This window comes from Cherax quadricarinatus, chromosome 18 (assembly GCF_038502225.1).
Source record: "Cherax quadricarinatus isolate ZL_2023a chromosome 18, ASM3850222v1, whole genome shotgun sequence".
Classification (NCBI taxonomy): domain Eukaryota; kingdom Metazoa; phylum Arthropoda; class Malacostraca; order Decapoda; family Parastacidae; genus Cherax; species Cherax quadricarinatus.
The window spans coordinates 36,995,043-37,118,531 of NC_091309.1; the positions used below are offsets into that span (position 1 = coordinate 36,995,043).

Genomic DNA, 123,489 nt, shown 5'->3' on the forward strand with positions numbered 1-123,489 from the left:
CAAAGATTTTTATGATATGGGATGTTAGTGCTATCGGTCTGTAGTTCTTTGTTGTTGCTTTACTGCCCCCTTTGTGGAGTGGGGCTATGTCTGTTGTTTTTAGTAACTGTGGGACGACCCCCGTGTCCATGCTCCCTCTCCATAGGATGGTAAAAGCTCGTGATAGGGGCTTCTTGCAGTTCTTGATGAACACGGAGTTCCATGAGTCTGGCCCTGGGGCAGAGTGCATGGGCATGTCATTTATCGCCTGTTCGAAGTCATTTGGCGTCAGGATAACATCAGGCTTGTGTTAACCAAATTCTGTGGCTCTCTCATAAAAAATTCATTTTGATCTTCGACTCTCAGTCTGGTTAGCGGCTTGCTAAAAACTGAGTCATATTGGGACTTGAGTAGCTCATTCTTTTTTCCTTGCTGTCATCTGTGTAGGACCCATCTTGTTTAAGTAGGGGCCCAATACTGGACGTTGTTCTCGACTTTGATTTGGCATAGGAGAAGAAATACTTTGGGTTTCTTTCGATTTCATTTATGGCTTTTAGTTCTTCCCGCGATTCCTGACTCCTAAAGGATTCTTTTAGCTTAAGTTCCATTCTTGCTATTTCTCTGACCAGTGTCTCCCTACGCCTTTCAGATATATTGACCTCTTTTAGCCGCTCTGTTATTCTTTTCCGTCGCCTGTAAAGGGAGCGCCTGTCCCTTTCTATTTTACATCTACTCCTCCTTTTTCTTAGAGGAATAAGCCTTGTGCATACATCGAGTGCCACTGAGTTAATCTGTTCTAGGCATAAGTTGGGGTCTGTGTTGCTTAGTATATCTTCCCAGCTTATATCAGTTAGGATTTGGTTTACTTGGTCCCACTTTATGTTTTTGTTATTGAAGTTGAATTTGGTGAATGCTCCCTCGTGACTAATCTCATTATGTCGGTCTGGGGCTCCGCGCATACATGTCTGAACCTCAATTATGTTGTGATCTGAATATATTGTTTTTGATATGGTGACATTTCGTATCAGATCATCATTGTTAGTGAAGATGAGGTCTAGTGTATTCTCCAGTCTAGTAGGCTCTATTATTTGCTGGTTTAAATTGAATTTTGTGCAGAGATTTAAAAGCTCGTGTGAGTGTGAGTTTTCATTAGAGCTGCCTCCTGGTTTGCCTGGAGTTTACCTGGAGAGAGTTCCGGGGGTCAACGCCCCCGCGGCCCGGTCTGTGACCAGGCCTCCTGGTGGATCAGAGCCTGATCAACCAGGCTGTTACTGTTGGCTGCACGCAAACCAACGTACGAGCCACAGCCCGGCTGGTCAGGAACCGACTTTAGGTGCTTGTCCAGTGCCAGCTTGAAGACTGCCAGGGAATTAGATCAATTAGAAATGACCCAAAATGGATGAATAATAGGCTCAAATATCTACTAGGGCATAAGAAAGGAATTTATAGGCATATCAAAAGAGGTGAGGGTCATCTTATGAATCAGTATATTGACATTAAGAGGGACATTAAAAGGGGGATAAGAAAAGCTAAAAGGGACTATGAAATTAAAGTTGCTAGGGATTCTAAAACTAACTCCAAGAGTTTTTTTCCAGGTCTATAGGACAAAAGTTATAGATAAGATAGGTCCCCATAAAAATAACTATGGGCATCTTACTGACAAAGAGAATGAAATGTGCTCGATTTTAAATATTTATTTTCTCTCAGTTTTTACACAGGAAGGCACTAACAATATTCCAGTAATTAATTTTTATAGTGGGCTTGAAGAAGATAAATTATGTAACATCACAGTCACTAGTGAGATGGCTGTGAAGCAGATAGACCGACTGAAGCTAAATAAGTCGCCGGGACCTGATGAGGTTTTTTCAAGGGTTCTTAAGGAATGCAAAATGGAACTCTGTGAACCATTAACTAATATTTTTAATTTATCTCTTCAAACAGGTGTAGTGTCTGATATGTGGAAGATGGCTAATGTAATTCCTATTTTTAAAACAGGGGACAAGTCGTTACCGTCAAATTACCGCCCAATAAGCCTGACTTCAATTGTAGGCAAATTACTCGAGTCAATTATAGCTGAGATTATAAGAAGCCATCTCGATAAGCATAGCTTGATTAATGATACTCAGCATGGATTCACAAGAGGCCGGTCTTGTCTAACTAATTTATTAACTTTCTTCAGTAAAGCTTTTGAGGCTGTTGACCACGATAAAGATTTTAGTAAGGCTTTTGATAGAGTTCCGCACCATAGACTGTTAAAGAAAGTGGCAGCTCATGGCATTGGGGGAAAAGTGCTCTCGTGGATCGAGTCATGTCTAACAGACAGGAAGCAGAGTGTCCATAAATGGGGTTAAATCCGAGTGGGGATCTGTAACAAGTGGCGTTCCACAGGGATCAGTCTTGGGCCCGTTGTTGTTTATAATATATATCAATGATTTTGATGAGGGAATTACTAGTGATATGAGCAAATTCGCCGATGACACAAAGATAGGTAGGATAATTGATTCAAACGTAGATGTTAGGGAACTTCAGGAGGATTTAACAAACTCTATTCTTGGTCAGAAAAGTGGCAGATGCAGTTCAATGTAGATAAATGCAAGGTTCTGAAGCTCGGGAGTGCCCATAACCCTAGTACTTATAAGTTAAATGATGTAGAACTTAGCCATACAGATTGCGAAAAGGACTTGGGGGTTATGGTGAGCAGCAACCTTAAACCAAGACAGCAGTGCCTAAGCATACGTAATAAGGCAAATAGATTACTGGGATTTATATCAAGAAGTGTAAGCAACAGAAGTCCAGAGGTCATACTGCAGCTTTATACATCATTAGTAAGGCCTCACCTAGATTATGCAGCTCAGTTCTGGTCTCCATATTACAGAATGGACATAAATTCGTTAGAAAACATTCAGCGTAGGATGACTAAATTAATACTTAGCATTAGAAATCTTCCTTATGAAGAAAGATTGAAGACTCTTAAGTTACATTCACTTGTTAGACGAAGAATGAGGGGAGACCTGATCGAAGTGTATAAGTGGAAGATAGGTATTAATAAAGGGGATATTAATAAGGTCTTGAGGATGTCTCTCTAAGAGAGAACCCGCAGTAATGGATTTAAATTAGATAAGTTTAGATTTAGAAAGGACATAGGAAAGTATTGGTTTGGAAATAGGGTAGTTGATGAGTGGAACAGTCTACCTAGTTGGGTTATTGAGGCTAGGACTTTGGGTAGTTTCAAATTTAGGTTGGATAAGTACATGAGTGGGAGGGGTTGGATTTGAGTGGGACTTTCACATCAGAGCTTATTTCTTGGGTAGCATTGAAAATTGGGATGGGCAAATGTTTTGTTAGTGGGATGAATTGTACAGGACCTGCCTAGTATGGGCCAACAGGCCTCCTGCAGTGTTCCTCCTTTCTTATGTTCTTATGGGTCTGTTGGTAATCCCCCTTATGTATGCTGGGAGGCAGTTGAACAGTCTCGGGCCCCTGACGCTTATTGTATGGTCTCTTAACGTGCTAGTGACATCCCTGCTTTTCATTGGGGGGATGTTGCATCGTCTGCCAAGTCTTTTGCTATATTCCTCCATTTTAGGTGCCTTAAGTCGAAATCTCCCAGGAGCAAGATGTTGGGTGCAGGAGCTGGAAGATTTTCCAGACAGTGGTCAATTTTTAACAGCTGTTCCTGGAATTGCTGGGATGTTGCATCCGGAGGCTTGTAGACTACCACAATGACTAGGTTTTGGTTCTCGATCTTTACTGCTAAAACTTCCACTACATCACTTGAGGCATTCAGCAGTTCTGTGCAAACAAGTGACTCTGCAATGTACAGGCCAACCCCCCCCCCTTTTGCCTATTCACTCTGTCGCATCTGTATAGGTTGTAACCTGGGATCCATATTTCGTTGTCCAAGTGATCCTTTATGTGGGTCTCAGTGAAAGCCACGAACATTGCCTTTGCCTCTGCAAGCAGTCCACGGATGAAAGGTATTTTGTTGTTTGTTGCTGGCTTTAGACCCTGTATATTTGCAAAGAAGAATGTCATCGGACTGGTGGTATTGTTGGTACTGGGGGAGGTTTTTTTTTCCGGCATTAGTATCTGTATCTGTTGGTTTGGAGTGGAGGCCATCGACTGTGGTTCCACTCCAGAAATAACTGGATTTGGTGTACGATTTCTGCCATTTCCTGCCAGTTTTTTTTTCTTCCTGGCACTAAAAAACCTCTCCCTCTTGAGTGGCTGTGGCTACCCAGGTTTTCTCATGGCCTGGATGTTTTGTATCTTTTTGTCCCCTTTAGATGGTGTGCCTGGCAATTTAAGTTATAGCACAGTCTTTCCTGTACTGAAGAGGGGCACATTTCAGGGTGAAAAAGCTTACAGGAAGGGAGTTTGCATTTTCCTGTTGTCATATGGGCACGGCATTTTCTAGGGTGGTCATAGTTGCACGTCCCATCTGTTTTTCCAGATTTCCCATGCCTGCAGATACCAAGTGCATAGTATGTGCACAGGCTTGGTTTCCGTTTGCCTTGGGTTTCTGTGACTGTATTCCCTGTTAGTGCATGTTTACCTGTCTTATTCCTATCCTCCCTAGCACCAACAATGGAGCTCCCACCAGTTGTTTTTGGTAATATATCCTCACTATTGCTAGTGGAGTCCTCTTGTTTGCTATTTCCTGTGGTATTTCTAGTTTGCAATATTGGTTTTATCTTATCTTTGACTACACTTTTCCCCACTACGGCTCCTGTCTCCCATGAGGTCATTTATATGCATTCCATCCTGCGTACAATTCCCGACTACCTGGACAAAATCTCCAGCTTCACCATTACTGTCTCCCAGGACAGCACCAATCATGGCAAGTTACAAAGGTAATGAATCAGCTTCACTCCTATAAATGGTTACAGTCATGAACAAATTACAAAGTAATGAGCCACTGATACGTAAACACCTGGTCACAACTGTAATGAGTTATAAATACAAATATTAAGTGGGTCATACACCCACACGAGCGCGCGCGCGCACACACACATACACACACGAGGGCGCACGCGCGCACACACATGCACAAGAGCATACAAATATATGTATACACACAAGCACGCACGCACGCACACGCGCGCACACACACACACACACACACACACACACACACACATGGTAATGCATTATTTACAGCTAGCAAAGTCAGGGTATTTCTCCAGAATGGTCTGTAGTATACAACTGTGGATAAAATACTTTACCATTTCTTGAACATTTCTGAGTGAGTTTTATCGCACACCAGTACATAATGACGCAAGGTGTGACAATTCAAATTAAAATTCAAAGTTTATTCTCTATAAAGATTACAATGTTGAATTTACAGAATTTGGTTGTTGTGTGGTTTACATGTAGTTAAATAATGATTACAGAGTGTACCACTAGAACACCTAGCATGGCTAGGCATTTCAGGCAGACTTAGTTTAATTCTTTATTTTAAAATATTACAAATTATGAGGTAAGTTGGTATTATGGCTAAGTGACTAAATACTAGTTTGTAAGTTTAGCAATGTGAATGCTTTTGTTTTGGCACAGTACATAGTTTCAGTATTGGAGTATCACAGGATTCATTATTTTAAGATTGAGATTAATATTTCTGTTTACGGTCAAATGGGTGAGTGAGTGTAAGTGTGAAACACCAGGTGGTATTCGTGTAGTTAGTTGACGGGGTTTATCAGGGAGATAAGATGTTTTCTAATGGTAGTTTTGAAGGTGATGAATGTGTCTGCAGTTCTACAGTTCTCAGGTAGGGTGTTCCATCTGGCAAAGTTTACATTTCGTTTGGTCTACATCTGGTGGTGGTGATTTAACCTGCCATAGATATTTGTAACCCAGCCGGAGCTGGGTGGTAGTGACATCCAAGAGTCTGCTTATTCAAATTCAAATTCAAACTTTATTCTCTATAAGTATTACAATGCTGAGTTTACAGAATTTGGTAAAATAATAATAAAAAATAATAAAATAATAAAAATAATAATTACAGTGTACCACTAGAACGCCTAGCATGGCTAGGCATTTCGGGCAGACTTATATTAAATCTTAGGTTTAAAATGTTACAAAATTATGAGATAAGTTGGTATTATGGCTAAATGACTAAATACTAGTTGTGAGTTTAGCAATGTGAATGCTTTTGTTTTGGCACTATACATAGTTTCAGTATTGGAGTATCACAGACCAACTTATGATTAGTTAAGATTCATTATTTTGAGATTGAGATTGATATTTCTGTTTATGGTCAAATGGGTGAGTGAGTGTAAGTGTGAACCACCAGGTGGTATTCGTATTATTAGTTGACAGGGTGTATCAGGGAGATCAGATGTTTTCTGATGGTAGTTTTGAAGGTGATGAATGTGTCTGCAGTTTTGGAATTTTCAGGTAGGGTGTTCCAGATTTTAGGGCCTTTGACATACATTGAATTTTTGTAAAGGTTTAGTCGGACACGGGGAATGTCATAGAGATGTTTGTGTCTGGTGTTGTGCCTGTGGGTTCTATCACAACTATCAAGAAAGCGTTTTAGGTCAAGGTTAATATTGGAATTTAAGGTCCTGTAGATGTAGATTGCACAGTAGTAAGTGTGGATGTACTGAACAGGGAGTAAGTTTAGATCTATGAAGAGTGGGGGTGTGTGTTGCCAGGGATGGGATTTAGTGATTATTCTTACTGCGGCTTTTTGTTGGGTTATTATTGGCTTTAGGTGTGTTGCTGCAGTTGAACCCCAAGCACAGATAGCATAGGTGAGGTATGGATATATATGTGAATGGTATAGTGTGAAAAGGGCAGTTTGCGGCATGTAGTATCGTATCTTGGAGAGGATCCCAACCGTTTTGGATACTTTTTTGGTTATGTGTTGGATATGGGTGCTGAAGTTCAGGTTGTTGTCGAGGTATAGGCCTAGGAATTTGCCCTCATTATGCCTGGTAATTAGAGTGTTGTCGATCTCAATGTTAATTTGCGCATCTCCTGCTCTGCTACCAAACATAATGTAGTAGGTTTTGTCAACGTTAAGCGTAAGTTTATTGGCTGTCATCCAAGTCGATATTTTGATCAGCTCCTCATTAACAATGGTGTTGAGGGTTGCAAGATTAGGGTAAGAGATGACATAAGTCGTGTCGTCAGCAAAGAGAATGGGGTTCAGCTGTCGAGATACGTTTGGAAGATCATTGATGTATATGAGGAAGAGCAGGGGACCAAGGACACTTCCCTGTGGAACTCCAGTATCAAGTGGCTGTGTTGTTGATGCTGTGTCTTTAATGATGACATACTGATACCTATTAGTAAGGTAAGATTTGAAATATGCAAGCGCATGGCCTCTTATACCATAATGGTCAAGTTTATGGAGTAGGATGCCGTGGTCTACTGTGTCAAAAGCTTTTCTTAGGTCAATAAAAATTCCTAGTGGATATTCCTTATTTTCCAATGCTGTGTAAAGCAGATCTAGCATTTTTATATTATTATAATCAAGGGGGAAGCGCTAAACCCGGAGGATTATACAGCGCCTGGAAGCATTTTTATAATTGCATCGTTAGTGCTTTTATTTTTCCTGAATCCAAATTGGCAGGGGTTGAGTATGTTTTGTGACGTTATAAATGAATATAGTCTCCTGTGCACGAGTTTCTCGAAGATTTTGGATAGCAATGGTAAGTTTGATATTGGCCTATAGTTGTTTAAATCTGTAGGGTCAGCACCTTTATGTATTGGTGTAACCCTTGCCGTCTTGAGTAGTTTCGGGAAGGTGCTAGCTTCTAGCGACTTGTTAAAAAGCAATGAGATAGTATGCGTGAGGACTTTATAATCTCGGTGACTTTCGTGGGCTCAGTTGGAGCAAGATAGAAAGAATTTGGGAAATTCCCATCTAGGTAGTCCCCGGCATGGGCATTGGTACGTGGGATTTTATTGGCGAGATAAGAACCTATGGTTGAGAAGAAGTCGTTTATTTTGTTAGCTGTGTCGGTGGGTTGCAGTGGTGTTTCATTAGGTTTAGTTAGGACAATATTCTTGTTTTTTTTCAGTTTGTGGGTCCCTAGAATCTGAGAGAGTGTTTTCCAGGTCTTTTTTATATCTCCTCTTGTGTCAGTGAATCTACTGGAGTAGTATAGTTGTTTGGCTTTCTTTATTACTTTGGTGAGGACTGATGAATATGTCTTTGTCAGTTCAAGGGTGCCAGGGAGAATTTCATCATAGTGTTTTGTAGGACCTGATGTTGTAGTTAAGTACTGATAGACTTTTAGCATTGTTTGGGATAGTGCTGGCTTGGCAGTGCTGTGTAGTAAGAGCAGTTACTTTCCAATGAGTTTGATTGTGTCTCATTATGAGTTTAGATCTAGTCAACGTAGTAATCATCTTCTAAGTTTAAATTATAATTTATTTATATCCTGAGTTGTGTATTGAGAGTTTTTAGTACTGATATCTATGTAGTGGTGGGAAGTTTGGACAGAGTATGTAGCTATAGCATTTTAGTCATGTAAGTGCTAGTCACTAATACACACATAATGAAGTTGGTGTTGTCTGTATGTTGTAACAGATGAGCTAAAAAAATTACAGCTGGTATAAACTATTAATATAAATACAATTAAAATAACAGAACTATCCTTGTGTTGCTAAGGTCTAATGTGTGACTTTGTTATAGTCTATCTGTAAACTAGTGAGCAATAGTACAACTAAGTTTAATCTAATATTGTAGAAATACAAATTAAATACTTTTAAGCTCTCACTAGTAATTACACTATATAATTAAATATAATGAGCTTTGGTACTATGTATTGGCTTTAGATGACTATGATACAATGAGTTTAATCTCAGTGTGCCAAAAAAGGCACAAGACTCTCGGGTTTGTAATTTGCTAAGGTGTTATATCAGTTATTTTAAAGAATTAGAGTATAACACGATTTAAATTGACAGATAAAATATACAAGGTAGCAAAAGAATAAAAAAAAAAGTAGGTAATTTTCCACGTTGGTGTGCATGGTGTAAACGATGCTGAAAAGTCTAGTGATACCTTACCTTTGCCTCCACACTTTTATAGTCATGTGATGACATTATTTTCTGAAGACCTCTGGGAGTTTCAGTGATACCTGTCTGAGAGCTTCTTTGTCCTACTGTAATTGCACACACATCAACAGAGTAAGCCTGTGTCATGGCTTATGTCCTGGGAGTGCCTCTTCCTCCATAAGTAATGTAGTTATATTGTTTCCTTAAAACAGGCCTGTTTCATCACAAACACTTGAATCAAGTTCATTCTTGCTATTATGCTCCTTGAATTGCATATTTTCAGCAGCGTGATGCGATTTGTGCCTCACCATGCCTTATCACACTATAGATCTGCTCAAACTGCCCGTCTCAAACCCAACCTTTGCTGGCCTTGAGTTACTCACATCACTAGTTGCTGGCATTTTTCAATTAAATGCATTTTATTAGTGTGCTATATGATTGCTCGAGAGATGCTATCTCACTATCTGTTCTTGTTTATCCACACCAATAACAGTCTCTCATACTACTAACTGTGATCTGGTTAGTGATTCTTTACTTACTTGATAGCTTCCTTGACTGCCGTTTTTCTTGCCCACAATGATAGCTGTGGTTGATTGGGGTTTGATATACAGCCTGACCAGCAGCTCAGAACACGCACTCCACTTTCATATGCAATGATCTCTTTCTTCATCTCCATAGTAATTCTCACCCTTTTTGCTGTAGGGTTGGCACTAGAAGCTTTCTTGGGGCCCATGGTGACTTATTTTGCAGGTGCAATCACTACAAAGGCTGTGATAATATGAAATGTTCCAGTTGTATGTTTGGAAGCGACTGCGGTGGCTGGCTGGCTTGTAAACACTGGCACCCACGGGACAAGTGAGGCGCGCTCAGGCCAAAGTGGACGTGTCTCGTACGGAACGAATAGTGCTGGTCGGGTTTTTAAGCGCTAGTTGAGGCAAAATTTTTGCGTTAAAATGTATCGCTAGTCAGATTTATCGTTAATCGATGCCATCGCTGGTTGAGGGTCCACTGTAGACTCGAGGTCATATAATATAATATTTGGGAGTTGCTTCAAACTTGTTAGAAGTTGTTTTGGTTAGTACTCAGAGATGATTTTTTAGCATAGCCCTCAATTTGTATGTTGTCAGGGGATCCTTTACCAGTTCAGGTAGTGAATTCCAGATCTTTGGACCCTTCATGTGCATTGCATTTTTGCAAAAGATTTAACATTTTTGATTGAATCTTAGTATACCCAGTCAGTGCCTCATACATTTTTAGCTTGAATAGTAATCTTAATCCATACATTCTTATTTGTTAGTGATTAGCAGCAACTGATTATCATTTACTTAGGAACATAAGATACTAATTAAGGTGCCAAATCAGGTGCTAAAATATTATCTCTTTTTTTGGTTTATTTTTTTGTCAAAAGCTCCTTTATTTTTAGCTTCAAAATAATTATCTTAGTCCATATATTCATATTTTTAAGTGGCTAACAGTAAATATTTTTTATTTTTTGATAACTGCAACAGCTTATTTCTCTATGTGCCTTCTGTAGATACTTTTTACATCCTCCTTTACTCTTATGAATACAAATATCAATCCTGATATCAACCTCTTATTAAACTGCACAAATAATCCTAACAGTAATTGCTATTACTACACTGCTCATCACACTAAAACTCTACTTAGTGCCAGCAATAACAAACAGTATTCAGCTACAATGTTTGATCACTGAGTAAACACTATGATGACCTACTTGCACTGCTGAAGTCTCTAAATGCTACTATAACTTTCATTATTCTTATTGAAACCTGGCTCAAAGAAGATTTGACAGACATAGCTACCATACCTGGGTACACAGCCATACACAACCGCAGGCCTGACCAACTAGGAGGATGCACTGCCATATACTACTCCAAACAACTGGAATGTATGAAATTTATTTGCACAAGGGACGACACTTGTAAATACATTATAGCTAAATTCACATTAACAAACCTAAAAACCTATAACAGTTGGAGCAGTCTACAGATTACAGCACACATATACTTACACTTTTAGTGGTAACCTTAGAAACATGATAACTGACTCATGAAGTGAATAAACACCACCTGATACAGGAGACTTCAACATAAACCTCATCTAAGTAACTTACCCTCCAGTAGCTGATTTCACAAACACTATGAACAACTGCTTGATACTGCCTTTTCTAACTAAGCCAACAAAAATTTCTCAGACAGGTGCCTAATTACTTGACCATATCTGGACTAACATGATACCTCCACTACAAGCAGCTATTATCATAGACAACACTACAGACCACTACCGCACCTCTCTCATATCACCATATCAAAAACAATATACTTAGATCACAACATAATTGAGGTTCAGACATGTATGTGCGGAGCCCCCCAGACCAACAAAATGAGATAAATCATGAGGAAGCCTTCACCAAATTCAACTTCAATAACAAGAACATAAAGTGGGACCAAGTAAACCAAGTCCTAAATGATATAAGCTGGGAAGATAGACTAAGCAACACAGACCCAAACTTATGCCTAGACTAGATTAACTTGGTGGCACTCGATGTATGCTCAAGGCTTATTCCTGTAAGAAAAAGGAGGAGTAGATGTAAAATAGAAAGAGACAGGCACTCCCTTTACAGGCGATGGAAAAGAATAACAGAGCGGCTAAAAGAGGCCAATATATCTGAAATGCGTAGGGAGACACTGGTCAGAGAAATAGCAAACATCAAACTTAAGCTAAAGGAATCTTATAGGAGTCAGGAATCGCGGGAAGAACTAAAAGCCATAAATGAAATCGAAAGAAACCCAAAGTATTTCTTTTCTTATGCCAAATCAAAGTTGAGAACAACATCCAGTATTGGGCCCCTACTTAAACAAGATGGGTCCTACACAGATGACACAAAGGTAAAGAGTGAGCTACTCAAGTCCCAATATGACTCGGTTTTTAGCAAGCCGCTAACCAGACAGAGTCGAAGATCAAAATGAATTTTTGCTTGAGAGCCACAGAAACTGGTAAACACAAGCCTATCTGATGTTATCCTGACGCCAAATGACTTCGAACAGGCGATAAATGACATGACCATGCACTCTGCCCCAGGGCCAGACTCAATGAACTCTTGTGTTCATCCAGAACTGCAAGAAGCCCCTATCACAAGCTTTTACCATGGAGAGGGAGCAAGGACATGGGGGTTGTCCCACAGTTACTAAAAACAACAGACATAGCCCCACTCCACAAAGGGGGCAGTAAAGCAATAGCAAAGAACTACAGACTGCTATCACTAACATCCCATATCATAAAAATCTTCGAAAGGGTCCTAAGAAGCAAGATCGCCACCCATCTAGATACCCATCAGTTACACAACCCAGGGCAACATGGGTTTAGAGCAGGTCGCTCCTGTCTGTCCCAACTACTGGATTACTACGACAAGGTCCAAGATGCACTAGAAGACAAAAAGAATGCAGATGTAATATATACAGACTTTGCAAAAGCCTTCGACAAGTGTGACCATGGCGTAATAGCACACAAAATGCGTGCTAAAGGAATAACAGGAAAAGTTGGTCGATGGATCTATAATTTTCTCACAAACAGAACACAAAGAGCAGTAGTCAACAGAGTAAAGTCTGAGGCGGCTACGGTGAAAAGCTCTGTTCCACAAGGCACAGTACTCGCTCCCATCTTGTTTCTTGTTCTCATATCTGACATAAACAAGGATGTAAGCCACAGCAACGTGTCTTCGTTTGCAGATGACACCCAAATCTGCATGACAGTGTCTTCCATTGCAGACACTGCAAAGCTCCAGGCGGACATCAACCGAATCTTTCAGTGGGCTGCAGAAAACAATATGAAGTTCAACGATGAGAAATTTCAATTACTCAGATATGGTAAACACGAGGAAATAAAATCTTCATCAGAGTACAAAACAAATTCTGGCCACAAAATAAAGTGAAACACCAACGTCAAAGACCTGGGAGTGATCATGTCGAAGGATCTCACCTTCAAGGACCATAACATTGTATCAATCGCATCTGCTAGAAAAATGACAGGATGGATAATGAGAACCTTCAAAACTAGAGAGGCCAAGCCCATGATGACACTCTTCAGGTCACTTGTTCTATCTAGGCTGGAATATTGCTGCACACTAACAGCACGTTTCAAGGCAGGTGAAATTGCCGACCTAGAAAATGTACAGAGAACTTTCACGGCACGCATAACGGAGATAAAACACCTCAATTACTGGGAGCGCTTGAGGTTCCTAAACCTGTATTCCCTGGAACGCAGGAGGGAGAGATACATGATTATATACACCTGGAAAATCCTAGAGGGACTAGTACCGAACTTGCACACGAAAATCACTCACTACGAAAGCAAAAGACTTGGCAGACGATGCACCATCCCCCCAATGAAAAGCAGGGGTGTCACTAGCACGTTAAGAGACCATACAATAAGTGTCAGGGGCCCGAGACTGTTCAACTGCCTCCCAGCACACATAAGGGGGATTGCCAACAGACCCCTGGCAGTCTTCAAGCTGGCACTGGACAAGCACCTAAAGTCAGTTCCTGATCAGCCGGGCTGTGGCTCGTACGTTGGTTTGCGTGCAGCCAGCAGCAACAGCCTGGTTGATCAGGCTCTGATCCACCAGGAGGCCTGGTCACAGACCGGGCCGCGGGGGCGTTGACCCCCGGAACTCTCTCCAGGTAAACTCCAGGTGACACTGATTGGCAGAGAGAGCTAGCTGACAGCAATAATACTGACAAAGATGTCAAAATTTTTTTTTACATAAAACCCAAAACCTTTATAGCATGCACTGTCCAATCAAAATGAAGCAGATTACAGCAGAGAGACTAAACAGCTCATGGCTAACAAATAGTATCTTAAATCCAGTAATAAAAAGCACCACTTGAAAAACTGTTCAGATTAGGCCTGATTACTAAATAACTGACTAAATGATTTATGTCAATACTCACAAACCTATTACGAAAATCAAAGCAAATGTATTACAAAAATAGATTTATTGAAATAAAAGGCAATATGAAAAGGACCTGGCAAACCCTCTCCAAAATTTTGGGTTCTAGAAAACTGTCTAGAAACAGAGATAAACCTAACTAAATCAGATGAACCTCACATATAGCCTATAGACACGGCCAACAAACTTAATGTCTTCTTCTCTACTGTAGAATCAAAGCTAGCAAGCAAAATTCCAAGCTCAAATATTTAGCCAAAAGACTACCTCACTGGCAACTACCCAAATACTCTAGCTCCAACTAATTCTATCAAAGTCTCACTCATCATTAGATCATTAAAAAACAAAACAGGAGATCTAAATAACCTGCCACCACTCATTTAAATGAAAAAGCAGCTTATGTGCTGTCACCCATTATTGCAACATTGTTTAACAAGTCTGTTGAGTCCTCAACCTTCCCATCCATACTCAAGACAGTAAGGGTCACCCTGATCCTCTAAGGAGGTGATCCAAATGATCCGAAAAACTATAGACCTATATCAAACTTGCCCTTACTTTCTAAAATAATAAAAAAATAATACACAAACAATTTTAAAAAAAGTATGAATGATGCAATTATACAAATGCTTGAGCTAATATATACAGCCCTCAATAAAAATGAATATCCACTGGGGCTCTTCATTGACCTAAAGAAAGCATTTGATTCAGTAGACTACAATCACCTGAACCTAAAACTAAATCATTTCGGCATCAGAGGACATTCTCTCGATTACCTTAAATCTTATCTTAATGACAGACACCAGTATGTATATGCAAATGGAGTCAACTCCACTATCCAGCCTGTAGCTGTTGGAGTGCCCCAGGGCAGTGTCCAGTGTCCTAGGCCCACTTCCCCTTCTCATCTACATCAATGATCTGCCAAATGCATCTCAACTCCTTAAACCAGTTCTATTCACAGATGACAATATTTATGTCTACTCCCACTCAAACCCAGGTATACATGTACTTAGAGACACTGTAAACAACGAGCTGCTAAAAATATATACCTGGATGATGACCAACAAACTCACTCTCAACATAGACAAAACATACTTCATGCTATTTGGAAACAGCCTTAAATATCCAACTTAACATATCAATAAATAGTTCCCCTATTACAAGACACACCGAGGGTAATAACGAGGCGTAAATTTCTAGGTATTCTCCTCGACTGTAATCTTAAATTTCATTCCCACATCCACCATATATCCAAGAAAATTTTCAAATCAGTAGGCATCCTTTCCAATATACAATACTGTATACCCCAAACAACACTCCTTACCCTGTACCACTCTTTTACCCTTTCAGGGTCGACAGGCCCTCTCCTAAACTTGTTCTCAGGGTCGGAAATTTTTCGGGGGGGGGGGGGGGGGGGGATTCTTATGAAATGATAGAGAATCTTTTCCTGATCATAATGACTCCAAAAGTATGAAATTTGATGGAAAACTTACGGAATTATGCTCTCGCGAAGTTAGCGGTCTCGACGATGTTTATGCATCGGCGATTTTGCCCACTTGGAGCCCTATTTTCGGCCAATTCCAGTGTACTAGTTGACAAAAATTATAACTATTTAGCTAGAATTCTATTTTTTCTATCGAATGAGTACAAGAAGCCACCCATTTACTGATTTCAACTATCCAATACAGTGGTCAGAATTTAGCAATTTTGCCAATTTCACACAAATTTCAAAAGATGCCAATTTCCAAATAGGGTCCAGAATAAACAAGAAAGACATTCCTGGCACTAAAATAACAATTCCTCTGTTCATTAGTCACATCCCCATGCCCCTCTTACATTCTTTTGCTTTCCACTTTGAATTTTTATTCTCACAAAAAATAGAAGATTTACTATTATGCAGACTACTGCATTAGTGTAGAAATGGTATAAATAATATCAGCGCACTTGTGAAAGAATATTAGACTCACCAGTTGACGTGTATTGGATGCTTAGCATGATTTGTTTACTTTTGAACTGTGGTAAAAATCGAACATTTCAGCTGCTTTGAGCTCAATTTCAAGGTACTTTTCATTGTAAAACCAGTGAAAATCATCTCTGTAATATGTCTTCCATTCTATAAAATGAGACCAGGAAAACTAGAATACAACAATAAATACCATATGAAAATACAGTGCAAAGTCGCTGTTTTAATCCAAAAACACGGTCAAAGTTTTTTTTGTCTCATTACGCACTGTGTGCTGCAGGATTTTTTTTATACTGTGCACACTGACCACATAGACCCATTCTTTCATATGTAGGCCTGCCAGCTTTCACTAGATTTGAGGGCACTAGAATATAGGCGTACTAGTACGTCAAAAACCCTGGTGCGTAAGCCGCACTAGTACGTCCGAAACCCTGAAAGGGTTAAATAACGGTCTACTGTATACAGAACATTAAACATCAATATAAACCCTCCGCTTAAACATCTCCTTGATAGTTACAAAAGAACACTGTCACAATACTAGGCACAACGCACTCTGACATCCCTCATGTCAGTCTCGCACTATTTATTTATTTAGTAATTTTGAGCATACATACAGAGGTACAAAAAATACAGGTAAGAGCAGCATGCCAAAGCCACTTATATGCATAGCATTATGGGCTGGCTTAAAATTAACTTAAGATTAACTAAGCAATGATGAAATCAGTGATAAGACATTATTGTAAACAGATAACTATAAAGCACAAATGAGTATTACAAAGACAGGTCATATGGTTGCATGCATTGCTGTACATTCAGTCGAATGGAGTATTCTGTTAGATTGGGTTTTAGGTTTAACATTAATGTGATATAATTGTGAGAAACATTTAAGATATACAATTTATAAGGCTCAGTTATTCAGTATTTATTTGGTTTTGGGTGAGTAAGTGATCTTTGAGAAGAGACTTGAATTTATAAACAGGTAGTGTTTCTTTTATATTTACAGGTAATGAATTCCAGATTTTAGGGCCTTTAATGTGCATTGAGTTTTTGCATAGCGTGAGATGGACACGAGGAACATCAAAGAGTGATCTGTGCCTTGTGTTATGGTCATGTGTTCTGTTGAGGTTGGCAAGATGTTTGAGGGGAGGGTTAATATCAGAGTTAAGTGTTCTATGTATGTAATAGGTGCAATAATAAGTATGGATGTTTTGTATGGTGAGTAGGTTGAATGTTTTAAATATTGGTGGAGTGTGCTGCCTGTAGTGAGAATTTGTTATCATTCTAACTGCAGCCTTTTGTTGGGTAATTAGTGGTCTGAGATGGTTAATTGTTGTTGAGCCCCATGCACAAATTCCATAGGTGAGATAGGGGTAAATAAGAGAAAGATAGGGGGCCAGGAGGGCTGACTGTGGAGCATAGTACCGTATCTTCGATAGTATGCCTACAGTCTTGGAAATTTTCTTAGAAATTTGTTGTATGTGTGTATGAAATTTGAGTCTATTATCGAGGTGGATTCCTAAGAATTTTCCCTCTGTTAGCTTTGTGATAGGTGATCCGTTTATCATTATGTTAAGAGGGACACCTGTAGCTCTGTTACCAAACTGAATGAAGTAGGTTTTGTCAATGTTTAGTGTAAGTTTGTTAGTCCTCATCCAGGTAGATATTTTCTGTAATTCGGTATTTACAGTATTGGCTAGCGTGACTGGGCTCAGGTGAGAGAAGACATATGTAGTGTCATCTGCAAATAGTGTGGGTTTGAGTAATTGCGAAGCATTTGGCAAGTCATTTATGTATAGGAGAAAGAGACGAGGGCCAAGGACACTTCCCTGTGGGACACCAACTGTAATTGGTTGTGCGGAAGAGCTTGCCCCATTTGCGTACACATATTGGCTTCTGTTGCTGAGGTATGACTTGAGGTAGTTGAGGGAGATCCCTCTTATACGATAGTGTGACAATTTTACGTGGAGCAAGTCATGGTCAACTGTATCAAAAGCTTTACGTAAGTCAATGAAGATCCCCAGTGGGACTTCTTTTTTCTCTATTGCAGTGTGTATATATGTTCTAGCATGTGTATAATAGCATCATTAGTATTTTTATTAGGCCTGAATCCAAATTGGCAGGGGTTGAGTATGTTTTGGGAGATGAGGTAGGAGTAGATTCGTTTATGAATTAATTTTTAGAAGATTTTTGAGAGAGGGTGTAAATTGGATATTGGCCTATAGTTATTCAACTCTGTTTGGTCTCCTCCTTTATGGATCGGGGTGACCCTTGCTATTTTGAGAACTGTAGGGAAGGTGGAGGATTCAATGGATTTGTTAAAGAGTGTTGCAATGATTGGTGATAGCACTTGTGACACTTTTTTGTATATAAAGGGTGGCAAGGTATTTAAATCTCCTGCCTTGTTTTTTAGTGCATTGATAATAAGGGAGACTTCGTATGGGTTAGTCGGAGCTAGGAACAGTGTGTTCGGGTAGTTGCCAGTGAGGTAGTCATTTGGTGGGGTATCTGAGCTTGGGATTTTATTGGCAAGGTTTTGTCCTATAGTGGAGAAGAAATCATTGAGTCTGTTTGCTGTTTCTGTTGGTGGGAGTTGGGGTTGATATGATTTTGCTAATTTTATTTCACTATTTCGTGATATCTTTTTTGTTCCCAGAATTTCAGATAGGGTTTTCCAGGTCTTTTTTATATCACCTCGTAAGTTGGATAATCTGTTCTCATAATACAATTTTTTTGCCCTTCTTATCAGGCTGGTTAGGATTGACGAGTAATGTTTTGTTTGGTCTCTGGTTATGTGACCCATTCTGTACTGTTTTTCATATCGGTGTTTTGCATTTATGGATTTGAGAATGCTGGGTGTTAGCCAGGGACTGTTCAGTCTCTTAGCTGTCATCTGTTTAGTTTTTTTAGGGCAGTGCTTATTATAGAGGTATTGGGTCTTTTTTAGAAAATTATTAAAACATTCGTCAATATCTGTATAGATTTCTAGCTCAGTGTGCCATTCAATGTTTGTTACTGCTGTTGTGAAGTTATTAATGGCTGCCTCATTGTGAAGTCTGAAGGTGACTTTAGTAGTGTCTTGGGGTATTTTACCAAGAGTTGTTATGAGGAAAGTAGGGTAGTGGTCTGTGGTATTATCTGTAATTATGCCTGATTTTAAAGGGGATATGGTGTTGGTCCAGATGTGGTCAAGTAGGGAAACACTAGTCTCCGTAACTCTTGTAGGTTTTGTTACTGTTGGTAGCAACATGCAGTTACTCATCGTGTTTGTGAATTCAGTAACGTGTGGGTCCTGGTCTTGCAGGAGATTTATATTTAAGTCACCTGAGAGTAGTAAGTGATCTTTGTTCATGCGTGCATCAGTTATCATACGTGCATCAGTTATCATACTTCCTAGGTTTTGACTAAATTGGCTAATGTTTGACTGTGGAACTCTGTAGATGTTTATCAATGTGAGAGGTTTTTGTAGGTATTTGGATTTGAATTTAGCTATTATATATTCCCCATGTTCATCCCTTGTGCAAGTATTAGTGATACATTCTAGTTGGTCTGAGTAGTATATAGCTGTGCCACCCCCTTGCTGATCTGTCCTACAGTTGTGTATGGCTGTGTAACCAGGAATGGCATAGACATCTGTAGTATCAGGCTTCAGCCAGGTTTCAGTTAGTGTAATGATGGACATATTGGCATGCAAGGAATTTAGTAATGCTATGAGGTCATCGTAATGCTTGCTTAAAGATCTGATATTGTAGTTAAAGACAGTTATGTTTTTGTTGGCTCTGAGAAGTGCCTTTGATTGTTCTGCTGTGTAGTAATTACAGTAACTGTTTGATTCATTTAAGTCATTCAATAAGAGGTTGGTATCAGGATCAATGCTTGTAATCATAAGATTTGTAGTGAATCTATAGTTAGAATTAAGTATAAAACAAAGTAAATCTTCTAAAGCTAAAAAATAGCACCTGAATTATTTAACAAATGTAAAAATAATGAGCTAAGGTAGTTTTTTTTAAAGCTAAAATAAAGGAGACAATATAAAAGGGACTAAAATAATTTGTGGTGAACAAATAAAGTGATGATCAAATAATGGAGCTTGGGAATATGATAGTAGGTAGTACTTTAAAGGTAATTCTTTAAAGTTAGAATTATAATATAAAATTATAATATAAAAGGGACTAATATAAGTTGTGGTGAACAATAAAGTGGTAATCAAATAAACGAGCTTTGGAATATAATGGCAAAATAGTGAACTTATTACACTTTAGCACCTGAGAATAGCACCTTGATTATTTTAACAATTGTGAATATATGAACTAAGGTAGTTATATAAAGCTAAAATAATGGAAAAAAAATATATAAGGGACTAAAATTAAGTAATGCAAAAATGCAATGCGCATAAAGGATCCGAAGATCTGGAATTCACTACCTGAACCAGTGAAGGATCCCCTGACAACATACAAATTTAGGGCTATGCTTAAAAATCGTCTCGTCCCTCAATACCAACCAAACGAACCAAAACAACTTCTAACCATTTGAAGCAACTCTCCCAAATATTATATGACCTCTAATCTATTAAATATCTGCCAATCCATGAAACAGTATTACTGTTTGAACCATTAATTGTAATACTGTTCTTATTGTGCAACTTCAAGATTATTATAGTTATAAACTTCCACTTTGACTACCTCACATTAGTATTAGGATAAAATAAAGATTTATTAAAAAGTTAACCATTCGTCTTCTCTAGGCAAAAGTAATTATTAAGTCTGCCTGAAATGCCCCAGCATGATAGTGGCTTTCTTTGTACTTAACAAATCAAAACTGTAAATTACACATTGTAACCTTGCAAGAAATAAAATCTTTATATTATCTTTATGCGAGACTGACACAAGGGATGTCAAAGAGTACCTTTTGCCTTGTATTGTGACTGTGCATTCTGTTGTAGCTATCAAGAACAACTTTAAGTGGAGGGTTTATATTGGAATTTAATGTTCTGTATATATAGTATGTCTCGTATATTTAGTAGATTCAGGCTTTTGTAAAGTGGTGGGGTGTGCTTTCTGGCACAGGAGCTGGTAATCATTTGCACAGCAACTTTTTGTTGGGTTATTAAAGGTTTAAGGTGGTTGGCTGTGGTTTATCCCCAGGCACAAATACCATAGGTGAGGTAGGGATATATTAAAGAGTGGTATAGGGTAAGGAGTGTTGTTTGGGGTACGTAGTATTTTATCTTGGAAAGGATACGTACTGATTTGGAAATTTTCTTGGATATATGCTGGATGTGGGAATGAAAATTATAATTACAGCCAAGGAGAAGTGTGTCTTATAATAGGGGAACTATTTATCGATATGTTAAGTTGGATACTTAAGGCTCTGTTTCCAAATAGCATGAAGTATGTTTTGTCTATGTTGAGAGTGAATTTGTTGGTCATCATCCAAGTACAAGTACATATTTTTAGCAGCTCATTTACAATGTCTCTTAGAATAGCTGGCTATTAGTGAGTAGACATTAGTAGTGTTGTCTGCAAACAGAAATGGTTTAAGAAGTTGAGATGGATTGGGGAGATCTGGAGTTTACCTGGAGAGTGTTCCGGGGGTCAACGCCCCCGCGGCCTGGTCTGTGACCAGGCCTCCTGGTGGATCAGAGCCTGATCAACCAGGACGTTACTGCTGGCTGCACACAATCCAACGAATGACCCACAGTCCGGCTGGTCAGGTACCGACTTTAGGTGTTTGTCCAGTGCCTGCTTGAAGACAGCCAGGGGTCTATTGGTAATCCCCCTTATGTATGCTGGGAGGCAGTTGAACAGTCTCGGGTCCCTGACACTTATTGTATTGTCTCTTAACGTGACACCCCTGCTTTTCATTGGCGGGATGTTGCATCGTCTGCCATGTGTTTTGCTTTCGTTGCGAGTGATTTTCGTGTGCAAGTTCGGTACTAGTCCCTCTAGGGTTTTCCAGGTGTATATAATCATGTATCTCTCCCGCCTGCATTCCAGGGGGACATTAGGACATTAATTAGAGAAAATGTTTCAGCATAAGTGGCTTCTTCAATCCTAATCTGATTACAACTGAAGAAGCCATTTGCGGCAAAATGTTTCCTCTAATAAATGTCCTGAACTGTACCTAAGTGCCTTTTTCCATTTCTTCCTGTAACATCTCAGGATGTGAATACTACCCGTCTTTCTTCTCTCATTACCTTACACTTAAAAGGGTTCAACTATAGTAGCCACTTATCAGACCTTACTCACAGCGTGCTTGTGCCACCCTGCAGTCTTCTACCGCCAGTTTTGAGTTACGAAACAATCAAACTGATGTCTGTGGTATAGGATGGAAGCAGTAATGATGTGTATGGAGTATGTGATAAGGCAGCAGAATTCCATCTAGGGAATTTTGTAAAAGACAAATCTTAAAGGAAATGCTGCCCAGGAAATATTGTGGTTAGAGACAGTACAAAGTATTCTTTGCATAGGAGAGCAAGAGAAAATATAGCTACTTTTCATACCAATTTAAGAAAAAGAGTAAAATCCATAAATGTTTCATTATAATATACAAGTTCCTAAAGTTACATATTCATTTAGAAATAAATTTTGTAAATGAAATGTGCAATATCTTTAAGGAACTGAGGATAAAGCAAGAATGAATATTTACTAGATTAATGTTAAGGTACATTATTTTTATTTACAGGTTCTTGACATTGCAAACCAGACTCGTGGCTACTGTGGTTGCAAAGAGGTTGACTGTATCAAATCTCATGTTAAGAGGGTAGCAGATGGCAAGTATGAGATTTGTGGCAGAAATGTCTATGTTAGGGTAAGTACTCAAGTACAGGCCTACTGGTAAGTTGGACAGCCATGGTGGAAGAGATAAACAGTACTGAACTTTGGTAACAAATCTTCAATAGTAGTATTTGACCAAAAAAAAACATTTACTATACACTCAGGAAACAAGGGGAATATTCTCTAGTAAAAGTGATGCTAAGTCTGAAATATGTTATGTTATTGTAGTTTTATGTCTAGACAGGGTTGTGAATGCTAGTGAGAGAAAGGTGCAATTGCAAAGAATGTTTTTATATAAATTTCCAGTTCATAAAGTTGATACAAGTTGATGACAAGTGGAGGATTTCAGAAATGCATGCAACAAAGTTGAAAGTGAATACAAAAAAAAATACATATTGAAAGAAATATGTAGGAAGTGAATATTTTAGGTAAGTAGCAATGTTTGTGTCAGCAGAGAAACCTAAGACAGATGAAACTTATCATAATAGATGATCAAGCAAAATTAACAGGAGTGTTGGGAATTCTGTGAATTTTCCTTAACCCTTTCACTGTCGAGATCTTTGATCACAAATTTGCTCTCAGTATCGAAGAAAAAAAAAATCTTATCAAAATCTTAAGAATATTTTTCTGATTGTTTAAAAAAAAAAAGTTTGCGATCAGCACTCACCGAGACATAGAGGCGTGAAGTTGACAAAGTCAACTGCTTACTGCAACATCAGCAACTGCCACTCACTTAGTAATATTAGTTTTACTTTTATTCTATTTTTCTTTTCTCTTCTAATACATATTTTATTTTTTCAAGTAACTTTTGTGGCCTGTATGCAACACAACTGCACAATCATTGTTATTACAGTGGACCCCCGCATAACGATTACCTCCAAATGCGACCAATTATGTAAGTGTATTTATGTAAGTGCGTTTGTACGTGTATGTTTGGGGGTCTGAAAGGAATAATCTACTTCACAATATTCCTTATGGGAATAAATTCGGTCAGTACTGGCACCTGAACATACTTATGGAGTGAAAAAATATCGTTAACCGGGGGTCCACTGTATATTGTTCACAAAACTTGTTTACACAAAACCACTCTGCCTTCCCCACTCACACCATCATCCCCACCATCCATGCTTTCTTCCCCACCATCCAAGCTGCCTTCCCCAAAACCCACACTGTCTTCCCTTTTCACTATCTGTATCTGGTATCCTGGGCATTGCTTTCAGTCACAAACTCCTCAAAACCATGAAAATCATCTTCACTGACACTTCCATCTGTGTTAGAACTATCACTTGGGCAGTCCCAAATTCACTGGGGAGTCGAATATTTCTTACCGCTAGGCATGCTGAACAAGGACTACTGAAATGGCATTCCCACAATGCACCACTGGCTCCCAGATTTTTTTTATACTGCACACTGACCATGAAGACCCATTCTCTCACATGTAGGCCTACCAGCTTTCTCCCGCTAGATTTGAAGCCACTAGAATTTTGGCATAGTACTACAGCACCAACACTGACTCCTAAGCCGTAGTACTATGGCACCAACAGTGAAAGGGTTAATGGATTTTAAACAGGTTATGTATCAGTATAGTAGTCCAACAATTTTATATGGATATCATGCATAACATTTTCAGTGTTGCAGCTAGAGGTGAGTGGAGACAATGGAATTGTCTGAAATCCATGTTGTGTCAATATTATGCCAAGAATCAAGAATATAAAAAATTTAGATGGTGTACTGATTAATATTACTACACCATCACTAGAAAATGAGTAGATGAGAGGATGTGGTAATGTACTGTGTTCATCATTTTAGTATGTCAGCGTCCTCTAAAATCCTAACCACAAGAGGTTATCCCTTGTACTTTATGTTATTCTTGAACTGTGTAGGTGGTGATTTACACATTCTTCAAGGTTTCATGGGGTAAATTCAGCCACAACTCACAACTGCCTCCTAAAGTCACGGGAGAGAGCTGATATCCTTCCTCCATACTATATTTGAGCCCAGAGGCTCTAAATGGAGTTCATGTCCTGGAAGTTTCCTGGCCAGTCATCAAAAGTGGTTACTTATTTCCACAGTCATAAAGCCACTGAACAACAAATTTTAGTGTGACAATTAGAATTGTTTTCCACAAAAAACTCTCACCACAGTGAGCAAAAGATTTGGGCAAATGGTAACAGATCAGTTCTAGGTACGTTAGTATAGTTAACGGTAGTGAAGTTTTTCTGTGCTTTCCCGGATGTGTTCTTAGTGTGGGCAATATCATGAACACTGTCCAGAAGAAGCTGACACCACCAGGTACTCACCAGATGCTCATGCACATTGCTGACTTCTATTTCCTTAATTTGATGGTCTGCCTTTTGTAATCCAGTTACATCTGGAACTGTCATATGACAGCGACTTAGTCTTGCCCATAATTCATCAAAAGCCAAAAGTATCAGACAAACTCAAATTTCAAGATCACATGGTGCAGGGGGGGCAAAGGTCACAAATTCATGCACCATACAAGCCCAGAAGGCACTTAGAATCTAGCCAGTAGCCAGAGGAAATCTGGAGAAGTCCCGCTTTGAGTTACCAGGCCAGTATAAGTTGTCTCACTGATAAATATACCAGGGTAGGGCATTACATATTGAAAACTAAATTATGTCAGGTTCCTTAAACCCATCATACTTTAATGATGAACACTGTAGAACTGTATGAAGCTAATATTAACATTAATAAAAATATAGTGGCTGTAGTGTAGATGTCCAAGAAAGAGTTGAAAAGAGGCAGAGAAAATTTTATAGTGGCAGGTGCTTAGGCATCCAGTATATGTGAGCATGTGAGCATATTAGATTATATATAAGTGATTTTTTTTGGTATGTCCTTAACAACTGGAGGAGCAATGTGATTAATGAAGTAATCCAGGAACACTGGTACTAAATATCCTGCCTCCAGAGTTCTGGAGGTGGAATGTTTGGTGCTTGAACCCTGAAAGTTGTCAGGATGCTGTAATTTGGACATTATGAATAGCAAACATATGCGAAAGTACTTATGGAGAACCTTTTGCTATTTTCACTGTGGTTATCCTGCACATGTGTTATTACCTGTTTTGGAGATTCTTCTGCATCTAAAGTGTGAGGTATGTAAAGAATCACTTTATAATGCCCAACTATAATTATGCTTAATCCACCTAAGTTTAAATAAAATAGACGAGAACATTTATGTGAATACACACACATCTTCGAAGTTATTATAAAAAAATGGTACATACACTATTGTACAAGCACACTATGTGGTGCTTCAATAAGTGCCAGGTTTACATTCCTATGAGGAATATATGGATTAAGTGTTTATTTCATCATTCAGAAGAGTCAACTGAAAGAGCTCGGCCGGCATTGGAGTGTGGACCTGTCTTCTGAAGGTTCCTCAGTTGTTTATTGGTGGTGTAGGCCCTGTTTAAGCTCTGCTTCACATTCTTTCTTTTCTTGTGTGCTTGAGTTGTCATTGTCTTCTCCATCAGGCAGTGTTGTGTGGCCCATTTATGGGGGGTTCGACTGAGATGTCATTCGCCCCCATAGAGAGGGACCCCCCTCCTGTCTCTACACAGTTGACAACTGTTTCACTACCGTTGGACCAAGATATGGCTAGTGCGCCCCCTACTGGGATAAACAAATGGGCCCTTGAGGTTGACGACAGTGCCAGGCCCCTGTCTAGCCCAAAACACCAACCCACCACTTGTCCAGACTATGCTCCTCCTCCTCACATTACTCCAGACGTGGTGGTGGTGGTTCTTGTGCATGCTAAGGATGGCGGTACGCCCTTCACCAACCCACGGGACATCACCAACGCCATCAGTGGATCTCCTTTCAGCAAGGCTTGCATAGATGGGGGTGTCCAACAACTTGGTAGGGGTGCAGCCCTAAGGCTCCGGCTCCATCGTAAGTCTTTTCTGGCTAAAATTTGCCACTAAATGCCATTCGTGTCCTGGGTAGGTGGAATGTTGTCTGCTGGGAGGTCTGCTCCTCAATCCTCGCCACTGGCTGTTGTTACGGCAGAATTGGACCGATTTCTACATCCCTCTCAGATGAGGAGATCCACTCTGAATTGGTTCACAGTGGGGGTGATGACTTAGGTTAGCGGGAGGTTTGGAGCCTCTCAAATCATCCTACCCAATCTCGTATGGTTGATGTATGTTTCTCGGGTGCTCTCCCGAAATTTATGACTTTTGGCAATCTAAGATTTCCTGTTCTTCCTTATACTTTTCCTTTACTCATGTGTCGGAAATGTTTCCTTTTTGGGCATGGAGAGTTGTCTTGCCGTGGTAAGGTAAAATGTGCGAACTGCAGAGGGTTTCACCCAGTAGTTAAAGACGGCATTACCTGTACCCACCCAGCTTCGTGCTACTTCTGTAAAGGGAACCACAAGGTTACCTCCCAATCTTGCCCGGCATATCGCCAGGCTCTTGATTTGGCAAACTCAGCCAGGGTCCAGTCTTGTTCGCTTGATGAATGTAACTCCTGCTTGTGGTCCGTAAAGCCATTCACAGTCCATCAGCCCCTTCCTCCTTCACCTCCAGTGCCCCCCACTAAGGGAGTCTCCCCAACACCAACACGGCCAGGACATCTGTACTCCGCAGCTGTGAGGGCTAATATCCCTGTTACAAATCTGTTTGGGGCTCTTGCAGACCTCTCTTTCCCTTTAGAGGATTCCCCACCCCCTGGGCAACATCAACTCAGGGTGTCCTCGAACCCGGCTTCCATTGCGGAAATTATTGCACATACCTCCCCCTTGTCCACAATGCACGTCCTCCCGTCGAGGTGGTACAGTTCCCAAATCGACTCGTTGCTCAGAGCCCCACCCAGTTCAGATGGACATCATACCCGACCCGGAGCCTCCCATCTCGCAGCCGACTCCCCCCCCCCCTCAATTCTCCTCAACCCCAGCCTTGGCCTGTCTCCACTCCAGGACCCTTCATGTCTGAAGGTCCTGCTTTCTCACTCTCGCCTGCCTGGGCTTTATTCCTTCATCCTATCCTCCTCCTGCTGGAGGTGCTACATTCTTACCTCCAGGGCACCTCTTTTGTGACTGAATGTCTCTCGGTTCTCCCTCACCTTATTGGGCTGCTTAGTTCACATACGTGAACCTTTCTCACCCCTCTATTTTTCTTCTTTGGAACGCATGTTCTGTACTGGGGAAGCTTCCAGACCTTCAGAGGTATCTGGATGAGGTACAGCCACTGGTGATGGGTCTCTCAGACATGGTTACGCCCTCAACATTCTCTTCGGATGCCTGGTTTCACTGTTTACTGTAGGGATCGCCTTGCAGGCAGCGGAGGTGGCCTAGCTCTTCTTGTACGCAACCAGCTCCAGAGTATGACCCTTTCTCTCCAAGCCCATGAGAGTGGAGTGTTGGAAACTCTGACTGTGAGAGTTGCCTTGGGCACTCAGTGGTGCAACATACTCCTGATCTATAATCCGGGCAGGTCGGTTACACACAGTGAATTTACCTATTACTTTGGAAAACTCCATGGTTCTACGCTTGTGATAGAAGACTTTAATGCAAGGCACCAGTTCTGGGAGCCATCCATTTCTTTGGGATTGGTAAATCCCACAGGTAGGGCCCTGTTCCAAACCCTCCTTGCATCTCACCTTTCGTTGCTCACACCACCAGGTTTGGAGACTAGAGTGGATCCTTATACCAGGCGAGTTTCTACCCTAGACCTCATTCTTGGGTGTGGATATTTTACTACAGCTGCTGTTACTGTAGGCCCCTCCATGGGGAGTGACCATCTTCCAGTCCTTACTTCTACAAATGAAGCCTTAGCAGTGCCAGTGACGGCAGTTCGTTCACGGTGGAAAATCACTCAGGCTGGTTGGACAAACTATAATCAGGCCCTTGCTGATTACAGCCTGCCTCAGGACTTCTTGCTGGATGAGGCTGTCGCGTCTGCAAGGGGCCATGCACGAGGCGGGCTCGCATTCATTTTGTGTCTCCGGGAGCTTCTCCCGTTCATGCCCCCGGGTTCCATGGTGGAATGATGGGTGCCTCTAAGCAGTGAAGACACGTCGGACAGCGTGGGCACGGTGGCAGTGCCAACCCTCTCGGACTCAGCAGTTGGCTTACCGAAGGGCAGACGCTCTTTGTCGGTGAACCCTCCTCCAAGCGAAACGTGCATTCTTTTCGCACCTCTGCCAGTCAGGCATGGGGTTTCTTCCACTCCATGTTGGGATCAAGTTCTGTAAGTACTTTTCCCCTGCTGGGGGAAGGAGTGACCCCACTCTTACCCCAGGACAAGGCAGAGACACTTGCAAATTTCTTCGGTCCTATGTTTTCTCCTCCTCCTCCTCTACCCTCTAAGGTGATCAAATCGTGCCCTTTGCCACCTGCCATACTTGAGGTTCACTGCCAGGTACTGGCATCTCCCTTTAGCTCCCATGAACTGCAGCGGACACTTTCCCAACTTTCTTCCCGCTCTTCTCCAGGGGAGGACAACTTACCCTATTCATTTATACTACATCTACCTCCCTCCTGTACAGAAGCTATGCTGGAGGTTTTCAATACCAGCTGGTATACAGGTGTCGTCCCTGATATGTGGAAACACACTCTTCTGATTCCGATTCTAAAGCCGGGCAAGGATGATACCCAACCGAGCTCTTACCGGCCCATTGCTCTACTGCCCTGCTTGGGTAAGGTGCTGGAACGACTGGTGGCTACTCGTCTCTCTTGGTGGATTGAGGAACATGGCCTCCTGCCTGATAACCAGAGTGGCTTCCGAGAAGGTTGATCCACTCTCGACCCTTTGCTTCAATTTACACAGCTTGTGCACAATTCATTTGAATGCCGGGAGTTCCTTTTGGCTGCATTTTTGGACCTATGCAGAGCATTTGACTCTGCATCACACACAGCAATTGTTTTCAAGCTGACCCGCATGGGGCTGACAGGAGCTCCCCTCTGTTGGATGCGCAACATTTTGCAAGGGAGGACCTTTCGTGTAGCAGTGGGTGGCGCTTTGTCCTCACCCTGTCCTGTATACCGGGGAGTGCCCCAGGGATCTGTTCTTAGCTCACTCCTTTTCTCTGTCTTATTGTCGGATCTCCCTTCCATCCAGGGAGTGCATACCCTGGTATATGTGGATGATGTGGCCCTTATGTGCAGTGCCCCAGCTTTACTGACAGCACAGGAAACACTTCAGGGTGCCATGCAATGCATATCATGGGCCACCACCTGGGGTTTGGAGGTTAGTGACACTAAGTCCAAGCTCTTATGCTTTACTAGACACCGACTCCCCACTCTTCCATCAGTCTCATTGAACCAGCTGCCAATCCCTTTGGTATCTTCTCATCGTTGGTTGGGAGTCACCTTAGATGCACCATTCTCGACATGGAAGAAACACATAGCGGCCCTCCACCTCTCGTGCGCACGTCGCATTGCATTTATGCGCCGGATCTCTGGCACCAAGTGGAGGGAGGATCGAGACCTCCTCTATAAGTTCTATATAGCTATGGTTCGCAGCAAGCTCACTTATGCGAGTGAGGTGTATGGCTCGGCTTCTTCCTCTTCTCTTCATCGCTTAGACATTCTCCAGAATTCAACCATCCATAATATGCTGGGGGCATTCCCCTCCACCCCTATCGCAGCCTTGGAGGCAGAGTCGGGGATAGTCCCCCTCTCATCGGTGAGGACAGCGAAGAACTGTTTACGACTCCATCATATGGCCTCTCTGCCTTGTACTCACCCCTGTCACCTCTCTTCACAGATGTGGGAGACAGCCTCTGTCCCCCCATGTTTGGCTCGGCCTTCCTTTGTAGCCAGGGCCCAGCGTTCCCTGCCCTGCCTTACTCTTCCTGCACTTGTGATGACTCCCTCCCCTCTCCACTCTCTGGCACCCCCGTGGCTGGACCTGACACGATACATTCACCTGGATTGGCACTATAGGAACAGGGAACCCCCTCAGTTAGTTGCATTTCTATTTGAAGAGTTTTGCTCTGTTACGTATGGCTCTTCATTCTCCATCTACACAGATGGCTCGGCACAGTCTTCCCCCGCTTCTACATCTGTGGCCTTCTTCGCTAATCTCTCCCTGTGTCAAACATGGTGGTTGGACCCTGCTCATTCTGTTCTGGCAGGGGAGCTCTTCGCCATTCACCAGGCTCTGGCTTTTGTCCTAGATCACATTCCCCCACAACCATTGGTCCTCTTTGATTCCCAATCTTCCCTGGCACTTTTGTGCTCTGCCCGTCCACGATCACTGCTCGTCCTCATTCGTCAGACACAATCTCTCCTCCTGTGCTTCTTGCGGAGCCCAGGTTGGAGCATCTCCCTTCAGTGGGTTCCCACCCATGATGGAATCTGGGGCAATGAAGTGGCAGATCGGGCGGCCTCCCTCGCGCACACACTTCCTACTGTTACCCCTCTTGCCCTGGGCCACAGTGATTTCACAAGGGCTGTTTGGAAGGAAATCCGTCATCAGTGGCAAGAGGGCCTTGCGCACTCTCTCTCTTCTTCAGCGTTGGGCTCTGTCCAAACTTTTAATGGCCCCTGCCCTTGGGCTCGCCATCCCAACCGCTCAGTGGACGTTGCACTGACTCGCCTTCGAGTCGGGCACTCGCGACTGGTGGCTCATCTATATCGCCTTCGGATGACAGACTCTCCATACTGCCCGTGGTGTCCCTCACAGCCTGAGATGGAACACTTCCTGCTGTGGTGCCCATGTTATCACTCTGCATGGACTACTCTCCGTGTGGCCTTGCGCACACTTGGGGTGCACACTTTCACTCTACCTGTCCTCCTCAACGGGGAGGGGTTTCGCCCTTTGGACTGTCAGGAGATATTGGCTTGTACCTGCTCCTTCCTGCTGGCTTCAGGGCATATCAGAGACATATGATACATAGTTATTAGTCAAGACATTCTTCCACTTTGGTCGATATTCCCTCTCCTAGCACTGGACGGCCGGGCTCAATACGGCGTATGCTGTCAGTGGCCCTGAAACCCAACAGAAGAAGAAGAGGCAACTGAAGAAAGAGCCAATAATCTCCAATTTTATTGGAGATTATGGATTCAAATTACCTCAATGTTCAATAAAAAATTTATGAAGCAGATTTGAAACCATGAAGCTCTTTTCTGCAGGAGCTGGTGAGCCTACTGCAGTGCTCCACACACCTTGTACAATGAATTAGCTAGTAGGCTAAGAACAGCATAGTATTTATAAACAAGCTACCACTTGTAGGGTAAAACCAGTTAACTAGTTATTTTGGTAAAGTATAATTCCAGGAGTATAAATCAGTTAATGAACAAAATCACATTAAATTAATTGGAGAAGCTCCATTTCATAAATGATATTTATCATAGGAAATTAAAACCAATCAATTACTATATGCATTTATTAAGCATAAACATTAAGAGGCATAATTTATAGGGCAGCAGTGTAGCTACCATATTGCAGTGACAGTAAGCTGTCTGCAATGCTCCTGTACCATGTCAGCACTAGGATAGGGTATGCAGAGTAACTACCATAAATAAATGCATCCCTTGGCATTCTGGTCACTGTTTAAGCAAGCAAATTAAAATCCAGCTAATGGAATATAGTTGTGATGATCTGCACAAAGTTCATTTAAATTGACAATCTTGCTGAACATTGATTAAAATGACAGCAGTGAATAGTGCTGTACATGACAAATTCAAAATACAGTGGACCCTTGATTAACGCTATTAATCCGTTCCCGAGAGCTCATCGTTAGTCAAAATTATCGTTAGTCAAGTTAATTTTCCCCATAAGAAATAATGGAAATCAAGTTAATCCGTGCAGGACACCCCAAAGTATGAAAAAAAAAAAATTGTTTTTACCACATGAAATATTAATTTTAATACACACAAACTGAAGAAGACATGCACAGCTTCATGGCACTTACCTTTATTGAAGATCTGGTGATGATTGATGGGATGGGAGGAGGGGAGTGTGTTGATGGCCTTAGTGTTTAGAAGGGGAATCCCCTTCCATTAGGACTTGTGATAATATGAAATGTTCCAATTGTATGTTTGGATGGGACCGTGGTGGCTGGCTGGCTTGTAAACAATGGCACCCACAGGACAAGTGAGGCATGCTCAGGCCAAAGTGGATGCGTCTCGAATGGAACGAATAGCGTTGGTCGGGTTTTTTAGCGCTAGTCGAGGGAAAATTTTTGCGTTAAAATGTATTGCTAGTCGGATTTAACGTTAGACGATGCCAACGTTGGACGAGGGTCCACTGTACTAACTGTATATAATATATACACATACAGACTGCTTTGATGCATAAAATACATTTCCCCAGGTAGGTAGACATACTGCACTGCAGTGTTCCATCCTTTCCAGTAAGGAGTAATGATGGCTTGTGTTATGTTGGCCAAACAGTGGAACCTCTACTTGTGAGCACATCCATGTGTGAGTTTTTCCAAATACGAGCAGTCGATGGATTGATTTTTTCCTTCCATATGCGAGCAAAATTTCCATAAGCAAGCAGACCTCAAGGCAGGTTCCTCAACACTGGTGAGGGGTTCTTGCTCTTGACCTAGGTAATTTTATCTCATTTGTTTGTTGGGCTATCTTATTGAAACTTGGGCAATGTATGATGGAAAGACGTTTCTTAACTTACACCAAAAATGAAAGAAATCGGAGCATAAATAATGGAGTTCACTTCTCAGCAATTAGCCACCCCAGCAGTATTTTCGTATGGCTTTTATGGATGTATTCTCGTTTTCTTGGTCTCATTTGATAGATTGGAAGATATATTACAGAAATAGATATGATTTTGATTGCTTTCACGATGAAAAGTACCTTGAAATTGAGCTCAACGTAGGAAAAATGCTCCATTGCTTGGCTATATTCAAGAGTAAACAAATGACATCACTGTCAATTCCAATATGCAGCAGTGAATGGTTTGACATTATTTATACAATTATTGCAATATGGCATAACAGTAAATCTTAAATTTTTTGTATGAATAAAAATTTTAAATTATTTGCATTGTAATAATAATAATAATAATAATAATAATAATAATAATAATAATAATAATAATAAAACATATAATAATATTAGTATAATATAATACAATAATAATATGTATAATAATACATATATAATAATAATGTACTACATAATATTAACAATTATAATAACAGACGACTTCAAAAGGCCATCACTAGATGGCAGTGTTTACCACAAGAAAGAGGGAGTGGTTTGGCCGCCTCCACCTGTTACATAATGACATTTTATTCATTCTAGACTATATATCAGGTTTCTATGTTATTAATATTGTTTATTATTTCATATTAGATGAACTGTGATAGATAAATAAGCCATAAAGTTGATGATAGCAAAATATTCAAGGAGTATTTTGTCCTATCTCCAGACAAACTCTCATCGGCTGCTGCCGCCTCCACATGTATAATGACATTTTATTCATTCTGGGGTATATATCAGGTTTCTATGTTATTTATATTGTTTGTTATGTCATATTAAACGAACTGTGATAGATAAATAAGCCATATAGATGATATTAGTGAAATTATTCAAGAAGTATTTTCTCCAGACAAACTCTCATCCACCGCCGACACCGCCCATACCACTACTTGAATTACATATTTTATTCATTTTAGAGTATATATCAGGTTTCTATGTTATTTATATTGTTTATATTATTTCATATTAGATGAACTGTGATAGATAAATAAGCCACAGAGTTGATATTAGCGAAATTATTGAAGTATAGAATTCCACTGGAATGGATTAATTGCATTTCAATTAATTTAAACGAGGAAAATTGACTCTCCAATCAAGCAAATCCAGTTGCGAGCAAGGTCACGGAATGGGTTAAACTCGCAAGTAGAGGTTCCACTATATACCGACTGCATTGTATCCACTCCAGCATATGCCAAGGCAGAATCCAGCCAACCAGATTATCTTACTTTCTGGAAGAGACTTCCACACAGGATTGTACATTCTTTATTAAAGCAATTCAAAGTATCAATCACCAACAAAAAGGAAAAACTGAATGATCATGAAAATAAAAAACAAGGGCCATGGTAAAAATGAAAAATAACTTTACACGCTTTGTTATAGCATAATATACAATGCCTCAGGCATAAGGCAATTAATGGATAATATGGTATCACCGAGAAATTTCTTGGGTAGAGACCAAAAACTCTGAAATACAGTGGTACCTTGACTTATGAGTACCCCAACTTACGAGTTTTCCGAGTTACAAGCCATCGCTCAGTCGATTTTTTGCTTCGAGCTGCAAGCAAGCTTCAGATATGCTGCCACTAGTGGCGCAGCAAATGCCACAACATCTGCCCAGCATCCCGCGTCTCACTCATTTAGTGCACGTGGTTACCTCGCCATGGAAGCATCTCTCATGTTGTGCTTGCGTTTTGTGCAGTTTTGCCAAATTTCTTTTTCCTAACCATGGGTCCGAATAAAGTAAGTGCAAAGGACAGTGCTGATAAGAAGAGGATGATGTCTATCGAATTAAAGCATGAAATCATAGAAAAACACAAGCGAGGTGTGCGTGTAGTCAACTTGGCAAGGCAGTCTGAGCTTATTACTTCTACGGTATGTACTATACTAAAGCAGGAGGAGTTGATAAAGGCTATAACACCAGCCAAGGGTGTTAAAATAATTTCTAAGCTGCGGACCTCTGTCCATGAAAAGATGGAGAAGCTGCTGCTGATGATGTGGTTGATGGAGATGCAGCTCACAGGAGATACCATGATGGAGGGTATCCTGTGAAAATGCACGAGGTATTTACACTGATTTGCTGCAGCAGACCCCAGGCAATTCAACAGACGAGGCGTCGGAAGAGTCATTTAAAGCCAGTCAGAGATGGTTTGACAATTTCAAAAGGAGGACCGGCATTCACTGTCATCAGGCATGGTGAGGCAGCGAGCTCAGATGTGAAGGCAGCAGAGGATTACCTCCAAACTTCTGCAGAAGTGATAGCTGAAGGATACATCCTTCAGCAAGTCTTCAACCTTGACGAGACAGGGTTCTTCTGGAAGATGATGCTAAGGAAGACTTACGTAAATGCAGAGAAGGTGCTAGGCCACAAACCCACGAAGGATAGGTTAACCCTCACACTGTGCGCCAATGTGAGTGGCAACTGCAAGATCAAGCTGCTGCTCATATATCATTCAGAAAACCACAGAGCCTTTAAGCCGCATAAAATTCTAAAAGAAAAACTGCAGGTTATGTGTAGGACTTTGACCTGTGTGTGTAAGAAACTGTGGCCTGAGGTTGTGTCCGAAAGGGACTTCGAAGGATTCAAACCCAAAGTGGCGGTGGTGGAGGAAATTGTGTTCCTCAAAGTCCATGGGCATGGTGGCGGATGAAGGTGGTGTGAACGAGCTCATTGAGGAGCACTCTGAGGAATTGATGACGGAGGAGTTTAACCCTTAAACTGTCCAAATGTATATATACGTTCACTACCCCAGTGCCCCGAATATTTTGAAAAATAAAAGTCATTTTTTAAATGAAAATAAAGAGCACATTTTTCTAAGCATTACAGGATTAACCCCTTCAGGGTCCAAGGCCAAAATCTGAAGTGGTGCTCCAGTGTCCAAGAAATTTTGAAAAAAAAAAATTATTTTTTCTTACAGAATTAAAGGGTATATTTTTGTGAAGGTAATAAGACAAAAAAAAAGTTTTTTCTGATCAGTACTTGCCGAGATACAGCGGTGGGAAGTTGACCCAAAATGACCGGGTGGCGGCAACATCAGTAACTTCCGCAAAATCCCATTTTTTTATTTTATGTTTTTTATACTTTTTTCTTTTTTCTATTTTTTTCTTTTTCTAATAACATTTGTGGCCTGTGAGACCAGTATAATGTATATTGTATAAGTGTACACTCATTGTATTCAACACAATAACTGCACTAATTTGTTTATCATTATATTGCTTACAAAACTTGTTTACAAGTTTTTTGTAAACAAAATGATGAAAATATTAGTGCGGTTATTGTGTTGAATACAACGGTACCATATAGTACAATGGTGCCATAGGGTGCAATATGGTACAATGGCACCATATGATACAATGGTACCATATGGTACAATGGCACATGATACAATGGTACCATATAGTACAATGGTGCCATAGGGTGCAATGGTACCATAGGGTGCAATGGTACCATGTGGTACAATGGCATCATATGATACAATGGTACCATATGGTACAATATGGCACATGATACAATGGTACCATATGATACAATGGTACCATATGGTAGGATGGCACCATTTGGTACAATGGTACCATATGATACAATGGTTATGGTACCATATGGTGCAATGGTACCTTATGGTACCACATGGTGTAATGGTACCATGGTGCCATATGATGCAATGGTACCATATGGTACATTGTACCATACAGTACAATGATACCATATGGATCATTGTACCATATGGTACTGTTGTATTCCACACAAACACACTAATATTTTCATTATTATTTTGTTTACAATAGTTGTTTACAACAAAAATATGCAAAAATGTTGTATATTAGTAATGTTCTATTATATATTTACAAGTGTACAGGAACTTTACGTGTTCCTTGAGGTGGATGACAAAGCACTTTGTCTCGGAAACTGCGGAGTCAGTAGCTAGCAGCTTGCGTCGCCGCTCACTCAGTCTTGGCTGGTGTCTCATGCCACCAACACCTATTGACCATATGTTACAGGGTACCATATGGTACATTGTACTATATGGTAAAGGGTACCATGCAGTACAGGACACCATATGGTACAGATACAGGGATAACTATGAAAATAAGTCACCCTGACTTTTTTGCGTTATCCTAGGATTTTATACATATGCTGCTATGTATGATAATCTATGTAATTGTATTTCTGTACACCTGAATAAACTTACTCAAGTGCATGTGGCATCATAAGTAAGTTTATTTAGTTATACACAAATAAAGTTACATAGAATATCATACTTAGCAGCAAATTCCTTCTATCTTGCTCCAACTGAGCCCACGGAAGTCACCGAGATTATAAAGTCACTTAAAAATAACTCGGAATCTGTCTCATGTCCCACCATTATTGTACAAGAGTGGGGCCCATGTCCTCTCGCATACTATCTCATTGCTTTTTAACAAGTCACTAGAAGCTAGCACCTTCCCGAAACTACTCAAGATGGCAAGGGTTACACCAATACATAAAGGTGGTGACCCTACAGATTTAAACAACTATAGGTCAATATCAAACTTACCATTGCTATCCAAAATCTTTGAGAAACTCGTGCACAGGAGACTATATTCATTTATAATGTCACAAAACACACTCAACCCCTGCCAATTTGGATTCAGGAAAAAGCACTAACGATGCAATTATAAAAATGCTAGGTCTGCTTTACACAGCATTGGAAAATAAGGAATATCCACTAGGAATTTTTATTGACCTAAGAAAAGCTTTTGACACAGTAGACCACAGCATCCTACTCCACAAACTTGACCATTATGGTACAAGAGGCCATGCACTTGCATATTTCAAATCTTACCTTACTAATAGGTATCAGTATGTCACCATTAAAGACACAGCATCAACAACACAGCCATTTGATACTGGAGTTCCGCAGGGAAGTGTCCTTGGTCCCCTCCTCTTCCTCATATACATCAATGATCTTCCAAACGTATCTCGACGCCTGAATTCCATTCTCTTTGCTGACGACACGACTTATGTCATCTCTCACCCTAATCTTGCAACCCTCAATACCATTGTTAATGAGGAGCTGATCAAAATATCGACTTGGATGACAGCCAATAAACTTACGCTTAACGTTGACAAAACCTACTACATTATGTTTGGTAGCAGAGCAGGAGATGCGCAAATTAACATTAAGATCGACAACACTCTAATTACCAGGCATAATGAGGGCAAATTCCTAGGCCTATACCTCGACAACAACCTGAACTTCAGCACCCATATCCAACACATAACCAAAAAAGTATCCAAAACGGTTGGGATCCTCTCCAAGATACGATACTACGTGCCACAAACTGCCCTTCTCACACTATACCATTCACTTATATATCCATACCTCACCTATGCTATCTGTGCTTGGGGTTCAACTGCAGCAACACACCTAAAGCCAATAACCCAACAAAAAGCCGCAGTAAGAATAATCACCAAATCCCATCCCTCGCAACACACCCCCCCCCACTCTTCATAGATCTAAACTTACTCCCTGTTCAGTACATCCACACTTACTACTGTGCAATTTACATCTACAGGACCTTAAATTCCATTATTAACCTTGACCTAAAACGCTTTCTTGATAGTTGTGACAGAACCCACAGGCACAACACCAGACACAAACAGCTCTATGACATTCCCCGTGTCCGACTAAACCTTTACAAAAATTCAATGTACGTCAAAGGCCCTAAAATCTGGAACACCCTACCTGAAAATTCCAAAACTGCAGACACATTCATCACCTTCAAAACTACCATCAGAAAACATCTTATGTCCCTGATACACCCTGTCAACTAATAATACGAATACCACCTGGTGGTTCACACTTACACTCACTCACCCATTTGACCATAAACAGAAATATCAATCTCAATCTCAAAATAATAAATCTTAACTAGTCATAAGTTGGCCTGTGATACTCCAATACTGAAACTACGTATAGTGCCGAAACAAAAGCATTCACATTGCTAAACTCACAACTAGTATTTAGTCACTTAGCCATAATACCAACTTATCTCATAATTTTGTAACATTTTAAACCTAAGATTTAATATAAGTCTGCCTGAAATGCCTAGCCATGCTAGGCATTCTAGTGGTACACTCTGTAATTATTATTTTACTACATGTAAACCACACAATAACCAAATTCTGTAAACTCAGCATTGTAATACTTATAGAGAATAAAGTTTGAATTTGAATATGTTTGGAGAACCTAGGATAACCCAAAAAAGTCAGACAGATTTATTTCCATTAGGGTCCCTGTACCCTGTACCATATGGTACAATGTACTATATGGTACAATGTACTATATGGTACATTGTACCATATGATACCATTGTATGACATGGCACCATTGTACCATATGGTGCCTTTGTACCATATGGCACAATGGTACCATATGGTTCAAAACCATAGAATTCATCTTCAGCTCCACTTCCATCAGTCTTAGAACTGTAAGTTGTGAAGAGGAGAGTCAAAATTCGCCCGGAGAGTGAGTGGGGAGTGAGAGCTTCCTTGCCGCCAGGCACTATGAACAAAACTACTTTGCTGGCGTTCCCACAACGCCATGCAGGCGTCCAGATTTTTTCTATGGTGTGCACACTGACCACCCAGACCCATTCTCTTAGATGTAGGCCTACCAGCCTTCTCGTGCTAAATTTGACGGCGCTAGAATTTTGGCATAGATCTACGGTTTGGACCCTGAATGTAAAGCCGTAGATCTACGGGACGGACCCTGAAAGGGTTAAAAAAAAATTTGGGTCAGTACTTACTGAGATATGAGGCTGCAAAGTTGGCACTTAATGCTCACCTGACGGCAACATTGAGTCCGCCGCTTGCAGAAGTGTTGGTGATATGCCATTTTCTCATTATTATATTATATAATTTTTATGTTCTGGTAATTACAAGTTATTGCAGTTCTTGTCATTTCATAACCAATCTTTGTTCTGACACTAATATTAGTTACTGAAATTGTACTCAAATTGTCACAAACACATTGACAGGTGGACATTTACACCTGCCTTGGTCATTTACTATTGTCTAGAAATATATACAAAGTATTTATAGGTCCCAGCAATATTTTGGATACACGGAGGAGTATAGAAAAAGAAGGGAGGAGGAGGAGGAGGAGGAGGAGGAGGGAGGAGGAGGAGGGAGGAGGAGGAGGGAGGATGAAGACGTTCCCTTCAAGCAATGTGCAAGGCAAGTGTTCAGTGACAAGCATCCGGGAGGGCAGTGATGAGATGAGATATGAGATGACACTTGATGGGCACCAGCGAGGTTGATAAATTAGACACATGTGCAACTCTTGGGTATCTTTATTGAGGAAACGTTTTGCCACACAGTGGCTTCATCAGTCCATACATAGGAGAAACTTGAAGAACAGGAGGAGAATGAGGTAATCAGTCCCTCAACCTTGAGTCGATGTGTTCAGTCCATCAATCTTGAGTAGAATACGGCAGATGAGCGGAGAAGCAGCTTATAAACCGTATGGCAGGAGAGGTGTAGCAGTCATAGGTAGTGTCACATTTGTTCAATGTGGAAGGTTGTGCCCAAGAATTAGGCAAGCGAAGAATTCCTAAGTATTAAGACCCCAAGAAGTTGCAGTGTCTGACAGGTTTGTAGATGAATGGTTCAGAGAACCGACATGTTGATAAATTAGACACATGTGCAACTCTTGGGTATCTTTATTGAGGAAACGTTTCGCCACACAGTGGCTTCATCAGTCCATACAAAGGAGAATCTTGAAGAATAGGAGGAGAATGAGGTAATCAGTCTACAAACCTGTCAGACACTGCAACTTCTTGGGATCTTAATACTTAGGAATTCTTCGCTTGCCTAATTCTTGGGCACAACCTACTTCCACATTGAACAAATGTGACACTACCTATGACTGCTACACCTCTCCTGCCATACGGTTTATAAGCTGCTTCTCCGCTCATCTGCCGTATTCTACTCAAGATTGATGGACTGAACACATCGACTCAAGGTTGAGGGACTGATTACCTCATTCTCCTCCTGTTCTTCAAGTTTCTCCTATGTATGGACTGATGAAGCCACTGTGTGGCGAAACGTTTCCTCAATAAAGATACCCAAGAGTTGCACATGTGTCTAATTTATCAACATGTCGGTTCTCTGAACCATTCATCTACAAACCAGCGAGGTTGCAGAGATGAGACTGTGCAGAGATAAGACAAGATAAGCTATGACATCTGATGGGCATGAGCGAGGGTGCAGAGATAAGGGATGACATTTGATGAGCTCATATCCCTGATTATCTGTCTCTCTGTCTTATCTCTCTGTCTGCTTGTCTCTTTCCATCTCTCTGCTTGTCTCTCTCTCTGTCTCAGAGAGAGCCACTGTGAAGCAACAGGTATTCTTATGCATTACATCTACAAGCAAAGTATAGCACTTCGGATTTTTTAGGTTATCCTAGATAATTTACACTATTTTTTTTATTATTATCACACTGGCCGATTCCCACCAAGGCAGGGTGGCACAAAAAAGAAAAACTTTCACCATCATTCACTCCATCACTGTCTTGCCAGAAGGGTGCTTTACACTACAGTTTTTGAACTGCAACATTAACACCCCTCCTTCAGAGTGCAGGCACGGTACTTCCCATCTCCAGGACTCAAGTCCGGCCTGCTGGTTTCCCTGAACCCCTTCATAAATGTTACTTTGCTCACACTCCAACAGCACGTCAAGTATTAAAAACCATTTGTCTCCATTCACTCCTATCAAACATGCTCACGCATGCCTGCTGGAAGTCCAAGCCCCTCGCACACAAAACCTCCTTTACCCCTTCCCTCCAACCTTTCCTAGGCCGACCCCTACTCCGCCTTCCTTCCACTACAGACTGATACACTCTTAAAGTCATTCTGTTTCGCTCCATTCTCTCCACATGTCCGAACCACCTCAACAACCCTTCCTCAGCCCTCTGGACAACAGTTTGGGTAATCCCGCACCTCCTCCTAACTTCCAAACTACGAATTCTCTGCATTATATTCACACCACACATTGCCCTCAGACATGACATCTCCACTGCCTCCAGCCTTCTCCTCACTGCAACATTCATCACCCATGCTTCACACCCATATAAGAGCGTTGGTAAAACTATACTCTCATACATTCCCCTCTTTGCCTCCAAGGACAAAGTTCTTTGTCTCCACAGACTCCTAAGTGCACCACTCACCCTTTTCCCCTCATCAATTCTATGATTCACCTCATCTTTCTTAGACCCATCCGCTGACACGTCCACTCCCAAATATCTGAATACATTCACCTCCTCCATACCCTCTCCCTCCAATCTTATATCCAATCTTTCATCACCTAATCTTTTTGTTATTCTCATAACCTTACTCTTTCCTGTATTCACTTTTAATTTTCTTCTTTTGCATACCCTACCAAATTCATCCACCAATCTCTGCAACTTCTCTTCAGAATCTCCAAAGAGCACAGTCATCAGCAAAAGAGCAACTGTGACAACTCCCACTTTATGTGTGATTCTTTATCTTTTAACTCCATGCCTCTTGCCAAGACCCTCGCATTTACTTCTCTTACAACCCCATTTATAAATATATTAAACAACCACGGTGACATCACACATCCTATGTATAATTGTATTTAAGTGTACCTGTGAGACACAGAAAGAGATAGAGATAGGCCGACAGAAATAGACAGATAGACAGATCCTAAACTTGGGGTTAACATCACTTTCCTCTTAACCCTTTCAGGGTCCGTCCCATAGATCTACGGCTGGTCGGTGAGTGTCCAAACCGTAGATCTACGCCAAAATTCTAGCGCCGTCAAATTTAGCGTGAAAGCACTCATAGGCCTACATATGAGAGAACGGGTCTGCGCCGTGGGTGTGCGCCGTAAACAAAAAATCTAGGCGCCTGCATAGCATTGTGGGAACGCCGGCTCAGTCACCCTTGTTCACCATGTCTCGTCGCAAGTCAGCTCTCACTCCCCGGAAAATTGGGACTCTCCTCTTCCTGTCTGATAGTTCTGACACTGATGGAAGTGGAAATGAAGACGAATTCTACGGCTTTGATAAGTTAGTGACCGAAAATAATGGCCAGGATATCGATAATAGTGCAGAAAACCCCGACGATCCTCGACCTTCTACCTCTGGTGTGGGCACTCGTGACTCACGGTCGGGTGTTCCTAAACGTAAGAGAAAACTAATATTTTCCCGTGGCCTGGCCTCTGACTTCAGTAATGACGATGATTCTGACGTGGATTGTGATTTTATTGCGCTCGACGATCGTTCGAGTAGTGATAGTGAGGAAACATATTCACCAGTGAAGCGTCGGTATGTTCGCCGCCGCATGCGCTCGGGTAGTGTACCCTATGCTGTGCCCAGGGGACGGAGTACATCCCGTAGTACATCCCGTGGCCCTACACCCGTTTTAGGTAGTGATAGTGAGGATGATGTGGCTACACTTGGCATGGATGGGCCACAGATATCAGTGGATGGTGTTAGTGGGGCTGGTGGTGGTAGTGGCACCGCCATGCGTGACTCGCTGTGCCACGCGGGAACCCACGCTGCTGACTCGTCAGTTCAAGGACAAAGCGGAGCGTCACCCACCAGCCCGCCACAACCACCCGTACAACCAGCCTATGATGTCCAGTATCCACCAGCAAACCGTATCTGGGATTGGCAGCAAAATCCCAATTTTGTTCCCAGCCCTCACCACTTTGATGACTCGCAAAGTGGAATTCTACCTACCTGTCCCCTTGGAACCACGGCCAATGAACTGGAATTCTTTGAATTATTCTTTGACCAGCCATTGATGGAAACTATTGTCAGGGAAAGTAATAAGTATTTTCAGTACACCATGGCAAATACGATCTTATCACCACAGTCAAGACTACACAGGTGGAAAGAGACGACTGTTGCAGAAATGTATTTGCTTTTTGCAACAATAATGCTTATGCCTCACGTCTATAAGCATAATATAAAAGCATACTGGTCCACAGATCGGCTAATTTGTACCCCATCCTTCAGTGAAATAATACCAGTGAACAGGTTTATCTTACTGTTACGTATGTTGCACTTCTCTGACAAAACCAGGCCTGACAGAAGTGACAGGTTATACAAGATTAGAAATGTTTTCATGTATCTCAAACAAAAGTTCAGGATATACTTTTATCCATTCAAGAATCTTGTAATTGACGAGTCTTTGATTTTGTTCAAAGGTAGACTGTCATTCAAGCAGTATATACCGAGCAAGAGGAACCGCTTTGGTATAAAATTGTTTGTACTCTGTGATTGTGACAGTGGCCTGGTGTTGGATATTGTTGTATACACGGGTAGTAAAACATTGAAAGATACCAAGATGTTATTGGGTATATCAGGTGACGTAGTGAGAAACATGATGGCACCTTATCTTGGTAAGGGCCATACATTATATACCGATAACTGGTACACAAGCCCATTACTCAGTGATTTCATGCGAGTGAACAAGACAGATGTGTGTGGCACAGTGCGTTCTAATCGTAAACATATGCCCAGGCTCAACGCAGGTGTTCGTGGTGATGACGTGCAGGTGTTTACTGCCAATGACATCATGGCATTACGGTGGCATGACAAACGAGATGTCACATTGTTGACAACCATTCACCGTAATGAAATGCAAGACAGTGGCAAAGTTGATCGAGTGACTAATGAACGTATTCGAAAACCAGTGACAGTGATTGATTATACACAAAACATGCGCTTGGTTGACAAGTGTGACATGCAGATTGGTTTTGTTGACTGTGTTCGTAAGAGTTACAAGTGGTACATGAAACTTTTCTTCCATCTCATGGACATTTCAATGCTGAATGCATATAATATGTACCAAATAAAGACTGGTAACAGACCACCGTATGGTGAATTTTGTTTGTCTGTTGTCAGACAACTCATAATGAAGTACCAGGTAACAACACCTGCAATACAACATGGTCCTCGAATTCATCACAATATACCCAAGCGTTTGAGAAGAGAAGGTGATCATTTCATAATACAGCTTCCTTCAACTCAAAAGAAATTTGCTCAGAAGAGATGCATTGTCTGTGCACAAACAAAATGACGGCAACAAAGACGCAAAGACACTCGGTTTATGTGTGAGGAATGTAAGGTGCCTCTGTGCATGGTGCCTTGTTTCAAGGAGTTCCACAAGCTCCAGCAGTTCTAAAACCATGTTCAGTGATTGTAAATATGTAAATATATGATAGAACATTAGTATTATACAATATTTGTGCATGTTTATTGTAATAAACAACAGTGGTAAACAATAATATGATAATAACTTTAGTGCGGTTATTGTGTTCAATACAGTGAGTTTATATATATAAATTATATACAGTATTGGTCTCTCAGGCCCCAAATGTTAGTAGGAATAGAAAAAAATTGGAAAAGAAAAGAAAAAACAACTAAAACAACAAAATAATATAATACGCGTATGTGGAATTCGTCGATGTTGCCGCCACCACATCATTTTCTACAAACTTCTTGGCACTGTATCTCGGTAAGTACTGATCAGATTCTAATTTTTTTTGTTTTATTACCTTCACAAAAATATGCTCTTTAATTCTGTAAGAAAAAATAATTTTTTTTTTTTTTTCAAAATTTCTTGGACACTGGTGCGTGACTTCAGATTTTGGCCTTGGACCCTGAAAGGGTTAAAAGGGTAGTGTTAACACGACATTGCATCAGTGAATCCTTGGTGATTGCCTCACTGTATGCTCTAGCTGGTGCTCAATATAACTGGAGCTCCCACAAGGTACTAAGTGGTCCCATATTTTTTTAATATGGTGCACACCGAGTGTTAAGACACATTCTATGCTGACCAGGCATCTCAGGCCCATCGTGCCAAATTTGGAGGCAGGAGAAATAAAACGTATATGTTTGGAGTACTAGTGGTAAGAACGTATATATACATTTGAACCGTTTATGGGTTAGGGAACTATAAACACAGCAGCACACGGAGGTTTTGCAAAAAACTGGTACCGCAGAGGAGCCGAATGTGGAGGAGGTTATCTCTACAAGCGAGATAAAGGAAATGTTGGGAATCTGGGAGAGACTTTCAGAGTTTATTGAAAGGAAACACCCAGAAAAAGCTGCAACTGGTCATGTGTCGATGCTATTTAATGATACTTGCCTAACTCATTTCTGAAACATTCTGAAAGGGAGAATGAAATAAACCTCCTTGGGAAGGCTTTTATTGAAATGCCTTTCAGATGAAAGTGTGGAAAGTGTGGTAAAAAAGGCAAAAATCAGTGAAAATGAATTGAAAAAAAAATTGTACCAATTAAATTCAGCAATAAAGTGTAGCATTAAGAGTGTAGCAAGTTAAGTGATTAAGCAAGAGAGTTTATGAAAAACGAAAACGACCCAAAAAGCATGAAACAAAATGAACTCCTCCAATCTCCTCTGCCTATCTTTTCCACCCTCCACCTCCGCCAGCAAATCCATTAGCCCAAGTCGTCTGATCTCCAGTTTTCTTGACATTCTCTTATGTTTTTATACAATATTTCTTATTTATAAATACATTATTCTTATTTAACCCCTTAATAGTCCAAACGTATACAGGTACCATCTGACTTACGACTGAGTTCGGATCCGACAAACCGGTCGTAAATCGAAATGGACGTAAGATGAACCTTACTACTGAATATCAAAATCACATTTTTGTAATGACTATTTTTTATTTTGGTATTTCATTTTTTACTTCACTTTCTATGCTGTTAGTACTGCATTTTATACTGTAAGGTTTAGATTAAACACTGTGTACAACACAAACAGTTGTTTATTTCCCAAAAATTTGGCATAGAAAACACGGTCGCAAGTCGAATGGTCGTATGTCGAGCAGGTCGTAAGTCGGATGGTAGGTGTATATATATAGTGGAACCTCAAATTTCGAATGTATCACTTATCGAACTCTTCGAAAATTGAACGCTTTTTTCGATCAACTTTGTCCCTATTATCGAACTCGCCCCTATTTTCGAACCACCGGGTACCGGACCTGTCTGGCAGCCTGCTCTGTCCATATCCCCACGCAGGCGCCGTGAGCCAGTCTGGTTTTGTTGATGCTTGATTGAACGCTAACCTGCGCTCTCATTCAAACATTTTACGATTATTTCATTGTGTTTAGTACTTGTGGGACTGTAAAATAAGCTACCATGGGCCCAAAGAAACTTGCTAGTGGTACCCCTGTGGTAAAGAAAGTGAGAAACACCATAGATGTGAAGAAGGAAATAATACAGAAGTATGAGAGTGGTGTGAGACTTGTTGAGCTTGCCAGGATGTATGGGAAAAACAAGTCGACCATAGGTTCTAGCCTCATAGGTAAGGCTAGGGAGGGAGTGACTTCCAGGACTTTGAACTCTGCCTGGAGACAACTGTGGTCAGATTGTGTCCAAAAGAGGGATTTTGAAGGGTTGAAGGCTGACCCTGACCCTGTCCCTGACCCTCTGCCTGTTGTGAACTCTATTGTGGCACTGGGGAACACCCTGGGGCTGGAGACGAGCGGCAAGGATGTGGAAGAGTTGGAGGAGGACCACAAGAAGAGCTAACCACTGAAGAGCTGGAAGAGCTTCATCTGAAACATTATCAGACCACAGCTGAGGACCTTGGTTTAGAGGAGGAGGAAGAGGGAGTGGATGAGGTGCCTTCTTCAAAGATTAAGGAGATTTATGCCAATTGGAATGATGTCCATATGTTTGTGCAGAAGTACCACCCTGAGCAAGCTGAAACAAGCCATCTTTGCAACAAGTTCAGTGACAAAACCATATCCCATTTTAGGGAAATCTTAGAGGTGCTAAAACAGAGGACTGTAGATAGTTATTTTGTGAGAAAGGGCCCCAGTGACTCTCAAGCTGGTTCTAGTGGCATTAGAAGACAGAGAAGGGAAGTAACCCCAGAGAGGGCTTTGATATCTGAAGTCCTCAGAGAGGGGGATTCTCCTTCCAAACATTAACCCCAACTTCCTCTCTCCTCCTCCCTATCTTCCTATCTTGTGATATCACCTGTTTACTGTCATTTTATTGCATATACAGTATATCAATAACAACACTGCGACTAACTGAGGACTCAAACCCATGTCGTTTTAGCCCGCCTCACGGAGAGAGAAAATTCCTGACGCTCTAACCCCCACTCTCTCCATGAGGCGGGCTAAAATGACGTGGGTTTGAGTACTCGGCTAGTAGCAGTGTTGTTATTGATTAAATACCACTTGTTCATGGTTACAATAATAATTATAAATAATATATATACAAGATAATGAAGTTAACCCATAAACGGTCCAAACGTATAAACACCTGCCATCCGACTTACGACCTGCTCGACATACGACCATTCGACTTAAGACCTTGTTTTCTATGCCAAATTTCTGGGAAATAAACAACTGTTTGTGTTGTACACAGTGTTTATCTTAAATCTTACAGTATAAAATACAGTACTAACAGCATAAAAAGTAAAGTAAAACATGAAATACCAAAATAAAACAAAGTCATTACAAAAAATGCAATGTTGATATTCAGTAGTAAAGTTCGACTTACGTCCATTTCGACTTAGGACCGGTTTCTCGGAACCGAACTCAGTCTTAAGTCGGATGGTACCTGTGTATATATATATACACCTACCATCTGACTTACGACCGAGTTTGGTTCCGAGAAACCGGTCCTAAGTCGAAATGGACGTAAGTCGAACTTTACTACTGAATATCAACATTGCATTTTTTGTAATGACTTTGTTTTATTTTGGTATTTCATGTTTTACTTTACTTTTTATGCTGTTAGTACTGTATTTTATACTGTAAGGTTTAGGATAAACACTGTGTACAACACAAACACTTGTTTATTTCCCAGAAATTTGGCATAAAAAACATGGTCGTAAGTCGAGTCGTCGTATGTCGAGCAGGTCTTAAGTCAGATGGTAGGTAGGTAGGTAGGTGCGTGTGTGTGTGTGTGTGTGTGTGTGTGTGTGTGTGTGTGTGTGTGTGTGTGTGTGTGTGTGTGTGTGTGTGTGTGTGTGTGTGTGTGTGTGTGTGTGTGTGTGTATATGCATACATACATATATATATATTTTTTTATTATCACACTGGCCGATTCCCACCAAGGCAGGGTGGCCTGAAAAAGAAAAACTTTCACCATCATTCACTCCCTCACTGTCTTGCCAGAAGGGTGCTTTACACTATAGTTTTTAAACTGCAACATTACCACCCCTCCTTCAGAGTGCAGGCACTGTACTTTCCATCTCCAGGACTCAAGTCCGGCCTGCCGGTTTCCCTGAACCCCTTCATAAATGTTACTTTGCTCACACTCCAACAGCATGTCAAGTATTAAAAACTATTTGTCTCCATTCACTCCTATCAAAGACGCTTACGCATGCCTGCTGGAAGTCCAAACTCCTTGCACACAAAACCTCCTTTACCCCCTCCCTACAACCTTTCCTAGGCCGACCCCTACCCCGCCTTCCTTCCACTACAGACTGATGCACTCTTGAAGTCACTGTTTCACTCCATTCTCTCTACATGTCAGAACCACCTCAACAACCCTTCCTCAGCCCTCTGAACAACAGTTTTGGTAATCCCGCCCCTCCTCCTAACTTCCAAACTACGAATTCTCTGCATTATATTCACACCACACATTGCCCTCAGACATGACATCTCCACTGCCTCCAGCCTTCTCCTCGCTGCAACATTCATCACCCATGCTTCACACCCATATAAGAGCGTTGGTAAAACTATACTCTCATACATTCCCCTCTTTGCCCCCAAGGACAAAGTTCTTTGTCTCCACAGACTCCTAAGTGCACCACTTACCCTTTTCCCCTCATCAATTCTATGATTCACCTCATCTTTCATAGACCCATCCGCTGACACGTCCACTCCCAAATAACTGAATACATTCACCTCCTCCATACTCTCTCCCTCCAATCTGATATGCAATCTTTCATCACCTAATCTTTTTGTTATCCTCATAACCTTAATCTTTCCTGTATTCACATTTAATTTTCTTCTTTTGCACACCCTACCAAATTCATCCACCAATCTCTGCAACTTCTCTTCAGAATCTCCCAAGAGCACGGTGTCATCAGCAAAGAGCAACTGTGACAACTCCCACTTTGTGTGCGATTCTTTATCTTTTAACTCCACGCCTCTTGACAAGACCCTCGCATTTACTTCTCTTACAACCCCATCTATAAATATATTAAACAACCACGGTGACATCACACATCCTTGTCTAAGGCCTACTTTTACTGGGAAATAATTTCCCTCTTTCCTACATACTCTAACTTGAGCCTCGCTATCCTCGTAAAAACTCTTCACTGCTTTCAGTAACCTACCTCCTACAACATACACCTGCCACATTGCCCCCCCTATCCACCCTGTCATACACCTTTTCCAAATCCATAAATGCCACAAAGACCTCTTTAGCCTTATCTAAATACTGTTCACTTACATGTTTCACTGTAAACACCTGGTCCACACACCCCCTACCTTTCCTAAAGCCTCCTTGTTCATCTGCGATCCTATTCTCTGTCTTACTCTTAATTCTTTCAATAATAACTACCATAAACTTTAACAGGTACACTCAACAGACTTATACCCCTTGTTTTATTTATTTTATATATATATATATATATATATATATATATATATATATATATATATATATATATATATATATATATATATATATATATATATATATATATATATATATATATATATATATATATGCACAACAACCACTCTGAAAGAATAGAGAAATTCCAAGCGCTTTCGTGACTACTCACGATAGTTCCTTGATAATGTGAGTAGTCACGAAAGCGCTTGGAATTTCTCTATTCTTTCAGAGTGGTTGTTTTGCATATTCTGAAATCACCTGTTTACTGTGATCTTATTGCATAATATATATATATATATATATATATATATATATATATATATATATATATATATATATATATATATATATATATATATATATATATATATATATATATATATATATATATCGTTTTTAAGGAAAATAAAGAGCACATTATTCTAAGTGTTATAGGCTAAAACAAAAATTAGGGTCAGTACTTACAGAGATATGAGGCAGAGAAGTTGGCGCTAGATGCTCACATGACAGCAACATCAAGTCCTGCCACTTGCAGAAGTGTTGCCGATATAACTTTTTTTATATTTTTCAAATTATTTTATATTATTTTTATGTTCTGGTAATTACAAGTTATTGCAGTTCTTGTAATTTCATAACCAATCTTTGTTCTGACACTAGTATTAGGCACTGAAATTGTTCTCAAATTGTCACAAACACAATGACAGGGGGACATATACACCTGCCTTGGCCATTTACTGTTGTCTTGGAATATATACAGTGTTTATAGGTCCCAGCAATGTTTTGGATATGGGGAAGTAAAGAAAAGGAAGAAGAAGAAGAGGAGGAGGAGGAGGAGGAGGAGGAGGAGGAGGAGGAGGAGGGAGGAGGAGGAGGGAGGAGGGAGGAGGAGGAGGGAGGAGGAGGAGGGAGGAAGAGGAGGGGGGAGGAGGAGGAGGGAGGAGGAGGGAGGAGGAGGGAGCAGGAGGAGGAGGGAGGAGGAGGGGGGAGGAGGAGGGAGGAGGGAGGAGGAGGAGGGAGGAGGAGGAGGGAGGAGGAGGATGGAGGAGGGAGGAGGAGGAGGAGGGAGGAGGAGGGAGGAGGGAGGAGGGAGGAGGAGAAGGGAGGAGGAGATGGGAGGAGGAGGAGGGAGGCAGAGGAGGGAGGAGGAGGAGGGAGGCAGAGGAGGGAGGAGGAGGCAGAGGAGGGAGGAGGGAGGAGGGAGGAGGGAGGAGGGAGGAGGGAGGGAGGAGGGAGGAGGGAGGGAGGAGGGAGGAGGGAGGGAGGAGGAGGAGGAGGAGGAGGAGGAGGAGGAGGAGGAGAAGAAGGAGAAGAAGGAGGAGGAGAAGGAGGAGAAGGAGAAGAAGGAGAAGAAGGAGAAGGAGAAGAAGAAGGAGGAGAAGAAGGAGGAGAAGAAGAAGGAGGAGAAGAAGGAGGAGAAGAAGAAGGAGAAGGAGGAGAAGAAGAAGGAGGAGGAGGAGGAGGAGAAAGAGGAAGAGGAGGAGAAAGAGAAGGAGGAGGAGAAAGAGGAGGAGGAGGAGGAGCAGCAGCAGGAGAAGAGGAGATAATAATAAGTTCCCTTGAAGCATAAAAACAAGCCTCAGTCCACCCCTGACAGTGACATGATAACATTAGATAACAGCTCACATTTGATGAGCAACCACGAGGGTGCAGTGATAAGACTTTATAAGATTAGAGGTGACACTTGATGAGCATCAGCCCTCGGTTTGTTCCACTGGTACGCAAACATGTCTGTCTATTCGTCTGTCTGTCAAGCTCCCTGTCTATCCATCTAGCTCTGTCTCAGAGAGAGCCACAAGACTGCATCATCACATTTACTCATATCTTCAAGCAGAGAATAGCACTTTGGATTTTTTGGGTTATCCTAGGTAATTTACACTATGTATACTTGTATTTATATGTACCTGTGAGAGACAGAGACAGATAGACACAGATAGACAGACACACAGACAAACGGAGCTAGGCCGCCAGCATCCGACCAGCCACGCAGCTGGCCAGACAGCCAGCCAATCAGCCAGTCTGCTGAACAAGTATTATGTTCCAGAATTGTTTCTCTTTACTTAGGGTATAGGTTAGAAGACATTCTGAAAGGGTTTTGCACAAATGTTGCACATGGGTTATTATCAAGGTTTTTTGATATTTCCTCGACCACTTATGACCACATCCACCTCAAAGCCACTAAACTTGGGGGTCAACATCACTTTCCTCTTAAAATGGGAGAGTTAATACTACACAAAATCAGTGAATCCCAGGTGTTTGCCGCGCTGTTTGCTCTAGCTGGCGCTCCCACAAGGTACTAAGTGGTCCCAGATTTTTTTAATACAGTGCACACAGTGTTATGATCCATTCTATGCTGAAAAGGCATCTCAGGCCAATCGTGCCATAATTGAAGGCAGGAAAAATAAAATGTTTATATACATTTGGGGCACTAGTTGTAAAAAAGCACATATATGCTTGGACCATTTACGGGTTAATAGAGGGTTTAGATATAAAAAATGGGTCAGAGCCTTGAGCTTGAGTCGAGTGCAGGTGCTACTTGATTTACAATGGTTCGACTTAAGGTACTTTGACTGTGATGGTGCAAAAGCAATTATACTTTGGAGATGAAACTTAAGATAATTACCCAGCATGAAGGCTGCAAGTCCACAACTTTTTCTTTTTACTTTTCAATACTGGTATTCAATTATGTTCTTGTTTATTTACTTATTCAGAGAAAATTAGTTATTTATTTACTTATTTAACCTATCATATTGATATTCTACTGACGATGGGTTTGTCAGAATGTAACCCCATCATAAGTCAAGGAGCACCTGTACATGTATATATATCCTATGTTATAATGAATTCTACATGATTTTTCAAATTTTGAGCTACAATAAATCTTAAATGTGAGTAATGACTGTATGGAACACTGCAGTATGTCTACCTGCCAGAGAACTGCAATTTTTTTATTCAACACAATGAAAATGTGTGTACACAGTACTGTACTATATTTCTAATAAATTGTCTTATACAAAGTATTATATACATATATCACAAATTATAAAAATGTTAGGGAATCATTTTAAAATACAATTACAATTAAGCAAAATTACCACAGTGAAAATTAACAAATTCTGAGTTTTCTGGCATATTCCTTTAAACAAAGTCATCCTGTCAACTTATTTTTAACCATTTCATATTCAGTCATGTGGAACAGAAGAAATATTAAGATTTAGCTGGAAAAAGAAGTCACTGAGGTTGAAAAACTACACATGTTCTATAAGCACTTAGGATGAGCTTAGAAACTGATAAAACAGTCAAAATAACAATTTCAATGTTTATTAGGATGACACTGCATATAACACTAATTTCTGTATGTAACATGGGTTTCATAAACATTAACACTCATAAAATGTTGAATGCACATTATACCAAAAATAAGAAGTAAGATTTTCTGGAAAAGTATTCTGTAGCAATAGTAGTGCATGACTATCTTACTCAGCGTGTGCTTTAACCTTTTATAACATCTGTATGTATACTGTAGTTTAACCTTGTATGACAAGATGTCCTATTGTAGTAATTTTTATAATACTGATGTGCATTGTTTGCATGTTTTGTATTTGTCTTATTTGTAGCATTATTTTGTTAATTTTTAATTTGCTTTTTTTATATTTCTTTATTCAAATCACATTTATTTCTGTGCTCTGCAGCAAAATTGTTTACCACAGACGACGTTTGCACAGACGAGTCGACTGAGCAAACGACCATCGAACAAGTCACATTCTTCTTGCTCAGATGTAAACCATTTACTTTCTTATTTTGTTGTACTGTACATTACAATACTTGTTCTGAATCATAAGAGAGCAGTTGAATAGCATTTCTTACTCTGAACGTTTATATAATGAACTTAATGCAACTAAGTATTTCATGTCTCTTAAATTTACAATACTAGAATTAAAAAATACACAGACAAAATCCTGTTATATGTCTACACTATTGTTGCTTTTGTTGATGCCATTGTACAGAAACACTGCCATACAGTGGATGAGTTTGTAGCGAAGCTCCAACCATGCAAGACACCACCTGGGAACTTCCACGTGCTTCGTGTCACTCATGTAATTGTTACTGTACTGTTTACCCCCTCCCCTCATTGAAAAACTGTCATCACTATGTAAGTGGTGATATAAAATAACATACATCTTCATAGCATCTTAAATGACCTTTGTTATGAAGTATTATTTCATTTTTCTGATGGATATAATTTTTCAAATAGTACTGAAGAACTTGTATGTTTCTGCCATTTTCACTACACTACTATTTTTTTAAACAGATTAACCATACCCAACACACACATAATACCAAGCTATACAGATTACCTGTACTACTTACTCTAACATACATTCATCTTCTCTCAATTCTTCCATTTCAGCTGTGTCACAGTTTCTTGTCACTACTACATTTAATCACTTATGTCAGTCTCTTGATTTACATACTTATTTACATGGTTATAATGCCTTCTTAAGATAAGCATTTAATTTACTAAATTCCTTGCTTGTTTCATGAAGGGAGTGCACCTTCAGTCTGTTGAAGGGCTCTTCAAAGAATTAGAACTACCCTTCACTTCCTTGGCTCAAACCAAGTTATCTGATCCCAATCAGTTTAGCACTTCTCCACATATACATGGGGAAGTGCTAAACCAATCATGTAGTGCACTTATTCCACAATACTTTTCATGATCTGTAATTCTGTCTAATTTTGATTTAGAGTAATGTCCTTTTAACAGCTCTGCAATGGTTGCAAGTTAACGAGGAGCTGCTCAAAATATCAACTTGGATGACAGCCAATAAACTTACACTTAACACTGACAAAACCTACTATATTTTGTTTGGTAGCAGAGCAGGTGTTGTGCAACTTAACATTAAGATCGACAACACTCTAATTGCCAGACATAATGAGGGCAAATTCCTAGGCCTATACCTCAGCAACAACCTGAATTTCAGCACCCATATCCAACACAAAAAAAAGTATCCAAAACAGTTGGGATCTCTCCAAGATACAATACTACGTGCTGCAAACTGCCCTTCTCGTACTATACCATCCACTCATTTATCCATACCTCACCTATGCTATTTATGCTTGGGGATCAACTGCAGCAACACACCTAAAGCTCATAATAACCCAACAAAAAGCCGCAGTAAGAATAATCACTAAATCCCATCCCTGGCAACACACCCCTCCACTATTCATAGATTTAAACTTACTCCCCGTTCAGAACATCCACACTTACTACTGTGCAATCTACATCTACAGGACCTTAAATTCCAATATTAACCTTGACCTAAAATGCTTTCTTGATAGTTGTGACAGGACCCACAGGCATAACACCTGACACAAACATCTCTATGACATTCCCCGTGTCCGACTAAACCTTTACAAAAATTCAATGTATGTCAAAGCGCCTAAAATCTGCAACACCCTACCTGAAAGCTCTAGAACTGCAGACACATTCATCACTTTCAAAACTGCCATTAGACAACATCTTATCTCCCTGATACACCCTGACAACTAACTACATGAAAACTACCTGTTCACACTTACACTCACTCACCGATTTGACTATAAACACAAAAATACGAATCTTAATCATAAAATAATGAATCCCAACTAGTCATAAGTTTGCCTGTGATACTCCAATAGAGAACCTGTGTATTGTGCAAAAACAAAAGCATTCACATTGCTAAACTCGCAAACTATAATGTAGTCACTTAGCCTTAATACCAACTTACTCCATAATCTGTAATAATTTAGGGTTAAGAATTAATCAAAGTCTGCCCGAAATGCCTAGCCATGCTAGGTGTTCTAGCAGCCCCCACTGTAATTAGCATTTTATAACCTGTAAACCACACAATATCCAAAACCTGTAAACCCCGCATTGTAATCTTTATAGCGAATAAACTTGATTGACTGATTGAAAGAAGTCTGAGTTGGAGTTGCTTCAGGTACATTATTCTTCAATACTACGTCAACATAGAAAGCTCATTTCTTTCTTTTATATCATGCATAGGTGATACATAAAATGCAGAACAGGTACAGTAATATGATCTTGTGACCACATTTTGCACTACATTATATACTAACTCTGCATAATACTGTCAGAATTTTCTATCTTTTTATCCGACCAAGCACAGCACTATCCTGTCTAATAGCCATTCTAGAGTTTTAACTGGGTTCAAAATCCCAAAACATGTAAAGATAAAAAATTATAGTAATAACATGGTAGTTATCCTGAAATCAGCACCATGTAAAATTGGGCATTGTAACAAATGATGTATGTATGTGAACAATAGGGTTAGGTACAGTACACTGACAATTCATACAAATTTTTTCAGGCATTTATTTCGTCAAAAAGTACAGTTCTTGATGCTTTACACTGTAGATGTGATTGCTTAACCTAACACCATCATCTAACATCACCTATCAGCACTATCACCACCTACCACCATCTACCACCACCTACTTACAACCAGTAATATTCTGTGTTGTAGCTGCTACCACCTCCACAACCTACCAGAACTATTACCACCCAACACCATCTATCACCACCAAACAAAACCTTCAGTCATCCAGGAGAAGCTGGTTTATGATGCAGTTTAATACATTGTAATCTTTCCAAAGAAAATGGGCATCATGTCCATTCAGAGAAAATGGGCACAATATTGTAAGCTTAAAAGAATATAATATCTTTATTACTGTACCTTTACCCTAAGTTACCAAGAGATCTAAAACTAATGTGCTTCCCAGAATTGGCAGTTTAAAAAAAAAAGAAAAATTCTTATAAACTCTGCAATAATTTTTTATTAAGTGTCATAAGAGTAAAATGAAATCCATTTATTACTAAAGGAGATACCATCAAACTTCGGTTTTCATACGATTCGGTTTTAGACTTTTCTCGTCTAAGTTTTGTCCCAGTTTTCGTACATCCACTATTTTCGTACAGTTGAAAATGGTCTGTACCAAACTCATTCGCCTGCCCACGTGACTCGGCCACTCATTTCCCGGAATCAAGCGCCCACACAAGGCATCCTCGAGGAGGATTTTGAAGGGTTTGAGGCTGACCCTGACAACCCTACGCCTGTTGTGGAATCTACTGTGTCTTTGGGGAAGTCCATGGGTTGAATGTGAGTGGCCAGGATGTGGAAGAGTTGGTGAACAATCACAGGGAAGACCTAACCACTGAAGAGCTGCAAAGACCTTCAACTGGAACAGCAGCAGACCACAGCTGAGGAAATTGCTTCAGAGGAGGGGGAAGAGAGAGGAGAATATGCCTTCTTCAGTGATTAAGAACATATGTGCAAAGTGGAACGAGTTGCAAAGTTCTGTGGAGAAATATCACCCTAACATAGCTGTTGCAAGCCGTGTCTGTAACATGTTCAATGACAATGCCTTGTCCCATTTTTGGCAAATCTTAAAGACATGCCAGAAACAGACCTCTCTGGACAGATTTTTTGCGAGACAGGGGTCCAGTGACTCAATCTGGTCCTAGTACCAGTAAAAGACAAAGAAAGGAAGTAACCCCAAATAGGGCCTTGATACCTGAATTCCTTATGGATGGGGATTCCCCTTCCAAACAATAACTTCTCCTCCCTCTCCCCTCCTCGCCATCTTCCATACGCCAACAAGAGTTTTCAATAAAGGTAAAAGTGATGTTAAATGTTCATTTATTTATTTCATTAGTCATTTATATTTATTTCTCATTGTTTTCTGTATGTAAAACTATAGTTATTCCCTATAAAATTTATTTTTTTCTTAATATTTTTGGGTGTCTGGAACGTATTAATTGGATTTACGTTATTTGTGGGAAATATTGCTTTGGTTTTCATCAGACTTTTTTGAACAGATTAATCACAAAAACTGAGGTTCCACTGTATATAGTTCTGAAGAATGTTTCTGGTCATTTTATGGCAACACAAGTGCATGCCACTTGGAGAAAGTGTCATCATTTAAAGTTTTTTTTTTTTTTGCAATTTTTCTGTTGTATGTAGGTCCAAGGTTTTAAGACCAAATCTTTAACCCTTCCAGGGTTTCCTATGTACTAATACAGCTTACGTGCCAGGGTTATTGACATACTAGTACGCATAAATTCTAGTGCCTTCAAATCACACAGGAAAAGGCTGGTAGGCCTAGATGTGAGAGAATGGGTGTGTGTGGTCAGTGTGTGCGGTAGAAAAAAATATCTAGGACCCAGTGGCGCATTGTGGGAACGCCATTTTAGTACACCTTGCTCACCATGCCTTGTGGTAAGAAACTCCTCACTCCTCGGCGAATTAGGACACACTTGTTCCCCAGTGATGGTTCTATTACAGATGGAAGTGCCAGTGAAGATGAGTTTCAACGTTTTGATGAGGTTGTGACCGAAACTAATGACCATAATATCGGTAATAGTGAGGAAAACCCAGATGACCCTCAGCCTTCCACCTCTGCTGCTGGGCTGTCTTGTTCACGTTCAGTTCTACCAGAATCAAAGAGGAAACTCCTATTTTCCCAAATCTCAGACTCAGATGTGAGCACTGGTGATGATAGTGAATATGAACTACAAGCTCTTGAAAACAGTTCCAGTAGTGATAGTGAATTGGAATATTCTCCAGTGAAACGTCAGTATATACGACAATATATGAGCTCTGGTAGTGTGCCACATGCTACTCCAAGGGGAAGGAGTACATCTTTGAGTACATCCCATGGCTGTACAACAGGAACAAACAATGAAAATGAAGATGACAGTGTTGCAATTGGGATGGAAAATGTGCATGGTGGTGGGAGTGGTGGTGCCGGCCATGAGGCACCAGCAGTGGGCAATGCTGCCACCCACGCCGCTGCCTCAGCTGATCTACAACAAAGGCCACCATCCCACACCCACCCACCACACCAGCCTCCACAACCACAACCTCCACAACCACAACCACCTGTCAATGTCCTGTACCCACCAGCAGACCGCACCAAGGATTGGCAGGAAGCTGCCAATTTTGTTCCAAATCCCCACTAGTTTGATGAAAGCCAAAGTGGAATACGGTCATCTTGTACACTGGGGAACAATGCCAGTGAACTGGAATGTTTTGAATTATTCTTTGACGAACCCCCGATGGAAATTATTGTCAGGGAAAGCAACAGTTACTTAGATTACACCATGGCAAACACAATCTTCCACCAAAATCACATCTACACCAGTGGAAGGAGACAACTGTGGCTGAGATGCATCTTTTCTTTGCCATAATAATGCTTATGCCACATGTGTATAAGCACACTGTGAAATCATACTGGTCAACAGACCGCCTGATTGAAACCCCAGGTTTCTGTGATATAATGCGAGTGAATCGATTTGTGCTATTATGTATTTACCTGGAGAGAGTTCCGGGGGTCAATGCCCCTGCGGCCCGGTCTGTGACCAGGCCTCCTGGTGGATCAGAGCCTGATCAACCAGGCTGTTACTGCTGGATGCGCACAATCCAACGTATGAGCCACAGCCCAGCTGGTCAGGTACCGACTTTAGGTGCTTGTCCATTGCCTACTTGAAGACAGCCAGGGGTCTATTGGTAATCCCCCTTATGTATGCTGGGAGGCAGTTTAACAGTCTTGGGCCCCTGACACTTATTGTATTGTCTCTTAACGTGCTAGTGACACCCCTGCTTTTCATTGGGGGGATGTTGCATCGTCTGCCGAGTCTTTTGCTTTCGTTGCGAGTGATTTTCGTGTGCAAGTTCGGTACTAGTCCCTCTAGGATTTTCCAGGTGTATATAATCATGTATCTCTCCCACCTGCGTTCGCTTCACTTCTCAGACAAAACCAGGCCTGACAGAAATGACAGGTTATATAAGATTAGAAATGTGTTTGTGTATCTGAAAGAGAAATTCAATATGTATTTTTATCTCTTCAGGAAGCTTGTTATTGACGAGTCTTTGATTCTGTTCAAAGGAAGGCTCTCAAGCAGTACATACCAAGCAAGAGGAAATGCTTTGGTATAAAGTTGTTTGTGCTTTGTGATTGCTACAGTGGTCTTGTATTGGATGTTTTGTGTACACTGTAAGTTATACATTGCAAAATACCAAGAAGTTATTGGCCATCTCTGGTGATGTGGTTAGAACAATGATAGAACCATACCTTGGTAAGGGGTATATTATATACTGATAACTGGTTACATAAGCCCCTCACTCAGTGATTTTTTGCGAGTGAACATGACAGATGCGTGTGGCACAGTGTGTGCAAATCGTAAACATATGCCCAGGTTTGACGCTGGCACTCGTAGAGGTGAGGTGCAGGCGTTTGCTGCCACTGATATCATGGCATTTTGGTGGCATGACAAACGAGATGTCACTGTTGTCATCAGTTCACCCTAACAAAATGACAAACACTGGCAGGCACCATAGAGACAGCAATGAACCCATTCTAAAACCTGCAGCTGTGATTGATTACACCTTCAATATGTGCTCAGTGGACAAATGTGACATGCAGATTGGGTTTGCTGACTGTTTGCAAGAGCTGTGAGTGGTACATAAAACTCTTTTTCCATCTTCTGGACATTTCCATGCTCAATGCTTATAATATGTATGAGATGAGGACCAGAAACAAACCACCATATGGCAAATTTTGTTTGTCTGTCATCAGACAAATAGTATTCAAGTACCAAGGAGCAGCACCTGCAATAGAAAACCGCCCACTATATTATCAACAACTACCTTCTCGTCTGAAGCATGGTGATCACTTCCTAATAAAACTGCCTGCTACTGCTTTCAAGAAAAAGGCTCGGAAGAGGTGTTACATCTGTGCACATACAAAAAAAGCCCACAACAATGCAAACACACTCGTTTTATGTGTGAGGAGTGTAAAACACTACTGTGCATGACACCATGTTTCAAAGACTTCCACAGGCTGCAGAACATCAAGAAACATTCCCCATGACTGTATATATGTATATAAATATAGAAAAATAATAAACAACATTTTATATTGTGTGTAAACAACAATTTAGTGACAACAGTGTTTGTGCAGTTATTGTGTAGTAAACAAAGAAAAAACTTACAAAATAGTGCTCATACTGGTCTCACAGGCCATAAAAGTTACTGAAAAAAAAAATTATAGAAAATACCAAAAAAAAACTAAAACTGGGTGACCAGCAGTCGGCGATGTTGCCATATGCCGGTCATTTTCTGTCAACTTCACGCCTCCATATCTTGGTAAGTATTGATGGTAAAAATTTTTTGTTTAGCCTATAAGATTTAAAAAAAAATACTCTAACTTTTCAAAACAAATTTTTTTTTTTTTTTTTTTTTGAAAATTTTTCGACCCTAGAATAAGTCTGGGAGAGGGCCCATCGACCCTGAAAGGGTCATGCAAAAAGTTGAGAGGCGACCTATTCATGGATAATACCTTTGAACGCTTGAAATGCTGACAATAAAGGCCTACCACATACTAGTTTATGTCTCTGGTGCATTCAGTAACTGCATTTCACTCTAAATATACAATAATTTAGATAATATGCAGCAGTTCATGCTGGCCTTATTCCCTCACTTTGTTTACACAACATATAATAAAGTATTATTGCAGTAGACCTACTGGCCCATGCTAGGCAGGTCTTACTCAAATCTACTTTTATATTTGCCCAGCACATTTTTAAAGTTACCCAAGGTTTTAGTTTCAGTAATCAGGGAGGGAGGGAGGGAGGGAGGGAGGCTGGGAAGGGGGAGGAAAAGAGAAGGAGGCAAAAAGGGATTGGCAGAGAGGGAGAGAGGCAAGGGAGATATGTAGGCAGAGAAAAAGGCAAGCATTATTTTGTCTGTCCTGCCTGTCCTGCCCTGATCTGTCATTGATCACTGAACCTTTATAAACCTTAGGTAGCTTTAAATAGGTTGGACAAATATACAAGTCAAAAAGGTTGGATTTGAGTAAGACTTGCCTAGCATGGGCCAGTAGGCCTACTGCAGTACTCCATTTTTATTAAGTCATTTTCAAATTTTTTTTTAACCTGAGTTTGACTAAAATATATTTTTAATTAAAACCATCTCACTCCTTTTAAAGCCCTTCAAATATGGACAGACTTATCCACAAAACTCTAAAAAAAAAAAAAAAAAAAAAAAAGTACAGTATGGTCAAAACATGGGGTTGTCTTTTTAAATACTGGACACCACAAGAATTCTGTCATGCTTCTTTGTTGTTTTTCCCAGCAGTTTATACAGCTGATAAGGCATCATTGTCTGCTCCACAGAAATGCTTCTAGACCATTCAGGGTCCTTTTAAACCTTTCAGGGTTGAGAGGCCCTCTCTTAAACTTGTTCTCAGGGTTGAAAATTTTTCGGAAAAAAAAAATTATTTTTTCTTATGAAAAGATAGAGAATCTTTTCCCGATCATAATGACACCAAAAGTATGAAATTTGATGGAAAACTTACGGAATTATGCTCTTGCGAAGTTAGCAGACTTGACAATGTTTACGCATCAGTGATTTTGCCCACCGAGCCCTATTTTTGGCCAATTCCAGTGTACTAGTCGACAAAAATAATTATTTGGCTAGAACTTCATTTTTTCTATTGAATGAGTACAAGAAAGCACCCATTTACCAATTTCAACTGTCCAATAAAGCGGTGAGAAATTAGCAATTCTGACAATTTCACACAAATTTCAAAAAATGCCTATTTCTAAATAGGGTCCAGAATAAACAGGACAGACATTCCTGGCACTAAAATAACATTTCCTCTGTTCATTAGTTACATCCCCATGCCCCTCTTACATTTCTTTTGCTTTCCACTTTGAATTTTTATTCTCACAAAAAATAGAAGATTTACTGTTATGCAGACTACTGCATTAGTGTAAAAATGGTATAACTAATATCAGCACACTTGTGAAAGAATATCAGATTCACCAGATGACGTGTATTGGACGCCTGGCATGATTTGTTTACTTTTGAACTTTGACAAAAATCGAACATTTCTGCTACTTTGAGCTCAATTTCAAGGTACTTTTCATTGTGAAACCAATCAATATCATCAATTTCTGTAGTATATCTTCCATTCTACAAAATCAGACCAGGAAAACTAGAATACAACCATAAATACCATACAAAAATACAGTGCAAAGTTGCTGTTTTAAACCAAAACCACAGTCAAACTTTTTTTTTTCTCCTTACACACTGCGTGCTGCAGGATTTTTTTTATACTGTGCACACTGACCACAGACGCATTCTTTCATATGTTGGCCTACCAGTTTTCTCTTGCTAGATTTGAAGGTGCTAGAATTTAGGCGTACTAGTACGTCAACAACCCTGGTGCGTAAGCCTTGCTAGTAGGTTGGAAACCCTGAAAGGGTCAAGTGAAACCATCTAAATTTACCCGTTGCATGCAGTCACTCGTGGAGAGCTTGGATTGTCAATTATCTGTTTGGGCGATTCTTCTCATCCTCTTCTGTTTTCTCCCTCCCTTCTATCTAGGCATTCAGATCCTCCAACAACCCCTCATCAGTTTTTTCCATCAACATCATTTAATAGTTCATTCACATCTTCTGGCTACATATCCTCAAAGCCATCACCTGGCACACTCCTTTCCAGATCATAAAATTCTTGGGCCTGATCCTCTAATGAGGAAAAAAACTTGTGATATTACTCGCTTCACTAGGCCATAATTTTCCCTGGTCTATTTATTTATTTTTTTATTTGGACATGATAAAATAGTTGCACAAAGAAACAGTGATTGGGTGCACATGCCAAAAGCCCCTTGTATGCAAAGCATTATGGGCAGGCTTAAAATTAACTTAAGGTTAACTAAGCAATGATATATTCAATGGTAAAAATTATAGTAAACAAATTACAACATGAAGTACAAATGAGTATTTCAAATAAGAAGAATTAAAGTTATACAAATTTGTAGCATAATGTATAACTGAATCAGATCGAGTAAAATCAATAATTTGTAGTACAGAAACAGGTCATATGGTCATTAGATGAGTTACTGTACATTCAAGAGAATGGAGTATTCTATTAGGTAATGTAATTAAAAAAAAACATAGTTGGATAGGGTCACAGGTTATACATTTATAAGATTCAGTTATTCAGTATTTATTAAGTTGTGGGTGAGTAAGCGGTTTTTAAGAAGAGTCTTGAATTGATAAACAGACAGTATTTCTTTTATATTCACAGGTAATGAATTCCAGATTTTTGGGCCTTTTATGTGCATTGAGTTTTTACATAGTGTGAGATGGACACAGGGAACATCAAAGAGTGATCTGTGCCCTATGTTATGGTCATGTATTCTGTTGAGGTTGGTAAGGAGAAGTTTGAGGGGAGGGTTTATATCCAAGTTTAGTGTTTTATGTATGTAGTAGGCGCAATAATAAGTATGGATGTTTTGTACGGTAAGTTTAGAGTTTTGAATATTGGTGGAGTATGCTGCCTGGAGTGGAATTTATCATTCTGACTACAGCCTTCTCTTGGGTAATTAATAGTCTTAGATGATTTGTTGTTCTTGAGCACCATGCACAAATTCCGTAGGTGAGATAGGGGTAAATGAGCGAGTGATGTAGGGCCAAGAGGGCTGACTGTGGAACATAGTACCTTATCTTCGATAGTATGTCTTGGAGATTTTCTTGGAAATTTGTTGTACATGTGTTTAAAATTTGAGTCTATTATCAAAGTGGATTCCTAAGAATTTTCGCTCTGAGCTTTGTGATAGGTGATCAGTTTATCATTATGTTAAGAGGAAAATCTGTAGTTCTGTTCCCAAACTGAATGTCGAAGGTTTTGTCAATATTGAGAGTAAGTTTGTTAATCATCATCCAGGTAGATATTTTCTGTAATTCGGTATTTACTGCATTGGCTAGTATGACTGGGCTTGTGTGAGAGAAGACGTATGGAGTGTCATCTGCAAATAGTGTGGGTTTCAGTAGTTGTGATGTATTTGGTAGGTCGTTTATGTAAACGAGAAAGAGAAGAGGGCAAAGGACACTTCCTTGTGGGACACCACCTGTAATTGGCCGTGTGGAAGAGTTTGCTCCATTTGTGTACACATATTGGCTTCTGTTGCTAAGGTACGACTTTAGGTAGTTGAGGGAGTGCCCCGTTTTACCAAAGGGTGAAAATTTTATGTGCAGCAAATCATGGTCAACTGTATCAAAAGCTTTACGTAAATCAATGAAGATCCCCAATGGGACTTTTTTTTTCTCGAGTGCAGTGTATATTTGCTCTAGCATGTGTATAATAGCATCATTTGTATTTTTATTAGGCCTGAACCCAAACTGACAGGGGTTGAGTATGCTGTGGGAGATGAGGTAGGAATACTTGCTTACGAATTAGTTTTTCAAAGATTTTAGAGAGAGGGTGTAAGTTGGATATTGGCCTATAGTTTTTCAAGTCTGCTTGATCTCCTCCTTTATATATCTGGGTGACCCCCACTATTTTGAGAACTGTAGGGAAGGTAGAGGATTCGATGGATTTGTTAAAGTGTGTTGCAATGATTGGTGACAGCACTTGTGAAGCTTTTTTGTATATAAAGGGTGGTAAGGTATTTATATCTCCTGTCTTGTTATTTTGCGTGTTGATAAGTGAGACTTCTGTTGGGTTGGTTGGAGCTAGGAACAGTGTTCGGGTATGTGCCAGTGAGATAGTCATTGGGTGGGGTATTTGAGCTTGGGATTTTACCTGCAAGGTTTTTTCCTATGGTGGAGAAAACATTGAGTCTGTCTGCTGTTTCATTACGTAGGAGTAGGGGTTTATCTGGTTTTGTTAGTGTGATTGTTGTTTCCTGATATCTTTTTTGTTCCTAGAATTTCAGATAGAGTTTTCAAGGTCTTTTTTAAATCACCTTTTAAGTTGGATAATCTGTTCTCATAATACAATTTTTTTGCCCTTCTTATCAGGCTGGTCAGGATAGATGAGTAACATTTTGTTTGGTCTCTGGTTATGAGACCCATTCTGTACTGTTTTTCATACTGGTGCTTTATATTTACAGATTTGAGGATGCTGGGTGTTAGCTAAAACAGTTTAGTCTCTTAGCTGTGATCTGTTTAGTTTGTTTTTAGGGCAGTGCTTGTTATAAGAGGTATTGGGTCTTTAGAAAATTATTAATACATTCGTCAGTATCTGTATAGATTTCTAGCTCAGTTTGTCATTGCTGTTGTGAAGTTATTAACCCTTTCAGGGTAGAGAGGCCCTCTCCTAAACTTGTTCACAGGGTCGAAAATTTTTCAGGAAAAAAAAAAAAAAATTTTTTTTCTTATAAAATGCTAGAGAATCTTTTCCCGATCATAATGACACCAAAAGTATGAAATTTGATGGAAAACTCGTGGAATTATGCTCTCGCAAAGTTAGCGGTCTCGCCGATGCGTAAACATCGGCGATTTCGCCCACATTGAACCCTATTTTTGGCCAATTCCTGTGTACTAGTCGACAAAATCATATTTGGCTAGAACTCCATTTTTTCTATTGAATGAGTACAAGAAACCACCCATTTGCCAATTTCAACTATCCAATAAAGTGGATAGAAATTGGCAATTTTGCCAATTTCACACAAATTTCAAAAGATGCCAATTTCCGAATAAGGTCCAGAATAAACAAGAAAGACATTCCTGGCACTAAAATAACAAGTTCTCTGTTAGTTTGTCACATTCTCAGGCCCCTCTTATATTTATTTCTTTTGCTTTCCACTTTGAATTTTTATTCTTACAAAAAACACAAGATTTACTGTTATGCAGACTACTGTATTAGTGTAAAAATGGTATAAATAATATCAGTGCACTTGTGAAAGAATATTAGACTCACCAGCTGACGTGTATTGGATGCTTGGCATGATTTGTTTACTTTTGAACTTTGGTAAAAATCGAACATTTCTGCTACTTTGAGCTCAATTTCAAGTTACTTTTCATTGTGAAACCAATCAAAATCATCTCAATTTCTGTAATATGTCTTCCATTCTATAAAATGAGACCAGGAAAACTAGAATACAACTATAAATACCATATGAAAATACTGTGCAAAGTCGCTGTTTTAATCCAAAAACACGTTAAAAGTTTTTTTTTTCTCATTACGCACTGTGTGCTGCAGAATTTTTTTTATGCTGCGCACACTGACCACATAGACCCATTCTTTCATATGTAGGCCTACCAGCTTTCTCTCGCTAGATTTGAAGGAGTTAGAATTTAGGCGTTCTAGTACGTCAATAACCCTGGTGTGTAAGCCGTACTAGTATGTTGAAAATCCTGAAAGGGTTAATGGCTGCCTTATTATGAAGCCTGAAGGTTACTTTAGTAGTGTCTTGGGGTAATTTATCTAGATTGGTTATGAGAAAGGTAGGGTAATGGTATTATCTGTGATTATGCCTGATTTTAAAGGGGATATGGTGTTGGTCCACATGTGGTCTAATAGGGAAACGCTAGTCTCTGTAATTTTTGTAGGTTTTGTTACTGTTGGTAGCAACAAGCAGTTTACTGTTTACTGTAGTACTTCATCCTATGCAACTCTCACAACAGCTAAAGCACCTGCTATGTTAAATTTACCAAAACGCTGGCACTTCAGTCTCTGCGTCATCATTGCTGTGGGAAGTTTTTGCATCACCCTGTGCGTAGCAACCACTTCAATTATCTAGTCACTTCTCAGTCCAGTGGTTGTAATAAAGGTGGGCTTCGTGGTATAAAAAAGCTTATCATGCAGGCACTAGACCCACAGGTATATGAGGACGGTTATGGATGAAGAAAATTCTCCATTAAAAGTTTTTTGGTTCAAAAACAGCTTGACTCAAGAAACAAAATAGTGCTTCAAGCAGTCAATAAGCCCTCAGTAATCCATGCTGACTGCCTTAACCTCCAAATAACTGGCAAAGTGGTTTTATATTTAACTTTCAGTGCACAGGTATTCTGGAAACAAATAATTATCAACTTGCCCTTATAATCACCCGATGCATTACTGCAAAGCAAGCTCGAATGATCCTTCACCTTCAAGTGAACCCTTGCTTGCTTATACAGGTACTTGACAGTGGCTTCTTCCAAAATAAGTCTGTTGTTTGCATTAAACACTTTCTCAAGTCACCCTCAAAAGCAATTTTTCTTGGAAACTGTGGCATTATTAGCAAACACACTTTCTCCACTAAATTTTATATAACAAAGCTGATGTCGCATTTTAAAACTGTGAAAACCACCTTGCACTGAATAAATACTCAGGTTTTTCCTGCCTGCTCACAAATTGTTATTGTATGAATGAGCTTTTTCCTATATCTTAATGTTTACTGGATTTATTGGTGTTCTTGGTAGCGGGGAGTAATGATAGAGGCTTCGAAGGCTTCTCACTTTATTTGCAATGTCGTGGGGTACACAGGCAGTGTGTTAAGTGGCCACAGCCCAGGAGGGCCATGCCCGCGAGGGAGAGAGGAGTAGGCCTTGTTGGCTGAGTGAAAGCCGCTGAGAGAGAGAGGTAGAGGCAGGGGTGGGCAGGCTGGCATGCCCAGAGAGAGGTAGAGGCAGGGGTGGGCAGGCTGGCATGCCCAGAGAGAGGTAGAGGCAGGGGTGGGCAGGCTGGCATGCCCACCGAGAGGCCTGGCCTCTGGTGGAAACTATGGGAATTAGGCATGTAGGCTCACTGGGTACATTAACGGCACCAACGACACTTTTTTCGTATTCATTCACTAAATTTTGCTATTTTATTTAGCTTCACTGACCACCTTGACATTGTTTTCAGCATAATAGTAGGAAGGTTACACAATGTGTACTTTCTTACATTCACATCATTGTCTCTAAATGTATAAATACTTAAATTAATTAACATCAAAGGCACAGGCTGCCTCCACCACACAAGCACTACCTTTTAGCATGTTAGTTACTTATATTACCTTGGAAACAGGCAAGCTTTCACACTTAGGTTTCTTGGCAACTCCAGTATTACTGTTACTTCAATCTGGTGCCATTTTAATATCCAAAACTGAGACTAAAATGATGAAATTATCCTAAATAGGAAGAAGCACGAGATATAGAATGGTACAAGACACATCCACAAACTGACTGCTTGGATGGGCTGTGGGTGAAGAGAAAGGGGAGTGTGAAACTAGGCCTCCTTAAAATAAGGGCAATGCATATGGTATCACAAGGCATTTTCTAGCCTGATTTCAATTTTTTCCCCTACTTTATGGCATGGAGGGGAATTTTCTGAGTGAGAACCAACCCAAATTAAAAAAAACAATCTCACTTTAGGTAAGTCAAGCAGGCAGAAGTCATATTCCAGTGATCCTGAGATAAACATTTTTGAGCTTTCTAATAAAAGTGCACTACCTAAATTCATGTCATGATAGGCGGTTTGTATGGCACAGGTTTGATTTCTAAAATATTTTATTTCATTTATATCAGTATTGAAATTTACTGCCACTTTGGATTTCCTAAAGATTATGGTTGTTTAGAGTTCATATTTTTGTAGAATCATTTTATATTCACCTCTTGCCAAAACTGTGTAGACTTGTACACAATGTAAAACTAAATTCTTTAACATCAAAACACACAACAGCAGACTATCATCTTTCATGCCTCTTACTGTTTTTATTCATTTTTAACTATTTCCTACTTTTACTCAGAAGGTACCCCTACCTATCACAATGAGTGCCTTATTTCCCCCCTCCCCCCATTTCTGTCAGTTCCATTTCAATACTTTAATTTTTTTTCCTGGTTAGTTTTTACAGATGCATTCATCCTATGGGCATGCACATCTTATGCATGTATCGAGAGCTCACATTTGTTTGGTAGAGGTGGTCAGCAATCATTTACATTTTTGTTAAGGATGAATTATTAAAAATCTTATGCTAGTTTTTAACCAAATGCATTCATATTTTGTGTAAGATCTCTGTATATGTATAGAGCAGTCACATTTATTTGGAAAAGATTGGATGAGAACCACATATTTAATAGTTCAAAACTGTGAATGACTGGATGATGTCAAGTACCAATGTAGTCTTAAGCTTCCCCAAAATGCCCTGCATAATCATGGGCTTTCTACATGCACAACCAAATGTCACCCATCTCTATGCAAACACTATCATGTAGAAATAAATCTGACTTGAGTGCTCACTGTCTTGAGAGACAGAGGTGGCTGGCACAACTGGCTACCCACCTACCTCCTTCCCTCACTCAGCCCCCCACACCAACACTCCTCTTGTGTTCACTGTTTTCCTTTTCATCACCCTGTCTTTTCTCTGGATATTAACCACAGCATAAAAAAAAAACAAAGGAGTACTGTATTAGTAATACTGGAGGAGGTGTTAAGAGTTACGAAAATGAAAGTGACATCTTAAAAAGAAAATCAAGAAAACTGTGAAGTTTTAATGGCCTCAGGCATTGTATTAGCTATGTCTGCTTTCTATGGAAGGAATTCAGGGTAACATGCACCTCCCTCTCAAGAGCCTTACATAGGTAGGTTTATTAAATAAGTTTTTTTTATTTAGGTTTTGAGAACATGGAATTTTTTTTTTTTTTTTACAATGATCTTGACAGCTCATTTTATGGGCACTTCAGTACATTATGCAAATTTGACCTTGGATAAACCATTCAAGTACAACACTGTACATGTGTATGAGGATCTAAACCTTGCTACATGCAAGTAGACCTAGTAGGGCAACACGAGTCTTCTCCACACATTTTAAGACCAAGAAACATTTGCAATGTAAACTGTCAAAATCCTTAATACTGACACTAAGAACTGAAAACTTTTATGGCATTTTCTGAGGTGTTATTACATGTAACCCAATTTTTTGCCATAAGTTATTCACTCTATTTTTGCATTTTCACGTGTAGCAATGTTTTTATGAACTTTTATGACCATTTAAAAACAAACTCACATGGATTATCATAACATGCACATTGTACTCATATTGACTATTCTGTTCATTACTTCAATAAGCATTCATATTAATTTATTTCTTGCCTTCACTGTATTTCTACCAAAAATTTCTGAAACTGTCAATGCCGTTTTGTATTACTGTCTTCCCAAATTAACACTGCTGTTATAAGTTTTATTACTTTGAATTATTATTACATCTGAAAATTTTTATCTAAAGAAAACTTAACGATAAACTTAAAATTGAAACCTATTCAATATCAAGTAGATTTAAGTTCTAGTTTGCCCAAAATGCTGTGTATAATCATTAGCATTTACATAAAAGAAACAGCTAATGCAAACCAATCTTTAAACACAAATATATCTTCTTGAAAAATAATATATCAAATAGATGATTATTACAACCAATGAGTCTCAATGGCCTGTTATCCTGGGTGTAAAGGAAGCAAAATAAACAGAGCAGAAAAACTTTTGACTTATATTATCCTTCACCAATTTAGAACAGAAGTATGTACACTATATACACTATGTACAACAATAGGCATTAGTGCACTCCACAGTAAGCAAGGCAGAACAGAAGGTACTAGAGAGCAGACTGTGCTTCAACCAGCTCTAGAATGGGAATGACAAGGGCAGACAGGCGAGTGGTACCATCACCTCTGCAACTGCCAAAACCATCTTCTCATTGGTTGGAACCTGGGTACTGATTGAACGACGGGGCCCCATTATCAACCCTAGTACCTGGTTCGCTGGTTGGGGGAGATAGCCTTTCAATGAGGGTGTGTACATGCACTGAATTAAAGGTTACATACTCATTGCATGCCACACCCCCACCCCGAAAGGGCTCAGGATTAGGCTCCCACCTCCCAGTGGTAACCGTGCTGCCATGGTACCATATAATGGGACCGCCTTTCCTCTTAACCATCCAACTCTTAGAGCTCAGCTTTATTCGCGACAAAAAGCCAAACCCTAAACTCAGAGCGAGACAGCAGATGGGCTAGCGTAGGTCCAAAGTGCGCGGGAGGACGGTATCCCGCACTCCCTCACTGAAAAAAAAAAACCCACACCAGGGGATTAAAAAAAAAAAAAAAAAGCTTGAAAGGGGTTACCACAGGTCCCTAACATCCTAACCTAATATATAATTATAATTATGAGTTAGAATCTTGATAAAGAGTCTGCGAACTTATTTTCTTTGCTGGCAATGTGTAATATTCTGAGAGAATAGGGTTGCAGTCGTAAACTCCATCTGATGAGCCTCGTATTGTGGTTCTTCATGGCTTGGAGATATACTAGAGGGTTGTGGTCACTATAGACAGTGACCACCTGCGAAGTCTGGCCCACGTAAACATCGAAGCGCTCATAAGCCAGTACCAGCGGGAGGGCTTCTTTCTCGATGGCAGAGTAAACCCTCTGGTGCGGCTGGAACTTGGTAGAGAAGAAGCCTACAGGCTGCAACTCCTCATCCCCGTTTTGCAGTAGTACTGCCCCAACCCCAGACTCACAAGCATCAACCTGTAATCAGAAAGGTTTGGAGAAGTCTGGAGACAAAAGAATGGGTGCAGTACACAATAATCTTTTTGCTTTAGTGAAAGCATTTTGGCTTTCTGGGGTCCAAATAAAGGGAACTTTGTGACTGGTAAGAGAGGTAAGAGGCACTACAACATCTGTAAAATTTTTACAGAATCTTCTGTAAAATCCTATCATGCCTATGAAACATTGAAGAGATTTCTTATCATGTGGAACTGGATAATCTTTAATGGCAAGAACTTTGGCAAGTTTAGAAGCAACTTTGCCACTACCTACTTCATTGCACAGAAAAGTAACAGTGGCCTGGCCAAAGGAAGACTTATATAAATTAACAGTTAAATGAGAACTCTGGAAGGTCTCAAAGAGAGCCTTAAGTCTAAATAGGTGTTGATCCTAAGTATCAGACACCACTACAATATCATCCAGGTATGCTGCCATGCCTTCAAGTTCTTTAATAGCCTGATGAATAAGTTTCTCAAATGAAGAGGGGGAGTTTTTCATTCCAAAGGGGGTAACTGTATATTGATAATGACCTCCTGGAATTACAAAGGCAGAGATTTCCTTCGCCTTATCCGTCAAAGGTACCTGATAGTAACCTTTAAGGAGATCTAACTTTGATACAAAAGTAGCCTTACCCACAAAGTCGATTACGTCATCTAGATGAAGAAGAGGGTAAGCATCTGTGATTGTGACCTCATTCGCCTTTAGTCTGTACACATACGAAAACCTCCATCAGCTTTTTTAACAAGGATGCACGGTGAAGCCCATAGACTAGATGACTCCTCCACTAACCCTGCTCTAACAGAAATTCTACCTCCTGCTGAAGTAGCTTCTGCTTTTCAGGATTAGCTCTGTAGAGGGAGAGTTTTAACAGGTTTAGAGTTTCTCACATCTACGTCATGATAACCTAACATACATTTTTACGGCACATCCGAAAAAATATCAGGGTATGACTGTAGAAGCGCAGTTAAACTCGTTGCTCGAATTTCAGATAGCCCCACCATTAAAGGGCTAGGGTCCTTGAGGAGGACAGAGTTTGGAAGTTTAACATTAATTTCAGAAATAGAGTGCAAAGAGTCAGAGTCGTCCTCAGAGACAGAGGACAGAATCATTACTGGGACTTTATCTGGTGTATGAAAAGATTTTAATTGGTTAATGTGGTAAGTTTTATCAAGGGGAGAATCCACATAATTTACATCAGATAATTTACTTACAATTTGCATAGGTCCTGTAAATCTAGCTTTAAAGGTGTGGCCAGGTATAGGTTCCTGTACCAACACCTTGTCTCCTGGAAGGAAGGAGCAGAATTGTGCATTTCTGTCATACCTCTGTTTCATCTTATTTTGAGCTGCCTTTAGGTTAGCCTTGGCTAACTGACGTGCCACCTGCAACCTCGAAGATGGGTTGTAGTGTGTTGAGCTAACGTCTTCTCCCATCCATCCTCCTTCGACCACCCGAAGAGGACCTCGTACATTGTGCCCAAAGATCAGCTCAAACGGACTATGCCTGGTAGACTCCTGCACAGTTTCTCTTATTGAAAACAGCAACAAAGGTAGTGATTCATCCCAGTCTGTAGGAAAATGCATGCAAAAAGTTCTCATCATGGTTTTTAACGTCTGATGGAATCTTTCCAAGGCGCCTTGGGACTGAGGATGATAGGCAGTGGATAAGTTGTGGATTATCCTTAACCTAGTTAATACTTCATGGAATGCTTTGGCAGTGAAGTTAGTACCTTGATCACTTTGAATAGTTTTAGGAATGCCAAAACAAGAAATAAATCTGGTTAAAGCCTTGAGAACGGCTTTAGTATTAACCCTTTCAGGGTTTCAGCCATACTAGTATGGCTTACACACCAGGCTTTTTGACGTACTACTACGCATAAATTCTAGCGCCTTCAAATCTAGCAAGAGAAAGCTGGTAGGCCTACATATGAAAGAATGGGTCTATGTGGTCAGTGTGTGCAGCATAAAAAAAAATCCTACAGCACACAGTGCGTAATGATAAAAAAAACTGACTTTTTGGATTAAAACAGCGACTTTGCACTGTATTTTCGTATGGTATTTATTGTTGTATTCTAGTTTTCCTGGTCTCATTTTATAGAATGGAAGACATGTTACAGAAAATGAGATGATTTTGACTGGTTTTACAATGAAAAGTACCTTGAAATTGAGCTCAAAGTAGCAGAAATGTTCGATTTTTAACAAAGTTCAAAAGTAAACAAATCATGCTAAGCGTCCAATACACGTCAACTGGCAAGTCTAATATTCTTTCACAAGTGCGCCGATATTATTTATACCATTTCTACACTAATGCAGTAGTCTGCATAAAAATTCAAAGTGGAAAGCAAAATAATGTAAGAGGGGCATGGGGACGTGACTAATGAACAGAGGAATTGTTATTTTAGTGCCAGGAATGCCTTTCTTGTTTATTCTAGACCCTATTTGGAAACTGGCATCTTTTGAAATTTGTGTGAAATTGGCAAAATTGCTAAATTCTGACTACTTTATTGGATAATTGAAATCAGTAAATGGGTGGTTTCTTATACTCATTCGATAGAAAAAACGGAGTTCTAGCGAAATAGTTATGATTTTTGTTGACTAGTACACTGGAATTGGCCGAAAATAGGGCTCAAAGTGGGCAAAATTGCCGATGCGTAAACATCGAGACCGCTAACTTCGCGAGAGTATAATTCCGTAAGTTTTCCATCAAATTTCATACTTTTACCTGGAGTTTACCTGGAGAGAGTTCCGAGGGTCAACGCCCCCGCGGCCCGGTCTGTGACCAGGCCTCCTGGTGGATCAGAGCCTGATCAACCAGGCTGTTACTGCTGGCTGCACGCAAACCAACGTACAAGCCACAGCCCGGCTGGTCAGGAACCGACTTTAGGTGCTTGTCCAGTGCCAGCTTGAAGACTGCCAGGGGTCTGTTGGTAATCCTCCTTATGTATGCTGGGAGGCAGTTGAACAGTCTCGGGGCCCCTGACACTTATTGTATGGTCTCTTAACGTGCTAGTGACACCCCTGCTTTTCATTGGGGGGATGTTGCATCGTCTGCCAAGTCTTTTGCTTTCGTAGTGAGTGATTTTCGTGTGCAAGTTCGGTACTAGTCCCTCTAGGATTTTCCAGGTGTATATAATCATGTATCTCTCCCGCCTGCATTCCAGGGAATACAGGTTTAGGAACCTCAAGCGCTCCCAGTAATTGAGGCGTTTTATCTCCGTTATGCGCGCCGTGAAGGTTCTCTGTACATTTTCTAGGTCAGCAATTTCACCTGCCTTGAAAGGTGCTGTTAGTGTACAGCAATATTCCAGCATAGATAGAACAAGTGACCTGAAGAGTGTCATCATGGGCTTGGCCTCCCTAGTTTTGAAGGTTCTCATTATCCATCCTGTCATTATGATTGGGAAAAGATTCTTTATCATTTCATAAGAAAAAATATTTTTTTTTTTTTTTTAATTTTAGCAACCCTGAGAAGAAGTCTCTGAGAGGGCCTGGCAACCCCCAAAGGGTTAATACTGCGCATGGGAATTGCTTCAGGGTATCTAGTTACTCTATCCATAATGGTAAATAAATACTGATTTCCAGACTTTGGCCTAGAAAGTGGACCTACACAATCTATAATTAAATCTGCAAAAGGTTCTCCATCAGCAGGTATAGGCTGGAGAGGTGCAGGTTTAATGGAATGTCCAGGTTTCCCAACTTGCTGACATTCTTCACATCCTGCTTTAATTTTGGCCATTAAAATTCTTTTGCGATTCTATATAATGTTTTAGTAATTCCTAGGTGACCTCCTAATGAAGTATTATGAGCTATATTCAATATTTGAGGTCTAAACTTTGTTGGAACCATTAACCTGTCTGACAGTTGCAGGCCCTCTATCTCCTTACCAGTCTCAGTGCAGATCAAATAGTCGTTTTTAAGTTTATTCTTGACTGGACAATCTGAAAAGGATTTACCCATGGTTGCCTGGAAAGCAAAATTCAAAAAAGGGTCCTTTCATTGTTCCTCCCGGAAGGACATTCCCTCGGGCATGGAAACAGATATCTGGCAATCCTGCAACCCTGGAATAGGAAGGCTTGATCTGGGTCTGTTCACTCAATTTACGAGGCCCTGGCCACTTTTTGTCATAAAACAAACTGGCTATTCCAAGATCAAAGTCATCCAAGGATAGGTCAGCATTTTCACCAGTAAACCCTTGGGATGTTGCCCGAGTTATGGCCAACACCGGAGAAGAATTAATCATTATGGGTTCAGGACATATACTAGCAGTGGTAATGTTATTACCCAGTAATAACATGGCATCTTTCATGGGAAATCCCTCGGATACACCCACAGTCAAGTATCCAGTGTAATATTTGCACTGTACATAAATTCTATGCAAGGTGACAGAAAATATTGCTCCTCCGAATGCTTCCAGCAAAACAGAGGATTGCAGGGAGGTGTTCTTGGAAAGGGGAAGTACTCCCTCTCTTATAAGTGAGCAATATGCTCCAGTATCTCTAAAGGTTCTGACTTCAGTTGTTTTTGAGTCTTCCTGAAGGGAAATATGACCGACAGTAATAAGGGGCCATCCCTTTCTGTACTTCTTTCAGGGACATGTTACTAGGGATATTACAGATTTTCCCAATAGGTTGGGGTTTGTGGGGGCAGTTGGGATGGATGTGACCTACTTTATTACAGAGGAAGCAGACGACAGGCTTGCCCTCAACTCCCTGCTGACGTTGCAACTGGTGTCGCTCTGGCTGGTGTCTCTCTGGATACTGCTGTCTAGTTGCACCATGTTGAGGGGTTTGTCTCTCACCAGGTGGACCCTAAGTCGAGTAGCATGGCTCACCAGGCGACTTAGTTGGCTGACATAGACGTTCTCCCTCCGGTTGGCACTTCATCCTCCAAGGCTGACGATCTCTGCTCATGCCAGGCTGCTGAAAAGAGAGATGGGACCGCTCGGACAAGGAGTGGTTAGTTTCAAAGGTATCAGCCAACCTGGCTGCCTCCAATGCAGTGGTTAAGTCACGATCCTGCAGAAGGACTAACCTCTGGTCCCACAGACTCCAGTAGGTTGTCAACCAGAATAAGCTGCACGAGATCATCGAAGGTAGCAACACCACTTGCTTTATACCAGCTGGTAAAAGCTTTGGTCTGCTGTCACAAAATCAACCAGGGATTGACCAAGCTGTCGTCTGCCTAATTTAAACAACTTTCTGTACATAGCTGGGATGCATGTATATGCTCCCAAAACTACGGTCTTCACTACTTTATAATCGGAAAAATCAGTGTCATTTAACACTGACGTAAATTCCTGTGCTATACCAAACAATGCTGTGTGAACCAACGACGCCCAATGCTGTTCTGGCCACCTCAAGGCTCGAGCCTGATTTTCAAAAGATTCGAAAAATTGCTCTGGTTCGGCATCACTGAAGCGGGGAACAAGCTGTACTGCTTTCTGTAAAAAGTCATTTACTACTTGCGAAAACTGCCTTCTTTTTCCCTGTCAAACTCTTCCTTGGCAAATGCCCTGTTTCCTAGTCTGCTCAAGACTGATTTTTGCCAACTCAAGTGCCAATGCAGCTGATTAGCTGTCAAACAACCCTGTTGCACGAGACTGACGATTTTGCTCCGTTGATGTATCATTTTCCTCCTGTGAGAACCTCGGAGTTTTATTCCTGGCTCCCGTAGAGGGAGAAGTCTGATGTGCCATCTCTTCCCGAAGTTTGTCAGTGATCAGTGAACGCAGCTGCACAGCTGTGAGTGCGCATTCATAATCAATGCCAATGGAACGAGCAATTTGCCAACAACGCTGTAGGGACAATTTAGGCATGTTAAATAAAGTATGTGCCGACACCAGACGTCTGACTCGTCTATGTGCATACCCCAATGTACAAGTTATTTGCTATGCACAGTACGATTGCAGAATACTCCAACATAACACGTTATTTGCAGAACACGCTTAGCTATGCACAGTATGACTGCAGAATACTTGTACCCAAACCTAACATGTTATTTGCAGGATATGCTTAGCTATGCACAATACAACTGCAGAATACGCACATACGCTTGCAAGGTAGATACACAGTAGCAAAGCTGACTTCAAAATCTTCACACAAAATTGACCATAGCAAAGTGAGCACACCGAACAAGCTAATAGCGAGCTGTTGAACGATCATACAATAGTAAGGCTGACCATAACAAGGCAACTGACATGCAAAGTTTGTAAAGCATTGGCAAAGCTAATGCAATGCCAGACAGCAAGCTACACAATGTTCCTGCTTCGAGCGTCACCCTAGGCTCAACCTGTGCTCTAAGTCCAGCTCCAGCTCCCGGACAGGCCTCCATATTACAACCCAGGAGTCCTAAAGGCCTGTTATCCTGGGTGTAAAGGGAGCAAAATAAACACAGCAGAAAAACTTTTGACTTGTATTATCCTTCACCAATTTAGAACAGAAGTATGTACACTATATACACTATGTACAACAATAGGTATTAGTACACTCCACAGTAAGCAAGGCAGAATAGAAGCCACTCGAGAGCAGACCATGCTTCAACCAGCTCTAGAATGGGAATGACAAGATTTCGTTCGGATTTTTAACCCCGGAGGGCTAGCCACCCAGGATAACCCAAGAAAGTCAGTGCGTCATCGAGGACTATCTAACTTATTTCCATTGGGGCCCTTAATCTTGTCCCCCAAGATGCGACCCACACCAGTCGACTAACACCCAGGTACCTATCTGCTGCTAGGTGAACAGGACAACAGGTGTAAGGAAACGTGTCGAAATGTTTCCACCCACCGGGAATCGAACCCGGGCCCTCAGAGGTTTAGCCACCAGGCCACAAGGGCAGACAGGCGAGTGGTACCCACATCACCTCTGCAATTGCCAAAACCATCTTCTCATTGGCTGGAACCTGGGTACTGGTTGAACAACAGGGCCCTATCATCATCCCTTAGTACCTGGTTTGCTGGATGGGGGAGATGGCCTTTCAGTGAGGATGTGTACATGTGCCAAATAAAGGTTACGTACTCTTTGCATGCCACAATGATACATTTAACATTCCATGTTAAATATCATCAAAATTTAAACTGACATATCTGCACTTATGGCGATACATCACCACTTGATGGGGATGCTTCAGAAGCATGTGGTATAGTGCCGGCTCCTATAATACATTAAAAAGTATTATTTACAAATATAAATTTAAAGAAAATAGCTAATTAACAAAATTCAGCACAGTTTATATAAAAATATAAGTAAAGTACCTAATACACAACTTGAGCTCTTTAACAATAACACTGACAGAATATTCAGATTCTCAACTTTTCATTAACTTATAATCAAGACCATGTTTGAGCCTTTTATAAGTTATGCTGTTAGGACTGGTTTTCATTTCTTAATACTTGGCTATTAGCAAAAGAAAAATAGGTAGTTGAAATAATATGCAATACAATGATAGAGGAGCACTGCAGTCAGCATGCTGGCTTATGCTATGCAAGTCTTATTTGTTCAACTATTCTATCTTGTCTGACTTTTTCTCAAAGTCATCCAGAGCATTTATCTAATGTTCTTATGAATAAAGCACTGCAGTACACCGAGCTTTGTAGCTCATATTTGCCGAACCTTTCTCATTAATGTTTTTGTTAAGCCCAATCTTAAAGCTACTTCAAGTACAATATTCACTTCAATTGCAATACTAGGCAGTTTGTTCCAGTTACAACTCTTATTGCCAAAACCAATGCTTTCCTACATCCTTTTGAATTTCAATTTAACCCTTTGAGGGTTAAATATTATAGGCTAAACAAAAATTTTTTACCATCAATACTTGCCGAGATATGGAGGCGTGAAGTTGATGAAAAAGGGGGACAATGTGGCAACATCGCCGACTGTCGTCTCCCGGTATTCTTTTATTTACTTTATGTACTAATTTCTATTATTTTTTAAAATTTCTTTTTCCAAGTAACTTTTATGGCCTGTGAGACCAATATGATCAGTATTTTGCAAGTTTTTTCTTTTTCAATACTACACAATAAGGGCATAAACACTGTTGTCACTGTTTTGTTTATAAAAAATATTTACACAAACGATATGAAATGTTGTTTATTACTATTTTTCTATATTTTATATACACATATACAGTCACAGGGAATGTTTCTAGAAGTTCTGCAGCCTGTGGAAGTCTTTGAAACATGGTGTCATGCAGTGGTGTTTTACATTCCTCACACATAAAACTAGTGTGAAGGCTTACTCAGCCCTGTAACAACTTCAGGCAGTATTACCAAGGCTGGCTCCTCCTCAGGAAAATTAATGAATAGAAAAAGAAATAATTCACAAAGATAAACACTTCATTATTTATTAATGCAAAGATAAAATATTGAAATATGAAGGTGTATCCTACTTGAAAGAAAAATGAAATGGAAAAATGAGATTTGAATTCAACGCTAATATGTACAGTTATACTGGGGTGTCTGGTAGAGGTTGACACCGTCTTGTAGAAATTGTAGCCGTTGCTGATGATGTGGGGGGGGAGGGGGTCACAGGTGTTGAGTGGCAACCTAACGACTAGTTCTTCACCGAGTCTATAGCCTTGAATAGTCAGTCCAGATGAGAGGAACGCAGGTTCTTTACCGCTGCAAAGATGAGGGGTAGTGTCCTGTACAATTAATCAGTCCGTCTCCTTCAACACTTCTCGTTAGTTGGCAGGTGACCCGAGCTGTCATTCCAAGCTGGAAAGAGAGACAGGTTACCCACTGCTTAAGAAATCACTCTCCATGATAAGTGTAAGATACTTAAAAAAGGTGGAGATTATCAAAAAGTCTTATGTGGAGCTTAAAACTGAAAAAACTAAGTTTATTATTGGTCAAAAGTGAAGCTTTCAACCAATATCCACTAGAATAGGAGCAGAGGCTTTTACTTACAGTTGTGCTGGAAGCTGAGAGTCGAGTGATTACTGTTTGGCCGGAGCCCCACGTCACCTTTCGGGGTGGGGAGAAAGGGGGGGGGATAGCGGGAGCTAGACTGACCCTACCTTAACAAGCAGCCGACAATCAAACTATCATTACCATATACTCGCTCGCTACTCCTATCCGTCTCTGCATTGTTGTGGGCGTTTCCTTGTATGTGCACAGACGTAACACCTCTTCTGAGCCTTTTTCTTGAAAGCAGTAGCAGGCAGTTTTACCAGGAAGTGATCATCATGCTTCAGACGAGAAGGTAGTTGTTGATAATTTGGTGGGCGGTCTATTGCAGATGTTCTTCCTTGATACTTGAATACTATTTGTCTGATGACAAACAGAATTCGCCGTATTGTGGTTTGTTTCTGGTCCTCATCTTATACGTATTATAAGCATTGAGCATGGAAATGTCCAGAAGATAAAAAAAAAAAGTTTTATGTACCACTTATAACTCTTGCGAACGCAATCAGCAAACCCAATCTGCATGTCACATTTGTCCACTGAATGCATATTGAAGGTGTAATCAATCACAGCTGCAGGTTTTAGAATGGGTTCATTGCTCTCTCTATGGTGCCTGCCAGTGTTTGTCATTTCATTAGGGTGAACTGATGACAACAGTGTGACATCTCGTTTGTCATGCCACCGAAATGCCATGATGTCATTGGCAGCAAATGCCTGCACCTCGCCTCTACGAGCGCCAGCGTCAAACCTGGGCATATGTTTCCGATTTACACGCACTGTGCCACACACATCCGTCATGTTCACTCGCAAAAATATCACTGAGTGAGGGGCTTGTGTACCAGTTATCAGTATATAATATATGCCCCTTACCAAGGTATGGTTCTATCATTGTTCTAACCACATCACCAGAGATGCCCAATAACTTCCTGGTATTTTGCAATGTATAACTTCCAGTGTACACAATAATATCCAATACCAGACCATTGTAACAATCACAAAGCACAAACAACTTTATAACAAAGCATTTCCTCTTGCTTGGTATGTACTGCTTGAGAGAGAGTCTTCCTTTGAACAGAATCAAAGACTCGTCAATTACAAGCTTCCTGAAGGGATAAAAATACATACTGAATTTCTCTTTCAGATACACAAACACATACCTAATCTTATATAACCTGTCATTTCTGTCAGGCCTGGTTTTGTCTGAGAAGTGAAGCATACGTATCATTAGCACAAATCAATTCACTCGCATTATATCACTGAAACCTGGGTTTGCAATCAGGCAGTCTGTTGACCAGTATGATTTCACTTTGTGCTTATACACATGTGGCATAAGCATTATTGTGGCAAAGAAAAGATGCATCTCAGCCACAGTTGCCTCCTTCCACTGGTGTAGATGTGATTTTGGTGAAAGTATTGCGTTTGCCATGGTGTACTCGTAGTATGTGTTGCTTTCCATGACAATACTTTCCATCAGGGGTTCGTCAAAGAATAACTCGAAACATTCCAGTTCAGTGGCATTGTTCCCAAGTGTACAAGATGGCCGTATTCCACTTTGGCTGTCATCAAACTGGTGGGTATTTGGAACAAAATTGACAGCTTCCTGCCAATCCCAGGTGCGGTCTGCTGGTGGGTACTGGACAATGACAGGTGGTTGTGGAGGTTGTGGTTGTGGAGGTTGTGGTTGTGGAGGTTGTGGCTATGGAGGCTGGTGTGGTGGGTGGGTGGGAGATGGTGGCCTTTGTTGTAGATCAGCTGAGGCAGCGGCGTGGGTGGCAGCATGGCCCACTGCTGGTGCCTCACGCCTGTCACTACCACCACCATGCACATTTTCCATCCCAATTGCAACACTATCATCGTCATTTTCACCGTCTGTTCCTGTTGTACAGCCACGGGATGTACTCCGAGATGTACTCCTTCCCCTTGGAATAGCATATGGCACACTACCAGAGTGCATATATCGTCGTATATACTGACGCTTCACTGGGGAATATTGCACTTCACTATCACTACTGGAACTGTTTTCAAGAGCTTGTAGTTCATAATCACTATCATCACAAATGCTCACATCTGAGTCTGGGATTTGAGAAAATAGGAGTTTCCTCTTTGATTCTGGTACAACTGAACGTGAACAAGACGGCCCAGCACCAGAGGTGGAAGGCTGAGGGTCGTCTGGGTTTTCCTCACTATTACCAATATTATGGTTATTAGTTTCGGTCAAAACTTCACCAAAACCTTTAAACTCATCTTCACTGGCACTTCCATCTGTATTAGAACTGTCACTGGGGAACAAGAGTGTCCCAATTCACTGAGGAGTGAGGAACTTCTTACCGCGAGGCATGGTGGACATTGTGTACTAAGATGGCTTTCCCACAATGCACCACTGGGTCCCAGATTTTTTTTCTACCGCGCACACCGACCACACAGACCCATTCTCTCACATCTAGGCCTACCAGCCTTTTCCCGCAAGATTTGACGGCACTAGAATTTATGCTTACTAGTACGTCAAAAACCCCTGCGCGTAAGCCGTACTAGTACGTTCGAAACCCTCAAAGTGTTAAGAGAATCTTTGAAGGCCATTTTCAGGCCAATACCATCTTTGATTTTGTCTTATACAATTTTAGCATTGCTGAACAGTGTTACTGTACATATTTAAAAATAGTTTTATATACTGAACCACCATCATTTTTAAGTGGTTATTTCAGTTATTTTAAATCAGGAAAAATAATTATTGCATCAAACTAGAGGAAAGTATGGACAAGTGTCTAAAATATCCATTGGTATGCTGAAGGTTATACCATATGTACAAATGTTAATTTTTTATCATTTAAAAAAAGTAATCCTTTAGACATCTGTAAAAATTTATTTGCAAGAAATATGACCTTCACAGAGCCAACCCACACAAAATACTCTTACCAAAAAAGTTTAACGACTTGCAATATTTGACAAAAAAATCTTGTCCAGAAAATATAGTGTATTACTGTAGCTCCATCAATACGTATATCGTTGAAACAAACTATGAAAACCAAATTAAAGTATTTCCATAGAGCACAGGATAGAAGATTTAAAGGAATAGGTTACACTTTACATACAGTGGAAATCCTTGGTTATGCAGAATATTTTGGGCAGCCTCAAAATTAGCTTATAACTAGGACAATATTTCACTGTTTGATGACTAGAATACTATGGTTTACAGTATGTGACATTACAAAGTATTGCTAGACCTTAAAATATTTTTGTGTAACTTCTGCTCAACAAAATTCTGCTATACAATAAGTGATTCCAATACACTCCCATATTCTTACAAATCCATTTAAGTGCAAACACTTCAATAGGCTTTTTCATTGTTTTGATTAGAATTCTAACCATTATGTCAAACCTAATGTTCTACTTATTCTTTCCCATGTCTTATTATGAGCAAACTAAAGTATGAACATAAAAACATTAGCACATTTTCCAAACATCATACAAAAAATTGAAACATGATCACCATTACATTTTACATATGCACATCACTTCATCAGACTGTACCATGGTGTATGACCAGTAACAGACTACATGGGCACAAAGTGTGTGTGTCTGTGTCTGTCTGTCTGTCTGTGTGTCTGTGTGTCTGTCTCTCTGGGTATACCCAAAGGCTGTTCTTATGCACATTACCTCTGTCAGTTGCTTATTATACAGGAACTTCCACATTACCACATTACACTTATATCCTTTAAGGTGGAGCAAATGCTCTTTTTAAATCAATGACACTGTCTTCCCTCATTACTTTCTAAGCCAGAGAGAAAAATACATTAGTCAACAAATGCCAACCTTGCATGCCAATCACACCTTTTTAACTGTCAAGTAAATTCGAAAGGGTGACCTTGAGAGACAAGTAACCTTGGATCATCTAGTATTTGCTAGTTTTCTTTGAGTATTTATAAAACAGGTACAATGCATATTTTATAAATTTTTATAAACTTTTACCAATACTTTTTTCATGAAATCACTTTTTAAAAACACCCTCATATAGTTTCTATAATACTCATGAAGTGATTATTTAAAAATGAGGTTCTTGCTAGCCTACTTCAAAAAATCTAAGTGTGATAAATGGTTTAAAGAACCGACAAGTTGAAGATTGTGACACTTGTGCAACATATAGGAATCTTTATTGACGAAACGTTTCACCACACAGTGGCTTCATCAGTCCAATGTAAATCTAAATCATAAAGGTGTAAGGAGAGGAGTTGAGGTAATCAGTCCCTCAGCCTGAAGTCAATGTGTTCAGTCCATCAACTGATGGACTGAACACTGACTCCAGGCTGAGGGACTGATTACCTCAAACTCCTCCTCTTCTTACACCTTTCTGATTCCTATATGTTGCATAAGTGTCTCAATCTTCAAAAATCTAAATATAAGCCTGTAAAACTATATAAGAGTAAACAAATTTTCTTGGGCATAATATCTAAATGGTTTACATAGTGCATGTGATAAATTACAATATATTTTCTAAAATTTGAATGTAACTGTCATCCTTCCGTTAGCACGCCTTCAAACAAATTTCAAGCTGGTTTTAGATGCGTTATGTAGGTGTGTGGTGTAGCATCAGTGTTAGTCATCTTTTGTTCTTCCTCACCTGTGGTGGTAGTCAGCACAGAAGTCTGCATTGAGGCAACAACAATCCAACTCGCCCCTGAGAAAGGTCCACTTCTCTTCTGAACCGGATGTAAACACTTTTTCTTTTGTTGTTCATTCTTTTAAATTTTTCTTTTGTTGTTCATTCTTTTAAAATATATTTTCATTTTGCTGACAAGTTTTTTTTTCTGGATTGGCTTAAAATAGATTATAAATGTAATGATTTTAGTTAGTAACACGAGTTGGGTTAGTCATGGAAGCATTCTTGTATTTTTATTATCAAAACCATTTGCCTCTCCCTAGCTTTAGCACTGTATAACCGATACATATGTAATGTATCAGTAATACTGTAGTATCTAATGACCAAATTATCTCAATATTTGAGCAACACAGTGATACAAAGTAAGAATTAAATATAAAATTTTAACAGGCTTTATTAGCATATTACATAATTTAGTTACACTGTTAATTATTTTATATAATTCAGTAACTATAAAATGCCTAATTCATATTAAAAAACCTGATTCAGCAAGCTCTTTGCCTGAACTTTTGGAACTTAAAATTTTTCAAGAGTTACAGATGAAGGGAACAGGAATGTCAAAAGAAAAATGTTTCTCCCAATTGCCTTTTTCCCTTTCAGTTTTATTAAGTAACTTTCACTCTGCAACACTGCTGGTACTTCACGGTACTTCAACTCAAATATCATCTTGCATGTATTTTGATTTTTCCCCCTTCATGTTTACCCTGCAAATTGGATAAGATTTTACATATATATATTTTTTTTTTAAATTCTGTATTTATGAAATATTTGAAGGTGGGTGATATTTGGCAAAATAGTTAATGTTGTCAGAATATCAACTAAAGGGAAAAGCCAATGGTCACTGTTGTGCTGTAAACAGATGAGCATAAGGCCAGTACACAAGCCTGACCATAGGGTATGGTAAACTGGGGTGACTGCCTTTTGTGGGGACTGTGCAGTGGTTATTTTATTGTATTTACAAAAACACTAGAACCTTCTGAGTCTAGAGTCATAAATCAGCAATATTACTTAACTGTAAATAATTTTTTACAGAAATAAAGTTTAGTTTACTTCATCAATACCAACTTGCTACTGCTGTGACGAATTCACTCACTACATAAACCATAATTACAACACTATTAAAACTTTTTAAAATCTATTTTTCACACTCCACATCTACAAAAAGATCCATGACACTGGCTAGGAGTATGAGCAGATTTAGACTAAAGAGGAGACATCTACCATTTATGCTGAGAGAGCTGTTGGGTTCTTAGACAAGCCACCTGGTAGGGAGAGTAACCCCTACCTGAGAAGAGGCTCCCAACCCCCCCCCTGAGCACAAACTATGAACCCAACCCTGTGGTCAGGTAATAATATACTATTTTAAGATTTATTCTGATTTTTAATCTGGAGGGTTAGCCACCCAGGGTATCCCAATAAAGTCAGTGAGTCACTGAGGACCGTCTTATTTCCACTTGGGTTCTTTAATCTTGTCCCCCAGAATGCTACCCACAACAGTCAACTAACAACCAAGTACCCAATTACTGCTAGGTGAACAGGGACAGGCAGATGTAAGAAAACATGCCTAATGTTTTCATCCGTGCTGGGGACTTAACCAAGGATACTCAGTATGTGAGATTAGTACACTGTCAACCGAGCCACAGGACTATCATTAATGAAATAGTATACAACTTGCTGTATAAGCAGGTACATGTTATGTAACAAATTTCCATATTTTTAAAAGGACAAAAGAGCCATTAAATGGTGTAGATGTCACAGGCCATGCACCCTGCCTCCACAGGAGTGGCCCTGCTGGTGCATGGGCATTTAGTGACCTAGGTGAACCTTTAACATTCTTCCCCCACACTCACACCTTAAGTTGACACCATAAATGCATTAAGCTGGAAATCAGAAACAACTGCAGTTTCACCCACTAAGGCCTATTTTAGGCCAGTTCCTTTGCTCAAAGCAACTCATTTTCCGAGCACAAGAAACTACCTATTCAACTAGCGGAATTGCCCTATAAAGCACCTAATTTTACACAAAATTCCATTTCAATTTAAAAATAATCCACTATAAAGCATTAAAGGTATTTCCTTTGTTCATTAACCACACTCCTCTGCCTTCTTCTATACAACCCCCTTCCTTCCAATATGAAATATAAAAAAAAAAAAATTGAAATTTCACCCTATTTCTTGGCTAATAAAATTAAACTAAGAACGATCAGTCATGGTTCAAGCTATCCAAATATAAAACAGGCCTAATAAAAATTGTTAAACAAATGAGAGGGGGAGGGTGACCTAATCTTTCATGTAAATTGCCCCCCCTCCCTCCCAAATACATAAATACAAATAAATAAATAAATAATATAAATAAATGAGAGAGTCTGAGTCCTGTTTCAGGCCACTCATCTGAAACTGACCAAAATCATCTCCTTTTTCATCATTACATTTTGTCTTGAGCCTATTTCACTTCGTTATTAAGCCACCTTTTAAGTTAATACTATGCTGTAGTCCTTCACTTAAACATATTCTTAAAGCAACATTAATATCCAAAATGTCTATTAGCTTCTAAAAATACCAGACAGGAAGGTTCTTTAACAAAGACAGGAGGGTCAGGCAGCCAGACTGGGCACCATGTGTCCAGTAACACAAGGGACAAATTGCACTCAGGTGGACCATGGCATCACACAATGAGTTAGCCAACAGAACAAAGAACTCATCATTAAGTGTATAGCATTTATATTTTCTTCATAACATACAATAACAGAAGTGGTTTTTGATGTACATATGAAATCAATTTATTTGATACAGTAGAATGTATTTAAGCCAAATTGTCAAAGAGCCCAAATTCATGTCACATGATTTTATGAAAATGTCTGTATGTATCAGTTATCATGCAAGATACATTATATACGTTGAAGGTGTACAAATATGAAAGGCTAACCAGCAGACAGGGAATCATAAAATACATGTATATTCAAAGACTGTGTGGAGTGATACTGTGCTAATTACTGGAAAAATTATAACATCACAATGTTCTAAGAAATAAACTAACTGTACTAGGTCCAAGAGTCGTTACCTCCAAGCAATGCTTGACAGCATCATTAAGAAATATAAACTACGTGTGCCCATAATGAACAAGGCTGGTAGCTCAATAACCCACAAATCTATACTGAACATTACATTAAACTCTCAATGTAATCGGCAAATAGGGGATTGTCCAAATGTCTGCCAAGTCATAATGTAAAAATATCACAGAAAAGGCACTCACGTATTCTGTTGCATACCTAATATAGGACTGTCCACACATTTTGCTGTTACACATATACTGCAATAAACATTGAAAATAAAGTCATTAGAATTACAATTTTATTTTAGAAGTGTTACATATTTCGAGACTTATTTAAATATATTCAAGGAAGCACTTAGGCCATTTTATAACAGATACATTTGATCCTGGAACTTTGTCCACTCTCAACAGGCACGGTAGATGAGAGAGGTTCTAACTGATTGACAAAGGACTAAAACCTTTATGAACATTATCAAATTTACACTGTCAATACCAACTTGCTACTGATGAGATCAGTTAACCTGCAATTGACATTAATCACAATGAAAGTAAAACTATTCAGAATCCTTTTCCCATAATCCATCTCCATAAATCAGTGTTATCACCAGAAACATTACCATATTTAAAATTATGGGAGGGGGGGAGGGAGATCTAAGCCAAAGGGTGGAGGGGAAGAGAGGGTGCTGGGTCCTACAACTTTTAGTAAAATACTTTAACACACAGGAGTGCTTCCATGAATGACCGAGATCATCCGTAGTCCAGAGGTCACGAGGGTCAACCTGGAATTCTTTGTAATCCTAAGTTATTTTTTGCCACTATTATGCTTATAGGTTCCAGATACAGGCTCTGACGAGTGCCTTCACAGCAGCATAAACCATTTTGCAGAATTCACAGAAATCAAGGTTGGCTGCCACAAAAAATGGATATATAACATAAATTTTGGGCCACATCTTTGCATCTAGTATAAATTTTTAGATGTTCATACAGCAATGTCTTCCCATCCTGTGAAATCATTTTTGACCATTGCAAATTTATCAGGAAGACTTACAGTACAATGCTCAAATGTTAGCTGATAATTTGGCTGATTATTCTCCATATGCAGTTTATAGGATCTCTCATAAATTTAATTCTCCAGGATAAACAAATAAATGGGTCATGCAATAACAAAACCTGTAGACCTTATGTATACAAGTTAATTATATTACACTGCAAAAATGTACAATTAAAGACATTACAATTAATAAAATACTGTATATGCAGTATTATGTTTTAGACAAGTAACAATTTTATTATCAGAAATCTGTTCACAGACAATATGGCTGTATGCTACTTTGTTACTACAGAGAACTCTTGAAATTCTCCAACAAGTTCAAACAATTATGGATTATGTAGTGTGAAAAATGTGGCTTGCACCACATCAACTTGCAGAAAAAAAAAAACTGTCCATCTCCAATTTTCGGCCTACTCTTTTATTTTTCAACCATTTTTTTTTTTATTTTTGGTGTACATTTAGAGGTTCATATGTAGAAGAATGTGACAAAGTTTCAGTATGATTGGCCAACAAACAGAAAAAAATATTTAATGACTTTTCATATACGGCAGCAAGGCATGACAAAATGGCACTTCGAGTGGCACTTCCGACAATCCCAACCGTTAGAATACATCTGACACGACTTTTGGATGCACATGTTTCATCTAATATCTTATTATCTTGGAAAAAAAAAATACATTTGATAGACTTTTTGGCATTCACCAAAATATCTGCCTTTTACATCCCACAAAATCAAAAATATTTGATATATTCCAAAAAAAGAAGCAGCAAATAGTCAAACACACTTTGTTTTATATTGTCAGTAAAAATCATTTCAATACAATCATTAATAATGGTGTAATTTAGCGAAATAAGTTAAAAAGTTACTTCCAAGATATAGACAGGAACGCCGGCCGGCCCGCCGTCTCCCCAAAAAATTTTTTTCGCGAAAATCGCGTTTGTTTCGGTGGTTTTCTAAGTAAACTGATTTTCTAGTGCAGTTATCCTCTTCAAAATACAGTTTTCTATCACTCACAGACCAAACAATACAACAAGGAGACGAGGAGTAACTCATTTATGTCGAAATATTGCTGGTGGACTCTCGCCATATTATGGCCTATTTTATTCAGTCTAGAGTATATAACATGTTTGTTTGTTATTTATAGTGTTTATTATATCATATTAGATCAATTCTGATAGATAAATAAGCCGTATAGTTGATATATAAGCTGATATAAACTTAATAATGAAGTGATTTCACCTGGCACCATCTGGAGGGGGAGTACTGCCGAGTGTTCTCAGATGGCTCCCGATTGGCTGGCACTCTACTGATAAGCTCCACCTACTCTTATATGATGCCAAATAATCAATTATTATATTAGAAAGAATAATGCAAAGAAAAAGCAATAAAAAACAAGGAAAAAATTCCAAAAAATACATGGGTTGAGAACAGACGCGCTACCTACATCGCTGTTACCATACCTGATATAAATGACTATAATTTCTTGTAGAAACGTCTTAGAACATTGATTCTTGTACCATTGTGTTGCCAAAGAGTTAAGCTATTTTTCGGTATATGTAACTCAATTTCCATAATTTTTTGATTTTTGGTTGAGCGCACGCGGAAAATTGCCCACATGCTCCCTTAATACCACTGAAGTCTTGGTTATCATAAAAGTTCTCAAACTACCCATCCCCTTATCTACAATGTTCATAAATAAGAAGTTCAAATTCAGTATCAAATAGTGAACCTCCAGAGCAATGAATCCAAGTTACCAGGTGATAACACTGAACTTTAAGGAACACCATCTTTGGTGGTGAATGAGGCCTGGTGGCTAAAGCTCCCGTTTCACACATGGAAGGCCCGGGTTCGATTCCCGACGGGTGGAAACATTTCGACGCGTTTCCTTACACCTGTTGTCCTGTTCACCTAGCAGAAAATAGGTACCTGGGTGTTTGCCGACTGGTGTGGGTCGCGCCCTGGGGGACAAGTTTCAGGACCCCAATGGAAATAAGTTAGACAGTCCTTGATGACACACTGACTTTCTTGGGTTATCCTGGTTGGCTAACCCTCTGGGGTTAAAAATCCTAACAAAATCTTATCTTATCTTCAAAGAATCCAAAGGTGGCACAAAATTAAACCATGCAAGACTGCTGATAGATCACACAACATATCATTTACAGACTGTCCTCTCAATACGTGTGAAGCAAGGAATGACAACTGGGCTCAACCAATCCAGGTTCCACTTAAAAGATGCACCATGTGATTTGCATGCCACAGATGCACTATGCTATAGAAAAGCTCAGCAAATTGCTGGTCAAGCAAAACTAAATATAATTAACTGTACTATTACTAATCCTGTCCCACTTAATGTAATGTGTAACTATCAATATCAGATGTGAACAACAGTAATTGTACTGTCACATTAATTAATGTTATCAGGCAAGTGACACCTCACTGTCAGAATAATTACAATCATGGGGGAGTGCTAAACCTGTAGGGTTATACAGCACATGTTGGGGGGGATGGAAGGTATTCAGGCTCAATTCAGGGAATCAGACCACAAATCCAATTCCCTAGATCAAGAGCCCCTCACCAGCATCAAGGAACCTCCCTTGAAGGGCACTGATGTCAGTGTAAAAAAAAAAAAAAAAAAAAAAAAAAAAAAAAAAAAAAAAAACTGGTCCTGTATCAATGTATCTAACAACATATTACATCCACAAGAACCCATGTAAGTTTAGGAATTGCATTTAATTACTGCAAGATCATGGAAGTTAATGTTTAATGCATTATTATAGCTTCCCAGTCAGTCAAGTACTTTAAGTTTCAAACATCTGTTGCTTGGCATACTGCTAACCACTGGACACCATACCCAGGAACTAACAATGGAGGGTAATGCTGTTATAGGATGGTTTGATAATTATGACAAGGTTATCACTTTAAATTAACAGAGCCATTGCAACCCAGTGTACCAAACGACCTTCAGAAGTGATCTAGACTGCCAGTCTACGTGACAGCTGAAAACGATAAAGCATACCCATATTTTTTGTGGTGGTTATCTTGGATTTCTGCAAAATGCTCAATGCTGCCATGACAGCATTCATCAGATTCTGTATCAGAGACCCAGTTTCACCAATGAACATAAGTTGGCTCCCAAACTATGATACATCAACACCATAATACTGCATTTTATATATTTTTTAGGGGGGCAAGTTTTTTTTTTTTTTTAACTTGCTTCATTTTTCTATTTTTAAAAATATTTTGATGTTGAACAATGTTTCCTTGAGTTACATATAACAATTTCATTATTTTTATGCAGAAACGCCGAATCCCGGTTACAACAACTGCAATGGTCAGCACTTCTATAGATCCCTATGTAAACATCGCTCAGCTTTCTTTGTTTTTAGTTTCTTGTTATATATTAATTTGCTCAAAAGTTTCAAAACTGTAGTTTATACTTTGATTTGTAAATTATAGTATACCTGTTTATTTTTGTTCCATGTATGTAGATTATTGAAGGTTTTCTTTTATATACTGTCAGGCATGTTTGTATCTGCATTAAACAAATTACAAGTACAGTACAGGTATTTGCATGCATAGCAACATTAACAGTATCTCTGTTGAATGCTTGAAACTAATAATTAACTTTCAACCTATCATCACATTAGCACTAAAAGCACTGTCCAAATTTGCTTCCATGATTTATGTTTAATCCTAACCAAAAGTGTTTTAACTTAGTCTCTTTCGAACAAATGTGAATTGTGTTTAAAGAGCATCAGTAGTTGCACTCTTTAAATGCACACACACACACCAATTAATTTTTTAAAATTTGTGTAGAATTTCTTCTTTAATATAAATTATATTTCAGTTCTGCAAAGTGCAGTGGAAGCACTGTAGCTAGTTTATTTTGCTTTGCTTTAATTAAGTTTTAAATCTTTCAGCTTTTGAAGGGAAAGCATGTGATGGTACGAGTGGGAGGAGGATGGGACACCCTGGAACACTACCTCCTTCGTCATGACCCTAAGCAGGTAAATAAGGTTCATTTTTATTTATGATTCTCATCCTAATTATTCTTTAATAATACTAAAGCTGAAAGGGCAAAGCAGGGTTTCACATATAAATTTAATCTCAATAATTAATCACAAAAGCTAGAACACAACATGACTGGGCTCAATTACAATATAAAGTTAAGAAATATGAAAAGCTACTCTGTCAATAGTTCCATGAACCACCTTAGGAATAGCTCTCAATATAGCATCTATATTGCCAATATTAAATTTAATTATATGGTTTACTCATGAGTATCTCCAATGGGCATGGACACTAGGGTTTCTTATAGTTTCCATCTTGGATGTTACTCATAACTGTACTACTATTCATTATTTGTAGAGGAACAGCTGACAACAGGAAGGGCAAGCTTCTGTGGGTCATGGAATTTCTCCCAGAGAAGATTTTTATACTTCAACTTTTTTGTAGTGTACAGGTTCTACAAACCTCATTTGGAATCCTTCCAGAAGTATATTAAATTATTCAGCCAGATGCTGAGGACCATAAAGAGAATACCCAAAGTGCCAAACACTAAGATGAGAAACTCAATCTGTGACGAAATTTTTTAACGAAATTCCTAAGGCAAACCAGTGTGTATGCAAGCAGATCATCTCGTGTAGGTCCTGAGCAAAGCCTTGCATTCTATAGTAGGGAATTTTCCCTAAGCTCATCTCTAGTCAAAAATTTTGAACATTTCCCCCTCCCAAAAAACACATACACATCCCCACACATGAAAAGAAAGGACTGTTCTTAAGCAAGCTTGTGTACCAGTACTGCTAACATAATTTTATGCTACCCCTTGGTGGGATTTTACTGATAGAAAGATAATCATATGCAAAATAATTACAACAGACATAGGTAAGGGAACAATGTAGGTACTATAATAGACATTGTAGCATTTTACAAAGACCATATTGTGCTTAGCCTTTCTAAATATAAGACTGTGGTTGGTATAAGCAGATAACAGGAATCCTATCCTGATGGAGAGTGCCTGAAGCTGAATTAAGGTGGTCTGACTTGTGTTTGGGACACTGCAAGAAAGGAGATGGGTAATCTCTGAGCTAGGAAGTAAAACATCTGGATCACCAGGCAGGGCTACAGCTGTGAGGCATTCCAAAATCTGATTAACATTGTATTCTTGTTCATAAGAAAAAGTGACACATATGTATGAGGGTAACCTGGAGCTCTCTGAGGTGGAAGGATACAAGGTCTTTAGACCATTCTAACAACTCTAAACAACTACCACAAAGAATGGCATCATCTGAATAATGAAAAAAATGGAGTCCCAGGGGCATAATGAGACAGGCTGGAGATAATGTGTGTTAACACAAAATCCAAGGTCAACTAGGACTCATTCTGTGGGATATCTGATATAAAAACACTGCCTCAGTGTTAATAGTTTATGTCTGCAAGGAAACTTGTATTGTAAAATTTTTCCAAACGATATTTAATAATCTAAATCATGCATATAACCCATCACTAGTGGATCAGTCTAGTAAAGAACCGAGTGACCACATTGTCCTGATATGGGTAACAGCCATTCTAAAGAATCACAAGAGCATCTTCCACAGACTTTTACTGCCACTGAATGGAGACCATATGGTGAGTGGAGATTGGGTGTAGTTCAGATGGTGTAAGCAACTTACACCAAAAGACAAAGGAAATTGAAAAAAAAAAAAAATACCAAATCTAAGGGAAAAACAACATCCAGAATTGGGCCCCTGCTTAGGCAGGATGGGACATACACAGATGATAGCCAAGAAACGAGTGAGATACTTAAGTCCCAACATGACTCAGTGTTCAGCGAGCCACTGCCCAGACTAAGGGTCGACAATCCAAATGAATTTTATGAACGAAACCCAAAATGTGGCCTTCCCAAAAATTTTGGATATTATTCTAACGCCACAAGACTGTTTTTTCAACATCTGAAAGTATGTAAAAAAAATGTAGATCTTTTTTGTTTTACATTTGAAAACGTGTAAAAAAAACTTACCTACATATTTTTTTGTTATATTTGAAAATATGTCAAAAAAAGTACTAGATCTACTTTTGTAGCACTACGAATTTGAACGTCAATCTCTTTGGACCGTTTAAGGGTCAATGACATGCCCACGCACTCTGCCCCAGGCTCAGACTCTTGGAACTCAGTGTTCATCAAGAATTGCAAGAAGCCCCTATCGCGTGCCTTCGGCATTTTATGGAGAGGGAGCATGGACACAGGAGTCATCCCACACACACTAAAAACAACAGACATAGCCCCACTCCACAAAGGTGGCAGCAAAGCGATTGCAAAGAACTACAGATCAGTAGCACTAACATCCCATATCAAAAACCTTGTAGAGGGTTCTAAAAAGCAAGATAGCCAACCATCTAGATACCCAGCAATTACACAACCCAGGGCAACATAGGTTTAGAGCAGGCCACTCCTGCCTGTTCCAGCTACTGGACCACTATGACAAGGTCCTGGATGCTGTCGAGGATAAACAAAATACAAATGCAGTATACACAGACTTTGCAAAAGCTTTCAACAAGTGTGATCATGGTGTAATAGCACACAAAATGCGTGATAAAGAAATAACGGGAAAAGTTGGTAGACGGATCTACAACTTCCTAACAAATAGAATACAAAGAGTAATAGTAAATAGAGTAAAGTCCCAGGCAGCCATGGTAAATAGCTCTGTTCCACAAGGCACAGTACTTGTTCCCATTCTATTCCTCATCCTCATTTCTGCATTTCTGACAGACAGATGTAAGCCATAGCTCCATGTCTTCCTTTGCGGAAGAGACCCAGATTACCATGGCAGTGACCTCCATCGAAGACACCGCGAGACTCCAAGCGGACATCAACCAAATCTTCGAATGGGCCACTCAAAACAATATGAAGTTCAACAAGGAGAAATATCAACTACTCAGATATGGGAAACGAAGAAATTAAATGTGTGTCAGGGTATACAATAAATTCTAACCATACAACAGAGCAGAAAATTAATGTGAAGGACCTGGGAGTGATAATGTCCAAGTATCTTGCCTTCAAAAACCACAACAGTGTATCTACCTCATCCGCTAGGAAAATGATAGGATGGATAATGAAAACTTTCAAAACTAGGGATGCCAAACCCATGATGATTCTCTCAAATCTCTTGTTCTCTCTAGGCTGGAATACTGCTGTACACTAATGGCCCCCTTCAAGGCTGGCAACTTTGCAGACCTGGAGAGTATACAGAGAACTTTCATGGCACACAAGTACGAGAAGACACCTAAACTACTGGGAATGGTTGAAGGTCCTTGATCTGTATTCCCTAAAACACAGGCAGACACATGATAATATACACCTGGAAGGTCCTGGACGGATTGGTACCAAACCTGCACACGAAAATCACTCCCTGTGAAAGCAAAAGACTCAGCAGGAGATGCAACATTCCCCCGATGAAAAGCAGGGGCGCCACGAGTACACCAAGAGACAACACAATAAGTGTCCGGAGCCCAAGACTGCTCAATTGCCTACCAGTATACGTAAGGGGGATTACCAAGACCCCTGGCTGTCTTCAAGAAGGCACTGGACAGGCACCTAAAGTCTGTACCTGACCAACCGGGCTGTGGTTTGTACGTCAGTTTGTGTGCGGCCAAGAATAACAGCCTGGTTGATTAGACCCTGATCCACCATGAAGCCTGGTCTCAGACCGGGCCACGGGGGCATTGACCCCTGAAGCCTTCTCCAGGTTAACTCCAGGTAAACCATATCTCTTTTATTGTTTGTGTTCTACAGTGCTTCCTTCCTATCAGGTGGTGGTGTTTGGCCTGTTTCTGGCGAGTTAGGCTGGAATATCCATTGCCCCAGTGGGGTGGACCCTTCTCAGCTGACTATTTTCTTCACCTCTGGCCCATGATATGGCTACTGTGCCCCTTACTGTGATACATAAATGGGCCCTTGAGGTTGATGACAGAACCAGGTCTCTATTGGGCCCAAAATGTCTAGACTCGGCTCCTTCTCCACCCCAAGTTACTCCAGATGTAAAGGTAGTTCTTGTGTATCCCAAGGATGGTGGTACACCCTTCACCAATCCATGGGAAGTCACCAATGCCATCAGTGGTTCTCCTTTCAGCAAGGCAAGGCCTGCATGAATGGGGGTGTCCAGCAACTCTTAGTAGGGGTGCTGCTCTAAGACTCCAGCTTCACTGCAAGTGTTTTCTGGCCAGAAATTTACCGCTTAATGCCAATCATGTCCTAGGTAAGTGGAGTGTTGTCTGCTGGGAGGTCCACTCCTCAATCTTTACTACTGGTTGTTGCCATGGCAAGACTGGACCAATTTCCTCATCCCTCTCAGCAGAGTTGATCCATTCTAAGTTTTCTTAGTTGGTTTTTAATGAGGGGAGGGCTCTATTTAGATTTAAGAGGTTTGGAGCCTCTCAACTAACCCCGCCCGATATCACATGGTTCGCGTATGTTTCTTGGGTGCTCTCCCGGAATTTGCGACTTTTGGCTATCTTAGGTTTCTCATCCTTCCTTATACATGTACTTTACCTCTACTCCGGTGTCAGATATGTTTCTTCAGGGCACGGAGAGCTGTTTCTATGCCCATGCAAGGTTAATGTGCAAACTTTAACAGTTTTCACCCAGCAGTCGAAGATGGCACTGCCTGTATCTGCCCAGTCTCATGCTACTTTTGTAAAGGGACCCACAAGGTCACGTCCTGGTTTTGCCTGGCATATTGCCAGGTTATTAATTTGGCAAACTCAGCCAAGGCCCAGTCCCTTTCACTCAATAAATGCAACTCCAGCCTGCGGTCCGTGAAACCAGCCACAGGCCGTTGGCCCTTGCCTCTGTCTCCAGCGGGCCCCACGAAGGGCATCTCCCCAGCACCAGTGTGACCAAGGCACCCGTTCTTCACCACTGTGAGGGCTAATATCCCTGTTTCATATCGTTTTGCAGCTCTTGCAGAACTATCTCTTCCTTCAGAAGATTTCCCACCTCTGGAACAACATTTCAAGTTGTCTTCAGACCTGGCTTCTACTGCAGAAGTTATTGCTCACACTGCTCTTTTTTCACAATGGGCGTCTTGCTGTCAAGGTGGCGCAGATTCAAAACCGACTTGAAATTCGGTACCTCACCCAGTCCAATTGGGCTTCTTGTTTGACCCAGAACCTCACTCCTCACAGAAGTCCTCCCCCTCCATTTCCTCTCAACCCCAGCCCCAGCCTGTCCAAGTTTCAGGACCCTTCCCTACTGAAGATTCAGCTGTTTCACTCTCGTCTGCATGGGCTTCATTTCTTCATCCTGTCCTCCTTTTGGCAGAGGAAGCGCTTCACTCCTCCTTACAGGGCTCAATTTTTGTGAATGCACGTCTCTTGGTTCTTCCTCACCTCATCAGCTTTCTTAGCTCACACACGACTCATTTTCGCTCTTCTGTTTTTCTTCTCTGGAACGTCTGTTTGATATTGGGGAAGCTCCCAAACCTTCAGAAGTATCTGGCTGAGATACAACCACTAGCGGTGGGCCTCTCCGAGACATGGTTACATCCTCCTCATTCTGTTCAGCTGTCTGGTTTTACCATTTACCATCAGGATAGCCTTGAAGGGGGGGGGGGGGTGGCCTAGCTCTTCTTGTGTGTAGCTGGTTCCAGAACATGACCCCTCTCCCTCCAGGCCTATGAGAATGGGGCGATAGAAACTCTAGCTGTGCGAGTTGCCTTGGGCACTCAGAAGTGTACCTTCCTGATTTACTATCCAGGCAGGTCAGTAACACAGTGAGTTTACCCATTACTTTGAGCAACTCCATGGTCCAGCACTTGTTATAGGGGACTTCAATGCTAGGCACCATTTCTGGGAGCCATTCCTTTCTCTGGGACTGGTGCTCCCACAGGTAGGGCCTTTTCCAAGCCCTCCTAGCATCTCACCTTTCCTTGTTCACACTGCCAGGCTTGGAGACTAGACTGGATCCTCACACAGGGCGAGCTTCTACCCTGGACCTCGTTCATAGGTGAGGGTAGCTTCTTAGAACTCTTTCGAAGATTTTAATGATATGGGATGTTAGTGCTATTGGTCTGTAGTTCTTTGCAATTGCTCTACTGCCATCTTTGTACAGTGGGGCTATGTCTGTTGTTTTTAGAATGTGAGATGACCAGTGTTTATGCTCCCTCTCCATAGAATGCTGAAAGCACATGACAGGGGCTTCTTGCAGTTTTTGATAAACAGTTCCACAAATCTGGGCCTGGGGCAGAGTACATAAGCATGTCATTTACTGTCTTTTCGAAGCCTTGTGGTGTTAGGATATCAGTGATTTTTGAGATGACCATATTTTGGGTCTGTCATAATGAATTCATTTAGATTGTATACCGTTAGTCTGGTTAACGGCTCGCTGAAAGCCTAGCCATATTGGGACTTTAGTATCTCATTTCTTTGCTGTCATCTGTGCAAGTCCCATCTTGCATAAGCAGGGCCCCAATACTGGATGTTGTTTTACCCTTAAATTTGGCATTAGTAGTAATTTTTTTTTTTTTTTTTTTTTCAATTTTCTTTATAGCCTTTAGTTGTTCCCGAGATTCTTGTCTCCTGTAAGATTCCTTAAACTTTAGTTTGATATTTGCTCTTTCTCTGACCAGTGCCTCCCTATGTATTACAGATATATTGGCCCTTCTCAGCAGCTCTGTGATTCTTCACCTTCACCTGTATATTGAGCATCTTTCTTTCTAGTTTACATCTTCTCTTTTCTTAATGGAATGTGCCTTGAGCAGACCTCAAGTGCCAGGGTTATTTTCTAGGCAAAGGTTCGGATCCATGTTGTTTCATTTAGGACATGGCTGACTTGTTCCCATTGTATATTTTTTGTTATCGAAGTTGAATTTTGTGAAGGCACCCTCATAACTGATCACATTTTGCTGCTCAGGAGCCTTGTGCATACATGTCTGTACATCTTATGTTGTGATCTGTGTGAATTGTCTTTGATATGGTTATAACATGTATCAGATCATTGTTGTTAGTGAAGATGAAGTCCAGCGTATTTTCTAGTCTTGTAGGCTCTAATATTTGCTGGTTTAAAATGAATTTGGTGTAGAGATTTAATAGCTCTCGCATGCATGTGTATGTAGAGATTTTCCAGTGGTCCCTATTTTCCCCATAAGTTCTTCAGTTTATCAAACACGGCATTTTCAGGAACGTAACTAGTACAGTGTAATATAAGGCCTACCGTACATCATAATTCCCACAGCCACTTGATCAACTAGACCAGTAGTAGTAGCCATAATATTTACAATGCACTTCATGCTGCAGCAGTGCACAATAGAAAAGGAGGACAACTTTGAAAAGAAAATTACTTGGAAGTGCGTACATCCGTGTTTCCAACTTCAACCAGAATGGAATGGTGTTTACAATTTAGCTGAACCTCTTGCCACAAAACTTTGGAGCCTTGGAAATTGCAAAGATTTGATGTGCACCACACTAGTTCTCCACTATAAACTACTTTACGAACATTCTCATACCAGATTTCTCTTTGTAACTTAAAGCTCAATACATAGGCAAAATGTCATTAACAGAAATTTCGTCTAACTGCATTTAAGTCTGTTTACAATCATGACAGTATCTTTGACCATTACATACCCAGTATGGCCATATTTCTTACATATGTGCTGGTAGCATGTTGCTTCAGCTGGGGTCTATACAAAGATTCTCCAGTTTGGGGAAGTGATTCAACACCACTTGGTGTTGTGGTGGCATTTCCTAACATAATACACCTAATAAGCTAAATTCAGACAAGCTTTTACACACAGTATTATAAATTTGTACAATGGATCTGAGGGCACATAGTCAATGTAGGCATGCATTAATGGCACATTATGTAGATAAACCTAAAATAATCCAATAAAGTCAAGGTGTGGCTTATTTCCAGAGCTCTTCTTTACTGTTTAAAGTAAATGTTCAAAGTGAAGGTAAGCAATGAACTGTATAAAATATGCAAGGGACAACCTTGATATCTATATACTTGTATAGACCCGGAAGCAAGGACTTCTCACGTGACTCACCTAGCATAGGACACCTGCCGCAGCCTTTGTTCCATAAGGATGCGAGTATGCTCCAGACACCATACTGTGGTCTTGAAGGTGAGATGCAGTGCTAATAATCTCCAGTAGAAATTTAGTAGCCATGTACTAAGTGGCTTGTGAGCTACTAATATGGTCTACTAGCTAGTGCATTTCTCTATTTTTCAGCCCGAGTTTCATTACCTGTTTTCACTAGCCAATATTCGACTTTATTCATTAACCCTTTGAGGGTCGAGAGCCTCAATCCTAAACCATCACTGGGGTGTGAGTGTGTGAGTGTGTGAGTGTGAGAGTAAGAGTAAGAGTAAGAGTAAGAGTAAGAGTGAGAGTGAGAGTGAGAGTGAGAGAGAGAGAAAGGAGAAAATCTTCTTACCAAAATCTTCTTATTTTTGTTAGTGTAAGTAAAAAAAAATTTTTGCGATCAATACTTGCCGAGATAAAGAAACACGAAGTTGATAGAAAGTGACCCATTTATGGCAACATTGCCGACTGTCGGTCAGGTGGTAATCATTTATTTTTTCTACTTTTTTCTTATTGTTTAACATTTTATTTTTTCAATAACTTTTATGGCCTGTGAGACCAGCATAAGCCATATTTTGTACATTCACTCATTGTATGCTACACAATAACCACACAAACATTGTTGTCATTATATTGTTTACAAAACAAGTTTACACAAACCAACAATAAAAAATGTTGCTTATTACTATTTTTTCTATCATATATATATACAAATCTAGTCACTGGACACGTTCCTAGAACTGGTAGAGGTTCTGGAAGCTTGTTGTTGCATGTGGATGGACTTGTAAATATGCTGAATCACCAGCGTGGCTAGTGTCACTGACACATTACACCTTCACTAACTCTCAATGCCTTCAACAACACACATGTCTTCCCCACCCCACCAACCCACATGGAAGTAAGTCACTGACTGAATTTTTTGGGTTATCCTAGGTTGATGGCCGTCTGGATCATCCTTAACAATAACTATCTTTATTTACTACATGTACATGGTATACTGGCCTAGCTGACTTCAATGACATACTACTATATACAAAGCCCCTTGTTATGTTGAGCATTTCGGACAAATTAGGTCAGTGTCCCAGGATGCTACCCACACCAGTCGACTAACACCCAGGTACCCATTTTACTGATGGAGAACATACACAACAGGTGTAAAGAAACATGCCCAATGTTTCTACCCTGGCTGGGAATCGAACCCAGGCCCTCGCCATGTGAAACGAGAGCTTTAGCCACCAGGTCACCAGAGCCCTTGCCTGCCTGCCTTCCTACCTTTCTTCCTTTCCTCCTTCCTACCTACCTTCCCTCCTTCCTACCTTCCCTCCTTCTTACCTATCTTCTCTCCCTCCATCCTTCTTTCCTTCCTCCCTCTCATCTCGTCCTTTCTTCCTTCTGGTTTACTGAGCATCGCTTTCAATCACAAACTCCTCAAAACCATGAAATTCATCTTTATTGACTCTACAATCTGTGTTAAAACTGTCACTTGGGAAAATAAGTCCCAATTTGCCGGGAAGTGAGGAGTTTCTTACCTGAAATGGCATTCCCACAATGCAATGCAGGTACCTGATTTTTTTCCTACTGTGCACACTCACCATGCAGATCCATTCTCTCACATGTAGGCCTACCAGCTTTCTCCCGCTCAATTTGAAGGCGCTAGAATTTACTCATTTAAGTACATGACCAACCCCAGCTGTTATGACGTACATGTACGTGACCGACCCTCAAAGGGTTAAACATTTGCATCTCACTGCCAATTTAGAACTTCCTTTTAAACATTATTAGTGCAATGACTTTGCATTACATTTTTTAGTTTCTAAAACATTATATGCTGAAATATTACACCATCTGATGTGTGTATATATAAAATAATCCCTCATACATAAATTAATTTTTCAGGTGACTGTATTTAACATTAAGTCTACAGACCCATTCCTACACATCCGTGCCAAGTACTGTTCTCCTACACAGTCCCAAGCTTCTTCTACCAGAGGCTCTCCAACACACTCCCGAGCCACACCCAGCAGGGTGACACTTTCCGGAGATCCTTCCCCACGAGACTCTTCATCTGAAAGTACTCCACCACCTCCAGAGGAACCTCAAGTGCCACCCTCTCCACCTGCTGTGTCTTCCATGCATGCCACAGAAAGTTGTGTGTCAATTACAGAAAGTTCCAAGACAGAAAACAGGAGCTTCATTTCTACTGATGAATGTACAGTGGTTGATGCAGAAGAAAGTTTACTGAAGAAAGAAGATTCAACAGAGGCTTCTTTTCCTCCCTGTTCTCTCAATGGAACTACTGAAATTGAGTCTTTTGAGCTAGTTCAGGATGATGAGCTCATAGCTGCTACATCCTCACTTCAATCACAATCCAGTCCTAGAATAAGTACCAGCTCTACTCCAGTTTCAAGGCCAATTGTAAACTCGGCAACATTTTGCATCGAGGATCATAAGACTGATCCTGTGCCTACAATCACTCATACATCACACTCAAAATCTCCCTCTACTTCCTCAGCCTCTTCTTCTTCTTCAGAATCTACATCTTCCCCAGAATCTTCATCCTATTCCTTGAAGGCTACACCACCACCTACTCCTTCCACTTTCTCTACACCAGCATGTGCAACATCTGCGCCACTGGATTTGTCATTAACAACAAATGATAGTAATAGCACACTTGGGACCCCTTTACCGACTGATTCAACCGATCATGACTTTTTGTAGGTAAAGGTGTAAATAACAAGCACTGAATGACCGACTCGATATTATCGATGTTCGTATATATCTAAAAGATTGTTATTTCTGAGCAGTAAATAAAAAAATAAATTTAAATGGAAACTGAAAATATAACTTCCTTTGGCCTCTGCCTGCAAATACTATAATATTTTTATCAAAATGTTATTAGATATCAAATGCACCTGGTATCAAGCCCAGTGATACAATGCTAAATACGTATGTGATATTGCATGTGGATATACTGAAGGAAAAGGACTTGCAGAACAGCCGCAGGGATGAAATGTTAAGTCAAAACTGGGTAGTGTACCATGTATAAATCCTGTAAGGAACATCACTTTAAATACCTGCTTATGTGTGTAGGTTATTGAAAGTCAGGGTGCTGCAGAATAGTCCTATAAGGATCATCAGTTTTTGTGTTAGTGATTCAGTTACAACAAAGAAAAATGAGGTACCTTTCTGTTACCATGATATGATTTGCAACATGCAATATTTTTAAAATAGGTTACACGTGATATTTGATAATTAAAATCTTACCCAAATGTCTTAAAGTAAGATCAGTTGAATGTATAGTGTGTGGGATAATTCATTAATAATTTTATCTGCAAAATGTAATATTTTTGTTTATAAAGTATTTTACAGCATTTCTTGATATTAAACATTAGAATAAAGAAAATGTGCTGATTTGTGATAAAGGTACAGCAGCTTCATATATCAAACATATACATGTATACACTTGGGAATTTCTTATAATACAGTATCTGTATTACTTTTACAACATACTGTACTGTGCTCATCATTGTGCTGGACATTTACAGATGTAAATGATTATGGAATTGCCTGTAGTCCATCATATATTTCTGTTAATCCATAAATCATAGTAGTATTTTGTAATTCAAAGTTTTATCATTGATAGATAATGATTGCATCTCTGCAGATGCCTGGCATCTATGTTAGGCACTCATGGCACTGTGATAATATTGTATTGCTAATAACATCACTAATGTTGATGTACAGCAAGATTTGGTGGAAAGACTTACCAGATATTGACATATGGTAGTACTAAATATTGTTTCTAGACCACTCATCTTGTTTAAAGCTCATCAGAGTATGGTGAAGAACTTAGGACTTACATTTTACACACCTATGCGTATCTATGAAGACTTCGTTAATTGTGGATGCAATTTATTTACAGTAGGGTGCCATTTTCCTCTGCATCAAGACAATATATAACTGATGCATGTGTCCAATAAAGTCACATTGTTATGTCTCTGCAGGTCCAGTTTCATGGCCCATTATTTTAGCAAACAAAGAGGGAGATTTTAGATACATGGTACAGCATAAGAGATTTTCTATCACTTCAGAAGAGGGCCTGTAGTTTTGAGAGATATTTGACTTTTTTGAAGGTAATGGACAAGATTGTCATAAGAGCAGGACTCTTGCGTAGGCTTTCTTGCTATATTTTATGTTAACTAAAATATTATGCATGATATTTATACGTATAGGTCTTTATCTTTGAGCAGGCACAGTAGGTGCTAGTGTCCTTTCATCAGAGGACATAAATGGCAAAATAATTATATCCATTATAGACTTTTAATGATTATGGAATAACTTCTTTCATGGGAGACTTAGTTTGTATTACAGATGATCTTTTAGTAGCCAGTATCTGCTTACTGCAATAGTACATCAAGCTCGCAACTTATGTGTATAAGAGATATCCTCATTGATATTTGCATCTGAGGACGTATGGGACATCTTTTAGAATTCTTTTAAACAAATTTTGTATTTAAAGTATGTCTGCTTTATATATATACATATAGTACCAAGGTGTCAAATGCATGGTTGCTAAATATTTTGCCATATGCCTGCTATTCAATTATTGAAAGTAAGTGATGTGATATACTTTCGTAAGACCCTGATATGATTTATTGAGTTTTCTGAAAATAGCAAGGTTCTTTTTTTGATATTCATTAAACTAAAACTGGCAACTTGCTAATATAGTCACAAATTGGGATACAACATACAAAAATTTTTTAATACAGTATAATATTTAAAGAGACTGTAGTAGGGTCAGTAATAGGTGCTATGAAAAATACTTGAGGCTTGCGTACTGTGTATCAAAAGAAAACATATACTGGGTGTAAACTGTCTAATAATCATTAATTTATCAATATTTGTGATGAATTTTTTTCCCATCATAATGAGACAACAAACACTCATGGACTGGTACACCCATTACATATGATAACCTCGACTGATTCTTTTGGGTTTTGAAAATGCATATTAACTAACCCATTTCAAGAAATGTCTATCACCTATTTAAGTGTTTAAAAAAAATTAAAAAATTCACTGGGTAAATTTGACTGGCGTACAGATTATCTGACGAAAGATCTAATTGCTTCAAAATTACATACATTAAAATTTCTTTTAGTTATGAGTCGTAGTGCTATACCTTCAATCTGATATACAGGTCGGCCATCACTAATCTGGCATCATTGGGACCTGTAGTGTGACGGATTACTGAGTTTGCCAGATTACAGAGTGGTTAGGTTAGAATACACTTAATTAACCTATCAATAGAGAGACTTTCTGCTACATCTTCCTCATTTTTATCCCTGCTTTCTTCTCCACTGGCTTGCTGTGGATTTACAACCATCTGCACAATTTCTGAGTTAGTATAATAATGAAATTTGAGTCAGCATAATGAAATTTGAAATTATGCTAGCTGAAATTAGTGCTGGATTACTGATGGAGCTGGATAACTGATTGATGGATTAGTGATGGCCGACCTGTACTAAAGGAGCAATAAATCCAACATGGAAATGCAAAGGATATTTTTTCTTTTAACGAATTACAACCTTATGGAAAATAATCAAATTCTTGTCATATATTTAATATTGCACATGCATAGGCAATCTTTTTATATTTTTTTCAATATTATACAGTAAATGCTCTGTTATCTGGACTAATTACGGCAGGGATATGATTAAATATACATTTTTTTGTACTGGCTAAAAAAAAAAAAAAAAAAGGAATTTGATTAGTACAAGTGAAAAAACTGTGTATATATACTCTATCAATGCCAAAATTGCAAAGAAATTGTTAAATTTTAATATAAAAGTTAAGGAAACAGTCTTATTTTACCTAACTGCAAACTTTAGACAAGTCATTAGTGTGGCAACACTGACTAGATAGTACATATATACTATTATCTTTTAAATTAGACTAACCCATACTGGTTTAGCCCCTCTTGGTATGAGTACTACTCCTTGGTGGGTTTTGGCTATTATAGTTTGAACTTTACAATATCAAGTTAGTTTTGTAGTTACTTTTTTTTTTTTTTTTTTTTTTTACCCTAACAAAAAAATAACTAAACCTAACTTCCTTATTCTGCCATTAGTAGATATGCATCTTTACAGTAAGCCAGGCATGTGACAACTCAATGTTAAGTGCTGACTGGGCCAGACATCCTGTGCATTTAAGATGTACTATTTTTGTTAACATCTCCCAAAATAATTTGCATCAAAAATCCTTTTATATTCCATGGTATACATAGGTTGTATGTATTGTAAAATGTAAACTAATACCCAAATTTTGCCTAGTAGTTGGGAACTATAACCACAAATTTTTGTGAATATAATGAAAGTCAGCATATTAGGGGCTCCGAAGTAATGTTTACATGCACTATCGATACCTTGAAACCTAAACAAATTTTTGGGGGGAAAGGGGGGAGAGGGGAGAGAGGGGGGGAGATTTTTTTTATTTACATTAATTTTGCTAATGAATGATTGCAACTACTACCAAGTGCAAGTCATTCATTATTAGACTAATCATTTCTAACTTCCCTGGCAAGAGGGTAGTCAGAAGAATGCATTGTCTGTGACAAGATATTGTCTTATTCAGTTATAAATTATAATTATAACCTTTACACATTTAATTTTTGCTCTAAAACATAAGCACAGGAGAGGGTGAGGCAAAAGTGGCCAGCTAAGGCTTACACTACAAGGTTTGTGCAAGTCCATCTGAGAAAACCTACCTCAAGGATAAAAAAAAAATCATCTTCATTAGCTTCAAATATATTGCCAAAGAAAAATGTATCTGGAACTTCATGTAATATTTAGTTTGACTGAATACAGTGGACCCCTGGTTTTCATCCTTAATCCATTCCAGAAGGTGGGTCAAAATCCAAAATGGACGAAAGCCAAAGTAATACACATTTCCCATAAGAAATAATGTAAATCCAATTAATCCGTTCCAAACACCCAAAAGTATTAACAAAAACTACATTTTATAGAGAATAACTATAGTTTTACATACAGAAAACAACGAGAAATACAGCCTCTCCTCACTTAACGATGGAGTTCCGTTCCTAAGACCACATCAGTAAATGAATTTGTTGGTAAGTGAGGAGCATACTATAATGGTAGTGGGTTTGTGTCAACCATCACTGATATTGTTTTAATGTCACCTTTGCACCGTTTATAAAATTTCTGGTATATTTTTAAATATTTATTAAGTAGTGTACTGTACAGGTCTCCCTCAACATTTGCAGGGGTTAGGGGATCAAGAGCCTTGCGAATGTTGAAAAATCGCGAATGTTTGGTGCCCCAGTATATTGTAGGGAAATCTAATACAATACTGCTTCCTTAACCCATTGAACCATGAACAATCATAAAACAAATGAAAACATCATAAAATATGTATTGTATATACATACATGCTCCTCCCACTCGTATACTTGTCCAATCTCTTTTTAAAGCTACCCAAGGTCCAATCGAAGCTAAAATCTTGGGTAGTTTCAAATTTAGGTTGGATAAATACATCAGTGAGAGGGGTTGGAACATAAGAACATATGAACATAAGAAAGGAGGAACACTGCAGTAGGCCTCCTGGCCCATACTAGGTAGGTCCTTCAAAATCCATCACATTAACAGAATATTTTTCCCTACTCAATTTTCAATGCTACCCAAGCTAAAACCTTGGGTAGTTTCAAATTTAAGTTGGATAAGTACATGAGTGAAAGGGGTTGGATTTGAGTGGGACTTGCACGTGAGTAAATAGAATTGTCAATGCTAATTGCTTGGGTAGTGTTTATTCTGCAGTGTTCCTCCTTTCTTATATTCTTATTGCTTGAGTAGCATTGAAAATTGGGGTGGGCAAATATTCTGCTAGTGGGATGGATTATGAAGGACCTGCCTAGCATGGGCCAACAGTCCTACTGAATATCAAAATGGCATGGAAATAAATGGTATAAAATACCGACACAATGGAAATATAAGCACACATGCAGTATGTGATCCTTTATTGGCAATGTTTCGCCCACACAGTGGGCTTTTTCGAGTCACAAACAGGTAGATCTGTTTGTGACTTGAAAAAGCCCACTGTGTGGGTGAAACGTTGTCAATAAAGAATCACATTATACTGCATATGTGTTTATATTTCCATTAAAATGGCATACAATACCAACAGGTTGGTAGGTAAGACACATGGGCAACAATTAGGCAACCTTATTTCCAAACGCTTTGCCTACACAGTAGGCTTCTTCAGTCGAGTACAGAAAATAGGCAGGAGCAGTAGAGATATAATGATGTAATCAGTCCATCACCCTAAGCGACAGTGTGGAGACTTATACTGTCGGAAGGAGAGGTGTAGGCTGGTAGAAGAGGTCATGTCCCTCTCAGATCAAACGATTCTCACTTGAAAAAGTTGTCCAAGGTGTTTTCTCTTCTGTACCAAGATGCCTTTATGTTGCAGTGTCTGACAGAGTGAATATCAAAATGGTATATACAGTGGTCCCTCAATTATCGTCCATAATCCTTTCCTGGAAGTGGGACTATTATCGAAATAGACTATTTTCGAATCAATTTTCCCCATAAGAAATAATGTAAATACAATTAATCTGTTCCTGACACCCAGAAGTATTAAACAAAAAAAATTTTTACATGAAATATAGATGTAGTACATAAACAATACAATGGCACATGATGAATGAAACATTAACAGCATAACACTTACCATTATTGGCAATTCTTCTTAGTGTATGGAAGACTGGAGGAGGAGAGACATTGATTTAGTGTTTGGAAGGGGAATCCCCTTCCATCAACACCTCAGGTACCAAGTGCTTTTCTGGGGTTACTTCTCTTCTCTGTTTTTTAATGCCACTAGGACCAGCTTGAGAGTCACTGGAGTCCTGTCTCGCAAAAAACTGCCCAGAGAGCTCTGTCTCTGGCGTCTCTTTAAAACTTCCCTAAAATGGGCCAAGACTCTCACTGTACAAGTTGCCGATATGGCTTGCAGCATCCTTCTCAGGGTGATGTTTCTCCATAAATCTTTCCATCCTACCCCACATTTCAAAAATCTCCTTAATTTCTGAAAAGGCACCTTCTTCCATCTCTCTTCCTCCTCCTCTGCAGCAAGATTCTGAGCTGCGATCTGTTGCTCTTCCTGCTGAAACTCTTGCTTTCATATTGTTCAATGATGTTTTTCTTAAATTCAGTCGTATTTCTCACCTTTACCAAAGGTCTGGCACTAGGAGCTTTCTTTGGAGCCATGGTAGCTTATTTAGCACTTGCAAGCACTAAAATGAATGGAATATTATGAAATATTTTGTATGAACACGTGAGGGGACCGTCGCTCACTGGTAAACAATGGCACACTGGGTGGGAACGGCTCGGAGCCGTGAGTATACGTCCAGGACAAAAGACGATTAGCGAGTTAACAGACCATTTGCGAGCCAATGTTTAGACGAAATAACAGGACTATTTCCGAAATGGACGACTTTCAGGACGGACGATTATTGAGGGACCACTGTAATACCAACAGGTTGGCAGTTAGGTGAAACGTTTAGAAATAAAGTTGCCTAACTGTTGCCCATGTCTCTTACCTACCAACCTGTCGGTATTGTATACCATTTTGATATTCACTCTGTCAGATACTGCAACACAAAAGCATCTTGGTACAGAAGGGAAAGCACCTTGGACAACTTTTTCAAGTGAGAATCGTTTGATCCGAGAAGGACGTGACCTCTTCTACCAGCCAGCACCTCTCCTTCCAACAGTACAAGTCTCCACACTCCACACCTGTTTGTGACAGAGTCACACCTAGACACACACTCAGTTCACGGAGTACGCTACCTTATCACTAGATAGGCACATGGCTTCTGCCGAAAAGAAGAGGCCACAATGCTCCATGAACACGACAAGAGGACTCAGATTTGGAAATGTGGGGCGCAATTCTAGCGAAGAAGTTGCGAGACCACTCAATGTCATCAGAGGAAGAGGAAGATCCTGCTCACATTGTAGCATATCTGATCAGTTCCAACCATGGAGCTAGCGAATATGGAAACAGGGGAGAAAATAAACACCCCTCCCCCAGAGAACCAAGGAAGTTGGACCACTGTGGACAACAACAAGAAGCGTCGTCCGTCCAAGGAGCAGGCAAACCAGCTCAACCGACCTGGCAAATTCAAGGTGAAGTCTTATGGGGACCACAGAACCCACTATGGCGTTGTTTCATACCTGGAATCACGACAACCTGAAGTTCAAGATATGGTTCAACTTGAGGGGAGAACCAATATTGACTCCTCTGAACAAGGAAATGTACACCACCTTGAAGAGAGTCATGGAGACAGATCGCTCATTCACCCTGGAGGAACTGGACTCTCAGCAAAAGATCACCAAGGGTGTAGTGATGCAATACCTGCTGATGATGCCCATCGAGGCAGTAGCAGCTCACCCCAGTGTGGTGTCAGCTCAACGTCTCAAGGCAAAGACGGCAGGCAACGCACCAACCCGACAGGTCCTCATACAGCATGTAGGACCACTGCCATCCCAGCTGGACCTCGGTTCTTGGGGCAGGTACGATGTCAGGACCTTCACGGCAGAACCAGTTCACTGTTTCAAGTGTCAGCATTATGGACACCTGGGTGCACTCTGTCCGAACAGAGTAATCTGCGGTGTCTGCAGCCAGCGCCACCCTACCGAGGAATGCATCACCATGCTGAAAAATGCATCGCCACCCACCCCACAATGCCCGAACTGCAGGCAGAAACACCATGCCTGGAATCCTCGATGGCCCGAGAGGCTCGCCAGAATTCAAGGAGCCTGGAAGACTCCAAAAACTCGGCGGCAGGCTAAGACAGATCATCACCCTCAGCAGACGATGGGTGCAGAGAACCCTGCCACACCGCAGATCTCTCATCAGCTAACCCAACTCAATGCCCAGGAATTCCCAACCCTCGAAGCCTCAACCAGGCGTCATGGTCAGGAACCTCCTGCACCCCTACCTCAACAAAGAAACAGAAACAAGAGGAACAGGAGGCGTCAACAGGGTACATCTGGTCAACGCAATCAGCACTAAGCGAGCCCCCACCGGCATAGCACGACAACACAGGCACTAAATAACAAATGTAAATGGTCCAAGTCTGACCGAAACGTCGTCATAAGCTCCTCTCTTCTACGTGCGGGTTATTTGTGTAACGTAGGCACTCCTTACCCAGCACAGCCACTTTACAGGCTCAACTGGCACCTCACCAGCAGATCCTGGCTACCCAACCAGGTATACAGCAACAGGCCACGGTGCATACAATAAAGAAATCCAACATTCTGCAGTCCCTACAGACCACAGCAACCCAGGTAATATCCACTGTTTTGAACCCAATGCCAAAGCAGGCCCTCACCAGGGAGGATCTTGTAGCACTTATCAAGGTGTTCACATATCTTATTTGCAACACAATCAGCTCCACAGAACAACAGAGCGTATTCCAGCAGATGGTCAGTACGCTCCCGAGTGTGTGCTTACTGACCGAGGAGGAGACGGTGGATGCCATGAATTTGTACGTTCTCAGAGCAGGCAGGGCTCAGTCCCCAACTCAGGAAACAACAGCGATGGAATAAATTTTGTACCAAATCACACCCTCAAGGTCCTACAATGGGACATTCAAGGCCTAGGGGGCAAACAGCACCTCTTGCTGGAGGCAGTAATTCAGGATCGGGTTGACATCATCTTGCTACAGGAAACTCTGACTGTCCTGACTACATGCCCAAGACTACCCGGTTTTGTTGGGTATTTTCGGCACATGGACACGGGCGTTCACTGCAGAGGCACAGCTGTATTTGTATCCGATAAAATACCGCACAAGGTTATAGCCAACCCTGTGGACTGTGGGGAAGATGTTGAGGTACAGGCCATCCCTGCACACATACCTGGGTCACCCATTACCATCTATAACATCTACAAGAACCCAAGACACACCCTCGACATTGCAGAGCTACTCGCGCTAGCACGCACTGAGTGTATTATTGTGGGTGGAGATTTCAATGCACATCACCCAATGTTGCACTCTCACTCAGCTACCAATGCTGCTGGCAGACACACAGCAATGCTTTTACATGATATTCCAGAGGTAAAGTTGCTAAACAATGGAGACCTCGCACATCTTTTTTGGGTGGCTGTCTTGACCTTACCTTCAGGACAAGACAACTCGCAGCAGGAGCCACATGGGAAACTCATCCTCACCCTGTCAGTGACAATTTTGCAGTGATCACCACCTTCAACATCAACAGACCTCCCACAGTTGTGCTGCCTCCTAGATGGGACGTAAAAAGGGCCAACTGGAAGGTGTTCTAGGATTATCTACATTACTGGTGGTCCACATACACACTATCCGAAGACTGTGATACAGCTGAACAGGAACTAATCACTGTTCTCATCCAGGCAGCAAGGTGCGCAATTCCAAAGAAGTCCACAGGTTGCACTCACAAAAGAGACTGGTGGTTCTACAACGACGAAGTGCGGGAGCAGAACCACCGCATCAACTCTTTTAGGAAGCTATACAGGCGTAACCCTACGGCAGAGAACAGGAATACTCAGAGCCATTGTGCAGCATGCCCACAGTCTCTCTCTCTCAGAGTAAAAACTGAGAAATAGCTGGAGTGGTGCTCAACATTCAGGCATCACACCACCTTATCTGAGATATGGGGCAAGCTCAACATAGCAACTGGCACACTGCATAACATGGGGCTTTAAAAAACATTGCATTTCATTAATAAGAAATTCTCAAAACTAATAACTTTGATCATACAAATTCAAACATTTCCAAAAATGCAATGTTCTCTAACAATTTAGTGGAGTGTGCAATTTATAACCTTTAACCAGGAATATTTTTTGCTGTAAAAGTAGAGCCACATTTACTCAAAGGAAATTTAGTGGCATGCATATACAGACTATACCAACCAGACTGTTAAGGTTATATTACATTACCAAGAATTACAAACGTCGCTTCAGCTCTGGTATCACATCTATGTAGTATATTCTAAGCAAAGCCCCTCATTATGTGAAATATTTCAGGCAGACGATCTACTACTTATTAATAGTGGAACAGGTATTTATATGAGAATTATAAGATGCCTTGCAAATCATGCAATGACAATTCAGCTGGAATAATTTCTATACATAAGACGGTTTACAATGGGTGGGTAACAACTGAATAAGCTAGTGGTTAAACTGACAAAGTAAATGCTTATGATCATTATACATCAAATTTGTGACATTTCTGTTTTCAAATTTATTGGTAGATAATTTTTTTTTTTTTTTTTTTTTTTTTTTTTTTTTTTTTTTTTTTTTTTTTTTTATCTTTCAGGTAGGGTGTTCCAAATTTTGAGACCCTTGATGTGCATGGAATGTTTATTCAGGCTGAGTTGTACACATGCAATACCAGATCTTTTCTAGTGTTATGTGATCTATAGTAGCTCTCCAGAAGCTGACCTGTTGTCTCCCTCCCTCCCACCAACAAACTAATTCTTGTAGCACTCGTTAAAAATTAAGAGATGCAACAAAGTTAATTCAAAATGTTTTAACAAACATGAGACAAATGAAACTTTTTGGTACAATTGACCTTCCTTTCCTTTCTCTCCTTCTGTGCTCTCATATTCTCTTCTTCTCACTCAATTTCTTTATGCCCCCCCCCCACACACACACATGCACTTGGATTTCCTGGTTCTCACTAATGTTCTCTCTCCCCATATCTCCTCCTCAGAAAGCAATGATGAAACCAGTTAGGCAGGGCACCCACTCTCTCACTCCTGGAATTATCTAGCACATTACACATTGTAACCTTTCCAAAGAACTAAAATCTTCATCTGGGAAAATGTTCTCTCATTAGTTTCTGAACACTACTCTTACTTAATTGTTCAGCACACTGCTAATGTCATGAGCAACAGACATGTTGTAAGGGGGGGGAAGGTGTTGCTCCACGTGACACCATTTAGGGGGTGACACCATAGAACCTCTAAAGAAGGTAACACTAATGACCAAAACCATGCTGCAGCAACCTAAGACAAAAATCCTTCATTTCTATATACCCTATTATAGGATTACATAGTACAAATAGGCCTATATAGAGAAAATCATTGATTTTGATGTGATAGATGATTTTGCAAGATTGAAGGCAAGGAAATTAAATACCAGATTCTATGAGATGTTACCTGTACTCCAGGTTAAATCGGAACTAGCGTTTTTCTTTTTCAAGTTTTTTTTATTTCATTGTTGAAGATGAATAAATGTAGGATCTGTTGCCTATACTCAAAGTGGTATTGGAGTTTTTATTTCTTCAATATTACTACGATTATTTATCATTAATAAAGTTCGGTTTATGGCCTTTAAACGTTCTCATTGCTAAACATTAGTCACTGGTCATGCAGCAGTGATCTAACTGGAGTTTACTACCCCCATCCCCCCACCCTTGGATTTCATGGGGGTGACACCAAAGATGTCACCCCGGGTGACACCAAAGATTCCGCCCCGGGTGACACCAACCCTAGCGACACCTCTGATGAGCAATGTCTCTAGTTACGCAAGTCATCAACTTATTGACACTGACATTAACTGGTCTTAAGCAAACAACTACACAAGGAGGGATTCCCTTTGACAGAGAGATTAACTAAAAGTAGTACATTATATATACTAGTTTGTTAGATTATGAATTGGTGGATAAAAGGTCGATGGGTAGGCTCCAGGACGTACACGTTTTTAGAGGGGAAACTGATATATCGGATCATTATTTAGTTGTAGCTACAGCTAGAGGTAAATGGGAAAAAAGGAAAATGGTGACAAAAAGCAAGAGGGAGGTAAAAGTGTATAAACTAAGGGAGGAGGAAGTTCAGGCGAGATACCTGGACCTGGAGTTTACCTGGAGAGAGTTCCGGGGGTCAACGCCCCCGCGGCCCGGTCTGTGACCAGGCCTCCTGGTGGATCAGAGCCTGATCAACCAGGCTGTTGCTGCTGGCTGCACGCAAACCAACGTACGAGCCACAGCCCGGCTGATCCGGAACTGACTTTAGGTGCTTGTACAGTGCCAGCTTGAAGACTGCCAGGGGTCTGTTGGTAATCCCCCTTATGTGTGCTGGGAGGCAGCTGAACAGTCTCGGGCCCCTGACACTTATTGTATGGTCTCTTAACGTGCTAGTGACACCCCTGCTTTTCATTGGGGGGATGGTGCATCGTCTGCCAAGTCTTTTGCTTTCGTAGTGAGTGATTTTCGTGTGCAAGTTCGGTACTAGTCCCTCTAGGATTTTCCAGGTGTATATAATCAAGTATCTCTCCCTCCTGCATTCCAGGGAATACAGGTTTAGGAACCTCAAGCGCTCCCAATAATTGAGGTGTTTTATCTCCGTTATGCGCGCCGTGAAAGTTCTCTGTACATTTTCTAGGTCGGCAATTTCACCTGCCTTGAAAGGTGCTGTTAGTGTGCAGCAATATTCCAGCCTAGATAGAACAAGTGACCTGAAGAGTGTCATCATGGGCTTGGCCTCCCTAGTTTTGAAGGTTCTCATTATCCATCCTGTCATTTTTCTAGCAGATGCGATTGATACAATGTTATGGTCCTTGAAGGTGAGATCCTCCGACATGATCACTCCCAGGTCTTTGACGTTGGTGTTTCGCTCTATTTTGTGGCCAGAATTTGTTTTGTACTCTGATGAAGATTTAATTTACTCATGTTTACCATATCTGAGTAATTGAAATTTCTCATCGTTGAACTTCATATTTTCTGCAGCCCACTGAAAGATTTGGTTGATGTCCGCCTGGAGCTTTGCAGTGTCTGCAATGGAAAACACTGTCATGCAGATTCGGGTGTCATCTGCAAAGGAAGACACGGTGCTGTGGCTGACATCCTTGTCTATGTCGGATATGAGGATGAGGAACAAGATGGGAGCGAGTACTGTGCCTTGTGGAACAGAGCTTTTCACCGTAGCTGCCTCGGACTTTACTCTGTTGACGACTACTCTCTGTGTTCTGTTAGTGAGGAAATTATAGATCCATCGACCGACTTTTCCTGTTATTCCTTTAGCACGCATTTTGTGCGCTATTATGCCATGGTCACACTTGTCGAAGGCTTTTGCAAAGTCTGTATAAGCAACTATTGGCAGAAAGGTGGGCTGGTGCAAGTATGAGTAGTGAGGGGGGTTGAAGAGGGTTGGAATAGTTTTAAAAATGCAGTATTAGAATGTGGGGCAGAAGTTTGTGGTTATAGGAGGATGGGTGCAGGAGGAAGGCGGCGTGATTGGTGCAATGATAAAGGGTGTGATAAAAGAGAAAAAGTTAGCTTATGAGAGGTTTTTACAAAGCAGAAGTGTTGTAAGAAGAGTAGAGTATATGGAGAGTAAAAGAAAGGTGAAGAGAGTGATGAGAGAGTGCAAAAGGATAGAGTGGAAGAGGCACTGTCAAGAAATTTTAATGAAAATAAGAAAAAATTTTGGAGTTAAACAAGTTAAGCCTAGGGAACGATGGATTTGTCAGTTAAAAACAGAGTAGGGGAGTTAGTAGTTGGGGAGAGGGTGGTATTGGGTAGATGGCAAGAATATTTTGAGGAACTTTTGAATGTTGAAGAAAGAGAGACGGTAATTTCATGCACTGGCCAGGGAGGTATACCATCTTTTAGGAGTGAAGAAGAGCAGGATGCAAGTGGGGGAGGAGCGTGAGGCATTACGTAGAGTGAAAGGGTTATGGTAAAGCAGCTGGAACTCACGGGATCATGACAGAAATGTTAAAAGCAGGGGGGATATATATAAAGGGAAGGAGGACAAGAGAGATTGTAAAAATTATAGAGGAATTAGTTTACCGAGTATACCAGGAAAAGTGTACGGTAGGGTTATTATTGAAAGAATTAGAGGTAAGACAGAATGTAGGATTGCAGATGAGCAAGGAGGTTTTAGAGTGGGTAGGGGATGTGTAGATCAGGTGTTTACGTTGAAGCATATATGTGAACAATATTTAGATAAAGGTAGGGAAGTTTTTATTGCATTTATGGATTTAGGAAAGAGTGGATAGGGGAGCAATGTGGCAGATGTTGCAAGTACATGGAATAGGTATTAAGTTACTAAATGCTGTAAAGAGTTTTTATGAGGATAGTGAGGCTCAGGTTAGTGTGTGTAGAAGAGAGGGACACTACTTCCTGGTAAAAGTATGTCTTAGACAGGGATGTGTAATGTCACCATAGTTGTTTAATATATTTAAAGATGGGGTTGTAAAAGAAGTAAATGCTAGGGTTTTCGGGAGAGAGGGGTGGGATTAAATTATGGGAAATCAAATACAAAATGGGAACTGACATAGTTACTTTTTGCTGATGATACTGTGCTTATGGGAGATTCTAAAGAAAAATTGCAAAGGTTAGTGGACGAGTTTGGGAGCGTGTGTAAAGGTAGAAAGTTGAAAGTGAACACAGAAACGAGTAAGGTGATGAGGGTATCAAATGATTTAGATAAAGAAAAATTGGATATCATATTGGAGAGAAGGAATATGGAAGAAGTGAATGTTTTCAGATATTTGGGAGTTGATGTGTCAGCGGATGGATTTTTGAAGGATGAGGTTAATCATGGAATTGATAAAGGAAAAAAGGCGAGTGGTGCACTGAGGTATACTTGGAGACAAAGAATGTTATCTATGGAAGCAAAGACGGGAATGTATGAAAGTACAGTGGTACCAACACTTACATGGGTGTGAAGCTTGGGTTGTAAATGCAGCAATGAGGAGACGGTTGGAGGCAGTGGAGATGTCCTGTCTAAGGGCAACGTGTGGTGTAAATATTATGCAGAAAATTCGGAGTGTGGAAATTAGGAGGTGTGGAGTTAATAAAAGTATTACTCAGAGGGGTGAAGAGGGGTTGTTGAGGTGGTTTGGTCATTTAGAGAGAATGGATCAAAGTAGAATGACATGTTAAGCATATAAATCTATAGGGGAAGGAAGGCGGGGTAGGGGTCGTCCTCGAAAAGGTTGGAGTGAGGGGGTAAAGGAGGTTTTGTGGGCAAGGGGCTTGGACTTCCAGCAAGCGTGCATAAGCATGTTAGATAGGAGTGAATGGAGACGAATGGTTTTTGGGACCCGACGAGCTGTTGGAGTGTGAGCAGGGTAATACTTAGTGAAGGGATTCAGGGAAACTGGTCATTTTTATATAGTCGGACTCGAGTTCTGGAAATGGGAAGTACAATACCTGCACTTTAAAAGAGGGGTTTGGGATACTGGCAGTTTGGAGGGATATGTTGTGTATCTTTATACGTATATGCTTCTAAGTTGGTGTATTATGAGCACCTCTGCAAAAACAGTGATAGTGTGTGAGTTAGGTGAAAGTGTTGAATGATGATGAAAGTATTTTCTTTTTGGGGATTTTCTTTCTTTTTGGGTCACCCTGCCTCGGTGGGAGACGGCCGACTTGTTAAAATATATATACAGTGGACCCCCGCTTAACGATCACCTCCCAATGCGACCAATTATTTAAGTGTATTTATGTAAGTGCGTTTGTATGCGTATGTTTGGGGGTCTGAAATGGACTAATCTACTTCACAATATTCCTTATGGGAACAAATTCGGTCAGTACTGGCACCTGAACATACTTCTGGAATGAAAAAATATCGTTAACCGGGGGTCCACTGTATATACATACATACATTATATATATATATATATATATATATATATATATATATATATATATATATATCTATATATATATATATATACAGTGGACCCCCGCATACCCATTTTAATCCGTGCAAGAGGGCTCATTGGTATGCGAAATAATCGGTATGCGAATGAATTTTCCCCATAAGAAATAATGGAAATCAAATTAATCCGTGCAAGACACCCAAAAGTATGAAAAAAAAATTTTTACCACGTGAAATATACATTTTCCTACACACAAAGAGAAGGATACATGCACAATAGTAGAGTAGTACATGCACAGTATATATTGTGCATGTACTAGTCTACTAAATGAAGAATAAGTGACACTTACCTTTATTGAAGATACAGCAATGACTGATGAGACACTGTGTCCTGGGAGTGCCTTTTCCTCCCGAGTACTGTAGGTCCTGTTTGGTATTTTCTTCCAGAACATGCCTTATCACACTGTGTATGTCACTACGATTCTTAAATCTCTCAAACCAACCTTTGCTGGCTTTAAATTCACCAATATGAGCACTAGTTCCAGGCATTTTTTCCTGTTCACCTGGGTGTTAGTCGACTGGTGTGGGTTGCATCCTGGGAGACAAGATTAAGGACCCCAATGGAAATAAGTTAGACAGTCTTCGATGACACTGACTTTTTTGGGTTATCCTGGGTGGCAAATCCTCTGGGGTTAATTGTTTCTTGGTATATTCTCAATAAGCCACACCAACAACAGTGCTACAGCAGCAGCAGACGATGCTACAGCAGCAGCAGCAGACGATGCTACAGCAGCAGCAGCAGACGATGCTACAGCAGCAGCAGCAGACGATGCTACAGCAGCAGCAGCAGACGATGCTACAGCAGCAGCAGCAGACGATGCTACAGCAGCAGCAGCAGACGATGCTACAGCAGCAGCAGCAGACGATGCTACGGCAGCAGCAGCAGACGATGCTACGGCAGCAGCAGCAGCAGCAGACGATGCTACGGCAGCAGCAGCAGCAGCAGCAGACGATGCTACGGCAGCAGCAGCAGCAGACGATGCTACGGCAGCAGCAGCAGCAGACGATGCTACGGCAGCAGCAGCAGCAGACGATGCTACGGCAGCAGCAGCAGCAGACGATGCTACGGCAGCAGCAGCAGCAGACGATGCTACGGCAGCAGCAGCAGACGATGCTACGGCAGCAGCAGCAGACGATGCTACGGCAGCAGCAGCAGACGATGCTACGGCAGCAGCAGCAGACGATGCTACGGCAGCAGCAGCAGCAGACGATGCTACGGCAGCAGCAGCAGCAGACGATGCTACGGCAGCAGCAGCAGCAGCAGACGATGCTACGGCAGCAGCAGCAGACGATGCTACGGCAGCAGCAGCAGACGATGCTACGGCAGCAGCAGCAGACGATGCTACGGCAGCAGCAGCAGACGATGCTACGGCAGCAGCAGCAGACGATGCTACGGCAGCAGCAGCAGACGATGCTACGGCAGCAGCAGCAGACGATGCTACGGCAGCAGCAGCAGACGATGCTACGGCAGCAGCAGCAGACGATGCTACAGCAGCAGCAGCAGACGATGCTACAGCAGCAGCAGCAGACGATGCTACAGCAGCAGCAGCAGACGATGCTACAGCAGCAGCAGCAGACGATGCTACAGCAGCAGCAGCAGACGATGCTACAGCAGCAGCAGCAGACGATGCTACAGCAGCAGCAGCAGACGATGCTACAGCAGCAGCAG

General features: G+C 40.3%; 1 protein-coding gene across 1 annotated transcript; it reads left to right on the plus strand.

The window, feature by feature from the left end:
* The first annotated feature begins 22,599 nt into the window (after nucleotides 1-22,599).
* LOC138852891 (uncharacterized) lies at nucleotides 22,600-107,998 on the plus strand. Its single transcript, XM_070086418.1, has 7 exons — nucleotides 22,600-22,721; nucleotides 54,707-54,793; nucleotides 55,022-55,111; nucleotides 86,889-86,966; nucleotides 94,317-94,373; nucleotides 94,939-95,025; nucleotides 104,995-107,998. The coding sequence occupies exons 5-7, from the start codon at nucleotides 94,347-94,349 to the stop codon at nucleotides 105,814-105,816; spliced, it is 936 nt and encodes a 311-aa protein (XP_069942519.1). The 5' UTR covers nucleotides 22,600-22,721; nucleotides 54,707-54,793; nucleotides 55,022-55,111; nucleotides 86,889-86,966; nucleotides 94,317-94,346; the 3' UTR covers nucleotides 105,817-107,998.
* Nucleotides 107,999-123,489: the final 15,491 nt, after the last annotated feature.

Coding starts and splice junctions, on each gene's coding strand:
- LOC138852891 (XM_070086418.1), top strand. CDS start 94,347: ATGGTCAGCACTTCTATAGATCCCTAT. Junction 94,374..94,938: donor GCACTTCTATAGATCCCTAT/GTAAACATCGCT, acceptor TAAATCTTTCAG/CTTTTGAAGGGAAAGCATGT. Junction 95,026..104,994: donor TTCGTCATGACCCTAAGCAG/GTAAATAAGGTT, acceptor TTAATTTTTCAG/GTGACTGTATTTAACATTAA.